This window comes from Canis lupus, chromosome 37 (assembly GCF_048164855.1).
Source record: "Canis lupus baileyi chromosome 37, mCanLup2.hap1, whole genome shotgun sequence".
NCBI lineage: Eukaryota > Metazoa > Chordata > Mammalia > Carnivora > Canidae > Canis > Canis lupus.
This window is the reverse complement of record NC_132874.1, coordinates 21,792,483-21,936,661: the sequence shown is the minus strand read 5'-3', so window position 1 is coordinate 21,936,661 and position 144,179 is coordinate 21,792,483. Positions and strand designations below refer to the sequence as shown.

The following is a 144,179-nucleotide window of genomic DNA, read 5'->3' as shown; positions in this document are numbered from 1 at the left end:
TTATTTTTTCTTTTGCTTATGGGATATTCGGTTTTCTGGCATCATTTGTTGAAAAGACTGATCTCATCCCATTGAATTGTGTTGGCACCTTTCATTTATATATATATAAATATATATATATATATATATTTATATATATATATATATAATGCCTTATATAACCATGCCTTCTTTAGTCACTCATCCATGGATGGAAACTTGGTTGCTTTATATCTTAGTTATTGTAAATAATGCTGCAATAAACATAAAGGTACATATATCTTTTTGAATCAATGTTTTGTTTTATTTGGCTAAACTCCTAGTAGTAGAGTTAGTAGATCATATGGTCATTCTCTTTTTAATTTTTGAGGAACTTCCATACCGTTTCCCACAGTGGCCACACTAGTTTGCATTCCCACTAATAGTGCACAAGAATTCCTTTTTCTCCACATCCCTGTCAACGCTTGCTATTTCTTGTCTTCTCATTATAGTTTTGATTTGCATTTCTCTGATGATTGGTGATGTTGAGCATCATTTTAGTATTTTTTTAAGCATGTAAGATCATGTGTTCTACAAACAGATAATTTTACTTTTTCCTTTCCAACTTGGATTCATGCCTAATCACTTTAGCTAAGACTATTATGTTGGGTAGAAGTGGCAAAAGCAGGCATCCTTGTTTTGTTCATAATTTTAGAGGAAAATCTTGTCATTTTTTATCATTGAGTATGATGTTAGCTGTGAGCTTTTTATATATGGTCTTTATGTTGGGGTAGATCCTATTTCTAGCTGCATATATGGCTTTTATGTCTAGGTAGCTTCCTTCCATTCACAGTTTGTGAGTGTTCTTATCATAAAATTGTGTTGAATTTTGTCAAATGTCCTTTCTGTATCATTTGAGTTGATCATGTGCTGTATTACATTTTATTTATTCTGTTATGTGCTGTATTACATTGAGTTACACATGTTGAACGATCTTTGCATTCCAGAAGTAAATTCCACTGGATCATGGTAATAATCATTTTCATAAGGTCTTGAATTCAGTTTTGCTAATACTCTAGGATTTTTGCATCAATATTGATCAGGGATATTGGCTTAAAATTTTTCATTTCTTGTAGGGTTTTTGTCTGTTTTGTTTTCAATGCTGGCCTCATAGAGTGGGTTAGAAAGTATTCTCACCTCTTCAATTTTTAGAATAGTTTGAGAAATATTGTTAATTTTTCTTTAATGCTTGATAGAATTTACCTGGGAAACCATCTGACTCTCTGCTTTTCTTTGTTAGGAGATTTTTGATTACTGATTCAATCTTCTTACTAGTTACCAATCAACTTAGATGTTCTGTTTCTTCATGATTTAGTCTTGGTAGGTTGTGTGTCTAGGAATTTATCCATTTCATCTAAGTTATTCAATTTGTTGGTGTACAGCTGCTCATAGTATACTCATAATCTTTTTATTTCTGCAAAATTAGTAGCATTATCCCCTCTTTCATTTATGAATTTAGTTATTTCATTGTTCTTTTTTTCCTTAGTCAATCTAGGTAAGAATTTGTCAATTTTGTTGAACCACCTCTTGGTTTTGTTTATTCATCTAATTGTCTTTCTGTTCTCCATTTCATTTATCTCTAATCTTTATTTTTTCTTCTCTTTTGCTAGCTTTAGTTTAGTTAGTTCTTCTTTTTTCAAGTTCCTTAAGATATAAAACTAGATTGTTGATTTGAGATCTTTCTTTTTAATGTGTTTACAACTATAAATTTTCCTTTTAGCACTGCTCTTGCTGCATCCCATAAGTTTGAAAATGCTGTGTTTTCATTTCCACTTGTCTTGAGATATATTCTAATTTCCCTTGTGATTGGTTGTTCTTTCACTGATTGGTTGTTAAAATTGTGCTGTTTAATTTCCACATATTGAATCTTCCAGCTTTCCTTCTGTTGCTGATATCTAATTTTATTCTATTGTGATTGGACAATATACTTTGTATAATTTATTTATTTACTAACTTTATTAAGACTAGTTTTATGGCCTTACATGGCATATCCTAGAGAGTGTTCCATTATCCTTTGAAAAAAAAGTGTATATTTTGCTCTTTTGGGTGGAATGTTCTGATAAGGCCAATTGGTCTACAGTGTTGTTTAAGTCCTCTGTTATCTTACTGATGTTCAGTCTTGTTCTGGTTATTCTACCCATTGATGAATGTGGGGATCAAAGTCTCCTATTGTTATTGAAAGGCTCTTTATTTCTCCCTGCAATTCTACTTTTTCTTCACATATTTTGGAGTTCTAAGGTTTGGTGCATATATGTTTATAATTATTTTTTACTTTTGGTGAATTGACCAAAAAAAAAGATTTTCTTTATTTATGAGAGACACAGAAAGAGGCATAGACATAGGCAGAAGGAGAAGTAGGGAGCTTTAAGCTCCCCTGTAGGGAGCCTGATGTAGGACTCTATCACAAGACCCCAGGATCATGACCTGAGCCAAAGACAGATGCTCAACCACTAAGCCACGCAGGTGCCCTGACCCTTTTATCTTTATATAATGTCTTTCTTTGTTTCTCATAACATTATTTTACTTAAAGTCTATTTTGTCTGGTAGTTTAGTCACCTCTTCTCTCTTTTGGTAACTATTTGCATGGAATATGTTTTTCTATCTTTTTACTTTCAACCTATATGTGTCCTTAGATCTAAAATGATTCTCTTGTAGACAACAAATAGTTAGATCATGTTTTTTCTGTTGTTTTTTTAATCTTCCTGCCAACTTATGCCTTTGGATACTGAATTTAACCCATTTACATTTAAAGTAATTACTGATGAGGAAAGATTGACTTTTGCCATCTTGTTATTTGTTTTCAATGTATATTATAGCTTTGTGTCCTTCATTTCCTCCATTACTGCCTTCTTTTCTGTTTAGTTAATTTTTGTAGTGTCATTTTTAGGTCTGTCTCATTTTCTTTTGTGTAGAGTCCATAGATGTTTTCCTTTGGATTGATGTTTCCCATTGGAACTGCATATAACATCCTAAATGATAATGATCTATATTAAATTGATAGCAACTTAACTTCAGTTACATACAAAAGATCTAGTTCCTTACAGCTCCACTCTCCCTTCCTTTATGTTATTGATATCACAAATTGTATATTTATATATTATGCACACATTAACCTAGATTTATAATAATTTATATACCCATATCTTTTAAATTCTGCAGTAAATAAAAATAGAGCTATAAGCTAAAATTATAATAACAGTTGTCATATCTTTCCATGTATCTCCCTATGCCAGAGAACTTTATATTTTTGTATGGTTTCAAATTTCTATCTTGCATTTCATTTCTTGTCCTTTCATTTCAACTTAAAAAACTCCCTTTATATCCCTTGTAAGTCAGGTCTAGTGGTAATGAAGTCCTTCAGTTTTTCTTTATCTGGGAGTATCTTTGTTTTTCCCTCATTTTTAAAGGATAGTTTTGCCAGACACAGAATTCTCAGTTGACATTTTTTTGCTTCAACACTTTTTTTTTTCAATTTTTAGAAAAGTAATCTCTATACCTAACATGGGGCTTGAGCTCATGATCCCAAGATTAAGAGTTGCATGCTCCAGGAACACTTGGGTGGCTCAGTCACTCAAGCATCTGACTTTTGATCTCTGCTCTGGCCATAATCTCAGGGTTATGAAATTGAACCCCACTGCAGGCTCTGCACTCAGTGGAGAATTTGCTTGAGATTCTCTCCTTCTCCCTCTGACCCTCCCTCTGCTTTCTCTCTCTCTCTCTCTCTCAAATAAATAAATAAATAGATAAATAAATAAATATTTTTTTAAAAAATTTGCATGTTCTGCTGACTGAGCCAGCTGAGCACCCCTCTTTCAGTGCTGTAAATATATCAGGCCACTGTCTTCTGGCATGCAAGATTTCTGTTGACTCATGCTAATTACCAGGGCACATTCTGAGCATTGGGATAAGCCCAGAGTGAAAGCCTAAGGTCTTATCAGTCTTTTTTTTTTTTCTGGGACTCCATCCTGCATGGATCTGTGTGAGAATTGGGGGATGGAGGGTTTTTCCCCCCTCCATATTCATGACTATTTTTAAATGTCTTGATTTCCCAGAATCTCACCTTCCAGTTTCTTCTTGAGGCCTTAGATGTTCTGTTGTATTCTTTTACCTGTAATATCTTGCCACAGACATTGAAGAGCTGCAGTGCCCCTGCAGCTTTCACATGCCCCAGTGTCTCCCATTGCTTTCTCTGGCCTTTCCCATGTTGTGAGCCAAGGCGTATACCTTTGCTCATCAAGCTCTGAATCAGACAAAACTGAAACCAGTCCTCTGAGCAGAACTGCAGACAGGTCACAACATGGCAGATAAGTTTTACCTTTATCCTCCCATCTCAAAGGAGAGAAGCAGGAATTGGCTGCTTATTTCTGATCCTACTGATAAGAAGGTGGGGCAATAGCAAAAGTACCATGAAATTCTTTACTGCTTTGAGTGTGGCTTGTTAAGGATTGAATTCTTTTTTCTGTTGTTGCAGATTTTTTATTTATTTCCAGAGCTCCTAGAAAGTTACTTTAGCCAGTACCTAGTTTTTGTTTTGTATTAATGTTTCTGTGGGGGGAAATGAGGGCCTAGCTTTTCCTAGTCTACCATCTTACTTACATTTTTTCCTTATATTAATTTTAATAAACTTTTTAGTTTAGAACAGTTTTAGGTTTACCTCCAAAGAATTGCAAAGAGAATTTCTGTATGCCAGTTTTGGTTTCTCTGATATCAGGGAGGTTTGTTTGGATCTAGATACTAAAGGAAGTGATGCAGAAAGATTGGAGGGACAGTTAGTGAAAGGGAAGGAAACACAAAATGCTATGGCAATAAACAAACCCAAATTCTCAGTAGCGGTAAATAATAAAGGTTTATTTAAGTCAGCAGGAGCGCTCCATCTGTAGTGAGAACTCACGCTCCCAGAAGATAGGGAAGCCAGCATCTCAGATGCTGCTGGTCATCCTGCAGGGAGAAGAACAATAAGGCTTTTCATCATAAAGCTTCTTTTGGCCATTTCACTGGCCAAGAGAAATCCTGTGGCCATGCCTAACTTCAGCAGAAGAAGGAAGTTCATTCTGCCATGTGCCTGAAGTCAAAGAGCCAGAAATATTAGAGTTGGAGCTATTGGTAATGATCAGGTCTAGTGTACTTGCTTGGGAGTAAAAAAAAGAAAAGGTACGGTGGAGGAAATGGCAATTGAGAAGCAAAGAAATGAGAGTTTAGAGTGTAGAACAGATTATGTGCACATTGAAGTCACTAAGAATGGAGACAAAGAGAATGTTGAATAAAGTTGACAGAACACCAGGAGCTAAAATCCATTGGAAAAAAAGGTGGAGGAAACATAAAGGTCAGCAGACAGCTGTAATCAGGGCTAGAAGAGACGATACGATTTTCAAAGCCGGGGCGTTTCAGGGAGAGGGAAGAGAGAGAATGATCTGAGACAAAGATGAGTGGCAGAGAAGATACTCAGGCCACCTCCAGGCTCAGGGCTTTCAGCATCCGGGGGGAGAGAACAGCGATCGTCTAGCAGGCTCCAGGAGGAGCAGAGTGCCCGGGGGAATTCCAGGCATCCTCGGAGCAAGAAAGTGAACACATGTCCAGAGGAGAGGTTTAAAGTATAAAAGACTTTGCCGAATGAGCTACAGAGGGCACAGTGCCAGGATTTCATTTCCAGGGCACTGGGGAGGCACGGGAAATGGCACAAGGAAGAGTGTGCTGAACTCTGTGGGGGTTCCTGTCCAGGAGCTGAGGGGTGACCTGGAGTCAGAGACCACTGATGGAAACAGATATAGACACAGATAAAGGTCATTAGGAGATTAGCTTGGTGAGGAACATAGAGGGACAGATGCCATGGTTCCCTCTTTCCCTCTGTAGATGGAGGCAGAGGGTGGACCATCTCTTGACACCTGTAGATAGGAGTAGCCAGGTCCTAATTTAAGCAATCTTGGAAAACCCTCTCTGCCCAGAGACTGGTCAGCTGCACCTGGCTGGACTAGAGGCAGACTGAAGCTGCACAGAGGAGGCTGTATCACATGTGGGTACCCCCGTTTCTGACACAAAAAGCCTCAAAAGATACAAAACACATGTAACCACTTTTATATACAGCTCTATAAGACTGCTGCTGAAGCGTTGATATTCACACGTGGAAGTTGACGTTCTCTGATGGCTGCCTTCTTCTCAGAGGAGCAGAGAGCAAGCAAGTGCATCCATCGGAGGAGAGAGAGATGGTGAAAAACTGTTCAGACTGAGTCTCTCTGATCCATGAACATTATTTGTCTCTCCATTATTTCCCAATAAGTTTTAAAAGTTTTCTCTATAAAAGCCCTGCAGACCTTTCTCATGCTTACCCTGAAGTCATTTATTTTTGTTACCATTGTCAGCGCATCTTTTTAAAAATGACTTTTCCTATTTATTGTAGGTTTATAGAAGTTATTTGATTTTTGTATATCGATTTTTATTCTAGCGACCTTGTTAAACTCTCATTATCCTAGTAATTTCTCTGTGAGTTCCTTTTTCTATATAGACAATTATATTACCTGAAAATGATAATGACAGTTTTGCTCTTTCTATTCCATTCTTTGTATCTTCTATTTCCTTTAAAAAAAAAAAAAACTTAATTTTTGCTGGCTAGACTTCCAAACAAGGCAGATCTGACTTTTAGGTTTAATGAGTATATTTTTCATTTCGTAAGTTCTAGCTGTTTCACCTTATAATCATTTTATAAGGGTAGCTTTGCATTCTTGTTCTTTCCTTATTTTTATTTTCATGTTTTATTGAGTTTAATTCCTCCATTTAGAGACACTGTATACTCTGTATCTCAAAAGTGAGAAATACCTGATGTCATTGGAAACCTAAATCTAACATTTATCATATTCATTTATTGCTCTCCCTTATGGTGGCTTGTTTCCTTGGAACTTGGTCATTCTTTTAGTATGAGCTTCTACTTAGTTGAACTTAACCTGTGAGGAACCTGGGGCTCCAGGTGGCCTAAACTGGGGGTGCCTTACTCCCAAGATATTTAAGAAAACTAACTTAGTTCAAGATCCTTTGTTTTGCCATGGACTTAATTTTTATTCTGTTGGCTATAACTGCGACTATGTGTATCAGCTGGGCAACCTTAACTTTCAAGTTTGCTTATAATTCATCTGACTTTTTAGCACTATTTTGTTTACTTTTTAAATTAAACTTTTTGTATTAAGGTAATTGTAGATTCATATGCAGTTCTTTAATATTTTATTTATTTATTAGAGAGGGAGAGAGTGCATGTAGAGGAGAGGGGCAGAGAGAGAGGGAGAAGCAGACTCCTCATCAAGCAGGGAGGCTAATGTGAGGCTTGATCCCAGGACTCCAGAATCATGACCTGAGCCGAAGGCAGATGTTTAACCGACTGAGCCACCCTGGTGCCCCAATTCATATGCAGTTCTCAGAAATAATACAGATATCCTGTGTATTCTTTACTCAGTTTCCCCTGATGGTAACATCTCAATACACTATAGTCCAATATCATAACCAGGATATTGACATAGATATTGTCAGATACAGAACATCTCCATCACCACAAGTTTCCATATGTTGCTCTTTTATAGCCACACCCACTTCCCTTTCATTTTTACCCTCCTTTAATCCCTAGTATTAATCTGTCCTCCATCCCTACAATTTTCTCATTTCCAGAATGTCATAAAAATGGAATCACACAGGGGTGCCTGGATGGCTCAGTTGGTTGAGCATCTGACTTGATTTCGGCTCAGGTCATGATCTCACTCATGAGATCAAGCCACTAGTTGGGCTCTGTGTTTAGCAGGGAGTCTGCTGGAAATTCTCTCTCTCTCTCTCTCTCTCTCTCTCTCTCCCCCCCCACCCTTCCCCCACCACTCTCTATAAATAAATAAACAAAAAATAAATAATTTTTTAAAATGAAATAATAAAATATGTCATTTGGGGGATTGGCTTTTTTCAGTATAATTCTCAGGAGTCCAGATTGTTGTGTGTATCAATAGTCCAGTCCTTTTTATTGATCTACAGTACTTCATGGTGTGGATGCACCACAGCTTGTTTAACCATTCACCTGTTGAGGACTACTACAAGTAAAGGTGTAATAAACAGTTATGTACAGGGTTTTCAAAACAAGATTTTATTTATTTATTCATGAGAGACACAGAGAGAAAGAGGCAGAGACACAGGCAAAGGGAGAAGCAGGCTCCCCGCTGGGACCCCAGTGGGGACTTGATCCCAGAACCCTGGGATCATAACATGAGCCAAAGGCAGACAGACACTCAACCACTGAGCCACCCAGGTGCCTCCATGTACAGGTTTTTGCGTGGATATACTTTTCATTTCTCTGGGACAAATGTCTGAGAGTATAACTGTTGGGTCGCATGATAACTGCATGTTTAGTTGTTGTTGTTTAAGAAGCTACCAAACTCTTTCCCAGCATGGCTGTACCACTTTATATTTATTTCCCACCAACAATGTGTGAGACACTCAGTTCCTTCTCATCTTCCCCAGAATTTGGGGTTGCCACTACTTTTTATTTTAGCCATTCTAACAGGTGTGTTGTGATATCTCATTGTGGTTTTAATTTGCATTTCCCTAGTGGATACTGATATTCACTATCCTTTCATGTGTTGATTTCATCTCTATAACTTCCTCAGTGGGATGTATCCTCATACCTTTTGACCATTCTCTAACTAGATTGCTTGGTTTTTGACTGCTGTGTTTTGAGTTATTTATATATTCTAGATCTAGTCCTTTGTCAGATAAGTGGTTTGCAAACATTTTCTCCCAGTCTATAGCCTGACTTTTCAATATCATAAGAGGGTCTTTTGCAGACCAAAAGTTTTTACTCTTGATGAAGTCTGGCTTATTGTTTTTCCTCTTATGGAAAGTGCTTTTGGTACCACATCTCAGGACTCTTTGCCTAACCCTAGGTCCAGCAGATTTTACTCCTATTAATTTTTTTGAAAAGTTTCATAATTTCACATTTTACATTTAAGTTCATGATCCATGTTGATTACTTTTTTTAAATATAAGATGTGAGACTTAGTTACTTTGGTTCCTTGAAAATTTCCCAGACTGTTCTGCAGAACTAATAATGAGTTAAAAATAATTTGGAAAGGGGGAATTTATGCAACATCTAGCTGTATTATAGAAGGTTACTTGAATGTCCCTTGAGAGTATCCAATTCACCAAACTCTGTATTTATTTTAATTCCTAAAATAAAACAGTTAAGCTCTATGCCTGCCTAGTATCCAAACTAACAGTGTTGCTTCTGCTCATCTGCACACTGCATATGGCCTGCCAGATCCAAAGGTCTTCCCCTTTCTTGATGGAGGAGAAAGGTTGAGAAAACTTCCTTGTTTGTTTGATATCAGATTAGAAACTCTTTTGTACTTTATGTGACTGATTATATGGATATATTCCATTCCTTAATATGAAGAATTACATTACATATGCATTACAACCTTTTAATCAGGCCAATTTTCTCAAGGCACAAGAGTGACTTCTAGAGATTTCTACCAAAACAAAAATTCCTCTGAAAAAAAGACAATACTAATATTGCAAGTATAAATTAACAGAAAAACAGTAGCAGAATTGGCACCTCTGCCCCTGGCCTGAGGTCTAAATAGCCCCCATTGTGAGTCAAAGTAGTGATAATCCAATGTAACTGAACAGGGGTCTGGCCAACATCTTTAAGACAACTTACTGAAATGTAGGTTTATTTACTATTATTAAAAACAAGTCCAGTCCTAAGTGTATCTTGTTCCTTAGGATATTAGCGAATCATAGTTGTACACGTAGGTTTGAGGTAAGGGAGCATTCAGCTGCAAAGAGCAGAAAATCCAACCACAGTGGCTACAGAAGGAAGATTATTTTCCTCTTATAACAAGAAGGCTAGAGGTAGGCCTTCACGGGCCATTGTCAACTGCTTAAGGCAGTTATCAGAAACTCAGCTTCCTTCTGTCTTCTAGCTCTGCCTTCCTTACTTACCACGTAGCTTTGTCTCTAGATGATAGGACAACTATTGCATCACAGACAGGGTCTCTATCTCTAGACCTCTCAGGTGCATTGCAAAGGCAGAGCGTATGATGGTGAGGGAGATTTAATGCCAGGTTTTGAGCAGCTTTTCTTTCCCCCATGAAATTTTCTTAATAGTTTGCCATTTTTCTTGCCTTCTTTCTCATAGGAATTAAAAATCAGAGTCTCTGAAGATGTATGTGCCAGGCTGTACATGAGAAACTCTGGATTGCCTTCATTTTGTCGTTTAAAACAACCCAGCCATGCCCTGTTGTGTAAATCGCCAGCTACTGACTGTCATCATGTCAATTTGTCATTGCTAATGAGATAACATTAGTTTTATAATTATTGATTTATCACAAAAGCCATATATCAGGGGTACCTGGATGGCTCAGTGGTTAGCATCCACCTTTGGCTCAGATCATGATCCTGGGGTTCTGGGATCGAGACCTGCATCAGATGCCCCACTGGGAGTCTGTTTCTCCCTCTGCCTATGTCTCTGCCTCTCTGTCTCTCATGAATAAATAAATAAAATATTTTAAAAACTGTATATCAACTCTCCTATCAGTAAAAACATATCAACAATGGGAAAATGTTAACATTAATGTAAGTTTGTCTTTTAATAATATATGTGCTTGACCTCTGACCTCTGAGTTTCTTTGAGAATGTGATTTGTGGGCATTTCTCCTCCTAGAGAAGAGAGAAAATTACAAATGTCATTTCTGGCAAGGTACCCTGAATTCTGTGTTGTGTGTGTGTCTATAAATGTAAAATATAAATAGCTACATGCATATGCATATATGTGGTGGATGTTACAGCCCACATTTCCAAATGTGCAAGAAATAGAACATTCTTTAATTTCTCAAGCAATTTAATTGCTTTTTGGTGATAAGATATTAAGACATGTTAACCTCGTTATTTACAAACTTGTGCCTCCACCACAACAGCCAGAGTTGTGCATGGTTTCAGAATCCTATACAGTGGCAAGGCCTGGGGAGTTACAGGAAATCCCTTCCTTTGCCATCTGTCCACACGAGTTGCCATGGAGAACGTCCACCTTCCTGTTCCAATAGTTCCTCAAGGTCCAAGTGCTGTCAATCTCTCCGAGTCATGTTTGGGGCACTGGAGTCTTCTCAAGGCTGCCCACCTGCCTTGGTACCTCTTCAGCTTCCTTTTCTAAGATCTTGCCACACTCCTGCACAGTTTTCCTTTCTCTCTGTTCACCTCTCTCCTAAGCTCAGGTAAATCTTTTTCTTACCTGGAGATGGAAAAATTCTGTGTTCTCCATGGTTTCATGGCGCATTTTGTCTATGCTCCAAATTTTCTCACCTGCTCTGGTTTTAGACTTTAAGAAAGGAAAAATTTTAAAAAGACAAAGAGGTTATTTCTAGTTGTTGTTGTTTTAATTAATTTATGTATTTTAGAGGGGGAAGTAGGAGCAAAGGGAAAGAGAAACTTAAGCAGACTCCTTGCTGAGCACAGAGCCCAAGTAATGGCTCGATCTCATGACCCTGAGATCACGAGCTAAGCTGAAACCAAGAGTCGGTGCACAACTGACTATGTCACTCAGGCACCCTTTGTACTTTTGATCTTGACACAACCCTCTCATCAGACAATTAACCAACTCTCAATGAGCCAAGTATCTGATTGAAAGTGGTAGAAAGGAAAAGGGATAAAGTGAAGAGGGAATAAGGATTACTGTGTCAAAAAACAATTTCCTGTGTATATAAAATATCCTGGCCAAAGTTAATATGCACTGTAACAGAAAAAATTTTTAATCATGGACTGTGTTTCTGTTAATAAATTCAATTTAATGGTTTTTGCCTCCTGCTTTGTGTTTGGAAATGGGGAAAATAAAATATATTAAAGAAGTATAAATTTGTTTCTTCCCCCCAAAATGTCTTAATTGAATTGAGATTTAGGTTGTACAAGTGTAAAGATACATACAAAAATAAACAGGAAATTACAACAATTCAACATATACAGAATTGTATGCGGATGTGATCCAAACAGCATATGGTAATGTTGAGCAGAGAGACTCATAATAATTAACATTTGTAAATTGCTTTCCATTTTACTTGCATGTATAATTTAATTTGATTCTTGCAATAGCCCTGAAAAGTATGTTGTGATTATTATTTCCGTTTTACAGATGAGGGGGAAAATGCCACACGAAGATTAAGTAATTTCTCCAAATTCACACAATTAGTCAGTAGGAACTAGATTGGGGGGGGGCTCATGTGAAAAATTTGCTCAAATTATGGATTTGAAAGGAAGGTGAAAGATAAAGAGGATATATGAGTGCATTATACAGAGATATATTTTGCATAATTGAATGTTTTGTGTAAAGCTCTATACTGGTAAATTGAATTGCATAATACAGTGGCTCTAAATCCAATTTAATCAGAATCTTTGAGGGTGAGTCCCAGGGATTGGTGTTTTAATACAGGTGGTTCCAATCAACAAGCAGGGTTGAAAACCACTGGGTTTTGTTGCTGTTGTTTCATAAGCATAGAAGTATTTTAAGTGGCAGAGAGAGCGAGAGAGAGAGAACCCTATCAGAGCAAAGAGGACATGGAGAATAAAGACCTTGGACAGTTAGAGCTAAGAGGGGGAGCTAATTTAAAACATGTTTTGTATAACTGGAAAATCATAAAATATCGCTACTGCAGGGTACAGTGAAAGATCAGTGACTTTACTTTCTATTAACAATTCCAGGGAAAACTGAACTGTAAACACACTCAAAAATTTTTAATATTTTATTTTTTTCCATCCTTTGTTCCCCAAAAAGCATAAAGTTCTACAGCAGTCTTCAGTTCTTAAGATGGCTAGAATAATAAGCTATTTACTTGCCATAAAAATTTATGAAGTAGAACCAAATAAAAATGATTCTGACAGTTTCCTCACCAAAATACAAAATGGACCTTTGATTATTGTCAGCGCTAGTGTCACTACATTGATCTCCCGGGAATGGGTACAGAATTACACCCACATCCATCCACATTGCATAAGATATTATATTTCCTTGTATTCTTCCCGTACTTAGTGTTACTAGAGTTTTAAATTTTTGCCAATTTGGTGAAATGAGCACAAAGAGATATGAAGACAAGGAAATATCTGTAAGAATCCAAGGTAAACTTTCCATGGGTAGGATGATAGATAAAGGAACTATGGAAGAAATAGTTGAGAGAATCCCATACAGCAATTAACGTCTAGTAATCACACCTATCAGTTTCAATAAATCAAAATATCAGACCCAATACTAAGCCACAAAATAAGTTGCAAAAGAGTATGCATAGCATAATGCTATTTTTGCCAAGTTTTAAGACACACAAAACACTATGTATTTATGAAGGAATATACATATAATAAAAATATGAAATCATGCATAGGGAAATGCATAGCAACTTACATGGTTTCCTAAGGTAGGGAGAAGGGGGAAGGGTATGGGATTGGGACTTTAGCTGTTTTTGAAATATCTTATTTCCTATCACCATTACAAAAAGCCTGCATACAACACAGACATAGAAACATTAACATATTTAAATCTAGACTATATATTCCACACTATTTTCTGTATTATCTATATACTTCTACATACTGAAAAATATTTCAGATTTTTTAATTATTAAGAAAGTGAGAAGCTTGTTTTGACAGAGAATGAGCAAAGATATTTTTGTTAATGAGAATAGCTTTAGAAAAACTGTAGAAATGTGAATAAATAGGACAAGTCCCTTCTCTAATTCAGCCCTCATAGCCCTGTCAGATCAATTTTTTAAAAAAAATAAAGTTCCAATCATGCAATAGTTAGAAGAAACAAATTAGATGTAAACATATCAACCTAAATTAATCAAACAGCTTTAGACAAACAGTTCTAAATTTTAAAAAGAAAGAATGATAAAATACAGAATGAAATCTTTTTATCACAATGCCACTTACTTAAATTAAAAGTACAAACAAAGAGAAGCTTTGCTTCTAGCTATGTTGAAGTAACTGATATTAGACTTCCATCCCATTATAACAAATAAAACATTGCACAAAAGGTAGCACAGAGCTGTGATCCCTGAGAGAAGAGAAACTGATATAAGGCTTATAATCACAAGGAGTTTCTGCTTGGATATACTCTTCAGACCAAGATATGGAAAGAAGGAACCCAAACAAAGCATGGAAGCTCTCTGAATTGAGGAGTTAGAGGTCAGAGTTCAAGGATTCTGAAGTAGTTGCAATTGGCAAGTACCAGAAAAGAGACAGTTAGAGCAATCCAGTGAGGCATCACCATGAGTCTACAGGGAGTGAAACCCCACAAGGCCAGGCAAGTAATTGCCAGGGAGCTATAAACTCAACATTTCTTGGAGCTCACAGAGGGATGGGAGACACCGGAGTTCCAATAATCCAGGGTGGAAGGTTCTCAAATACCCAAGACATTCAGTAGAGACCACAGAAGGAGTAGTGAGAAGGCTTATCTAGCCCTAGAGTAAACTTTTTCTAGACCAGCTGTAACAAAATTTAAAACCAGTCCTTGAAAAGATCAAGCTGATTGCCAAACTGCTTAACTACCTGACCAAAAAAAGCCTAGTACTATCTATAAGAAGACAACACGGTGCCTGGGTGACTCAGTTAAGCATCTGCCTTTGGCTCAGGTTGTGATCTTGGGGTCCTGGGATCGGGCTCCGTGTCAGATTCTGTACTTAGCAGGGAATCAGCTTCTCTCTCTCCCTTTGCCCCTCCCCACTCCCGCTCATTCTCTTTCTCTCTCTTTCTCTCTCTCCCCCTCTCTCAAATAAATAAATAAATAAAATATTTTTAAAAACCAATTTTCAAAAAGGCAACAAACCCACACAATAAATATTTCAGTAACACGGTGTTCAGCATCCAGTAAAAAATTACTAGACATGTGAAGAAATAGTAAATGAGACCCATGAACCTACAACCTAGAAAGAAAAATCAGTCAATGGAATTAGAAACAGAAATGACATCATTTGTGGAATCAGCAAAGACTTTAAAACAGCTATTATAAATATGCTCAGTGTTTAAAATGAACCATGAACATAAGGTATAGAGAAATGGAAGATATAAAAAAAAAAAAGAACCAAATGAAACTCTAAAGCTTAAAAGTATAACATGTGGAAACAGATGGGGGGGAAAATCACTAGATGGGCTTGACACCGGTTTAGATACTGCAGAAGAAGAGATCAATGAACTTGAAGAAATAGAAATAGAAACAACCAAAAATAAAATACAGATAGGAAAAAAAAGACTGAATAAAATTAACAATTCAGAGACCTGTGGGGCGATAACAAATCATCTACTGTATAGTTGGATCCCAGAGGAGGGTGAGAGAAAAAAATGTTTGAAGATAAAAAGGCTGAACATTTTCTAAATTTGACAAAAATCATAAACACACAACTCCAAGAAACTCAGTAAACCCCAAGCAAGAATATACTCCAAAGCATACCCTATGGTTTGTGGCATTAGCACCTATCATTGCTCAGTGCCTGACCTGGTTTATTAACTGAGTGTGCAGTTGGCCTGCAATGTCATGCCCAACCTCACTAGATGGACAAAGACAGACACCAGAGAACTTGCCAGGTGCATGGTCTGAGGGCCAATGTTGGGAGCTGGTAACAGAATTCACAATAAGGAGATCAGAAATTTAAAAAACTAGTACCAATTCAAGTTGAGGACAAGATGATCCAAAAAAAAAAAAAAACAAAAACAAGGTAATAAGCAGAGGAGGATTAAATCATTGGGAAGCACAGCTAAATTTCCTGAACCAAATGGATTTGCTAGTTTTTAAGCAGGCTGGGCTCTTGTGTGGCAGCTTATGGTCATAAGCATCAAAAAGGTTCTTCCTCTCTTCTAATGAAAGCAGGGCTGTACAATATTCTATGTGACTCAAAGTTTTAGGTAGAAATCACTAAATTTCTAAGGACAGAGGCACCAATTAACACATCACTTCTAAATACAAAAGTCTCCTTATGGGTATCTTATACCTGAGAGTTCTTGGACAGAAGGGTACGTTCTTTGTACTTAGGACAGACTAAGGCATTTTATATTTAAGAGGGAGAATTAGAATTTGTGCAAAGAGGTGATGAGTAGCTAATCTTTAGACACTCAGAAGGAATATGATAGGATGTTAAGTTTCACCTGGTATCTAGATTGGAACCTAAAAATTAGAGACTCATATTTTTATATATATGACATTTTGTTGATTTCAAAAGAATCCATTTCTTTATAGAACAGATGAAATAAACATAAAAACAAAATAAAATTTTGTTTACATACTTGAAGATTTATTTTGGGAAAAACATAATCAAATTAAGATGATAGTGTATAAGCTTTCGCAAACTAATTTTTTTCAGTCGTGAAATTTTTCCTGCTCACTCAATAAATATGCATTTATTTTCCTCACAAAATTAGGATCATGCTGTTTATATTCCTTTTTTAGTCACTTTTTTAACTTAATAATATATCATAAATATTTTCCCATATCATTCAATCTTTCATTCATTGGCTCAAAAAAAATCAATAAATACTATAGGATAGTTTTGCTTCATTTTTTATTATGGTTATGTCTCTTTTTTCTTATGATACTGGCTAATTATAATGGCAAGCATCTCTGTCTTGTTCATGGCCTTAATGAGCATGCCCCAACATTCACTTATAAGTATAGTGCTGGCTGCCAGTTTGAAACAGACATTCTTTATCATTGTAGTTGTCTATTTCTAGGTTGCCAGGAAGTTTGTTTGTTTGTTTGTTTGTTTATTATTTTTGAATCAGAAATGAATGTTAAATTCTGTCAAATTCCTCTTTGGCACCAATTAGGAGGTAGATTGTGGGTGAGAACTAGAGTTGGGAATACCAGTTGAAGAACTATTTCATTGGTCCATATCAGAGGAATGAGACCTAAAGCAACAGATGTGGAAAGGGAAGAGGAGATCTTTTATAAACACAGCAAAGGAAGTTAAGGAAAGAAAGAGGCAGAGATATCTGGAGATTTTGAGCTGGTTTCCTGGAACGCCAACTCCAGAAGAAGCAGAGGAGGAGTAGCATGTGACAGAGGAAAATACTGTTTTGTTTGAATAGTGAGATACCTGAGATATTCATATGGAGGTGCCCAGCAGGCAGATGAAAATCCAAGTCTTCAAGAACAAGAAAGAAGAAAACCTAGATTCAAAACTCACCTGCAGAGTTACATCAAGGTCACAAGAGGATGTGACCTGGCCAAGGGGAGAGCACACAGGGTGAGAAGCACTAAATTTGAGGAATGGGGGCTTTTAAAGAAGCTCTTGGTGACTCCTTGGTGGTTACTGTGTTCGTTTCCTAAAAGCTTAACTGTTGCTTAACAGAAACAGAGAAGAGAAAAAATAGCTTGGTTGGGGTTTAGGGAGTCTCTAAAATACAAAAAAGTTTTTTCTTTTAAATAAGACAGAATGATAATGATCTACATAAAACAGGAAGAGGGGAGAATGCATTGAGAGTTTACATTGGATGACTGATCTTTTCCATAAGGTAGGCAATGGGATTTTATGCTGAAAGGAGGGGCATGAGGGTAAGTTTGAGGTGTGAGCAAAGTGAGCATAAGAAAAGCTGTGGTGGTAGGTTTGTAGGGAATTGACTGAAAATGAAATAAAAACTTACAAATTCTGGAAACTCAATAGTGCAAAGCAATAGTGTTGGAGGTTCAATCAGCTTCCACCCCTTAACTTTTTCCAGTAGTGCTCAGCAATTTGGAATTCAGAAGAGTGATGGGAAGCCATGGAATGTAAAAATGGGTTAAGTAGGGAACTGCAGGAATACATTGCTGGAATTCATGTGGAGATAGAGAAACAAGGACAGAGTCTCAGTAGGAAACAGTCAATTACCCAAACACCCTTTTCCAAAGTGTTTTATGGAACACTAGACCTGTAAAACATGTTTCATTAAAAAAAAAAAAAAGCTTTTGTCAAATTATTGTGGGAAACCTTTGAGTTTCAGAAGAGACATTAACATTTAAAGGGCCTAGGACTTCCTAAGCTTACTTGACCTTGGATACTTTTTTGCAGAACTCAGATCAACAGCACTTACAGGTATTTATGTTAGTGAGAATAAGCTAGGTGGTAACAAGTCAATCTCAAAATCCAGTTGCCGAACACAGCCAGTGTGGGTCCAAATAGCCACTCAGGATCTCAATCTAATGGAGATTCCAATACTCTGTGACCATCTCAAACACGCTACTCCAAGATTTGCTATGGCTAAGGAAGAAAGCATATGGAGACGTGCTCATTCTTCGTGCTCAGACCTAAAGTGGTACACATTACTTCTGCTGACCACTCATGGGTCATAATGGGTCATATGGCCCCACTCAAGTGTAAGGGACTGGGAAATATAAGAGGGAGGGGAAGAAGGAAGAAGCTGCCCCCAGCAGCTTTATTTATTGAAATACTCTTCTGTTTTCAGCATTTTGCTAGGTGCTTGTGTGATATGCATGATGTCATGTAATTCCCACAACAACGCTATCAGTAAGGTGGTTCATTATCCCTATTTTCTGAATCAGAAATTCAAAACTTGAAAACGTTAGCTGATTTGTCCAAGGTCGCAGAGAAGTAAGTAAAGGAAGCTAGCTAGACTCAGACCATCCCCTCTAGGATGGCGAAGCCCATACTGATCACCATTGTGCTCTTCTCTCCCATCCTTCTGTGTTTTTGATGGCCAGGCCCTTTTACTCACAACTTCTTATTTCATCCTCAACAATGCTTCCAAGATATCCACCTGCGCTTTTGTTTCTAATGAAGAAAAGAGGGGATTTGAACCCAGTTCTCTTTGACTCTCAAAGCCCCTGTTCATGCACTTTCTCAGACCTCTTTCTCTACTATTTTGATCACTGCATATGGATCATTTGGCCTTCCTTTGGCTGGATTTGGTTTACACACAATATTCTGGACAGACCTACAGATGTACCTTTGTTTCATTGGCACTGAGATGATGGTTACAGCTTTTTCTAGATCTTCTTAGGTTGATCTCTGGATCTGTTGATTGCAAAATCTTTACATTGGAAGACTTGAAGTCTTATACCTTGAAATGCCTCCCCTCTAAATTATACATTGCTTCGTGCATGCTGCCTCTTTCTCTGGGAGTATCACGAGGTTTTCCTAGTAGTTTTCCCTTATAAGCTTGGTATTCATGACTCAGGAAATCTCATGTCTACTGCAAATTGGAATATTTAAACATATACAGCTAAGACTCAAAAGAAACTGTCTTTGAGGAAGAAAATCTCAGGAGTAATAGGATCCCAGCTGTGTGGCTCCTCTGGGTTCAAATTAAAGAGTCCATGAAAGCATCCTTCAGAGTTCCCCAGGCACAGTGGGCTCAGCAAAGAGTTTGAAGACCCATCTGGTTGATTTCGCAAGTGGCTAGTGAGCCCAGCAGCTTTGCTTTCAGGTAACTTAAAAGATTGAATAGTCTCAGGCAGAGAGCCTCAATGACTCTGGGGAACTGGGAGCAGTGATAGTAAGAGTGGAGGGTTAGTCTTGCCTCTCTAAGAGGTCAGGGAACAGCAAACAAGAAATCCATACTGGGCAATCAGTTCACATGCCAAATGATGCCATCGATGTGAATGTCAGGATTATACCAAAAACCTATAAATCAGTGGCTTAAACAATATAGAATTTTATGTGCTTATTTGTTTTGTGTCCCATGTAAAAGTAGTCCAAAGGTCGGCAATCCATGGCTAAAATGCTGGTTCTGCGATGTCACCAGTGACCTTGACTGTCCCTAGCTTTCTGCTCCCGGCTGATGGCATTCATCCATGGCTACAGAATGGCTGCTACAGCTGCAGTCCGTGTTCCTGGCTGCAAGAAGGAAGAGCAGAGGGCAGACACAGTGACTTCTGCTTAAATCTCATTAACCACTCCTAACCACAAGGGAGACTGGGAAATGCAATTTCTCAACTGGATACCTTGTGGCCTTCCAAAACTTCAGATACTGAAGAGGAAAGGGGAAATGGGTGTTAGGTCCTTCAATATTGTGACTGAACCACAAGGAATCCAATAAAATGCACACACTTACAGGCAAGTCTTGGAGGCCAGTCAGTCTAGACTGCATGGATGTTTATTTTCACTGTGATAGTTGTGGTCTGGGAAGCAGTCTAGACCCCCAGCCCTTACCACACACTGCCACCATAGCAGACATCATCACTGTCCCTGACAATCCTGACCAGTTGGCAGAAGTCTGTAGACTGAGGTTGGACTGATGCTGCAAGATGTTTCATCACCACTTTCTGCCTGGGTTCACTCTTTGAATCTTTTAGAGCCAGTTAGCTTAATCCTAGAACCAGCAAGTGGTCGTCTTTGAATCTGAAAGCATGATGCTCACCCACACCCAAGGGTAACACTGAGGATGTTTCTCTTCTATCTGTTGTACCCTTTAGTAGGGACACCCTGACCACTGAAGAACAACGATTAGACCCCTCCCATCCCCAGAGCTTCCAACAGTAGACCTTTCATCCAGGATTTTATATCCAATGCCCAGAAGTTTGTTACTAGAGATGATAAATGCCAACAGGGCTAAAGTCGGTGCTGAAAATCAGGTGGAGCTGGAGGAAAAAACACGACTTATTAATCAAATGTTGGAATTATCAACACACACTTGAAGATCTGGCAGCAAGTGTAGATGCAATGACGGCAGAAAATCTGAAGCTAAAATCAGAAAACCAAGTTCTTGGACAATATATAGAAAACCTCATGTCAGTTCCTAGTGTTTTTCAAACAACCGACTCAGAAAGCCAAAGAAAGTAAAGGATTGACATCCCTTCTGTTTTATGGAATAGCTGCTGATTTTTTTTCTTTAAAACTTGGATAGACTTAAAAAGTTACAGTACTTTTGTTTGTGGCTTAATTGAATATTTATGAAGATAATATCAGATCTAGGGAAAACTAAGAGCATAACAGAAGACTTCTGTGAGTTTGTATGATATATGTTAGTCTATGTAAACATGCAAATGTATTGTAGAGACTTTATAATTAGAAATGCATGTATTTATGAAACTTGAAAGTGAATGTTTTATCAAATGTGTTTTGATTTATAGGTTTAGCACTTTCCTCTACCATAGGTGTGGCAAGAGATACAAGAAAATAGCCATTGTGTTGTGAAAAGTGACCAAAATCATTTACTAAATGTACAACTGTATATAGCCTGCCCACCATGTTATGCCTCATCTCCATTTGCTTCTTCCTTTCCATTTCTCTTCCCCTAAGGAAAAAATTGGTTTCACATTTGTAGAAGTAATTTTAATATTTAATTATCTGTGAGAGTGCCCTAAGCTCGAATTGTTGAAACTTAACCAAAATAAGATAGTTTCACAGTTAGGACTTGCCTTCATATTAAGATAGGATTGTTGGGTTCTCTTTATTCAATTGAAAACAGAGGCTATACATATGAAGACTTTTCTTTGCCACTGAATTGTCAAATTGGAAAGGTTTGTTGATTAAACACTTCCTTTTGCACAAAATAACCCACTTGGTATCTAAAAAGATGAGCTCTGATTATATTTTTGTAATAGGAAATTCTGAGAAAAATGGAAATAGGATGGGAAGAGTACTTGGCATACAGTAGTAACCAACTCCAAATATTCTAACTCCAGATTTGCATGATCTCTGGCACAGATTAGATCATTTGGGGTATATATATATATATATATATATATATATATATATATATATATAATGATTAAATGTGACAAACCTTATGTCAACCACATCTAGAAGAGAATAGCTACCAAGAGTTCAATCTCAAGGTTTATTTGAAGTCCCCAGCAGATCGACTTTTGCAAAATTCCTTTACAGTGTATTAGTATCAAAATCATGAATAAAATGCATGCATACTAGCTGATACTTTCTTAGTATTTTCTCTCACCATTTCTCCCAGAATTTTCTGTTAACCTAACTACTTGGTTTGTAGAGTTTAGTTACTCTTTGACACTTTCTAAAAATTTAGTTTGTAGATTCATTTGGTAAGAAATTTAGCATCAGACATTATGTTAAAATGTTAAATTGGGTGAGAGATCCACTAATATCATTTTGGTTACTAGACTGCAGCTACTTTTAATCATGGAATAATCTTATGCTTGTATTGATGTAAGATTCGATGAATGACATCAGCTGTACAAATAGAATAGTTATCCTGCAAACATTTTGCATCCCTTTTGTGACCTAATTTACAAACATTTAAAATTGTGTTATAATTGTGCTTTGCTGTTTAATGAAAAACTATTTCAGAGAAAAAAAAGAAAGAAAAGAAAAACAATGATTAAGTACCAGTATGTACCAGGCACTGAGCTTGGTGTGGAGTTAACAAAGATGAAGGGCATTTCTCTTCTTGGGAATTCAGAGACTAGTGGAAACAAGGAAGTACACAAAGAAATTGCAATGTGATGTGGGAGGGCTACAGTAGATGAAGCCCGGGGATACCGAGAGAGTCTCTGCACACCACTTGTCTTATTCCACGGGGACTACATTAAAGAAAATCACAGACCGGGTGGTTTATAAACAACAGGAACTTGTTTCTCAGTTCTGGAGGCTAAAAGTCCAAGCTCAAGATGCCAGCAGATTTGGAGTCTGACAAGAGCCTGCTTCCTGGTTCATAGATGGCCATCTTCTCCCTGGGTCTTCCCATGGCAGAAAGGGCAGGGGTCTCTGGGTGTCTCTTTTATAAGGGCTCCACCATCTTGACCCAATCACCCCCCCAAAGACCTCATATGATCACCTTGGGGCTTATAGGATTTCCGCATACAATTTTGGGGCACATTAACATTCAGATCACAGCAGTGATGGATTCTAAGCTTTAGAACACATAAGAGCACCTGGGCAGCTTATAAAAGTGCAGGTTCCTACTATGGTCACAGGGGTTCTGACATTATACATTGGAAAGCTAGATCTCCAGGTTTGCCTAACAATCTACTCTCTTCTTTTCCCCCACAAAAAATCCCAGATAATGCTGACACAGTAGTGGATCCCACTCTGAGAAATCCTGCTCTATAGGGTGAGGTGGGATGAATATGCTGGAGAAAGAAGGCTCAGAGGCAGATTTATGAACTAATAAGGCACTCTAGGTGGAGGGGACAGCTCAGGTGCTGGCAGAGTCTGATTTGTCTAAGAAAAATAAGACGTAGAGACTAGAACGTGAGCCTGGAGAGCTTCAGGATGTGCCAGCTACAAAGATGTTGGAGCCAGACTGTATTTAAAGCACGTCACACAACGAAGTTTAGACATTTTTCCTTCTGTAAGACAAAGCTATAAGTTGGGGAGCCAGGAGCCTGAGCTCTGGGTTTCCCTGTGAAAGGCTGGCCAAGGTACCCTTGACTTGGCCTAGACTGACCACACATCTGTCCCAGCACCTCTGCTGCCCCTCATTCTCAGCTGCCCTGCCTACCACTCTCTGCCCTTCGCTCCTCTGAGAGTGGGTGTGTTCTATTGGGTGTCTCTGGCTCAGTTACCTCTCAGTTTCTCCTTATGTTTCTAATACTTGATAATCTAATGTCTAACAGTTTCTCCAGTTTTGGCCTGGCTGCCTCTGACAAGCCAGATTAACCTGCCTCAAAGTGGAGACGAGAGCTGTCCTCTCCATGGAGCCAAAGGGGGAGGCATGAGCTCCCCAGCCTGGACCAGTCATTGCTCATCACTCTACTCCAGCTCTCTTATTGCTAAGCCAGAACAGTGGCCAGTGTTCCTCCAACCGGGATGATGCACACTTTCTGGAAGATTTGAACACTTTCCAAATAATACTTAGGCAAGGGATAGTTATAAAGGTATCAATGTCCACAGGTACTCTTTGCTAATATTGATCTGCTTGAAATGAGCCTATGCTTAGAATATACCTTCCTCGCTTACAAAATAAAGATATATCCCTTGTCCATCCCAAATCTTGTTTTGGTTCTTTACTGTAAGAGGGCACCTGAAACAATGGGATAAATTTAAATTAATGATAAACCAAGTCCCTTCAAGCTCACAAGGCTTTGTGTCCCTCCTTGTCATATATATATTTCTACAAGAAGGGCATGTTGGCCCATAGGGGCTCATAATTCAGAATATCCAAAGTAGCATAAGCTTGTGATGTTGATCCTTTAAAATGTAATTTTTGCAGGACTATTGGATTTTCCAAAATACGATAAATCAAACACATAAAGAAAAACTTCACGTGATATCTTTCAGATATATCATGCTTTATTCAATAAAGTAATGAAAATTTGTTTTATCCAATAATACAAAATATGTATTCAAATTATAGTCAATCCTCATTTTATTTCAACATATAAAATAGTTAACATTTCCTAACTCCTATTAATAAAACTTACTTTTAAAATGTGTGAAAAGGGGGCACCTAGGTAGTTCAGTTGGTTAAGTATCTGCCTTCAGTTCAGGTCATGATTCCAGGGTCCTGGGATTGAGCCCCACATCGGGCTGGCTCCCTTCTCAATGGGGGGTCTGCTTCTCCCTCTCTCTCTCTCTCTCCCAATGCCCCTCCTCACCACTCATTCCCTCTTTCTCTTAAATAAACTTTTAAATGTGTGAAAATTTTTAGATGTCAATTTAAAAACACATGAATGAGCGCATAGATTTTCAAAATTCTTTTACATGGCACATAGGCCAATATTTGAAGATACTGGAGTAGGACACTTTCCATCAAAGATCACGGTTGTTATTATATTTCAAAGTGCACTGAGTTTCTACTGTATGCCAGTCACAGTGTGCCTCCTTTGAAATAAGTATGTCTCTCTGTGGCCAAGAAAATGCTCCATCTCCTGGTGGTGGGTTACCTGGTCTCAAAGAGCTCTACTGTCAGCCTTTCACACAGAAATATGTGCATCAAACTCCAGGGCCAGAAGTTGTAAGGCACACAGAAGGTCACCCTGAAAAGGCAGTAGGCTCACCCAGTCATACATTTTGGGTCTCACGTGCTCTGGTGTCCAGGTGCATGAAAGAAATGGCAACATAAGATGGGCCACGCTCCACGCTGCCATCTCCAACGTGGGGTGATCTGGAGGGTGATCCCTGGAGGTGATCCACCAGGGATCCAGAGAGCCAGGACACAACAGGGCACACACAAAGTTCACAAGTAATAAAATATGCATACAGGCTGGGGTTGGTGCTCGGATGTGTCATCCCACAGGTGTGCGAGACACAGAAGGTGTGGATCAGGCCCACAAGCCAGCTATGGGGCAATGTGGGGCGTCATTCACAAAGCCACCATGGATACAGCTGGGCTTGAGTGGAACTTTGAATGATGGATAGGATGTGGGTAACTGGGGAGAGGCAGGGAAGGTGCCCAATCATAATCAGTCAGGCAGACATATGGGGCAGCTGGTCTGTGCTCAGCATGGCTCAGGACCCTGAGGAACTGGGGAAGGTGGGTAGAGATTTGACTGGGGAGCCCAGGCGCAACAAGGGAGTTCAGGCGCAAACTCTGGGAAAATTCAGGTCTCGCTGCAAGGAAGAATGTGACCAAGGCCTGTGTCCCTGGTACAGCAAAGCACCCCAGGAATTTGGAAGTGGGAAAGTTCCCAGTGGATCTTATGGGTTAGAGATGAAGGGTAGCCTTGAATAGGAGAATGAGCCAAATGGGACTAGGAAGGGTAAACGGGATGTGGCCTTCAGGGAAGAGGGAGGGACATCCCAGGTAGGGAGAACAAAGGTGGCCTGGGCTTGGCATAGAACTGACCTGCTGTGTTGAGCAAACAGTTAAATGAAATGCTCAAAGACAGGGCCCGCCTGACTGCTAAAACCCTAGCTCCTCCAGTGAGCAAACATCCTCCAAGCACCTATTTGCCAGATGCTGCAAGGACCCAGAAAGAAAGACTGCTCAGCTGTGACCCTGGCTGAGGGATGGTGAGGAGGCCTAGGAAGAGGAGGTTCAGATCCCGGGGTGGGGTGGAGTGGGGTCTAAGTGGGTCTGGGGAACAGGAAGGGCTGGGGGGAGCTTGGGGCACAGTGGAGGAGTGAGAAGGGATTTGGAAAATAAGATTGCGGTTGAACGGGGAGCGTCCCTGAAGCCAAGGAGAAGCACCTGCTCTTCCTTCCCAGCGCATTTCACATGGAAGAGCTTGAAGCCATCACATGTTCTTCACTAGGGAGGTGGCTTATTGCTGGTTCGGCCCCAGGAGGACTCGAGTGACCACGGCTTGCAGGACGGGTTCGAACAGAGAGTGGAAGTCAGGGAGCCAGTTAGGGAGAGGTTACACAGCCTGCATCATTCCGTTCCTGGCCCACAGGGAGGACAAACGCATCCATGCAGTTGAGGTCAGAAAAGGCTTATACCACAGCTGGACGGATTCACCTCATGGTCACCATCGACATTCTTCCCAAGAGACAGCCTTATGCCCAGGGGTGCGGGGCAGGGGGTGCGGGTGGCCACACATAGATACAGGTCACTGGAAAGCTTATAGGAGACAATGTTAACATTCCAAAAATATGATTCGATTTTTCACACATTCGTCACAAGCCATCATCAGCTTCCTTCTCTTTGGGTCCTTTTTTGCTCTCTTTTTAAAAATGTTCAAGTTCTTATGTCAGTATGACTGTTATATCCAAAGGACTTACGGGAAACCCTAACTCCAACCACAGCTGTTAGAATTGCGCCCCATTTGCGAAGTGAGGCCCAACGGCCCAGAGAGGAAGAAACAGGGTTGGGGCCTCATCTGCCCGGTAATCAGACAATAACCCCGGACCATTTGGTGGCATTCCAGTCGGGCCCTTAGAAAGCACATGTGTTTTTACACGGCCATTCCAGGGCTCTCGGTTACAGGGAACATCTGGGATGCGTGTGTAAGGCATCTTCGCAGGGCAAGGCCCAGCGTGCAGCGGGGAGTGGTGGCAGCTGGCTGAGCTCGTGCACAGACCCCAGCCCAGGCAACAAGGTGCTTGCCGAGCAGCCTGCTCTGGGGGGCGGACCCTGTGCGCTGGCCCATTTGTTCTTACATGACTTGGAAGAGTTAGCTGCATGGGTCTGTGGCTCATGCCAGGAAGACTGATCGGTGGGATTTGTGAATGGGGGGTCAGTGAGCCTTGCACACAGGCAAACTTTGTTCTCTTCACCAGCAGCAGCCCCAACCTGGCCAGCACATGACAAATGGCAACGAGGTGACGGGAGTGGTCTTCTCCCTGGGGTAACCAACTGTGAGCTCATCCTCTTGGAGGGCGGGTGGGGAATATCATCCTCACCCATGAAGAACGGTTCATTGTTTTTGCAAACATCCGCATGTGTAATATCTTCGGTTGCCCTCCCAGCAGCCGTGCTGTAAATACAAAAATGTAATCTCATTTACACGTCAGGCAGGCAGCAAGATACGTCCGGTTGATCAAAGGCTTGGACACAGGAAGAGCCAAGATTTGTTTTCCATCCTTGTTGTGGAGCATCGGTACTTGACATGAGAAAAGTATTTAAGGCCGAGGGAGAGTTGATGTAAATCATTTAAAAACCAGAGGCTCAGGGAAGCAGATTGGGATACAGCACTACCCCCTACCCCATGGGGACACAAGCAAACAGAAACTGTTTCTACAAATGAGGGTCTGGAGCATGGGACGTTAAAAAGCAAATGCTTATCAGCAACCTTTGAAATACTCCTGGCTGTTGAAGCAGCGTTTCTGTCTCTCTCACCATTAGCTTAGATTTGATGAGCGACTTGAACCTTTTCCTTTTCCTTTTAGATGTTCAAAAATGTGTGTGCAGTCTGCAGCCATGACCATTTTCTTCTGAATGGTTCTCATCTACCTCCAGGAAAGAGAATACATGAAATCCTCGCAGAGCCAGATGGTCTGGCTTTCTCTTCGTTTGGCTAAGAACGAGACACAGCCCGTTCTGAGTCGTGGGGCATGCAAGGTGTAGCCCCATACCTGTGCCACCATCACTCTTTCCTTAAAGAGTTTCTAAGCTGCTGCAGTCAAACCAGCGTATCCAAATGCTTTCAGGCCATTTTTTTTTACTTTAAGAGATCATTGCCCATAGTGAAGATGCATTCTTTTTACTTGTTTTACTGGCACCTGTAATTCTTTCAGTGACATTTCCTAGTCTATCTCCAAAGTTGATGCCAAGTCATGATCTACCTCAATAAATAGATCATTCTGGACTCAAACTTGAGAGGGTGGGGGAGGAGGAGAAAAGGAAGTGCAGAAGGGACACATAAAATGTGAAAGTAAAAAAAAATTAGTCCATGGAATTATTAGCATGCTATTTTCATTACTCAAATACTTTCCAGATTATTGGATGCTCAGTTCAGAAATAAAAACATCTATATCAAAACATCAACAAAAATATTTATAGTCAATATATCTAAAGATTAATATTCTTAATGCATTTGAAAAAAAATTTGGGCTGATAGTTGACAAATTTTTGACCTACAAAAAAATGTCAATTGCACATGGCTCATTCTGAATACGAAAGCTTTAACAGACAAATGGGCCCAGATTATTAATAGAAAATACAAATGACTTCAAACTTGTGAAAAACTGTAACCTTACTAATAACCAAAAAAATGCAAATAAAAAGCAAAACCAATCTATTTTCAGCTATCATAAATAGCAGGGCTGCTTAGCAAGTCTTGCTGTCCAGTGCTCGGCATAAAGAAATAAGAACGGTGCTCGAGGGAATGCAAGTTGGTATAACCTTCTTGGAAAATAAATTGGCAATAATGTAACAAAAAAAAAAGTGGTTTTTTTTTTGTTTTGTTTTGTTTTTTTTTTTAATGTTCAAATCTTAGTTCTTAGTAATTCCGGCTCTGTGAATTTATCGAGCGGGGAAAGTGTTCTGTCCAAAGATGTACTTTGTAGTATTTGTAACAGTAAAAATTTGGAAGCAAACCTCATATCCAAGAATAGAGAAATTAAGCAGTAATCAGAAGCACAGAATGTAGCTTTAAACAAACTTGTCTATAAATCCCTCTTTGGCTGCTTAATAATTGTGTGATGTTACATGCATTACTAAAAGCCTGAACCTCAATATTTTTTATCAGTTTGTATCATGAAAATAATTCCTACCTTGTTGGGCTGTTGTCAGGATTAAATGAAAAAAATGTATATAAATTGCTTGAAACAGTGTCTGGAATGCAGAAAACATCAGCTTCTCTGTATTATTTGGCCATCCTCAATATTCTTCAGCTCTTGAAAGAATAAGCATAATTTGCAATAACGGGAAATTTCATATTATGTTATGTGAAAAATCAGAGCACAGAGTGAAATAGAGATCATGGTCCTGATTCTGTAATATATGCATAGAAAAAGAAAAAATAATGGATGAAATAGAAATCAAAATTTAACCGGTTGTCTGGGACTTAGAATTAGGGGCGATTTTCCTATGGGCTTTCAACTTCTGTGTCATTTCCAAGTGAGCTATAATGAGCATGCATTATTTTTATCATCGAGAAAGGATAAAATATATTTCCTAAAATACATCACCAGCCTCTGGTGTTGGCTTCCAGACAGAGCAGGTAGTTGTTTTTATCCATGGCTCCCAGGCAGGATGGAAGGGCAGCTGAGATGCAGAGACCGAGGTCCAGATGAGGAGCTGGGATCCCTGGCTTTGGGGTCCTAGATGTTCACTTAGGACCCTGCAACCCTGGCCTTCACAAGCTGTGCTGCTATGGGGAGACTATCCAGTGAGATCAACACTTCCCTGCAGAAGCCGTGGGGAAAATGCTCTCTTATTTCCTCTCAGCATGCCATGCACCACACTGGGGTCCCCATGGAGCTCTCAGTACGCTTTGGTTCTCCTCTCCTGCTGCTGGTGGAATGGAATCATTTGGACAAAATATTCTTTCAGCCTGTATCCCCTGTTATGGGCTAATTTGTGTCCCCCTAAAATTCGTATGTTGAATTCTTAGCCCCCAGTACTTCAGGATGTGACCTTATTTGGAAATAGAGCTGTTGTCAATGTAATGGGTTAAGATGAGGTCATCTGGGTGGGCCCTAACCCTATGCAACTGGTGTCCTTATAAAAGGAAATGTAGACACAGCGACATGCAGAGTGTGGACACATCCTCCACACAAGGAGGCACCGGGTGAAGGCGGAGTGACCACCATGAGCCAAGGAGCCACCAGAAGCTTGGAGAGAGGCCCAGAACAGACCCTTCCAGCATCTTCCCAGGGAGCATGGCCTTGCTGACACTCTGATCTCAGACCTCAGGTCTCTGGAAGTGTGAGGCAAGGGATTTCTGTTGTGTAAACTCCCTGGCCTCAGATTTTGTGGCACTTTGTCAGGGCAGCCCCAGCAAATGAAAATGGCCTCCTTTCCCTCAGCCCATCCTTCCTCCTTCCTTCCCTTCCAGGGACAAAAATGAAAGCCTTCCAAATCCAATGAGTGCTCTGTCATGGTCTATCGGGTGGAACGGTGCCCAGGGCCTCCCCCAGGGCCCTGTGCAATCTGTGACTCAGTGAAGTTACTCAGTGAACCAGTCACGGTCCAACCACCGCGGCTTTCTGGTCGGTCACATGTGGCGAGTCATATGTAAACCCTTCCACCTGTTGCCTAAATGCCTGTGCCTGGTAAGAATCTGCATATGCCTTCATGGAGTGGGTATTTATCCCTTATGCCATAAAAACACACACACACAAAAAAACCATTATGTGATATGAGTAAGAACAAACCTCAAGTACTGTATTTATTATACCATGAAAGTGCTGGAACGTGAAAGAGGCCCCAAAAGTGGGTTCTAACCAGTTAGAAACACGGCTCCTCTCTCTGCAGAAGTCCAGGCTGCCACGGGGCCTTGCTTGTCAGGTTCCTCTTTGTCATGGACTGAACGTTGTGTCCTCTTCAGGTTCCTATGTTGAAGTCCTACCCCAATGTGATGGTGTTGGGAGGTGGAGCCACTGGGAGACAATTAGGTTTAGATGTGGTCATTAGGGTAGGGCCCCATGATGGGATTAGTGAGTGTCCTTGGAAGAAGAGGAAGAGAGAGGGACACCTGGGTGGCTCAGCGGTGGAGCGTCTGCCATTGGTTCAGGTCATGATCCCGGATCCTGGGATCAAGTCCCATGTCGGGCTCCTCACAGAGAGCCTGCTTCTCCCTCTTTCTATGTCTCTGCCTCTCTCTGTGTGTCTCATGAACACATAAATAAAATCTTTAAAAGAGAGAGAAGAGGAAGAGAAACCAGAGCAATTTCTCTGTCATGTGAGTACACAGCAATAAGGTGACCAGCTAGTAGGACCTTAATCTTAAACTTCCCAGCCTCCCTCTGGAACAAGGAGAACTAAAGGTCTGTTGTTCAGGCTGCCCACTCTATGGTATTTTGTTGTGTGACAGCTTGAGTGACTAAGACAATCTTCTTGCCCTGTCAGCCTTTATCTTACCACTGTATCACACCCTCGGTTTCGAAAGGATTTGGTCACATTGGCATTCCACCCAGCAGGGGAGAGGAGAGAGGGAAAACACACTCTGTCCCACTGAGGCAGGCTGCACACAGCACTACACACAACACTGTCCCCTGTGCCCCCAGCCAGGAGTTGATCACATGACCATACTCAAAGCAAAGGGGACTAGAGAATACAATCTTATTTTCTGGGCAGACAGTGACCAGGCTAAAAAACTTTATTTCTTTTTCTTTTTCTTTTTCTGAGCTTTTTTTTTTTTTAAGCATAGTTGACACACCATGTTACGTTAGTTTCAGGTGTACAACATCATGATTCAACATCTCTATAAGCTATGCTCTGCTCACGAGGGTAGTTACCATCTGTCACCATACAACACGGTTACAATATCATTGACTATATTCCCTAGGCTGGACCTTTTATTCTCTTAGTTGTTCCGTAAGTGGAAGCCTGTATCTCCCACTCCCCTTCACCCATTTCGCCCATCCCCCACCAACATCCTCTCTGACAACCATCAGTGTGTTCTCTGTATTTATGGGTCTGTTTCTGCTTTTTGCTTGTTTATTTGTTTAGATCCATGTATAAGTGAAATCATATGGTATTTGTTTTTCTCTGTGTTGCTTATTTCACTCAGCATAATACCCCCAGGTCCAGCCATGCCATTGTTGCACATGGCAAGATCTTGTTCCTTCTATATCTGAGTAATATATATATATATATATATATATATATATATATATCACCTCTTCTTTACCCAATTATCCATGGATGGACACTTGGGTTGCTTCCATATCTTGGCTATTGTAAGGAATGCTATGGTAAACACAGGGGTACATGTATCTTTGCAAAGTACTGTTTCTTTGAGTAAATACTCAGTAGTGGAATTACTGGGTCATATAGTATTTCTATTTTTAATTTTTTGAGGAGCCTCCATACTGTTGTCCTTGGTGGCTGCACCAGTTTGCATTCCTGCCAACAGTGTGTGAGAGTTCCTTTTTCTCCACATCCTCATTGACACTTGTTTCTTGTCTTTTATTTTAGCCACTCAGACAGGTGTAACGTGATACCTTATTGTGTTTTTGATTTGCATTTCCCTGATGATGAGTGATGTTGAGCATTTTTTCATGTGTCTATTGGCCATCTGTATGTCCTCTTTAGAAAAATGTCTATTTGAGCCTCCTGTCCATTTTTTAATTGGATTATTTGGGTTTTTTGGAAATGTTGGATTTCTATGGGAGAAGGGAAGATGACTTTTTGGGAATAACCTCAGAAACCAAGTAGATGTTTGTAATATGACCTTTTTTTCTAGGGTGGGAGCACCTGAGAAGCACATAGCTTCCCTGGCATTGGGAGAAATCACCGAGCAATGTATTAACTGGGAGAGAAATGGAATCTTGCTCGCACTGTAGGAAATGGAGCCCCTTGGGCAGGATGAACCATTATACCTACTTTTCTCTTGCTCCTACGTTTGTAACTAATGAGCATTTGTCTCTTCTGGGATCCACCTCCAAGTTACCTGTCAGCCAAGAAACTGGCTTGTGGGTATGTTTACTTCCTTTCAGAAGACTGAGAGGGCCCGTGGCTATTCTGAGCTGGGCTGGGTCTGAACATTTGCGTAAGACAACAACTAAATTCACTGTGACCCAGGCACTGTTAGAGGCCATTGAACTCTGCCCAGAAAAGACTGAAGAAAAGCTATCTTGATGTTTTTGTGTCTTCTAGAAATTTAGTAGTGTGAAGAAAGCTCCAGGAAGGAACTCGGAAAGGAGATTCCAGTTTTCATTCTGCCAGTTTCAAGGTTGAGGTCTAGAATCCACAGCTTCCTCATCTATAAAATGAGATGCTGACATTTACTACATAAACCATTAGGTGCTTTCTAAATGCTATGAAATGGAGATTCTAAACATCCTCAAGGCAAGCGGCATGAACTGAATTCCCCTCAGGCTCGGGAAACAGTGGGCATATATGACTTAACATACTTAAGTAAAAAAAGAAACACAGGTGAACTTAACCATTTAGACAGCAAGTTTGTATTCACAGGGTGACCATGAGTAAGGTGATGACTTTATGAAGAAACTCAGATTACAAGTCACCAAGGAGGGCAACCCTCTCGGGTCCCTCCCTCTTTGGGAGCTTTGTACTATGACTCAATAAGCTTTGGTTTACTGCCCATCACTTTGTCTAGTCTACCTCTCTATTCTTTGAATCAGTGTGACCAAGAACCGCAGGCGCCGAAGGAAAAGAAATCCTGCAATGGTGATCTCAGGGTCATGAGACTGAGCCCAGTGTCAGGCTCCAGGCTCAGTGCAGAGTCAGCCTGGAATTCTCTCTCCTTCTCCCTCTGCCCCTCATGCTTGTGCACATGCTCTCTCTCTAAAATAAGTAAATTAAATTTAAATTTTAAAAATCACAAAGGAGAATAGAAGTTTTTGCCATTTAGCACAGAGCCATGAATCCAACGGACAAGGGGTTGGGTCAGGAATTACACTGTGGGGTGAGTGGAACTCAGGTATCCTTGACAATCCCACTGAATGGCTGGGAGTGACCTTCCTGAAACTTCCACCCACCACCACTGCATCACTGCCTAATCTCTGGGTCAGGTTAAGAAGTAGATTGTAACTATCATGACGAAAGGGAAAAATCAGTGTCTATGGTGAAAAAATTAAAATGGAAACCCTCATGATAAGTCATGGGTGTGACAGACACAAGAGTTTACTTAACCTCTAACTTTGTGAAAACGAGCTTTCATTTCAATATCATTCCTAAAACACTGAGGTGATAAAATGTAGGAAACACAGATGATCAACGTAACTGATAATTAAATTTTGAAAACTGTTTGGCAGGGGGAACAAATTGGGTCCTATTTTCAGAATTAGCAGCTAAAAGATGTGAATTACCTATTGATAAAAATCCACTTCATCTGAGTGTTCACCACCATAGCTCTCCCTTTGCTTTGTTTCCATTGCCATCATGTTGTTACAGCGTTGTCCATGTCCAAATAGAAATGTCTGTCAATATCAAATAAAATATATCTTTACGCTCTTTAAATTTTTCAATTACTTTCTTCAGTGTGTTTTGATTAATTTTGTACTTTCCTCCTCAGACTCCTTCCTGTTTTCTTTAAGTTCCAATCGATGATTCACCACCGTCTAGTCCTCTTCTTTTTCCGTATGTAACACAGTGCTGGCACAGAATAGGCACTCAATAAATATTTGATGAACAAATGAATCCATATCAATGCTTCTTAATATTCAGAATAAAGGCCCCTTAGGGATGTGATGAAATCAGTAGATCCTCTCTCCCAGGTAACTGGTCTCACATCATTTTGCATGACAGTTTCAGGGTTCATTGCCCATCCTCTGACCTAAGAGTTCTTCAAACCCCAGACATCACATTAAAGTGTGAGCATTTCTGAAAACACTAAAAACTATTTGCTGATACCTGGTACCTGATATAGGAAGGGAAGATGGTTTCTGATATTAAATTTATGACCCGGTAATTCAAGACACAGTTTCTCACTACTGGTCTCAGAGGCACTGTCTGTAATGAAGAAAGTCTGGAGGAATTGGAACCCGAAGCATCCACAAAACTAATTTAGCATAAATTGCCCAAAGGGAGGCCATCTCTAGGTCTCCTGCCCAGTAAACACTGTCTCTGATTGAAAGCATTGCTGGATGCTGGCATGATGCAGGCATGTGAAGGATGGGGAATGCTCCTTTTACCAGTTTAGCTCTTTCTCAATGAATACTTAAAGTGAGGCAATTTTAGCCCAGATTTGCCTTTGCTTCATGTGTCTCATTGTTATGTAAATGAGTCTTTTAACCCATAGGCTTGGACATTTGTTTGTTTGTTTTCTCCACATTAGGGATATTTGAATGTTTTGACTAATCTTGCTTTAGGGAAAGTGCTGAAAAGTAGGTCATGGTTCTTTCCCTAAATAGAGTTCAAGCAGACAGCTTCCATGCAAACTTTGGTTTCTATCTTATAAACTCAGAAGCCAGGCTTCCTGATAATAGGGGCAATACTTCAGTCTATGCCAGGATTTCTCAACCTTGATACTATTGACATTTTGGGTAGAATATTTCTTGTGCATTGTAGGATGTTTAGCAAGATCCCTGACTTCCATCCAAGATGAGTAATGTCCTCCATTCACCTCCCACTCCCCAACTCCTAGCATTGACAGTCAAAATGTCTCCATGGCTACATGTTCCCCAAGGGGCAAAATTACCCCTAGTTGAGAACCATTGGTCTACACCATGCTTGGTCTTTGAGCACCATAACTGTAAGGTTGAGAAGCACAAGATTTTAAAAGTTCTAGGAGCAAAGCCACTTCCTGGAGATTCACTATGGACAGACCACCAGTAGGTTGTTTTTTCCAAAACATACACACTTCCCACACCTGCTTAGGGTCCTCACTGAGACTATAAAAAGGGAAAGAAAAAGCAACACCTCCTTTGAGGGAGTGGCTAAAGCTTGATGGCCTGGCCATTAATTCACATGAAAATTCATCCTACTAAACTTACAACTAGTCCACAGGAGAGCTTCTCGGCAGAGGAAAGAGGGAGCCCACTGGGCTGCTTGGCAAAGGAGACACAGTCTCTTCAAGGGAAATAGCAATTTACTCCCAGAAGACACAGCACAGCAAAAGGCTTGGGCACAATTGTCATGGGACAGATGGCTCCCATTGCACTTGGAGAGAGAACACAGGTGTGCTGCCCAGAATACATATCATTTGTCAAGCATAACTATGCCAAGGACCAGCTTCCCTAGCATTTCTCAGTGGCCCACTCTAGGGACCCACTATATCATCGTTCCTGCTCCTTCCCCTACCCCTTCCCTCCTATAAAACACACACATACACTCCCAGAAAATTCAGAGAGTAAAACCAACATGCTGCCTTCCTAGAGCCTCCCATCCCAGGAGCACAGGCCCGAGGCCCTGCCAGCCTCGGAACTAAACATCCTCAGACAGGGTTCAAGACCTCCTCACAGTGCACCAAACTCAGCCCCAAATGCCAAAGGCTCGTGAGTTCTGACTTCCCACGGCACATAAAGTACCAAGTGTTTGCCCTGAAGGAAGCCAACCACCAAGGTTAGGGCCAAACCCACAAACACACAAAGATCAATATATTTTAAATCACTTTATTGAGCTCATTACTACAGGCAGCTTTATGCCAGCCCAGGGCGGTTTGCCCAGCTATCAAATCTCATAGACAAAGAGAATTCTCCTTTAACTCTGCGGTCAGGGACCCTGTGACTGCCATCCTCCTAGTCTACCTTCCTACCCAATCCCAGCTCATCTCCCCTTCCCTCTCTCCCCCTTCCCCAACTCAGATCTTTTCCTTCAGGGCCTGTTATGCAACTATGTTAATGGCATAACCAAATCCTTGTGCTGAGCAGTTATTGTGCAAGTCTGGGTAACCTGGGATAAATGTCATCCCTATATTCACGAAGCCCTATGCCAAAGCACTTTAGCAGTATCCTGTGGGGGGGGGGGGGGGATGTGCCCAAATAAAAACTGATTTTGTATTTTCCAAACAAATCGTTCAGGTTGTGGATGTTTGTCATTTCTGATTGATTTCTTTTTTTTTTTTTTTGATTGATTTCTTTATTGGCATCTGGTCCCACCACATTAACTATCTCTGACTCAAAATTTCAAGTGAATAGTGAGCTCTGAATAAGCACTTAGGTATGCTGGAGTAAATTCATCAAGATTATTTATAATGGCAAAAAAATTGGAAGCAACCAGAATGTAAAGTGGAATACAGTAAATAAATTGAATCCATATTCACACAATGGAGTACTATGAGCCATATTCATATTCTCAAAGAACACCTAATCTAATAGAAAATCTAAAAAATTCTATATTGTGGTCCCTTTATATAAAGAGAAATAAAAAGTCATAATAAGGTTTATATTTTAGGGTAGAAATGATATTCTAATGAATGGGTTTAAATTCCCCTTTCTGTACATGTCTACAGCTTTCAGATTCTTCTACTCTATGAACTGATATTACTTTTGCACTCAGAAAAGAAAAAGAAACACTATTTTAAAAAAATTTACCTGATGCGAAAGTGAGGGTAAGCAGAATTCCATGATGAGCCCCAAGATCTCCACTCCCCTAGTGCCCCTGCTCTGTGCAACCCTCTCCCATGGAGGGTTGGCTGGACTCCTGAATATCACCAATGTTGTTATGTTGTCTGGCAAAAGTGAGAATATTTTGCAGATGTAATGAAGTCTCTGGTCAGTTAGCTTTAAATTAATTGGAAGAGAGGTTATCCTGGGTGGGCCTGACCTAAGGAGACGGACCTTGTAAAGGCTGGTCTGGAGACAAGAGAACAGAAGCAGCAGAGATGCTCTCCTCCCTCCAGAGATGCTCTCTTCTCTCCAGAATCCCTGGCTCTGCAACTCAGTCAAGTCACAGGTTCTACCCATTGTGGCCGTAGATGTGACTAGAGAGCGTTTCTGAGCTCTAGAAGAGAGGACAATGGCCAAGAAGGGCACAGAGAGGGAAGAATGAATCAAAGAGAAGCCCAGCCTTTCCGCCCCTTCACTGGTCTTGAAGAAGCAAGCTGCCATCGGTTGTGCAGCAGCAAAGAACTGAACTACACCAACAAACACCTCTACTTGGCATAGGACCCTAGTCCCAGCTGTCACCTTGATTACAGCTTTGTGAGACTCTAAGTATACCTGGACTCCTGACCCATGGAAACTGAGATGATACATGTATATTATTTAAAATTATTATGTTGTGGGATCCCTGGGTGGCGCAGTGGTTTGGCGCCTGCCTTTGGCCCAGGGCGCGATCCTGGAGACCCGGGATCGAATCCCACGTCGGGCTCCCGGTGCATGGAGCCTGCTTCTCCCTCTGCCTGTGTCTCTGCCTCTCTCTCTCTCTCTCTCTCTCTGTGACTATCATAAAAAAAATTTTTTTTTAATTATTATGTTGTGACATCACACAGGAAATTCACAATAGGAAACCAATACAAATATTGTTTAGAAAATACAAAGTAAATCCAGTGCCCTCACCATGACATTGGGACCTGTAGTCATGACTGGGAGCAGCCAGGAGAGCAGGATCCTACTGAGGGTTCAGGAGGAATAAAGGGTACCATCACCTGGTTGTCTTGAAGAGAAATGGAGCAGTGCACCCTTCAGGGTCCCCACATCTCTTATTTATATACTTAACCCCATAATCTAGGCTCTCCCCCAACTCTTTATTAAAACTGTTAAAATTGCCAAAGATGCGCAAATTCCAACCTGGGATGAAGCCTGCTACCTCTCTGTGCCTACACCTGTGACTCCAAGCCTTGTTGATGGAGACAAACGCACACCTCGACAGTCACCATAAAGGCATGACCATCATCCTCAGATGGACACACAGAGCTACCCTAAACTCAGAGCCCTTTCCAATAAGTGTGTTCTCCTCCCTCAACCCCATGACTATCTCAGATCTTCTATAAACTCCTCAAAACTGCCACCCCTCCTCCTCACCCCATTCCTTACCTGGCCACCCACCCTCAGCTCCTACCTGCTTAAATTCAATTGAGAAAATGAAATCTAGCAGTTAAAAGTGCTCTCACTTTCCCATAGCTAATTTACAAAGCCGCTCAAACTGCCCCCTTCTTGTTCATTCCTCCTGCTAAAATGGAGGGAGCACTGCTCTACTTATCAATGGTCAGGCCCTCCTCAGGCGTACCTCTGTGGCACCGTATCTCATTTACACCCCACCCCACCTCAGTCAAACCTCTTTCTCCCCACCTTATTAAGATTGAGCCCTTCTCTGGTCATATTCTCTCCCATGTGATTGCTTCTATTCCTGTGGCTTTAAATACCAACTCAAATACCAATGGCTCCCAAATGTCTATCTGTGGCTCAGGCCTCACTTCTGAGTAATCTTTAAATCCTCCTGCTCCTCTGCCACTCATAACCAGAGTACCTGCTGAGCTATTGTTTCTGTCTCTAAAATGCATTTCATGTATTTGTTCATGACTTTGTTTCTCATGGCCGCAACCCTAGTACACCGCACCCTCAAATCTCTACTGAATCCTTTCTTGAACCTTCTAGATCCAGAAAGCTTCAAGGTTTGCTGCTCATTTGAATCACCTGAGAGCTTCTTAAAATTCCAGGCTGTACCCCAGAACAATTAAATCAGAATGTCTGGGATGCCGGAGACCCAGACATCAGTATTATTTTGCGCTCCCAAGGGATTCCAATCTGCAGCCATACCTGGCAAGCTGTGTTCTGACTGGGCATCCATTGCTGATCCAATCTGATTGGGCAGGATTGCACAAGCCTCCTCCCGTCCATTTTCCCTGTAAGAGCCACCGGGATGAGCCTGACACTCCCTGTTTAAAAGCCCTCAGAGACTCCTGATTTCATGAGGAATAAACTCAAATTCCTACCATGGCCACAGGCCTCAATCTGGCTCCACTCACTCCTCCCACTCACCTTATGCTGCTCTTCCTTCTCTCTCAACACCCCACACTCTCTGCCTGCCATTCCTGCAGCACACCTTGCTTCCATGTCAGAGCCCTCAGGCCCGCTCCTCCCTCTGTCTGCGGGGAAAGTAGGCTTGCTTATCCTTTGCCTCCCCAAAAAACCCTTTGCTGACCCATCACCATCTGTCCCTACCAGCTATTTTCTCCCAAAGCCCCGCACTTTTTCTCAGTACCATATCTCACCAATAGCAATCATATATGTCTGCTTCCTGGTTCATTATCCCTCTCCAATAGTTTGTGAGCTCCAGGAGAGCAGAGGCATGTGTGTTTTGTCACCACTGTATACCTAGCATGGTGGCTGGCACAAAGTAGAAATGCTCACACACACACAAAAAAAGGTGAATAGCTGAATTAAGGGGGGAACAATGGTAGAAAATGAAAACATATTTAATCCAACACAGGAGGATATTAATCTCAGACCTACAAGGACCCTTAACATCCACAAGAGATTCACTAGAGACTTTCAAAAACGCTCAGAGACTTGAGTATGGTTCTAACATGTAATTTTCTCCATTTCCTAATCTACAACATTGTTTCTCACGGGGTCTTTATGAGACCAAAATCATGCTTTGTGTTGAATGAATTATTTCAATGTGGAAGCTCACTTAATAGCTCAGGCGACTTGTTCCCACACTGACAACACACTCCCTCATATTTGCCCTTGTGCCTTTGCAAAATTACAGATTAGTACGTGCCAAGGACCTGCCTATTCATTCAAGTGCTGCCAAAACTGCAAATGTTAAATCTGAGATCACCAAGGATCCACCATATTTGATTCCTGAATCCCAGCCTCCTTTGTCCTTGCTGTTCTATCTGGAGTGACTTTCTCTCTTGTTAGCCTAGTTAACCCGAATTCTTTCTGATTCAGCTCAAAGGTCATCTCTCAAACCAACCATTCTTCACCTCCTCCCTTGCACTGGGCCTCCCCAGCAGTGCCTTCATGGATTCCCATAGGTCTTTGTGTACCACCCTCAGTGTTCATCAAACTATCTTGTCCTTATTTCCTAACTGCTCTGTCTCCCTCACTGGACTGGGAGTCATGGACGATGACTGTGACCAAATCATGTTCAACCACTGACACTTTGGAAATATATTAGTTTGCTCTAACTGTCATAACAAAATACCAAGGACTTGGGGGGCATGAGCAACAAATTTATTTGCTCAGTTCTGGAGGCTGGAATTTCAAGATCAAGGTGTCAGCAGGGTTGGTTTCTCCAGAGGCCTCTCTTCTTGCCTTATAGATGGTGTCTTCTCCCTGTGTCCTTACATGGTCTTCTTGAACACATACTCTTGGTGTCTCTGAGTGCCCACATTTCCTCTTAATGTGAGGATCCAGTCATGTTGAGTTAAGGCCCACCTAATGACCTCACTTTAACTTAATTACCTTCTTTTTAATAAATAGTTATTTTAGAGAGAGAGTGTACACATGAACAGAGGAAGGAACAGAGGAGGGAGAAGGAAGGGGAAAGAATCTCAAGTAGACTCCATACTGGGCTTAGAGCCTGACATGGGGCTTGATCCCATGACCCCAAGACCATGACCTGAGCTGAAACCAAGATTTGGAATCTTAACAGACTGAACTTCTCAGGCACCCCTAACATAATTATCTTTTTAAAAGACCCTGTCTCCAAATACAGCTGTATTCTGAAGTACGACTGGTTAGGACTTCAACATATGAATTTGGGGAGTCATAATCCAGTCCACAATAGGAAGTGATTGATTAGGAGATGTAAATAAGTGTTTCTCTTGTAATCAGAAAGAAGAGAAAAGAGGGATAGAGGATAATGGAGAATGAGAAGAGGCACAGATCTACCAATTAGTTAGACCAGTCTAATTGGTGGTTCAGTGATCTCAATCTTGGAAGTTACATGGAAGGAAGCTGGGCTTATACTACTCTCCAGGTGGCCAGATACCGTACGAAGTAGTGTCTCTGGTCTTTTAAATGCCCACCAACTACCTTGGACAAGTTATTCTGTCCCTCTGTTTCCTCATCTGCAAAACAACGATAAGAAAAGTATCCAACTAGAAGGTTGTCTGGAGGCCCAATGCATATAGATGCCTGACAAAGTATGTGATAGATACATCATCATTTACTTGCTGCAGCCCAGACACTGCTATCATTGTGGCCGCTACTACTTTGTGGCTCATTAAGCAGATAAAATAAATGGATACACATACTACAGCATATCATCTAGCTGGATTTTTGAAAGGACGTCTTCAGTGCTTGGTAAAATAGAAACGTTATTAACTTGCTATGATTTAGAAATGCACACCACAAAATAGTTGCTGGAAAAAGTTTTAAATCCACATTAGGGGATCCCTGGGTGGCTCAGAGGTTCAGCTCCTGCCTTTGGCCCAGGGCATGATCCTAGAATCCCGGGACTGAGTCCCGCGTCGGGCTCCCTGCATGGAGCCTGCTTCTCCCTCTGCCTGTGTCTCTGCCTTTCTCTCTCTCTCTTTCTATGTCTATCATGAATAAATAAATAAAATCTAAAAAAAAAATCCACATTAAAAGTCAAATATTAGGAAAAGAGCAAAGAAGAAAACCACTATTGAAAGCTACTCCTTTCCACCAGTTGACCTTTCCTCGTACACATATTCCTCTATGAGAGCTGAGATAACAGAGCCACTCTGGAACTTTCCTTCCCTGCTGGTCTGTAGAGGAAAGGCAGTACCTGCGAAGGCTTGATTTGCCACAGCTAAAGCCATCTTAAGCCTCCTCGGGAACCCTGGTGGCACAGATGGTGTTCTCATGCTGTTGATGTCCCCTTCTGGACTCATGATTTCTCCCTTTAAAATAACTACTTCTAGTGTTAGAGGGATCAGCAGCATTGCAGCTCATGTGACAGAAGCTGTCATTATCACATGCACAGAGCGGTAGGCCACTATGTGTGGCCTCGGCCAAAGGTGCATGCTCACCCTCACCTTGGTCACCCGAGGGCAGCCGTGAAATATCCCTTTCCTGAGGAACAGGTGGGGAATATTTCCCATCTGCTGGCTGTGCTCAGGGAGAGGACCTCAGAACAACCATGGGAAGGGAATCCCTATTTCTGTGGCTCAGCCAAGTCACAGGTTCTGCCCTTGTCCCATCCTAGGAATGGCTGGAAGAGCCTTCTTGGGGGAAGTGGGGACCAAAAGGCCAAGAAGGGCACACAGAGAGAGAAGAATGAATCACCAGGAGGCCTAACCTTTCTGTACCTTCACTAACCCCCCAGATTAGTAACTCATCTGATGCTGCCCACTGACCTACCCTGAAAGGGATGGACTCACAGAGAGGTAGGTGACAGCAGCCTCAGGCCACTAGTCAGGGGAACCTGAAAGTGTCCTTCCCCTGACTAACACTCCTGCCATTAAAACCTCACAAGGCACTGAGGCCCTAAGGTTCACTGTCCAGACTGTGATGCCAGACCACGGGAGTGTGAGGTCCAGGTGCTGCACGTACCAGCCACCCAAATTAGCATGTCTCCCTACCTCCTGACACCTGCTGTTGTCATCTGTGCTCTGTGTTGAAAATCACTTACTTCATTGGTTTGTGAGGTTAAAATGATGAGGATGAAAAGAGCTGATTATGCAAAGCACTTGGAATCTTCTTGGGACACAGTAAATGGCATCAGGTGTCATGGCCTTTGGGCGTTGTCCTAGTCAAATACCATAGACTGGGTGGTTTAGGCAATAGCAATTAATTTCTCTCAATTCTGGAGGCTGGGAAGTAAGAGCAAAGCTCCAGTCAGTTAAGTTCCTGGCGAAGACTCTTTCTGGATTGTAGATGGCCACCTTCTCGTGTGCGCTCACACGGTGCAGAGAGAAAGGGCTCGGATCTTTTCCTCTGCTTCTATGAGCACAGCTCTGTCAAAGTAGGGTCCCTCCCTCATGACCTCATTTGAACTTGCTTCCCAGGGACCCCACCTCCAAATATCTTCATACTGAGGGCTAGGGCTTCAAGATACGAATTTGGGGGCAAGGCGACACAAGTATGCAGACCAAAGCAGGCCAATTGCATTTGCCCCTGGTTAGGGCTTATATTCCCCAGAGAGATAACCTCTTCGGTCTGCAGCAGGATTGATCTTCTCTGATTACCACATTCATGATAATCAATTGCTAGACACCTTCTTTTGATGAGAGCACTTTCTCAGGCTCCATCACCAGGCCCCTGCTTTGAAATGTCCCTCTTTCTCGTTTCCGTGGTTCCTGTCTTGGTGGTTTATGCTTGGAATCTCTCTGGCCTTGGCCCCTCTCTAAGAACAATGTGCTCAGCTTGTCACTTGATTTCACTTCTGAGATCCTGCCTCTTGAGTGGACCCTTTTGCTCTGTGCTCTGCAGCATGGATAACTTGTGAGCTCCATGGTGGATACACCACTGGCTTGGTTGGGGGGACTCTGACAGCCAGAGAGCTGGGACCTGAAGTGAGTAGGACATGGGATGGGGTCAGTGGTAATTGGCAGGTAGGGAGATAGGAAAAGATGTGGGCTTAGTTTTAGGTCTGTGTTATAGAGAAATAAAGACCGCCTAAAAGAAGGCATAAGGAAATATGATAATAAAAATAAGGAGATATTAAATAATGCAGCTTTTTATAATTTCTCTCCTCCAAACTGAGTTTAGGTATACTCAGAGATTCACATCCAGGCCCCTTCTAGCAGGTAGGCAATGCATATTGCCTTTTTACAGATGAGCACTCGAGATTGGGCAAAGTAGGGGCCACTCTTCCTCCTGGGACTCAGGCCTTTAATTTCTGGAGCTCAGCAAGGAGGGAGCCATGCATATGTACAGTGTAAGGGCAGGTGCCCCCTCTGTGCCTGCCTGGTCTGTCTCTTGCAATGTAGCCTCTAATAGCTCATGTTCTCTCCCAGGCCTGCCTTCCTTTCACTTAGCTGGCGCCCAGAACCTGACTGCTCCACTCGACTCATAGTCCTAGGAATCCACGGATCCAGAGTATGCTGAGAAATGACTGGAATTTGCATGGCATTTGTTCTGGTACTCCTCAGTCAGCTGCAGCTGATAACCAGAGACCCCAGCCTACTTCATGGAGATGCAGTGAACAAAAAAGGTCCTAGAGAACGCCGTTCACACCCATGTGCTCACACACATGCTCACAGTGTTGTAAGTGAATCGAGTTGTGTTCCTTATCTCTGCGATGGTTTTGCAGTTGCATACTCCCTGCCCTCCCTCTGCCTGCCTATTCATGGATAAACCAGGGAAGAAGGCACAGTTCACTACTTAATGGGCTGCAATTGTACTTCCAGATCCAAGGGAAGTGTGCCCTTGTATTTCTGTGCTTGCAGACAGAGTACTGTCTCCCGCCACCCGTTGTCTTATTCACTGTGGAGATGACCACACACACACACACACACACACACACCGCTGGTTTCTTTGTGGTGACACGCATGTCAGTTTATTAAATGTGAAATGGAGGGAGGGATAGGGAACATTTTATTCTTAACGCATGAATGGTGGAAGCTCATTTTATATCCCCCCGAATCCTGATTATAGGATTCTTAGTGGAGACAAAACAATGGTTTCCAAATTAAGGACTCGGCAGTAATTGCCCTCAGTAGAAAAATTTGGGGCTTCAGAAGATGAAGAAGCAGGAGGAGGAGGTGGAGGAGAAGGAAGAAAAAGAGGGAAAACAGAGAGGTGGGAAAAGAAAGAGGGTCAGGAGAACATGGACTGAAGCATTCAGGTAGCTGGAGACATGGGCTGGAAGAAGTCGGAGACTTCTCGAAAATGGCAGGCCCCTGGCAGTAGCGAGAGCCCGAGGTGCCGCACTCGCGAGCTGTCCCAGGTGCTGGAGGAGTGAGAGGGGAGCTGTGATCTGTGGGATCCTCCTGCCAGGGGAACACGGTGTGCATTCCACATGATGGCCTGATGGAGGGGGGCTGGCCACTGAGGCCACAGCGCTCAGGACCTGCAACTCAGGACCACCCCCCCTCACCCCTCACCCCCAGCTCCTGCTGCCTGTTCATCCCACAGTGACAGGGGCAAGCACGTCTGGCTCTCGGCTGTAGCGAAGATGGAGACAACCTCATTCTTGCTGGTGGGTCCCAGGGCTGTGCTGGAAAGTTCACTTGAAAGAAACATGATCTGAGAGGAAAAAAGCACCAAGGAAGGAAAGAAACCCTCCTTCTCTCCACTGATCACTTCCTTAGATCATCTGCGCACTTGCCACAGGGATTTTTCCCTGGCAGGTTTGAGGGTGAAAGGGGAAATGGATGGGATCCTACCTGGACTACAGCTACTGGAGCAGAAGAACCCCCCCCACCTCTACGCCTCCCCAAACCTCCCCATCCATCCTCCACAGTAAGACATTCCCTTCTTCTCTCTCTCTCTCCATCTCTGTCTTTCCCTCTGTCTCTCCTTGCCTCTGTTTCTTCTCTTTCTCAGTTTCTCACTTTTTTCTATCTCTCTTTCTCTTTGTCTCTGTCTCTCTCCCCTTCTTATATAAATGATGCTACTATAATTCAAGAGACAGGAGACCCCCTCCCCAGACTGCTGGCTAGCTGGCTGGCTGTTCAGATGTTGCTCTCCTCTATCCTCCATGCTGTGCCGAGCACTAATTGAAACCCCTGAAGAGCTGAGCTGGCCTTATAATGCAACGACTATTTGAGGAGATGCATCATCTTTTAGCATTTTAAATAGGTTGATCTGTGTCAATACATGAAGAGAACAGTCACTCTTGTCCTTTCAGAAGGAAAATGTGGTTATATTTCACTGGCAAGCTGCCCCACTGGCAGCTTGGACATCAGTGTGACTCAGTGATTCATGCAAGTCATGCCAGTCACAGCGCTGGGGACAGGCACAGCCATACCCTATTTCCAGGTTCAGGCACACCAATCCTTAAACCACAGAAACAGACAAAATGGCCCCAGGGCAGAAGGAGAAGGGTCCTAAAAAAGGCTATCCCTCAGGTCTCTGACTCTCTCTCAGTGATGATGATGGGACAATGAAGGAGGGCTCTGGTGGGATGAGAGTCCAGCCCAGAGAAGCAGCAAGACTCTTCACCCTTCAGGAATCTACCTGGATACTGCTAGCTGGCCAGTTCATTTCCCAACGGGGAGGAAATGCTTCTGGGTAAGAGTGTGGCCAACTCCAGGACCCTTCCCCGGGGTAGATTCTACTGGTCTCATCATTTAGGAAAACATGTTTTCTAAAAAGGGCAAACAGCAAGATTCCTACTCCAACTATCACTCTTTTTGCCATCAGGGATGGTCATTAGGCAGAGAGAACTTGGGGACAGGATCCCTGCAGGTGTGGATTGGTTTCCCTAGGAGTTATAAGTGTAGCATGGAGCTGTTGTAGCTCAGCAATGAGGACCCACTAGAAATCACCCCTATTTCCAGGCTAGAGACCTGACACCCCAGCTTCCAGCACTACCTGGGCTGACCACACTCTCCTGGTTGTCACCCACTGAAGCTGGAGCTTAAGGAAAGGGGAGACTGGAGGAAAGGGGTGACTATATGCAGCTACCTCTGAGTATAACCACAATGCCTCCATGCCTTTTCATCCTGTTGGATACTGGGCAATAAAAGGGAGCCAGGGCATCTAAACATGCTCACAAAATGCTTCCATGTAAATCCATCAGTGGGAAACCCTTCTGACCTATGTGTTCTTTACCAGGACAAAAGCTGAGATTATAAAGTGCCTTCAGCTTTGTGTCCTTGGCTTGATCAGATCCCCTCTGAATTGAGGCACCATTAGTGAGGAGTAGGGAGTAGAGAGAAAAGGTCCTTGGGGAAAGCTACACCTTAGGAGAGAGTAGGCCCCTGGTTTACCAAGAGTCTGGACCCCTGGGACCAAGGGAGGCGAGGGACAGGTAGGAGGGCCCAAACCACCAAGGGCTCCAGTGGTGGCTAGGATGTTACCCTGAGAAGCTTGCCTTAGAGAGTTCTGCTCACAAAGCCAGCAACACCAGGCCTAGTTTGAGGGTGGCACACTTCAACCTACCCTCACTCAGACAATGCCTCCTCATGTAGGAAACACCTCATGCTTCACTCCAGGTTGACATGACAATGTAACAGACACCTAGCCTAATCTTCAGGGGAAGAGGGAGAAGTAGACAGACTTCTGGTCTCAGAATTTTCACATTGTATGAGTTAGGGATCCCAGAGAAGTAGAGTCAATAGGATATCCATATATCGTTATATCTATCTATATAGAGAGAGTAGTTTTAAGGAAATGGCTTACATGACTGGGGGCTGGCAAGTCCAAAATTTGCAAAGCAGGCTTGTAGGCTAGAAAATCTGGCAAGAGGTGATACTGCAGTCTTGAATCTGAGAGCAGTGCAGAAGCAGAATTCCCTCTGTAGGGACCTAGGTCTTTTCTCGTAAGGCTTTCAACCGATTGGATGAGGCCCACCTACAATACAAAGGATAATCAGCTTTACCCCATGTGTGCTGATTTAATTATATCTAATAAATACCATCATAGCAATATCTGGACTGGTATTTGACCAAACATTCGGGTACTGTGGCCTAGCCTCATCCACACATAGAATCCATCATCACACATACCTTACGTACACAACTATTCATACATTTCAATATGTTATTGGTCCTAGCGGTTCCTGTGGAATCCTAGATCTTTTTGGAGAAAAAACAATTATAGCAATCAAAATAACAAGAGTGGAAGTGACAAGGTAAACTTGAATGGTTTCAGTAGCAGATGCTATGGGCAAAGATTTGCAAGAGCCCTTGTGGGAGAGGACAATCCTGCACCTCCCAACACACACAAGGGGATAAGGTCTTATCCCATCCTCTTTAACATCACCAGGCAAGGGAGGGGCTGCCCTTCACCCGCCTAAGATAACACCTGCTCATTTTTTTCTTATCCATGACATTTGAGGAGGATTAAAAAACCAGAAATGCCCTACTCAACAACACAGCTTTGCTTTCAATTTCGCCAGTTATGTCAATGGCTTTGATAAACCAGTTAAACGTCATGCATATGTTTGGGGCTTAAACTTTTCAGAATGTTAAAAAATCTCACAGCCAGGCGCCTGGGTGGCTCAATCGGTTAAGTGTCCGACTCTTGATTCCAGCTCAGGTCATGATCTCAAGGTCATGAGATCAAGCTCCTTGTTGGGCTCTGTGGTGAGTGTAGAGTCTGGTTGGGATTCTTACACTCTCTTTCTCTCTCTCTCTCAAATAAATAAGTAAAAAGAAATTTTAAAAAATCTTACAGCAATAATGGATGGTTTATACATTCAATTCAATCCAACAAACACTGAACAGTTAATATGTCAGATGTTATGCTAAGTCATGTGAGGGATGCAAAAGTGAATCAAAATCTCTGCCACCAGGTCACTGACTCCTCCCACACACTCACAAATTGGTCCTGAGAGTACAGGTGACCTTAGAACGTGTCAGGTCATGCCATTCCCCTCACCACTCCTCAACACCTTTGAACAGTTTCCAATGCTATTCACTAAAAGCCAAAGTCCTTACAGAGGCTTCCTGGGTCTATCTGACCTCCTTGACCCACTTTGCTAGCACTAGCTCGAGTCCACTCCACTCCAGCCACAGTGACCCCCCTCTATCCATCACATAGGCTGGGACACTACACACCACGGTTGTGGCACTTCCCATGGTCTTTACTGGACTCATTCGTTCCACAGGAATGAGTTGATCAAGTCCATCCAGGAACTGATGAACCCCATGCTTTCCCCAGATTCTCCTCGAAGCATTTCTATCACATCTTCTTTAGGAAGATGGCTAAGAAACTCAAGCAGTTTCCTCCTCCTCAATGCAAATGGTCCTTCTAAAAAGGCTGGCATAGCTTGTCTTCTTCAGTAGCTCCATGACACCCCTGGGACATTGCTTGATTCCTTTACTCCACAAATCCTTTGTACCAGTCATCCACTGCTGCATAACAAATTACTGCAAACTAAGCAGCTTTAAGCAACACACATTGTCTCCCAGTTTCTGGGCATTAGGGATCTGAGCATGGTCTTCCTGGGTCCCTGCTCAGGGTCACAGGCAAAAATCAAAGTGACAGGCAGCCTGTTCTGTCATCTAGAGGCTTGACGGGGGTAGAATCTGCTTCTACGTTCCCTCAGGTTGTTAGAACCTATTTCCTTGTGGTCATAAGACTGAGAGCATCACACTGCTCACCACCTGCCAGCCAGAGGCTGCTGTCCATTGCTAAGGGCCACTGTGGTTCCTTGGCACGAGCCCTCTGTCAGCAGTCCCAACGCGTAGCTGGTTTCTTCAAGGCCAGCAGGAGAGAGAGATGAGCCATCTAGGGAGACTGAGCGGTAACATAGTCTGGTAATTAACACCCGAGGCACAGTCTCTCAGTTAATGTCAAGTCACAGAACCCACCCACACTCAAGGGGAACAGAGTATGCAAAGTCATAAACACCATAGGAGGGAGTCACGGGGATCACCTTAGAGTCTGTCTGCCATGCCTCTTTTGTGTCTAACTCATTCCAGCCTAGACGATCACTAATTCCAAATTAATGGATGACTCCTAGCATTGAGGATTTAGCCTGCCTGATTTATTTGGGCCAGAGCTTGAGCCTTCCCAGACTTCCCCCAAATCACCAAAAGTCCTGATTTACAGCAACATAGGTGCCGGAGGGTTGGGGGGCATGGCTCTGCGGAAGACAAGGGTGTTCTGTGTTTCCCTAAAGGAAACATGGCCCTGGGAAGGTTAGAGCTAGCTCTTAACCAAGAAGCAACTTTAGCAACCAAATAATACCTAGCTGCTGCTCCCAGAAGCAGCTTCCAAACCCCAACCCAGCTATTTTCCCTGCCACAGCCAAAAAGTGGGGAGCCCTGAGCAACAAGACGCAGGGATAGTGATGGACAGCCTTCCATATTAATGACCATTAAGTGTCAGAAATTATTTCACCTTGATGGCAGTCTGTTGCTTACCAGTTTATTGCACTTGACCTGATAACTATGAAATGCCCCTCTCATGACAAATGCCTTAGCACCATGCAAATGAAATAAAGAGCTTAGAAGAAAGAACTCCAGCTCACATTCTTTAAATACCCCTGCCTTCCAGCAGCAATCCTGCTAGAGCCCTGCTAAAAGGTGATCCTTCTGAAAACTTAATCACTAGGGCAAGAGCTTTTCTTCTCCCCTTACAATAAATTGTGAATTAAAAAAAGAAAACATGCTGAGCTTTAATTTTAAACAGAGTCACCCTGGGGGTGGTGGAAACACAGCCGGCTTTGACTTTCTGTTTGGCTTCTGGCTGGGAGGACTTGAGGGCTGTCAAAAGTGGGTGTTATTGCTGTCGACCTGGCAAAATCGCATTCTTCTTTCTGTGGAGAAGAGGGGAAAGCTAAAGAGCTCAGGGAATGGCGGGTAGGTTCCCAGAGACAGGCACAGACCTACTGGGGCCCCGGGTCTCAGCTCAACCTCACCAGGGCAGTGGTGGGGAAATCCCACGATTTTCATCAAGGGAAGGGCACCAGGAGGAATGGCCAGCAGGAGCACATGCACGGAACGCTGCGCAGCTCCTGGGGCAAATCTGGGCTCCATCTCCATGTCTTCCCCTTGGAATGCCTTTGGGCAAGACATTCACCTTCACTTGCCTCATCTGTAAAGTGGGAAGAAGAATGTCTGTTCTGTTCACCAAACAGCCTTGATCCTGACCATCAAGGTTAAATGCTTGGTAACCTATAGTGTACTTTGCAATAAGAGGTGATATTACATATTTCTACTATCAAATTAGGGTTTTTCCCTCTTTCCCCCTGTTTTACCTTGTTTCTTCTGTTCTTTCTGTGGATTTCTTTTTTCAAGTCCTAAGTGTAGCTTTTATAAAATTTGGGAAGCAAGATCCCACAACCCTGGAATACTGCTCAGAGAACATTCCTTGCGTGTCTTCTCAAACCAACCTCCCCTTTCTTCCCACGTTACCTTTCTATGATCGGGACTCGGCAGCTGCTATGGGGACATGGGGCTTGGAAAGGAGGGCAAGTGGTCTTAAGCAAGGATAGAGCAATCCACATGGAATGCTGCCTTGGATTATCCCCAGCCCCCATCCATTGCTCTCACAATCTACCCCCAGAAGAGACCCCCCACTCATATGAGACCAGAGAAATGATGACCTTGATGTGTGATAATAGGCCATGTTAGCTCATTAGTGCTGCCAAAACAACATACCTGGACTGAGTGACTTAAACAAGGGAAATCTATTTACTCACAGTTCTGGAGGCTGGAGTCCAAGATCAAGATGTTGGCAGGGTGGTTTCTTCTGAGGCCTCTCTCCTTGGCTTATAGATGCCACCATCTCCGTAACCTCACATGATTTTCCCTGTGTGTGTGTGTGTGTCTGTGTCTTAATCTCCTCTTCTTATAAAGACACCAGTCACATTGGATTAGGGCCCACCCATATGACCTCATTTTGCTTTAATTACTCTTTAAAGCCCGTATCTCCAATTATAGTCATATGCTGAGGCACTGAGTATTAAGGTTTCCGCATATGAATTTGGGGAGAGAAATAATTCAACCCATAACAAAGATACACATGAAGGCGATAGCTCCATAATAGAGACAGTACTAGGTCAGGGGTAAGGGGTACAGGAATGCTTCAGTTTCCTCATCTTTAAAAAAGCTCTTAGAAGGAGTAAATTAGGTCACTATATGCATGTTTGGTATATGGTAGTTGAGTGGGAATTAGAACTCCGGAGAATCTCCCAACTTCTCCTGTTGACAAACTGGTTTTTCTTGCCACTCTCTTACTACCATTATGACCCCAGGGAAGGGAGCCAGACATGTTTAGTAACCAAATAACATAATACTTCAGTGGTGCTCTTTGAAGATTATGACATCTGTAATTGAGATCTTTATCTTTGCAGCAAATGAACTGAGGGCCAGAACTTCTCACCAACAAAAAGTGAGGGAACCTAGTGGGTGGGCCACAGGAGACTGGAGCTGATGAGAGAAGGGGGAAGGCAGGGCTAAGACAGGAAACTGGTGGGATGAGACACATCCCAAGAGAGGTGGAAGCTGCTTGCAGGGCTGCATGAGTTCCAGGCAGCCCTAGAGTCTTCTGGGGAGGACACAAACCTTCACTGAAGGGACCAAAGCCAGACAAAGCAAAAGGGAGGCAGAGCCATGGGGACTCCCAGGGTAGGACCAGAGGGTCCAGGAGGGCAAGGGACCAGGGAGAGGCATCCTTTAGAGCCAGAGAGGGAAGTTCTTCCTTTACTCAAAAGAGTGGGCCCTCTACTCAAAGGGTCCCTGTGGGCTGTGCAGTGGGATCTGCTGTAGGAGGTAGGAGCAGATACAGGGAGCAAGTGAGAGTCACACCTCAGAGCCTCACCCGATTTTATCTCAAGGTGCTCATTGGGTACAGGAGAGTCGAGTGTGTAAGGTCCAAGGCTGACTTCCTCATAACTGTGCCAAGGAGATTGCTCTGTGTGGGCGAGGAGTGAGAATCAGAAAGTGATCTCTGCAAACAGCCATTTATATGCTTTGGATTCTTTGCTTTGCTTTCACTTTCCTCCATTTTCTAATAAGAAAAGTTTAAGAGCACATTTTTTATCTCAACTAAAGAGAAAAGGAAACTTCCTTCATTTCTATTAAGGGCTGGTTAAGGTTACTATGGAGAGGGTGCCAGTCCCCCTTTGGTGACTCCAGAGGTGGGGCCTGGGTCCCAATCAGCATCTGGGCCAAGATCATCAGCAGAATGAGATGCCAGATTCCAGAAGCAGATGCCAGAGGCTGAGAGTTTCTGGGGCAATAAAAGGCCCACCTGCTGCCCAGAAGGCTTCACTTTGCCATGCTGTTTTCCATAAGACCAGACTGAGAAGCATTCCTGCAAAGAAGCCAAAGAGCAGATGCTCCCAGAGGGACAGTCCATCTGTCAGCCATTCACAGATTCGTGTCCCCTGGTGGTGACCAGGGATGAGCGGGAGGTTGTGCAGAAAGAGGAAGAAAGAAGTAATGCTGGAGCACACTTGGACCAGAAGCCCAAGAGGGTTTCTGATGGCTGAAGAACATTAGGAGAAGCCCCAGTTTCTTGGAAATTGGGGAAGGGCATGTGATAAGAGATAGAGAATGGTACAAAGAAGAAGGGACAAAGGAGAAGACTCACTTGGCCCTACCAAGAAAGGGCCCAAAGTCCAGTGAGAACCTATTTCCTTGTGGTCATTCTTCATTAATTTGGGAAATGGCTCACCTAGACAATGGTCTTTAAAAATGATTCCCAGACATGGGGCTCCTGGGTTGCTCAGTGGTTGAGCATCTACCTTTGGCTCAGGTCATGATCCCGGGGTCCTGGGATCCAGTCCCACATTGGGCTCCCAGGAAGCAGTCTGCTTCCCCCTCTGCCTATGTCTCTGCCTCTCTTGCGTGTCTCTTGTGAATAAATAAATATAATCTAAAAAAAAAAAAAAGTCCCAGACAAATATGGTTTCAGGACCCCAGGCACCCCGACAAGCACCTCAGAAGTCTTCCTAAGGAGCCTACAGTTGGGTTACCAGATAAAATATAGGATGCCCAGTTAAATTTGGATTTCAGATACACAGGAATAATTTTTTTGTATTAGTATGCCCCATGCAATATTTGGGACATGCTTATGCTATAAAAATTATTCCTTCTATATCTGACATTAAAATTTAACTGGGCATCCTCTGTGTTTACTTGCTAAATCTGATGGCCCTAGCCTACAGGGCTACCAGCAGTTGTCAGTTTTTAAGTTAAGGAATGGATGTGGTTTGGACAGGCTGTTCCTGCGGGCTGTCAGATAACGTGACATCACAGATGGCTGGCTGGGCTGATTCAAGGGTTTGCTCAGCCCTCCCTAAGTCTAACAGTGTTCTTGGCTGTCATGTATAGACAACGGATTCAACCGGTTTAACCAGAAGAACATTTATTGTCCCCCATAATTGGGAATCCAGAGGCAAGCCATGTTCCAGATGCAGTGTGATCAGTGGCATGTGTCGTCATGGATTTTCCACTTGACCACTTTGCCAGCCTCCGTGTTGATTATATCCATGGCTGAGAGCAAGATGGCAGCAACAACACCAGCATCACTCCTGAACATGGCCTTGTTATTCTCAGTTATAGTGGAAGAACAGGACAAAGGCAAAGAGCTATTCAGTGTCCCATGACATCTATGTCTTTGGATTTATGGCCAGTGAGGAATATGAAAAGAAGAACAGATTGAATGAACATTTCAGTTGGAAGAAGTTTCCTAACATATGTATTAATATACAAACACTAACAGTGAAAGTGATTGCAGCTACATTTGAAAAATTGAAATTGACTAATGAATACAGTAAGGAGTAGGGTATTGATGGGACTATCTGAACCACATTCTTACACTGTTTTCCAAAATGTACTATGACTCTCAAAGAATGGACTAAAACATTTGGTTTGCTTTATCCTACCTTTGGGAAATTACCTGTTGCTGACAAATGCACCAAGTACAAGACTCAGGAGCAGTGTTCTCTGTGGTTTACAAACACTGATTTATGGAAATGCTTCCCTGCTGGGTCATCTCAGCAAATGAACTTGACCCTCTTTCTCTCTTGTATCTGGTATCTTCCATAATTCACTTCCATAATGTAGAGGACTATTTATCCAGGAACTTAAACAATGTGAACAGTGTAGATGCTTTTCAAATGTCATTTAAAAGCAACTCTTTGAGAAATATTGCCAAAGGGTCCGTACTTTAACACACTGAGAGAACATCAAGAAAATACATATTGGCACTTGTAGCCTCAGCCTTTTCTGACTTCTCTAAAAATAAAAACATAGGGAAGACCTTGTCAAAGTTTTGAAATATCAAATCCAAATTAAATTTATCAGATTTGGTTTCTAATTTTTTTTATGAGATATGAGGGCAGAGTTAACATAGATGATGGGAATCTGAAAGAAAACCCTGCTGGTATTTTCTTTTCTTTTCTACTAAGTAGATATCCCTCAAAAAGCTCATTTAGACTAGAGTATATATTACAAAAGCAAAATTCCTGTGTTTATAAGTACCATCGGGTATCTTTGGCCCATCAAATCAATCAGAATCCAATATTTATCAAGATATTTATCAAATCTCTTCCAAAAATGCTTAAAAATACATTTAACGTCAATGTACTTTTGAGGGCACTTCTGAGCTGAAATTGGTACCATCAGGAAGGAGTATAGGGGGAAGTCAGAGGGTTGGTTTAACTAAGTAGACCTGGGTTCTGGTCTTATTTCTGGTCCACACTGTCACTGTGACCTTGGGCAGGACGAAACTCCCTGAGCCACATGTTCCTTGTATCAGGAAGGATGGCTTTCAGTTGTGTGTCACTAAAAATCCAACCACTGTGGCTTATTGATAAAGGGTTGAACTTTCTCAGAAATGTTATCCTCAGGGCTGATGCAGCAACCCCATGATGGCGTCTCAACTTGTCATCTTTTTCTTCTCCATCTTCTTTAGCTTGTGTCTTCATCATCACCTTTACCATCTTTTGTTGATAAGAGAGCCCTCCCACCTCTAAGCTCACAGAAAAGAAAGAGGAGAAAAACAAGGAAGAAGAAAAGCAGCTTCCTCAGAAACTCTGAGATTACATCTGCACAGCCCATTGATCCAAACTGTGTCACATGGTCTGCAGATTCATTTTCCCTGGATGCAAAGTACCTGGGGAAATGAGCTATTTCACTGGTACCCTGTAGCCACAAATAAAATGCAAGTTCAATTGATAAGGGAAATATATGTTTGGTTGGCAAACAGCCTCGTCAGCTACATGCCTCAAAAGAAATAAGGCCTCTGCTAGCTCCCATGATACTGTTCATTCATTCTTGCACTCAACAAATATATATTGAATGCCTACTCTTTCCAGATGGTCTTTTAGGTACTGGGATGCAGTACTACATATCAATGGACATAATTGGCAGAACAATAAATATTGATTGCCTTGGACCACTAGCCCAATAAAGAGGTCCTAGAAAAACTGAGAACTGAGACAAAACAGAGGCTTCTCTTCCTCATTCAGTGGGCCGCAAAAGAAGCAACAGTGGTAACAGCTTGTTTCAAGAGTCTAATTGCAGCCTGAATTATAGTCTCCCCTTTCTTCTCCGATATAGTGCTCTAGAATGCCCCAACTTTGTCCTGGTCCACAAGCAAAGGGGATCCTCTTGGAGGAGAGAAGGCAAGATCATGATTCCAGATTTTTTGGTGACCCATGGGGTATTCCTACCTCCTCCTACCTGTTCACTAGGGGTAACAGCTCATCAGGAGACCATTTTGGTTTGTTTATATCATAATTTAAATAAAAACTCTGATGAAAATCCTGGAACCTTCACCTACTGCTGCTGCCAGGGTAAGTTGGTACAAACCTTTTGGAAAGCAGTAGGGAAGTCATATCAAGAGCATTGAAACTTTTATACTCACTGATCCAGAACTCTGATTTTCCTTCTGGGCACCATGCTAGGAAAGTTATTCAAATTGTAAAAAAAAAAAAAAAAAAAAAAAACTTTCATGCACTAAGATGTTCGCTGTGGAATTTGATACAACTGCACACTAGGGAAACAATCTAAATATTCATCAGTAGGAGAATATGTTGCATATACTCAGTAAAATGCTATACAGCTACTAACCATGAGGGTTATAAAGACCATATCTCATCAAGAAACATCTTTACACCTAAAGATGTTTGTGAAAGATAGTTAAGTGAAGATTGTAAGAAAAAAAGTTATACATAAACTATCGTTACAATGTTTAAGTTTTGCACAAGGAAGAAACACTTTAATCATGTTAATAGTGAGTAAGGGATTGCATGACTATAGGTGGCCAGATTTTAAGTGACTTTTTTCTCTCAGTCTTCAGATTTTTATGTATGTTCACATGGCTTCTTAATGGGAAAATTAATTTAGAATTTGAAAAGGTGTAGGGAAGTCAAGGGTCTCATGAACTACTTCACCTTTTCTGGTATGATATATAAATTCTGGGGGGAAAATAAGAACCAATAAGTCTTCTCATTGCTATGGCTCAGAAGAAAGATGGTAGGAAGAGATAGAAACAGGAAAGGTAATGCTCGCTCTGAATTGTACTCAAGTTAATAGGGCTCACTTTTTTTTTTTTTAACTTGAACAGTTCTTTTCCCTTAAAAAGCTCTTTTCCCTCCCTCTGCTTAAATTCTTAAATTCCAAAAACTGTTTTCCTGACTTGAGCAGAATATTATGGCAGCAGCTCAGATTTGCTGGCCAAAAAAGTCACCAAATTCCCCCTGAATAATTTGGGCTAGCCAAGCAAAAGATTTCCTTTTAGCCCAACTTACAATTATATTTTTTCAATGCAGAACAGGCATTACCTGTTACCTTTCTCTCTTTCCACCAAAATTGCTTAAGCAAAACTAGCCAATGCATCTGCAAGCCAAGTTGTTATTACAACATCTTACCAACCTGTCCCAACCTGTACCAGTAATCACACTGGAGAAAAACTTGTCCCACCAGAGTATGGAAATTAGTTCAGCCTAAAACCAGAACTTGGGTCTGAATGTTTCAAGTCTTCTCTCAATTCTTCTCTCAACTTGGACTGCAGAGTGACAGCTCTGACAGAGTGCAGGTCTGACAAACCCAGACCTCTGGTTACTTCGTCTTTGGTCACCTCAGGTGGGTTTCCAGAGCATCCACCTGGTGGTTTAGGTTTAGAGCTGTGCTTAGCCTCGGTTGTTGAGGACTCAAGAATGATTAAGTCCCTGTCTTCAAAGAGCTTACAGTCTAGTCAGAAAGGCAGATGGCCACAATACACAATAGGTACACAAATAACAAATGGCCATGAAGAAAAGATGCAGTCTTGGGAGCTGGACATAAACTGAGAATAGGATCATCTGTACCAAGGTTTTAAGTTTGATTATAAAAGATAGAACATGCACAGGGTCAATTTCCAACCCCATTCTGGAGGTTGTGTCTAGGGTATTCTGGAGTTTTCACATTTAAGCATCTAGAGTGGGGTGGTTCTCAACTTTGGTGGTTGGGAGGGGAAAGGTTTGAACTCTCTGAGAATCAGATGACTGTTATGGAAACCTGCCCCAGAAAATGTGCACATAATACACACATAAATATTTGCATATAATTTCAGAATATTCATGGATTGTATCCCTCTAAAGCCATCAATGGATTTCCAAGAGAATGCAATTGATACTGAGCATCTTCTGTATTTCAGGATCTGAATTTATTCTGTCCATATATTTTTTCCTTTGATGCTTACAACAAAACTATGACATATGAAACATTTTTTCAATTGTATAGATAAGGAAACAGGTTCAGAAAAGTTGCTTGCCCAAATTAGAAGGTGGATTCAAGCCAAGTCAAGCAGCCAAATCTGTAAGTTTCATGTAACAACTGGATGAGGTAAATATCATTATGACCCCACCTCCAACATCACCACTATATTACAAAGGAGAACATATAGTCTTGGAAAGTCAAGAAACTTGCCATAGGCCATGTGGATCACAGATTATGAGCTCTTGACAAAAAGATAGGACAGAAGGTAGATGCCTTGAGATCCCAAGTAAGGCACATTTGTAGGGAAGGTTCTGGAAGCAAAAGACTTGACGTCTGGCTTGCCACTTAAAGTAGTTGTTTCTCTCTGGTGGGATAGAGAGGAAAGGAAGGCTACAATTAGCACTGTCCTTTTGCCATCACCACAGAGCACTTCAGAAGTCCAGAAATAGCCCAGACTCCCAGCCAATGTAAGAGGGAGCTGGAAGAGATGCTCATGAGAATTACATTCCAACCTGGAAGTTTTGAACTCCAGGCCAGAGCTCAACCCCTTGCTCCAAAGAATAAAATAAATAGATGTGAGTGATACTCTCTGACTCACAAGAGATGATGTCATGCCATCACACCATTAATCCATTAATATGCTGCTTATGGAACCACAGTGCTGTGCCCAGTACATGGGGAGGCCATTCAATCCTTTAGGGCCAAGGATGCAAAGAAGCTGGAGCAAAATGGGAAAATCATCCCCAGCCAGAACCATGCATGAGTCTTCAAGTTCCCTTCATAATAGTTGCCTTCAGAGAGTCAATAATTTCTTCTACCATCAAATAAAATGCTTCTAAACACCTCCTTTGGAAATATTTTCAAGCCAGTAATAATACTTCAATCTCACCACATTTTAGACTAGAAGTGATATTAAACATTATATTCAGTAGGCTTGGTGCCAAGGACTTTGGGTTGTTTCAGAAGTCAAGTTCCCCATCAGAGGATAAACACTGCCAGTTTCAAGGATAGCTGAAAAGTCTGTCTCTGAGAACAAGAGGTTACTTCTGATTGGATCAATCAGAAATGCTTTGTTTTTATTAATGTGCAAATTTCATCTACCATATTATACCTCAAGGGAACAGGATAGAGCAGTGGTTAAATTATAAGCCTTGATGGCAAAGTATCCCTGTCCAGCCACTTGCTGGTTATGTGGTGGCCTCAGGCACCTTCTTGTAACTTCAGATTCCAGCCATAAAATGGAAATAATAACGTTGATTATTTCAAAAAGGGTTGCTGGAACAATTAAACAAAATTGTGTGTACAGGATCTGGCACAAGATAAACCTTCAACAACAATAATAATAATGGCAGTTATTTTTATTATTATAAACTTTTGAGAACAAAGACTTATGTCCTTAGAATATACAGGTCAATATCTAGACACTCAGATATTTCATGAATAAGGAAATAATTCTATAATTGTGTGGAACAATTTCTCCCCAAAAGATTATCCACTGGTATGTCCATTTTAGCAACAGTCTAGCATTTAACTAATTAGTTTTTTTTCAGGCCAAAGAAAATTATGTAGCCATGATAGAATTATTCCTGAACCTGTGATTTGTGAGGGCATTCCACTCAGCTCAGAATTTACAATTATTTCTACTGAACACAGAAATAAACAAAATTCTTTCCTCATAGCAGAAAGAGCACTCAGAGACATCCTACCAGCTTCGTTGTCTCATTTTGATCTCATAAAATACATGGAAAAGAAAACAAATGAAAATAAAACACTTCAAATGGTCCATTGCTGTGAACTCCAACCGTGTTAAAGAGTCAAGTAGAATAAAAATTGCTGTCTCATTTGTCCAGTTCTTCCCAAGGCAAATAATTTGGAAGCAGGAATCATGGCATTTCTGTGACGTAGAACTCCCAGCACCCAGCACACTATCAACCCGCCATTGGCCTCAAGATGCAATCCTCGGTAAAATCTTACTATTTAATAGCCATTCATAAAACCAAACAACAAAAACCAGTGCATTTCCATTGTGTGCAAGAGCCCTGAGAAAGCAAGATTAGCTTCCTCTCCCCACCTCCCCTCTTCCCCAGTGCACTGTACACCCAGAGGTGAGCCAGCAACCAACAGTTCAACATGTCCTATGAGAAAGAACTTGGCAGCATCCTGTAAGGTGTAAGTTTATGATGATGAGTGGCTCCCAGCTTCTAGCTGTTTTTGCTCAGAATGCCTGCTCTTGACAGGTTGGAGCTTTCTCATCCCAAACATGTCCAGAGGCCTTCAGGAAGCAGCCTGATGGGTGTTGCCATGGCAATCACCAAGCCTAAAGGGAAAGTGAAGTTAGCATCCAGAAGCTTGGGTTTCTCTGATTGTTGGACATTGTTTTGTATCTTTTACGTGGAAAGGGGCAGTTGGGTGACATCTTAGTGGTGAACTGTAAGACCCATCTACACAGCTGCACCCATCCAGTTAATTCAGAGTGAAACATCTGTTTTAAATACCTCACCCAACTAATAAAAGTCATACTGGAGAACCTCTGTAATATTGGCCCTAGGCGGGTAGGGCAAAACCATGATACTATGTCTAGTACAGTCCCTCTGGGTTTGAGCTCCCCTTGATTCTCTCTTATAAGTCACAGATCAATTCTTGATTTATATTGAAAGTGTCCAACCCAGAACCTGTAGATCAAATTCAGATACAGCTGCATTTGCTTGGTCTACCTGCTATTGGCCCACACAGGGATTTCCAGAATTTTTATTATTGCCAATACATTATTTTAAAGATATATTCATCTATTTTAGAGAGAGAGTAGAGGTGGGCAGGGGAAGAGGGAGAAAGAAAATCCTCAAGCTACTGAGCAGGGGCCCAACCCAGAGCTCCATCCCAGGACCCTGAGAGCATGACCTCAGCTGAAACCAAGAGCCAGACCCTCAAACAAGTTAACCACCCAGGTGCACCTATTATTTGTTAATAAATTTTTAAATTAAGATATCTAGATTAAATATCCAAATATCTGACTTCTCTTGAATGGGCTCTCCAGCCCCCACCACACCCTGTTTTTCATTCATCTGACCATTTCATCCATGCATATTATTTTCTGAGTACCCACATGACTAAACTGTGTGTGAATCCTGCCATGAGACATTGATTTGATCTAAGTTTTCAGGCTAGCTGTCCACTAGGTAGGATTCCACTTCACTGGGGTGGTGTTGGCTGACTCTGAGACACCAGACCCGGAACACTTCTTAGACTCTACCACACTCATGCTATAGTCCTTGTCCCATAGAATGTGCCCATCAGGCTTGACAGCTCTCAGCACAATGACACCAGTGAGTAATCCCCAGGATATCCTGAGAAGGAAAGTAACCAACCTCAACTTTACGAATCATTTTGGTTCTCAGGGGCCCAGAATCCCCCTGGAGGATAGTGCTCACCCTTTTAGCTATGCCATCTCTCTGTCTTCAAGTTGAGCTCCGTGAAAATTTCCCAACAAATGGGAAAAGGCCTCTAAGAGGAAAAATATTCAAGAGCTTTCCTTGATAGCACATTCCAGTGCCCAGCAGTCCTTCTTCTTTATGAGGGTCTACCTTTGTATCCAACCAAAATCACCTGAAGCAGTTTAAAGGCATTTTGTCTTAGTCAGTCAAGAGAAATATGGAGAAGTACTACTCACCACTCCCTGTAAAACACACCCCTTTTGTGGAAAAAATGCTATTATTAAATCAACATGCAACTTTCTCCCCTAACCACTAAATCCTATTTCTCAATCTTTTAATTATTCTTGAAGTTCTCACCTGAACTTCTCTGAGTTCTCTCCATTGTTCTAGATTCATACAACGCAACACTAGATGCAGTATTGTGGTCAGGTTTTGAACAGAGCTAAATATAATGCCTGCTTAGTGGTTTCAGATTGTGTGTCTACTTTTATACTTGATTTCAAAACCAGAGCACCTTTTTTGCTGATTCATGATCAACCCGAGATCCACATTATTTTTAGATGTTTTTCAGCTCTACGTGCATCTACCCTATTATTGTTCACCATAGATTTGATAGGTGGGGTTTTTCCTCTGTAAGCACAATGCTTTTTGTCTCTTCTGAACTTTGATTTTTTTTCAAGATTTTATTTACTTATTCATGAGAGACACAGAAAGAGGCAGAGACATAGAGGGAGAAGCAGGGTCTCCACAGGGAGCCCTATGCAGGACCCAATTCCGGGACCAGGATCACACCCCGAGCCAAAGGCATAGATTCTCAACCACTGAGACACCCAGGTATCCCTTCTGTACTTTGCCTTTATTGCTTTCTCTCCATGTCTCCAAGCTACCAAGGTCATTTTGGATTCTGAACCCATAACATGATGCTGATTATGAATGTCCCCCATCCCAGCTTGATGAATCCGTGTGGCATTTGTGAGGTATGCTCTCTCTCTTTTACCACCACCTCCCTAAGGACTCCCTCCTACCTTCTGCAATGACACTGTTAGCTCTTTGCCTAAGCTCTTCAATTCCTTATGCAATCCAATCTTTTGTGTACCTAGAACTTTGCTAGTCAGATTGTGGTCCACGGGTGAAGAGCAACATTACTTGCAATCTTGTGAAGAATGCAGAATCTAAGGTCTTCCCCCCAGATCTACTGAGTCAGAATCTGCATTTTAAGAATACTATCAGCTGAATCATATGGAGATTGAAGTTTGAGAAATACAAGTTTATATTACAGTTTTATTAGTGTGATCTATTTTGGAAAAATGGTGTTTACCAAATCTATGTTTTTGTCTACATTCTAGTCCCACTAGCCAGTTCTTGAAGCATTATTACTTTCATAAGGCAAATTCTTTAGAAATTAAAGATTATAGGGACACCTGGGTGCCTCAGTGGTTGAGCATCTGCCTTCAGCTCAGGTCAAGATCCAGGAAATATGTGTCTCTTATGAATAAATAAAATATTTTTTAAAAAGAAAAAGAAAGCAAAGATTATATAGTTCTGATGAAAATTCATTTTAATTCAACATTTATTAACTACTGTGGACTGAGCTGTTTGTTGTAGGAGATACAAATATACACAAGATATGTCCCATCTTCGAGTAATTTACAATCACATAGTGCACATACATCAAGAACTCTAATATGTGTTGAACTATAGTAGGTGGGTTAAACAATGTTTTGTGCATTCAAAGAAGGAAGAATGTGGCAGGCATTAGTTCCTAAGGAAATAATTTTTTCTCTTGGAATGTTCTCAATAGAACATTGTTGGTTCTCCAGTAGCCATGTATGTGCTACACAGTCCTGCCCCCACACAGATGGCTGATTTCACTGAGAAAGATGAATGGAAGAATAAAACTAGCACATCCTTCCATTAATCTACCACCCAACCTGCCTCTGTGTCCTCTCTCCCACCCCAGTGGATAAATTCTCTCTGCTCCCACGCAGGGCAACTCACTACTGAATCCCATCTCCTCTTGCCTACTCAAGGACTTTGCCCTTGCAATGATCTCTTCTCTCTCTTGAATGATCAATTTTCTTCCTTCTGTATCAGTACGTCTCAGCCAAGAGTGATTATGCACCCTCCAAGAAACGTTTGACAATGCCTGGAAGCACGTTTGGTTGTCATGACTGGGGGAAGTGCTACTGAGATATAGGGGAGTTAAGAGTACCCAGATTGAGGGATGCGTGGGTGGCTCAGTGGTTGAATGTCTGCCTTCAGGTCAGGGAGTGATCCCGGGGTCCTAGGATTGAGTCCTACATCAGGCTCCTCTCAGGGAGTCTGCTTCTCCCTCTGCCTCTCTAGTGAATAAATAAAATCTTAAAAAAAAAAAGTGCCAGGGTTAAGAAACCCTGTATTAGATCATTCTCATTCAGCACACAAATATGATGTAATTTCCCTTGACTGAATCATGCTCTGCATCCGCAAATTCACATGTTGAAGCCCTAACCCCCATAATGTGACTGTATTTGGAAATAGGGCCTTTAGGGAGGTAATTAAGAATAAATGAGGTTCTCAGGGTAGAGACCTAGTCTGATAAGATGGGTATCTTGTAAGAGAAGAAAGAGACACCAGAGATCTCTTTCTCTGTACACAGAGAAAAGGTCATATGAAGACATCGTAAGAAAGTGGCATCGACAAGCCAAGAAGAAAGGTCTCACTGTATACCAACCTTGTTGGCACCTTGATCTTAGACTTCCAGCCTCCAGAACTGTGAGAAAATAACTGTCGTTTAACTGTTGTTTAACCACCCAGGCTGTGGTATTTTGTTATGGCAGCCTGAGCACACTGATACAATCGCCATCTTCAATAGCGATTGTGCACGATACAAATGCACAGCAAATGGTGAATGGAAAAGCAAACTGTGGTATATCCTTCTGATAGAATGCTATTCTGCAATAAAAAGGAACAGATACTGATACATGCTACAACATGCATGGGTATCATACTAAGTGAAAGAACCCCAACGCAAAAGACCATATATTGTATGCTTTCATTTGTACGAAATTCCCAGGAAAGGCAAATTTACAGAGACAAAAAGTAATGTTCACTTGAGGCTGGAAAAAGGAACTGGATTAACTGTAAATGGGTACAAGGATTTTATTTGAGGGATGGAAATATTCTAAAGCTAACTTACGGTGATCGTTGAATAAATGGGGAAATTGACTAAAATATCGTTGAATTGCACATTTAAAATGGTTGAGTATTATGGTGTGCAAAGTATACCTCAACAGAGGTGCTTAACATAAAATAAAGTAAAATTATATTAAGTTGAAAAGATACTTTTTAAAGTACTTAAAATCTCCCCTAACCTCCTTTCCTCTCCAACTTGCAGCCCATTTCTCAGCTCCAAATGCCTCCAGAGTGTTAAACAACCCACCATGCCACACTCCCAGCCCACTCCCACGGGGCCTTCTCCTAGCTCCACTCTTATACAGGCTACAGGACCTCTAAGTGGCCAATGTGATGGGCAACTTGCATTGCTTTTCACAGCATTTTACAGTTGAAATGGCTTGGTCTGGCTTGGCTTCCAAGCCACCATCCCCTCCTGACTCTCTCCTACTCTGATGGCCACCCCTCCTTAGGCTCTTTTGCTGGGTCTTCCCATCTCTTGACCTCTCAGTATCAGAGGTACCCCTGTGATCATCCTCAGACCTTTTCTCTATCTACACTCACTTAAGTGGTCTTATTCCTTCATGCGTTCAAGTGCCACTTACACACCCAAGAGCCCCAAATCTGAATCTCCACTCTGCACCCTTCCCTGCACTCCAGGCTGCCAAGACTGAGTAAAGCTTCCCTTGCTGTCTAACGGGTGATTCAAACTTCAGTTGCCCAAAGTTGAGTGCCTGATCCCCTGTCATTCCAGGCTCATACCTCCTCCAATTTGCCACATCCCAGTGAACACCAGTGGTTCCCAGTGACCATTCACCCATTTGCTGAGGCCAAAATACTGTCATCATCCTTGACTTTGCGTGCCCACATCTGTTCACCCCACCAGCCAATTCAGTTTGATCTCTCATCCGAGTAGGTTTTCAATCCAACCGATGTCACACCCTCTTTGTGCAAGCTACCCTCATCTCCTGCCTGGACTGTTGCAATTCCTCTCAGATAAACCACTCTTTCACTTCGCCCCCTCCCCCTACATCTATTTCCCACACAGCAGCCACAGCAATGCTATTAAAATGTAAGTGGGGCTCCCATCTGCTCCCCCAGTAGGGTAGGCCTGCCATCTGTGGAGGTTCTAGGGCATTTTGGAGGAGGGGACAGTGATCCTGTCCTGAGGGGTCAGCTAGCTACAGGACAAGGACACAAGGACAAAGGGGCTAGTGTTGGTGAGAGATCACAGGGGACATTAGAGGGATAAATGTGGCTGAGTGAAGGGGGATGTTGAGTCCAGGCAGAGGCCCCAAGGGACACAAGCAGGTACAGTCACTCCTATTGCTTGCTCCTCTTGCTCTGAGAAACCTCCACATGGATCAAGTACCAGAGGCAGAGCTATCCTTTATTTATTTTTTTCTATATTTTTGTATTGGAGTTCGATTTGCCAACACATAGCATAACACCCAGTGCCCATCCCTTCAAGTGCCCCCCTCAGTGCCTGTCACCCAGTCACCCCATCCCCCCACCCACCTCTGCTTCCACCATCCCTTGTTTCCCAGAGTTAGGAGTCTCTCATGTTCTATCACCCTCTCTGATATTTCCCACTCATTTCTCTCCTTTCCCCTATAATCCCTTTCACCATTTTTTATATTCCCCGAATGAATGGACCATATAATGTTTGTACTTCTCCAATTGACTTACTTCACTCAGCATAATACCCTCCAGGTCCATCCACGTTGAAGGAAATGGTGGGTATCCATCGTTTCTAATGGCTGAGGAATATTCCATTGTATACATAGACCACAGCTTCTTTATCCATCATCTGTTGATGGACACCGAGGCTCCTTCCACAGTGTGGCTATAGTGGCCATTGCTGCTAGAAACATCGGGGTGCAGGTGTCCCAGCGTTTCACTGCATCTGTATCTTTGGTGTAAATCCCCAGCAGTGCAATTGCTGGGTCGTAGGGCAGGTCTATTTTTAACTCTTTGAGGAACCTCCACACAGTTTTCCAGAGTGGCTGCCCCAGTTCACATTCCCACCAACAGTGCAGGAGGGCTCCCCTTTCTCCGCATCCTCTCCAACATTTGCGGTTTCTTGTCTTGTTAATTTTCCCCATTCTCACTGGTGTGAGGTGGTGTCTCATTGTGGTTTTGAGGTGTATTTCCCTGATGGCAAGTGATGCGGAGCATTTTCTCATGTGTGTGTTGGCCATGTCTATGTCTTTGGCGAAATTTCTGTTCATGTCTTTTGCCCATTTCATGATTGGATTGTTTGTTTCTTGGGTATTGAGTTTACTAAATTCTTTATAGATCTTGGATACTAGTCCTTTATCTGATAGGTCATTTGCAAATATCTTCTCCCATTCTGTAGGTTGTCTTGTAGTTTTGTTGACTGTTTCTTTTGCTGTGCAGAAGCTTCTTATCTTAAGTCCCAATAATTCATTTTTGCTTCTGTTTCCCTTGCCTTCATAGATGTATCTTGCAAGAAGCTGCTGTGGCCAAGTTCAACAAGGGTGTTGCCTGTGTTCTCCTCTAGGATTTTGATGGATTCTTGTCTCATATTTAGATCTTTCATCCATTTTGAGTTTATCTTTGTGTCTGGTGTAAGAGAGTGGTCTAGTTTCATTCTTCTGCACGTGGCTGTCCAATTTTCCCAGCACCATTTATTGAAGAAACTTTTTTTCAGTGGATAGTCTTTCCTGCTTTGTCGAATATTAGTTGACCATAAAGTTGAGGGTCCACTTCTGGATTCTCTATTCTGTTCCATTGATCTATGTGTCTGTTTTTGTGCCAGTACCACACTGTCTTGATGACCACAGCTTTGTAGTACAACCTGAAATCTGGCATTGTGATGCCCCCGGCTCTGGTTTTCTTCTTCAATATTCCCCTGGCTATTCAGGGTCTTTTCTGATTCCACACAAATATTAAGATGATTTGTTCCAACTCTCTGAAGAAAGTCCGTGGTATTTTGATAGGGATTGCATGAAATGTGTAAATTGCCCTGGGTAGCATTGACATGTTCACAATATTAATTCTTCCAATCCATGAGCATGGAATATTTTTCCATCTCTTTGTGTCTTCCTCAATTTCTTTCAGAAGTGTTCTATAGTTTTGAGGGTATAGATCCTTTACATCTTTGGTTAGGTTTATTCCTAGGTATCTTATGCTTTTGGGTGCAATTGTAAATGGGATTGGCTCCTTAATTTCTCTTTCTTCAGTCTCATTGGTAGTGGATAGAAATGCCACTGATTTCTGGGCATTGATTTTGTATCCTGCCTCACACTGCCGAATTGCTGTATGAGTTCTAGCAGTCTTGGGGTGGAGTGCTTTGGGTTTTCTATGTACAGTATCATGTCATCTGCAAAGAGGGAGAGTTTGACTTCTTCTTTGCCAATTTGAACGCCTTTTATTTCTTTTTGTTGCCTGATTGCTGAGGCTAGGACTTCTAGTACTATGTTGAATAGCAGTGGTGAGAGTGGACATCCCTGTCGTGTTCCTGATTTTGGAGTGTTTCCCCACTGAGAATGATATTTGCTGTGGGCTTTTCATAGATGGCTTTTAAGATACTGAGGCATGTTCCCTCTATCCCTACACTCTGAAGAGTTTTGAGCAAGAATGGATGTTGTATTTTGTCAAATGTTTTCTCTGCATCTGTTGAGAGAATCATATGGTTCTTGTTTTTTCTTTTGTTGATATGATCTATCACATTGATTGTTGAACCAGCCTTGCATCCCAGGGATCAATCTCACTTGATCATGGTGAATAATCTTCTTAATGTACTGTTGGATCCTACTGGCTAGTATCTTGTTGAGAATTTTTGCATCTGTGTTCATCAGGAATATTGGTCTATAATTCTCCTTTTTTGTTGAGGTCTTTGTCTGGTTTTAGAATTAAGGTGATGCTGGCCTCATAAAATGAGTATTATAGTATTCCGTCCCTTTCTATCCTTTGGAATAGCTTTAGTAGAATAGGCATTGTTTCTTCTTTAAACATTTGGTAGAACTCTCCTAGGAAGCCATCTGATCCTAGACATTTGTGTCTTGGGAGGTTTTTGATGACTGCTTCAATTTCCTCCCTGGTTATTGGCCTGTTCAGGTTTTCTATTTTTTCCTGTTCCAGTTTTGGTAATTTGTGGTTTTCCAGAAATGTGTCCATTTCTTCTAGATTGCCTAATTTATTAGCGTATAGCAGCTCATAATATGTTTTTAAAATCGTTTGTATTTCCTTGGTATTGGTTGTGATCTCTCCTTTTTCATTCATGATTTTATTGACTTGAGTCTTTTCTCTTTTGTTTTTAATAAGCCTGGCTAATGGTTTATCTATCTTATTAATTCTTTCAAAGAGCCAACTCCTGGTTTTGTTTATCTGTTCCACAGTTCTTCTGGTCTCTATTTCATTGAGTTCTGCTCGGATCTTTATTAACTCTCTTCTTCTGCTGGGTGTAAGTTTTATTTGCTGTTCTTTCTCCAGTTCCTTTGGGTGCGAGGTTAGCTTGTGTATTTGAGTTTTTTTCCAATTTTTTGAGAGATGCTTGTATTGTGATGTATTTACCCCTTAGGGCTGCTTTTGCTGTATCCCAAAGATATTGAATGGTTGTATCTTCATTCTCATTAGTTTCCATGAATCTTTTTAATTTCTCTAATTTCCTGGTTGACCCTTTCATCTTTTAGCAGGATGCTCTTTAATGTCCACGTGTTTTAGTTTCTTCCAAATTTCTTCTTGTGATTGAGTTCAAGTTTCAAAGCATTATGGTCTGAAAATATGCAGGAGACAATCCCAATCTTTTGGTATCAGTTGAGACCTGATTTGTGACCCAGTATGTGGTCTATCCTGGAGAAAGTTCCATGTGCACTTGAGAAGAATGTGTATTCAGTTGCATTTGGATGTAAAGTTCTGTAAAAATCTGTGAAATCCATCTGGTCCAGTGTATCATTTAAAGCTCCTTGTTTCTTTGGAGATGTTGTGCTAGAATATCTGTCATTCGCAGAAAGTGCTGTGTTGAAGTCTCCCAGTATTAGTGTAATGTTATCTAAGTATGTCTTTACTTCGGTTATTAATTGATTGATCTACTTAGCAGCTCCCACATTAGGGGCATAAATATTCATGATTGTTAGGTCCTCTTGTTGGATATATCCTTTAAGTATGATATAGTGTCCCTCTTCATCTCTTACTACACATTCTTTCGGATAAATTTTAATTTATCCAATATGAGGATGGCTAACCCTGCTTTCTTTTGAGGACCATTTGAATGGTAAATTGTTCTCCAACCTTTCATTTTCAGGCTGTAGGAGAGCTATCCTTTAAAAAGGGGGGGGGGGGGCTCTCACTAGCAGTGGATGGATGCTGCTGCATCACTCAGACCCCATGATCATGAACTTCTCTGGGGACCTGCAATGACAGCCCCGAGGAAGAGACTGATACATTCATGTACGCACCAGTTTTTTACTTTCTCCAAATCAGCAGAGGGGAAGAGAAGATATGCATGCCATGGTCATGGCATGGGCAGCCGCATCACCTACAACAGGTCATGCTGCTGGCCCCACCAGCCCGAGGCCTGAGCAGCTGGCTGCAGGTGACCTGTCAGGGCAGGCCCCTTCCCTTGGAGTCCATCCAGATCTGCCCTTGGCTGGAATAAACAGGAACTATGCCTGACACTTGCCACTGGCTGTGCCTTTTATCCTTAGCTGTGTCCCCTCCAGTCACCAAGGAAGACCTCCCGCCCTCCGGGGAGCTCAGTGGAAGTGCAGCAGTGCGCGGGCCACCCCGGCTGGGGACACCACTGATGCAGCTGGATTGCGGCAAAGGTCAGAGAGAAACCAGCGGTCTCAAGAAGGGTCAGGATCAGGTCAGTTTGAGGAGTCATCCCAGGTTCCCAAGGTGTCTGGGGCCACCTTTTCTGAGAGCCCGGTAGTGAGAACCCACAGCCCCCCAGACTCTGCTCCGGACGCCGCCAGCCCCCGCCCGCAGTCACGGGGGCGCAGCTGTGGCCCGGGGGCATGGGAGCCACTGCAGGAGCCCCCACCTCTGCAGGCCCCGGGGGGGGGGGTCCAAGGGCCGCAAGACAGTCACCGCCCCCTGGCCCGGGAGGGCAGAGGCATCCCTGCCGTGGGAGCCGTGCCTCAGGGCCCCGGGGTCCCCCGCGGCGGTCGGGGCACAGCAGGCCGTCCCCGGGGGCACAGACGCCGCAGGTGGATGGAGGCGGACGGAGAAGGCCAGAGGCGGGGAGGCTCGGCCGGGAGCCCAGGCCCAGAGGGAAGCGGGGGAGGAGACCCCTGGATGGGGGGCGCACAGGGCGGGGGGCACACACCACCCCACGACACCGGGGAAGCCCAGGGCACCCCCCCAGCCCCCCCGGAGTCCGGACATTCCAGCCTTGAGGGGGGAGGGGCGCTGACGCCACCATCCAGGCCCTGCCGGACCCGCCAGCAGCGCGGCTCCTCCGCGGGGAAGGTCAGGGCAGCCCGGGCAGGGCGCTCACGGCCGCCAGGGACTCGAGGGCCCGCGACTGTCTCGGGCCTGGGGGCGCACAGGGGCAGAGGGTGAGGGGCTGACATGGGGGCCAGGGGCGGGGACCTGGGGGCGGGGACACAGGACCAGGGGGCGGGGACCCGGGACCAGGAGGCGGGACCCAGGACCAAGGGGCGGGGACCTCGGGACCGGGGGGCAGGGACCTCGGGACCAGGGGGCGGGGACCTCGGGGCCAGGGGGCGGGGACCTCGGGACCAGGGGGCGGGGACCTCGGGACCAGGGGGCGGGGACCTCGGGGCCAGGGGGGAGGGACCTCGGGACTGGGGGGCGGGGACCCAGGACCAGGGGGCGGGACCCAGGACCAGGGGGCAGGGACCTTGGGACCAGGGGGCGGGGACCCAGGACCAGGGGACGGGACCCAGGACCAGGGGGCGGGGACCTCGGGACCGGGGGGCGGGGACCTCGGGACCAGGGGGTGGGGACCTCGGGACCAGGGGGCGGGGACCTCGGGGCCAGGGGGGAGGGACCTCGGGACTGGGGGGCGGGGACCCAGGACCAGGGGGCGGGACCCAGGACCAGGGGGCGGGGACCTCAGGGCCAGGGGGCGGGACCCAGGACCAAGGGGCGGAGACCCAGGACCAGGGGGCGGGGACCTCAGGGCCAGGGGGCGGGACCCAGGACCAGGGGGCGGGACCCAAGGACCAGGGGCCGAGGACCCAGGACCAGGGCACAGGGACCTTGGGACCGGGGGCGGGGGGACCCAGGACCAGGGGCCGGGGACCTCGGGGTGACCCCGGGGCGGGGGCATCGGAGCCGCCAGTGCACCCCGCAGGCGCAGCGACGCCAGGGCCTCTGCTCCGAGGAGCCGCCCGGGGCCCCGGGGGCGAGGGGGGCACGTGTTTTTCTGGGCATTGATTTTTTCGGGGGACACGCGGAGCCGCGGAGCAGGTGGCAGGAGGAGCCGGCGCCATCCCGACGGCGGTGCTCGCGGGGCGCACGTGCCTGGAGCCGCGGGGCCAGCAGTCGGGGTGTCGGCAGGTGCGGGGCCCGGGCAGGGAGGCGCTCGCAGGGGTGACAGCTCAGCTGGGGACTGTATTTCCGAAGCGAAGCGCCGGTACACAGGTGTCTCCTCTCCTTCTCTATAAATTTTAACGTCCCTGAAGTCAGGATGCTCTTTAAATGGCTGTCGGCCGGGTGGCAGTTGTGATGTAGTCGCGTTGTCTTAGAAACACCTTACACGATTTCTGTCACTAAGGCTTTCCTGTTTCATGTATTCGCAAGAGGAACATATCACAAAAATCTGTTCTGGCCTGAAGGATCATTTTTAAGAAGTATAAAAAATCCTAAATGGCAAGAAAAACAGGTAAGTTTGACCGCTCCAGCCTCTCCTGAGACCATCTCAGTGGCTTCCCATCACGCGTAGCCCCAAATTAAAGCTCTTAGGGGAGCTTTCCAGACCTTCAGGATCTGCCTCCTTCCTCCTGGGCCTCATGCCTGACCCCCCTCCGTGCTAAGGGCTCTTCACCCTCCTCGCGGCTCCCCAGGCAGGCCAACCACCTGGGGCAGAGCCTTTGCATCTACTATTCTGCCTGATGTGCCCTTCTGCTGGGCATCCCACACTGTTCTCCCTCCACTCTGTTTACAAAGATACTCAAAGAACCTCAGAGTCTCTTGATGCCAACTTCTCCAATGTAGAAAATTCCAGAACGAAGAGTCATCCCAACTGAAAATTTCATGACCTCTCTAGTTACAATCCAAGCTGATTTTCAACATTGATTTCTTGGTCAAACGTTGCATCCCCAACAAGAGAGAAGCTTCTTGACTCCGTGGGAAGTTCAAACTTCATCTCAGAGGTATTCTTGCCAAAAAATAATGTACTTGAATCTAATCGCGAGGATACCACCAGATAAATCTAGACTGTGATGCATTTTACGAAGCAACCGGCCTGAACGCTTCAAAAATGTCAGTACCACAAACAGCAACAATGAAAGCGGAGGAGAATGTTGGAGATCAGAGAAAAGTGAAGAAATGTAATAACCGAACACGAGGAATGAAACTCCGTTGGATTCTGGGGGAGAAATCTACAAGGGATCATTAGGAGATAATTAGGAAAATTTGAACATGAACCGTACATGTGATTATATTGAATTACTGGATTTCTTAGGTGTGATCATGAGGTTGAGAACACATGGGCAAACGTTGCTGTTGCTGTTCTTAACACATACGTGTGGAAGCAAATAGAAGGCACATCATGACATTTGGAATTTCCAAATGTTTCAACAAAATAATGTGGTAAGGGAAGCAAATGAGGCAAGATGTTCACTGATGGATCTGGGTAAAAAAGGTTTTTGATGTTCATGGTATTATTCTTTTGACTTTTCTATATGCTTGAAATTACAAAATAAGAAGAACTTAAAAATCCATTTCTCCTATATTGGAAACAAAACAAAAGAAAGATTTTTAAAACCCAAAGAATATCCTGGCCCTATCAATGTTTTTAAATAACCTACATAATGTAAAGAAAGTGTGCGCAACAACCACACAAAATTTCACCCCTGGAATTAACAGGAATATAGTGAGGGATAGGATATCGATAGGATGTGGATACATGCTGTCAGAACTAAAATCCTTAACCTGTTTTCTGAAATCTAGGATGTCTCCCACTGAAGGCCTGCAATTTATTTCCAGCAATAATCAGCTGGATACATTTATAAAACTTTCTTGTTATCAGGGTCTATTTAATTTTGCCAATACATGTCGTCAGTGGAGAACAAAGTGCCTCAACATTTAAAATGTATTTTAAAATGACTTAATGTCTACAATGTCAGAAGAAAGACTATAAAATATGGCAATCATTTCTACAGAAAGCAAAATATTAAACCTAGTAAACATTGAAAATATCCCTCAAAAAATGGTTTCCATGATAGTGAGACATGTAACTGTTTCATAACAAAGAATTTAACTCAAAATTTTCTAATATGTTTAAAACTTGAGCTATCATGTTATGTTCAATAATTTGATTTGTAGAATTCACTTAAAATGGCTTTGTTGCAATTATTACATGTAATTATTGTTGATGAGAAAAAAATAAGATGCTCTTATGTTTTCTTCTTACTTGAGGAATGACCACTGTTCTCACCAGAGCAATGAGTCATTATCAGTCCTGGTGAATAATGAAACAATACTAGTAAGGAGGATTACAAAAATAAAACAAAGAAATAAAAATACAGACAACAGAGTAGCAAATTTAAATCCATATTATTAGCACATTGTTAGGCATTTTAAATCAAGCACCGATTAGCTTTGCAATCTTTGAAATATTCCTTGCATGTTTTGTCTCCTTCTCAAGTCATTTAAAGTACCCAGAACACTTGATAATATTAGATTTGTGAACACCTAAATTAAATTTGTAATCAATATTTAAATGTGGGGAAGATCAAATTCGTTAAATGTCTAAGTTCTTTTTCATTTAATCACTGTGTAGCTAGTGTCTGAATATTTAGATAAATGTTGATGGTTGAAGATTAATAAATTGGACATTCAACTAAGTAGAAATTGTATCAAATATTTCTCTGCATGCACACACACACACACAACAGGAAAATTCCAGATTCTGCCAAGATTCACCATGTCCAGGAATAGATGCCTGGGCCATATATAAAGGCCTCTTTAGGCTAGTGGCCTAAGAGGAGCCTGGCAAGAGAAATCTGCCACTTTGCACTGCGACTAACCAAGGCAATCGGATTCCCTCTCCTACGGCTTGACTCTGAGATAAACAGACTCAACTGTCCATGTGTAAAACACAGAGAGAAATAGAAGAGCAGTGAGACACTTGTTTGCAAGGTGAGTGAAGATGACACCTGTTTCCAGGGAAGCAGCAAGGGGTGTCACCGTAGGTGCTTTCAGGTCCCTCCAACTGCTATTGGGTCTGGAACATCAATGAGCAGCATTCCAGGGCCCCATGAGCACCTGCAGTAATTTCCTGTACCTTCCACTTCTCCCCACAGCCCACAGTGCCATGGGAGTCCCCAACAGGACCAAAGGAAAGTCCATTGTAGGTTAAAGCCAGGCAGGAAACATTAGGGACATCTACCATGGTCACCTGTGCTGTTCCAAGCACCAGAGTAAATAAAATGTGACTTCTTCAACCTCGAGACACTTTTTTTTTTTTTAAGATTTAATTTATTTATTCATGAGAGACACAGAAAGAGGCAGAGACACAGGCAGAGGGAGAAGCAGGTTCCTCACAGGGAGCTGGATGTGGGACTCGGTCCCTGGACCCGTGAGCTGAAGGCAGACGCTCAACCACTGAGCCACCCAGGCGTCCCCCTCAAGACATTTGTAATCTAGCACTTAGAACGTAACATACTAGGGGCACCTGGTGGCTCAATCAGTTAAGTGTCTGCCTTTGGCTCAGGTCATGATCCCAGGGTCCTAGGATCGAGTCCCGCATCAAGCTCCCTGCTCTGTTGGGATTCTGCTTCTCCCTCTGCCTCTGCTCACTCCCCGGGACTGGTGCATGCTCTCTCTCTCTCTCTCTCTCTCGTAAATAAATAAATAACATAATATAACATAACATCTCTAAAGGCATCAACAGTACATATGAGCCAAGTGCCCCAAGGGCACCTAGAAGGAAACAATGAAAGCCTTACAAGCCAGAAACAGGAAGAAATGAGAATGGGCCGATTGGGTTGACCTTGCAAATCACCATAAAGGATTTTACCAAGAGGCAGAAAAGGGGAGGGAGCTCACAAACAAATGGTGCAGGGGCAGCATAGCCTGGTAGGGGTAAGAGGACAGATTTCTGCATGAATGCCTATTTTCTTATTTATTTATTTATTTATTTATTTATTTATTTATCTATTTATCTATTTATTTATTTATTTTTGAATGCCTATTTTCAAACCTAGACCCCCACCATGTGCTAGCTCTGTGATCTGGCCCAGGCTATATAATCTTACTATCCCTCAGTTTCCCTATCTGTAAAATGGGGGTAATAATAGTGTCTACTCGTGAGATTACAATGAGGAATAAGTAAGGTAAAACTCGTAACCCTCTTAGATTAGTGCTTCACCCCGTGACTGGCACTTAATAATGTCAACTACTGCTTGCACCATTTCCATACCTCATACTGGTATGACAGTGCCAACTTTCCCTCCTTCCTTCTGCTTTTGGTAATTTGGGGGACACTTCATTCTTTGTGTTCTGTGCTTCCACACGTGTGTACTTTGGCTTGGCGTGTTCAGGCCCGGGTCTGCCCGGCATTGCACCAGGCTCACAGATGTGTTCTTGCGCTCATCCCATCTGCCGGCATTGTTTTCTCCTGCTTTAGACACCTTCCAGGCCGGGCCCATGGTCCACCTCAGTGAGTCAAAGAGGTACCTTAACCAGGGGCTCTTGATCTCGAGACAGATTCAAACGCAACTCTACCCTTTGATACCTTTTGTGAGACAAACTTGCTGAACCTTAGTTTTTTAATCCATAAAATGAGGGCAAGAATGCATATTTCATGGGGTTATCATTGCAAGGCTTCCATAAAAATAAGTAAGTATGCAGAGCTGTTTGACCCAGTGCCCCACACATAATAACGGCTTAACAATTAGTAGCATTAACATTAAAAATAATAACCTTGCCGTAATCTATAAATTTTATTATGTATTTGTTCATTTTTCTGAAGGGAGTCATAGCTTTTACCAAATTATCAGAGATCCTTACTCCTGCTTGGCATTTTCCCAGATAGAAAGAACCCGTATTCAGACTAGAATGCATGCATATCCTCTACTGCTGTGCTAGGACTCTCCTAAGCATAGAAGCTGTGTAATGAGTAAAACATAGAAGGGAAGCCTCCACAGACTTTGTCTTCCTTTACGGTGTCACCCACCCTGAGGAGGCTCAGGGAAGATGAATATGACACGGAAAAAAATTGGAATGAGCCAACTCAGGCTGCCCCTCCTTTCTTCTTTCCTCACACCCTCACCCCCAGTTCCCAGGGACCCCAATGTGTTCAGCTTCCTTTTCCCAGCTAACCTTATTTCCAGAAAAGGATCTGAGAAATACATTGGTACTGAGACCAGGATGAAAAAGAACACAAGACTCCCAGGGATATTTGCATTTGAGTAGCTGAGCAAAACTAAAAATCAAAGGGATGAAGGTCTAATTAGGGAATTATGGGCTTCGGGAATGTCAGCAAGGAAAAAACAATGTCAGTAAGGAAAACATTGAAACCAGGAGATGTTTGTTCCCGGGGCCACCGGAATGAGAATACACGAGGCCTGTCTCAGGTGTGGCAGTCTGTGGCTGGCCAGAACAGGAGTGGAAAATGGAAATGAAATCTCATTGTTTGAAAAATTGAATTAAAATGTAAAAGGTAAGACTAACAGCCTTGAAAAAGAATGAAGGGGATACATACAAGCTGATATGGGAAGAGACGTTAAGTGGGAGAAGCAAGATACAGATCAGTATGCCTAGAATGAATAGACATGTATATGCTTGCATATACATGGAAACTTCCAGAAAGATACAAAGCAAACTGGTTACAATGGCTATCTCTGGGGAGGGAGCCTTGGAGGATTCAAGTCTGGAGTGGAAGAAAGACTTGTTTCTGCTTGTTCACTTATATCATTTTATATTGCTGAGTTTTGTTTTGTTTTGCCAAATGTATGTATCACATTTTTTATTTAAAAAATTGATTTGAGAAGATAGTGTGAGTAAATTCAGTGAGCCATGAAACCTTTTGCTAAAACCAATAGCATGACATATTATTTTTGAAAGACTAATGAGAGACCGTAGTTAACGATAAAACAGGATGCCATGAATGAAACCCATAGCCAAAATATTTCACTAAGATTCAGAATTCAAGTTAAAGTCTGTGATTCAAAGTGTCACTAAAGGCAACTGAAGTACCAGGAAAATTAAGAGGAAAAATCCCCAAAGTTTGAGCTAGCTTTCTTAGCGATGTACTTTTTTTTTTTTTTTTTCATCTTAGAAAGACCACCCACTACATTTCTACACCCGTTTTTGCACAGAGAAAGGGTTTCAGGAAGTTATATTCCTCATTAGCCAAATTGGCCCCCATGCCAAGCCTGCCTTCGCTTGTGAGCCTGAGAACCAGCACTACACACGCCAGCTGCCTTGTTCCTTATAAATAGAATTTTCCCCACTAGCTTGGAGTGATAAGTACGAAGGCGGGTCAAAATCAAAAGCCATAGAAGGTGTAGGTGTGTGCACACTCACGGGCCTGATCATCGTACTCATGATTCCAGGAACTGCTCTGAGAATTTTTGCTCAGTTTCTCATGTTTCTGCTTTGGGGATTTGATGATTACATTTGTTGATGGAGAAAAAGAAAACAAAAGCCCCACAAGTCCTGAAAATTAGAAAATTTCCCAGTGGAACACTCTATTAAGAAGGAGGGGGAAAAAAACTCACGTCTCCACCAGCCAGACACCACCATCAATTCCCAAAGGTGTTGAGAACAGCAAGAGAAAGTACTCCTGGAGAAATTACTTAGAAATATTCTGCTTCGCCAAATGCTACACAAGTCAAACCAAAAAAACATATATTTTTTTAAAAGTTGGCTTTGAAAACACGCTATTAACATCCAAAATACTCACATTTTCTCAGCGTCACGAACATAGTAAATAAATTTGTGAACTAAAAAGGCAACTGAGAAACTAAAAAAGCAATTGATGAACATGTAAAGGCAGATGGATCTATAAATTGGACAGTAGATTTCACATTATAGGCAGTTTCCCGGTGATTTTCTTTAAGCATGTTGGCTCAAACATGCCAGAAACATTTGTTAAGAAATAGATCCAGAGAACCAAATTAATCCGCTGGAGAATCTACTGCATTTGGCACCGTGGGACAAAATAGGGAGATACTCCATTCTTAAGGAATTACTTTTTTGAGAGAGACGTATATAAATGCACTGCAACAATCAGAATAACACCGTATCCTGAGTGCGATCAAAGTGAACGCCTTTATTTTTTTTTTTTCAAATTGACCTCTATGAATAGTTTACAATATGTACCAGGCACTATGCTTAATGACTCAAACGTGTCATCTTATTTACTTCTCACCCCACCTCCACAGGGTAGATGCTACTACCATCTTCATCTTGCAAATGATAAAACAGAGTCTTGGAAAGATCGGGAATTATCAAGTTCAGGGCTCAGGTCCTCAGCAAGTACAATCCATTTCCTCTGAGCATTAATCTGATACAAGCAACAATCAGAAGCCACACATTTTCAGGCATTGGATCTGTGTCCAATCCTCAAATAACATCAAAAACCAAAAACAAACAAAAACAAAAACCTCCCTAAATTTACTAGGTTTTCCCATAATCTGTTCAAAATCAGGTGGTAAAAATGTCACCTCAGTCATTGTGGTTACCTTTATGAACAATCCTTTGCCAGGTTTCACAGACCAAACATAAGACTCCTCATTTTCTTGGCCAGAAATGAAGGGGAAGCAAGTTGTCCTGCTATGTAGCCTGTAGATTATTCTTTTAACATTAGTAGGTTATATACAATTTTATTTCTCTTCTTTGCTTTAAAATGTTCCATTACTTATACAAGGAAAATTAGATCAAATCAAAATATGTTTATATGACATAATAAATGTGTTTGAAGAAAGCGATGTACAAACAGAATAGTAAGCTAAATACACTGAGGGAGCTAGGTATTCGAAAGAAAGCTATAATGAATCATTTTGTACTGCAAAGAAACCTCTCGCATGTATTTATTTATAATCCACTCCACGCCAAACACATTTCAGGCAGCTTACAAAGATGCATTTAACCCTATAAAATATAAAATCCAAAAACAGCAATGGATTCAAGGTAAACAGAACATAACGGCAGACAGGGGTGAACTGAGTGCCCCAAATCTGCAAAGGCCTTTGCATTTCACAGAGGTGGGACCCAGAGTGCCTGGCAGCCAAGGTCTAGGGCAAACCATAGCTGGTTGCATAGTGTAGTCATATATGATTTTACACAACAGGTTGATATTTTCAGAATGATTCCACACTTCCTGACCTAAGGAGACCCTCCATCTGCTCTGTGACTGGGTCCCCTGCAGCCACCTCTGGTGGAGGCTGCTCTTTCTCCCTCTGCCACTTACCTCAAGATCCTCGAGAGTTGGTACCATCTTCCACAGTCCCTGTTGTTTCCAGACCACTTTCCACCTACATTTTTGTAAAAGCCTCCACTCCTCTGTCATCCTCCAGCTTCTGGGTACTTCCTCTGGTCCCACAAACACTTTGGCACCTCGCTCTCTTTCTTCCATTGCACACCTGTGTGTACCTGAGCAACTCTGGACCGAAATGGATGGCATTGAGCAATGTCCACTTGAAGCCTGTCCGCATGGTTTTCAGCATCCCGCTGTCTTCAGCCTCATTGGGTTTCCTGATGCAGGAACCCTCTCCTTGGCACGTATCCACCCATGCCTCTCCTGTCTTCCTTTCTCATGCCTTTTGTCTCCCTTCCTAATTTCATTTCCATGTTTCATCACCTCAGCCACCCTTTTGCCAGTATCTTAACCTCTGTTGGCCCCCCCTTTTTTTTCATTAACAACTTCCCAAAAAAACTCCATGCTCAGTGAACCCAACTGTTCGCTTTTCAGTGCCTACAGCAGGACTTCTGAGAAGCGCTCAGGGGAAAAAAGAATCAATATTCTTCATGTACATTAAAAATTAAAAGAAAGAAATCTTAGCAAATTAAAAACAAAAGAATTTCCATAATTATAAAAATATGGATGGGGTGCCTGGGTGGTTCAGTTGGATAAGCACCCAGCTCTTAATTTCAACTCAGATCATGATCTCAGGGTCGTGAGAACAAGCCTTGTGTGGGGCTCTGTGGTGAACATGAAGCCTGCTTAAGATTCTCTCTCTCCTTACCCCGCTGCTGATAGATGATAGATAGATAGATAGATAGATAGATAGATAGATAGATAGAATCTTATTAAAAATAGAATTTGCAGCAAACCATTTACACATAAAAATTCCAAATTATTCAGTTAAATTTTTAGAATTAAATAACAAATTTAGCACATTTTCTGGATAGATTATCAACATTCAAAATCAGTCATATTTCTCTATCCCAGCAGCAAAGAGTTTGAATTTGAAAAATGAGAAAACTTTTAAGATACCATTTACTTCAAAAGGTATCAAGTTGTCATAGTATACAATTGCCCAACAAAAATTTTTAAAAAACCACACACCCAAAAATCTACACATGAAATTTTACAGTGGCTTTCTTCATGACTGCCAAAACCTGGAAACAATCCAAACATCTCTCAACTGAAAAATGGATAAACTGGGGTATAAGCCTTCAGTGGAAAGTTGGCCAACAACACAGAGAAATTAACTATGGATACACACACAAAAGCATAGAAAAGTCTCAAATGCGTGATAGTAATAGAAGACAGATTCAAAAGGCTACACGCTGTAGGAGTGCAGTTACATGACATTATGGAAAAAGTACAACTATAGGAAGAGAAAACAGATGAGGGATCACCAGGAGCAGAGGTGGAGAGAAAAGATTACTAACATGTAGGACAGGGACCAATGAGACTGTTCCATAACCTTTTTTTTTTTTAGCTTTATTGAGATACAATTGACATATACAATTTGTGAGTTTAAGGTGTACAATGTGATGATTTTATATACACATATATTGCAAAATAATTACAATAAAGTTAATTAACACATTCATCACCCTCACATAGTTACCTTTTGTGTGTGTGCAGTAAGAACTTTTAAGATTTACTGCCTTAGGGGGCATCTGGGTGGCTCAGAGGTTGAGCATCTGCCTTTGACTCAGGGCGTGATCCTGGGATCTGGGATTGAGTCTGCATCGGGCTCCCTGCAGGAAGCCTGCTTCTCCATCTGCCTGTGTCTCTGCCTCTCTCTCTCTGTGTGTCTCTTATGAATCAATAAATAAAATATTTTTTAATATTAAATATTTATTTTAAAAAAGATTTATTGTCTTACCAACTTTCAAGAATATAGTATGGTAACTCTAGTCATCATGCTGTACATTACATCCCAGAACTTACTTATCTTATCATTGGAAGGTTGTATTCTTTGCCCACCTTCACTCATTATCCCCAGCCCCCAGCCCCTGGCAACCATCAATCTATTCTGTTTCTATGAGTTTGATTTTTTTTTTTAGATTCCACGTGCAAGTGAGATCTTACAATATTTGTCTTTCTCTGTCTGACTTATTTCACTTAGCGTAGTATCCTCAAGGTTTATTTAAGTTGTGCAAATGACAAGGCTTCCTTCTCTTTTTATGGCTGAATAATATTACGTTGTGTATATAGACCACAATTTCTTTATCCATTCATCTATAAACAATTAGATTGTTTCCATGTCTTGGCTGTTGTATGTAATGCTGCAGTAAACATGGGGTGCAGATATCTCTTCAAGATAGCAACTTCATTTCCTATTGTCCTATATCTTGATTGTGATGGTGGTTACACAACAAAATGAATTTGTCAAAACTCACGGGCATGTATAATAATGAGTTAATTTTGCTGGATGAAGATTATACGTTAACTGTATAGGGTTTTTTTTTTTTTAAGAAAAAAGAAACATTGCATTCCACTTGGAAGTTAAGTTTTCTTTTTCTTTTTTTGGAAGTTAAGTATTTTGAAATCTCAGTAGTAGAATTGTTTCAAGGGGAAATTTGCAACAATTCAAAATTGCTATTTGTGTGTTCTACAGTACTATATATTCCTGTGTTTAATAATAGATTTAAAATAAGCAATGATATATGTTATAATTTTAAGATAAAGAAATAGAACCTGAATTATTTAAACTTTACCCTTCTGTGAGATGGTTTGGAATTTTGATAAGCGAATTTTTGGGTTTTTTTAATTATTTTTTTAAGTAGGCTCCACACCCAGGATGGAGCCCAATACAGGGCTTGAATTCACAGCCCTGAGACCTGACCCGAGCTGAGATCAAGAGTTGGATGCTTAACTGACTGATGACTTATTTAAAAATAAAGAACAAAATAATAACATGCAATATTACATCAGTGGTACAATTCAGTAGCTTCCTAAATTATATCTTTTCCATACTGTTCAGATTTATTAAAAAATTTTTCTTAGATTTATTAAAATTTATTTATTAAAGATCACTTTTAAAGAATTTTTGTAACTACTTCCATACCTGTTTCTTCATGTAAAGGGAAAGTTTGAAATTAAAAGTAAACATATTCTTCAGTCAATTATAGAAAAGGTAAATTTAAAATTCTGGCTATGCTCTTTTGAACATGAATACACCAAGATCAATTTTGGCAGTCATTGGAAAACTTGCAGAAATAGGATTAAAAACAAGAGCAATGGGGAAAAGATAATTTTTTTCAACAAATAATGCTAAGTTAATTAAATACTCACATAGGAAAATAAAGAAAAAAACATTATTCCTCTTTTATACATAAAAGTCCTTTTCAGCTGGACTAAGACCATAATGCGAAAAATAAAACAATACAGATTTTAGAAGATAATATAGGAGAATATGTTCATGACCTTGAGTTGGAAATCAGTAGGTACAAAAGAAAAAATTGATTCACTTGACTCAAACTGAAATCAGATGAACAGAAATCTGTTCATCTAAAAATACCATTAAATGAATGGAAAGAGTGAGCTTAAAACTGATTTTAAAACTCTCTAAAAACTGATAAACTGTTGGCAAGGATGGAATTCTCAAACACTACTGGTAGGAGGGTAAATTGATAAAAGTTCTTTGAAACATCACCTAGAATTATCTAATAAAGATGAAAATAATATATTATATTATATGGATTTCTAGTTATAGCAGAATAAAGAGGTCAGCAAATCCTTTCCTCAGAAAACAAGTATAAAACCGGGCAAAATAATTTAAAACAATAATTTCATGGTTCTGGAAGTTTACCAAAGGTAAACAACAAATGGAGAGATATTTATTCATGAAAAGCTGCTAGAATGTTGGGGGAAGAACAGTAGGCATCTGCAAACATACTGCTGGGGGCAGCTCCAATCCCCTGCCACTTGGTCAGCCAGCTAGTTTTATTAGGTAATGAAAAACAGTAGCTTTGCTGCCATTGATGGGTTTAAAACACACACAGATATTATATGTAATATTTACACCATTATATGTATGTTATGTATTATAACATATAATATAGACATAAAATAATAAAAGCACAAAGGAGAGAAAAGGAGACAGATTTAGAGTAAAGAAAATTGCTGTATTTTACTGAAACAAGTCAATGTTAACCTGAAGTAGACAGTAACACATGGAGATGCATATTATAAGCACTAGAACAACCACTAAGAAAATAATTCATGAGATATATTTGAGATGTCAACTCAGGTGATGTACATGGGAATGGAGGAGTAAGAACATCCAAAAATCCTCTTCTCCATAAAAAAAATGAGAACACTGGCAAAAATGTATCAAAATCAACTTTTTCAGAACTCTGGAGATTAACCAAAGGCTTGAAGGAGTCTGGGAGTGTTTATTCAAGAAAAACAGCTGAATCTCAGTAAGAACAGTGAGTTCCCTGGCATTTTTAACTTGCCCGATTGCCATACCCTCCTCCTCAGCAGTATGGTAGCCTTAAAAACCAGCAGCCCACAATTGCAGTGAAATCTATCATTCCAGCAGTCACTGGAAAGGTTGGAGCTCTTTCAAAATCCCATTCCCAGAAAATTGTCATTATTGGACTTGCCTGGTGGTTCCCTGGAAGATCCCACTCACAAGGCTTGTTTTTATTTAACCTTATTCAGAGCTTGCCCAATAAAAACAACCATTACTCAAAGCTATTTGTTGAAAAAAATCAGCGGCAATCATTCAACATTGCAGTTGCCTGAGGTAGTAATAAGAGTTGGGAGCAAATAAATAATAAAAAACATTAAAAGAAAAGCTGGAGAATGAACTGTCCAGAAAGGGCTTTGGAAAGCTTCAATAAATTACTGGAAACCTGGAAGTCCATATGCATGCAGAGGGCTATGCTTATGCTCAGAATTGTGTGCATGTTCAGGAAAGACTAAGAAGGCCCCAAGCTCTGATTTCTGCTTGACCCTGAGGCTCTACCCAAGCAGGAAGTGAACAGTAAGGGAGTTATAAACTATCTGAGTGAGTCCTGAGCCCTTCAGCAAAAAATGGGAGACTTATTGGTTCCAGATATTTCAGGAAATCTCTTTCCAGCTATTCTCTGACCAATAAGCTAACCATGCAGAGACTCTGGTGGCCACACATGCCAAAGAATACAGGATTTATAGAATTGATTCTGGAGAATCACTAAACAAACAGCAACAACAGCAACTTCTGCATCAGTAACTAAACAACGAGTGCCAGAAAGGAAAAGAATCTGATTTCCAGAGGTACCACATTATATTATTTTAAACCTCCAGGGTTTTTTGTTTTGTTTTGTTTAAGAAAAAGTATAAGACATACAATGAAACAAGAAAGTATGGTTTCTACATAGAAAAAAGCCAAGTTATAGAAACTGTCTTAGAAGAAGCCCAGATGCTAGACGTACTTTAAATTAGCTTTCTAAAAGACCTAAAGAAAGAAATGTTTAAAGAACTAAAGGAAAGTATTAGAATAGTAACTCATCAAATAGAGAAAACTAATGAAAAGATAGACTTTTTAAAAATCAAATAAAAATTCTGGAGTTGAAAAGTACAACACTGAATTGAAAAATCCACTAGAGGAGCTAAATTTAGATTCAATTAAGCAGAAGAAAGAACCGGGAACTTGAAGATACATTAATTGAGATGACCTGCTCTGAGAAATTAAAAGAATGAAGAAAAATGAAGAGCTTCAGATACCTATAGGACACTATCAAATGCTTAGTAGGAGTCACAGAGTGAAAAGAAGGGTCAAAAAGAATATTTGAAGAAATAACAGCTGAACATTTCCCAAATTTGATGAAAAACCTACATATCCAAAAAGCTCAACATATACTGGGTAATATAAACACAGAAAGATCCACATTAAATTCAAAGTTCTGCAGGACAAAGGCAAGGAAAGACTCTTAGAAGCAGCAAAAGAAAAACGTCTAATCGTGTTCAAGGGATCCTCTGTAAGATTAATGCTTGATTTCTAATTAAAGAGCATGGAGGCCCCAAATCAGTGGGTTGACATATTCAGAATGCTTAAAAGAAAAAAGACTGTCAATTAAAAATTTTAATCCAGCAAGACCATCCTTCAAAGATGAAGAGAAATTAAAATGTTGCCAGCTAAACCAAAACTGAGCAAATTCGTCCCCATCTGATCTGCCCAATAAGAAATCTATCCTTCAGGCTGAAATGAAAGGACTCTACACAATAATTTTCATCCACATGGATGTATTTGCATCCACATAGATAAATACAAGACAGTATAAATGTATTTTTTATTGAAAATGTTTTCTTTCATCTTATTTAAAAGATAATAGCATAATGCAATAACTATAAATCTGTGTTGACGGGCATACAACATATAAAGGAGTATTTGGGGGGTACTTGGGTAGTTCATAAGTTTAACATCTGATTCTTGATTTTGGCTCAGGTCATGATCTCAAGGTTGTGACATCGAGCCCCTTGCTGAACATGGAGTCTACTTTGTCCCTCTCCTTCTGCTCCTCCCTCAGCTCGTGCTCTCTCTCTCTCTTTCTCTATCTCTCTCTCCAGAATAAATAAATCTTTTTTAAAAAGAAGTAATTTGTAGGACAATAACAGCACATAGGAAGGAGGAGGGGAATGGAGTTACCTAGAAGCAAAGTGTTTTATACTAATGAACTTAAATTCATACTAATCCAAACTGCATTGTTATAAATTAAGATGTTAATTGTGATCCCCAAGGTAACTACTAAGAAAATAACAAAACATATATTTAAAAATGAGAGAAGAATTACAATAGTACACTAGAAAACATCTATTTAATACAGTATTGGGCAGTAATGGAGGAACAGAGCAACAAAAAAGACATAAGACATATAGAAAAAGAAGTAAAATGGCATGTATAAATTCCACTTATCAGTAATCTCTTAAAATGTAAATGGATTACGTACTCTGATCAAAGGCAAAGATCAGCAATATAGATTTTTTTTTAAGAAACAAAAACGTGAGGCACCTGGATGGCTCAGTGGTTGAGCGTCTGTCTTTGGCTCAGGTCATGATCCATGGGGTCCTGGGATCAAGTCCTGCATTGGGGTCCCCACAGGGAGTCTGCTTCTCCCTCTGTCTCTCTCTGTGTCTCTCATGAATAAATAAATAAAATCTTTAAAAATAAATAAATAAAATTTTTTTAAAAAGAAACAAAAACATGATCCAGTTATATGCTATCTATAAAGAGACACCTTTTTGGTTCAAAGACAAAAGTTTACTAGAGACAAATGATAAGTAATGATAAGTGGGTTGACCCATCAAGAAGATAAGACAATTTTAAACATCTATACATATGTGACAAAAAAAGCCCCAAAATAGATGAGGCAAAAACTGATAGAACTGAAAGGAGAAGTAGAGAATCAACAATGGTAGTTGGAGACCTCACCCACATATAAAACTCCACAATGACATCCGAGTATGTATTATTCTAAAGTGCACATGTAACATTCCCCAGGCTAGATAATACATTAGGCCGAAAAACAAGTCTCAATAAATGTTAAAAGACTGAAAACATTTAGAGTATGTTCCCTGAACACAATGGAATGGAATTAGAAATCAATAACAGAAGGAAATTTGGAAAACTCACAATTTTGTGAAATTAAATAATACACTACTATATCACCAATAAGTCAAAGAAGAAATGACAAGGGAAATGAGAAAATACTTTGCGATGAACAAAACCAAAAACACAACAACCCAAAACTTGTGGGATGCAGTGAAATCAGTTCTCAGGGAATATTTATAGCTATTAAAAGCTTAACATTGAGAGCACCTGGGTGGTTCAGTGGTTGAGCATCTGCCTTTGGCTCAGGACATGATCCCAGGGTCATGGGATCGAGTCCCAAGTCGGGATCCCCGCAAACAGCCTGCTTCTCCCTGTGCCTGTGTCTCTGTGTCTCTTATGAATAAATAAATAAAATCTTAAAAAAAAAGCTTAACATTGGAAAAGAAGAAAGATCTCAAACCAATAACCTAACCTTAATAAAATGGGAAAGGACCTAACTAAAGCAAGCATAAGGAAGAAAATAATAAGGATTAGGACAGCGCAATGAGTAGAGAAATAACACAGAGAATCAATAAAACCAAAGTTGGTTCTTTAAAAAGATCAATAAAATTGACAAATCTTTAGTTATATTGACCCACAAATAAAGAACATTCAATTACAAATCAGGAATGAAAGAGGAAATATTACCACTGATCTTAGAAAAATAAAAATAACTGTAATATGAGCAACAGTACACCAATAAAACGAGAAATTCCAAGAAAGATACAAACTTCCAAAACTGACTGAAGAAAAAATGGAAAATCTGAATAAACCCATAACTAGTATAGAGAATGAATTAGTAGTAAAAAAAATTTCCCACAACAAAAGCTTCAGGCTTCACCATTAAATTGTATTAAAATTTTCAAAAATAATTAACACCAACCCTCTTCCATAGGGGAATCATTCCCATCTTATTCTATGAAGTCAAACTTAGCTTGATACTAAAATTAGCCCCAAGTGCTGGACTTCTGCTCACTGGAGAATCTGCTTCTCCCACCTCCTGCTCTTGGGATCTCTTATTTTCTCTCACTCTCTCCCTCTCCCTCTTAAATAAATAAATAAAATCTTTTTTAAAAAAGAAAAAAGAAAAAGAAATAAATGGAAATGCATTCCATGTTCATGGATTGAAAGATTTAATATTGTTAAAATGGCACAACTTCCCAAATTTGATCTACAGCTGGCATTTTTGTAGAAATGGATGAGTGATCCTAAAACTCATATAAAAGTTTGAAGACCCAGAATAGCCAAAAATTTTTGAAAAGAAAATATAAGAGGGATCCCTGGGTGGCGCAGCGGTTTGGCGCCTGCCTTTGGCCCAGGGCGCGATCCTGGAGACCCGGGATCGAATCCCACATCGGGCTCCTGGTGCATGGAGCCTGCTTCTCCCTCTGCCTGTGTCTCTGCCTCTCTCTCTCTCTGTAACTATCATAAATAAATTAAAAAATTTAAAAAAAAAAAAAAAGAAAATATAAGAAAAAAAAAGTTGGAATACTTACACCTGATTGATTTTCAAACTAATTGTATAACTACAATAATCAAGAGTGTTGGTGTAAGAGCAAAAATCAACTCTTGTGTTTATGGTTTCCTAATTTTTATAAGGTCACTAAGGCAGTTCAATAGGGAAAGCATAATTTTTTGTTTTTGTTTTTGTTTTTGTTTTTTAACAGATGCTTGTAGGAAAATTTCATATCTCACACATGCACATGCATATGAGCTTAGAACTTTATCTCACACCATATATGGAATTTAACTCAAAATAGATAATTCACACAAATATGAAAACTAAAACCAAAACTTCTAAAAGAAAACATGAAAGAAAATTTTTGTTACTTTGATTACGCAAAGATTTTTTTTGAAAGATTTTATTTGTTTATTCATGAGAGACATAGAGAGAGAGGCAGAGACACAGGCAGAGGGAGAAGCAGGCTCCATGCAGGGAGCCCGATGTGGGACTCGATCCCGAGATAACAGGATCATACCCCAGGCCGAAGGCAGGTGCTAAACCGCTGAGCCACCCAGGGATCCCAAGCAAAGATTCTTTAAATATGGTGACAAAAGCACACTCCACAAATAAAAATTTGGGAAATTCGGTGTTATGTAAATCTAAAACTTTCACTTTTCAAAAACCACCATCAAGAAAATGAAAAGATAAGCTAAGACCAGGAGATACAATTTATATACTTGTCAGAAACTCTATAAAAAAAGTCGAATCCAGAAGATCCAGAATATAGAACAGACTCTTTCAATTAAAAAATAAAAAGATAAAACAACCCAATTTAAAAATGGGCAGACCTAAACAGCACTTCATCAAGCAAGATGGCAAATGAGCATATGAAATAATGTTCAACATCATTAGGGAAATGCAGATTAGAAGTGTCAGCAAGACACCATTACACTCCTATTAGTATGACTGAAATACTGATAATCTCAAGTGCTGATGAGCGTATAAAACGAGATATTCCACACATGCTGATGGAAATGCAAAATAGCAAAGCCACTCAGAAAATAGTCTGGCAGTATTTTATTAGGATAAATACACATATAACACATAATCGTGCAATCTCACTCCTGGGTATTTACTAAGGGAAATGAAAAGATACATTTACATAAAAAAGCTGTATGCATTTTTATGGCAGTTTTATTTATAACTGTCAAAAACTGGGAACAGCCCACATGTTTCTACCAAAGAATGGATTGAATGGAATACTACTCAGGAATGAAAAGGGAGAAACATGGATCCATGCAACACAATGGAATAAATTATAAATGCATTTTGTTAAGTGAATGAAACAGAGCCAATAGGCTACATGTTACATTAACCCATAATATGACTGACTGGAAAGGAAACCTTATATGGATGGAAAACAAATCAGAGAGTTCTGGGGGCTGGGCATGGGGGAGAGTAAGGTTAATTATAATGGGGCCAGCAGAAAGGTACCTAGATATGAGAATGGGATCATGTCTCCATCCATCTACGAAAACCTGCAAAACTGTACACTACCAAGAGTGAATTTTACTGTATGTAAAATTAAATCAACCATAATGTGAGAGAAATCCAAAATGAAATAAAAATTGTAATAAATGAAGTTAATGATATTACAAATGAATAAAATAACCATGCTGCAGGGGATGGGGAAGAAAAGAACCTAAGAAGAAAAGAAACTAAGCCACTTTGGAAAACAGTATTTTGTGCATATATTTTAAGGTTAAAAAGACAAAAAGAACTTTTATGGGAAGCCTGGGTGGCTCAGTGGTTGAGCGCCTGCCTTCAGCCCAGGTGTGAACCCGGGGTCCTGGGATCGAGTCTCACGTCGGGCTCCCTGCATGGAGCCTGCTTCTTCCTCTGCCTGTGTCTCTGTCTCTCTCTCTCTCTCTGTGTCTCTCATGAATAGATAAGATCTTTAAAAAAAAGAACTTTTATTATATTGTTAAAATACAAGACTATATTTTAGTTAATAAATTTGTTTCTCCCAGCGGCATGGGTTAGCAATTCTGAAACTACTTTATGTGCATACTAAGGGTAAACAAATAAGTACGTATATTTTGATTAATGAGAGCCAGGTCTCTCTCATTGTTAGAGAGAGATGTCACAGATAAGAAAAGAGGAAGGCTATGAACAATTCTGCGGTGGTGAATTAGAGTCAGAAGTATCAGTGTGAACCTAGGGTTTTTTTTTTGTTTTTAAGATTTTATTTATTTATTCATGAGAGACACACACAGAGAGGCAGAGACACAGGCAGAGGGAGAAGCAGGCTCCCTGCAGGGAAGCCTGATGCAGTCTCAATCCCAGGACTCCGGGATCACGACCTGAGCCAAAGGCAGATGCTTAACCACTGAGCCACCCAGGCATCCCTGAATTTAGGGTTTTTAAACAAATATATATGTATGTATTTGCAAGGGTATATTAAAACTTTTGGAAATATATGTGCATATATATGTATTTCCAGAATTTGTCCCAAGGGAATATATAAGTGATGACACCCGGAGAGCAATGAGCATACCTAGTGACTGATCTTGCTTCTTCAATACCAATCTCCAATAAAAAAGAAACCAGAGCTTCTGTGAAAAGGGATTAATTCAAGAACTGGAGTGAGGAAAACACAAGATGAGCCTGGAGCATTTTATGATGCCAAAAAGCAAGAAAGTGCTCAAAATGGATGGCAGTCTGTTGAAAGGACACAGGACCCAACCTGAAAGAGTGCCCAGTGGCCAAAACTGGAAAAAAAAAAAAAAAAAAAGAGTGATAAAATAAATATTGATACTACTGAATTAAAAGCCATAGATTAAAATAAATATCCATGATCCCACACGGATATAATAACAAATAAATGAGGGAGAAGATTTATATAACAGAAGAATTCTGAATAATAAATATAGAGGGGATGGATAAATGCAAAATTGCCACAAGAGGACCACTATGAACATTGTTGCAGGCAAGTCTACCAATGGATGCTAAAGTTAGTGGGGAAAAGTTTTAGGAGAAACAGGAGATGGAGCTGGTCTCAAGGTATGTTCTCTAAGATCCCTATTAACTATAATAGGGGAAATAGTTACAATGGAGAAATCCATCATGCACAACCTCAACCAAATGGTCAATAATAGGACCAACTATGTTCATCAATAATAAGACATATTGATATGTAATCCCTAATGTGATACAGTAAGAAGAACACATTGCTTCTGTGAAATACTGGAAAATTCAGATTAAGGGAAATTCTACAAAGCAACTGACCAGTGCTCTTCAGAAATGTCAAGGTCATGAAAGAGAAGGGAAGACTAAGAAATATTTAGAGAAAGGAAGAGACTAAGGGGACGTGACCGTTCACTGTAGGGTGGGACCCAGGAACAGAAAAAGGACTTTAGCAGGGAAAGTGGTGAAAAACAAAGTCTGTAATTCAGTTAGTAGTATTGTATTAGTGTTAATATCATACTTTTGACAACTATGCTATTGTGTATAAGATGCTAACACTTGGAAAAGCTGCATATAGGCAATATGAGAATTCTCTGTACCATTTTGTGATTCTTTATAAATCCAAAATTATTTCAGAAAAAAGCTTTTAAAAGCAAATGTTGATATAATTTTAAAATGAAAAATATAGGAATTCTGATAAGCATTTGAAATAATCCTCAATGCCATTAGTCATAGTCCTGATGTAATTTAAAATTACAATGAAATACTCCTACAAATCCACTAGGACAACTAAAATCCAAAGCAATGACCACAGAGAGAGAAAGAAAGCGGATGGGCAGTTGCCACGAAAACACACTGCTCTATTTGGGACATACCTTCTACATTTTGCCATTTCTTGCCTCCTCCACTACCACCTCCCTGGTCCAAGTGCCCATTATCTTCCATGTGAATTTCCACCATCACCTCTTGACAAGTCTTCTGCTTCTACCCTTACCCTCTATCAGCTACTTTCAGCACAGCTAACACCTAGATCCGATGGTCTCACTATTCTCTTAGAATCCTCCAGTGGTTTCTCATTTTACTCAGGGAAAAGCCAAAGTCCTCAGATGGCCCTGTATCTTCTCTCCTTTCCCCCAAACCCCCATGACTCAGAATATACCACTTGCTCTGGCCTCCTTGGTCTTCAAATTCCATCTCTTCAATGAGGCCTTACCTTGACATCTCTATTTAATACTGTAACCTGCTTCCTCCACCCCAGAACTCCAGATCTACGTAGGCTGCCCTCCTCTTTCTTTGTCCCCTAATGCTGACCATCTTCCAACATGCTAGATAATTGACTCACTGTATGTATTTTAATTCACTATTCTTGTTTATTATTTTAACTCCCCTCGTGAGAATGCAATCTCCACAAGGGCAGAACTCTTACTCTACTTTGTTAACTGATGTGTCCCAAACATCTAGAACAGCCCTTGGCACTTGGCAAGACATCAATAAATGTTTGTTGGAATGAATGAATGGCGCAGTTATATACCATTTCTGGTGAAGAGCCATTTACATTGACATTCATGTGAGATGGTTGAGATTCTCCCAACAGAAGACCAGGACCCTAGAATTATAGCTACAAAATAACTGCACTCACTCAGGGCCACTGCTAACTCATGAAGTGCCTTTGTGTGAGTTAGAAAGGATGCCCCTTCCTCCTGGGTGATGCAGCCCCGCACCAAGGTGACAGCTGGGTAATTGAAGTGTGGCCTGGGTTTTGTCCTACTCATATCCTCAGCCAGGTGATGCTGTGCAGTACCCGATCTGCCCAATTGTACGTGATAGTCCTGTGTCCACACGGACTTGCAGAAGAATCAGCACATGCCACTTGCTCTCCACTCCCTCTAGCCCATATCCCAGAACACACACAGGCTCCCCACCACAGCTGTGCTTAAGTCATCCTGCAAAAACTTAACACTCCCTGACGAGTGGCCCCTGGGGGCTCACCCTCCCACCGTCTGGAGCCTGCCCACTCAGAACTCCCTGGGCACCATGGCAGATCCTTTGCCCCAGATTTATGTCTTTCTCACTGCTCACTGTTTTGCTTTCTAAATCCTTGCCTATCTCTGGACCCCATTTTTTCACGATCACTGTAATGGCCCACAGTTCCTCTCCTGGCCTAAAATTCTCTTCCCAAAACCAGCCTAAGGTCAGTAATAAGTCCTTCCTGGTCTAAGATTGCATCGAATCCCACCCGTCCCCCTGCTCACCCCATGGTCCTCAAGCTGTGCTTCAGAACCTTCCGAGCTGCTGCTCTATGCTGTATGGAGTTGGACGGTGGGGGAAGGGAAACCCAGGGCTAGGACACGAGGTCCCTTAGGCCATTTTTAGCAAATGAGCCTTTACTCACAGTATTTACAGCTTTCAAGCATGACTTTTACCTGGAAAAAAAGCTTTATGTTTAAACATTAGAATGTGGGTATTCTGTGCCTTCAAGAGGAACACAGTCATTTTAACTTGGAAAAACTTTAAGTCCCAGTCATATTCCTTTTAAAAGCATTTTAATAGAGCACCTATGGAATGTCTGGCTTTGAGTGATGGAACTATCTGGTGAGCCCTTCAAGATTAAAAGGCTATAATAGGCACACCTGGGTAACTTACTCTAGTATTATAAAGACGATTAAAGTTAAGACAAAAACTACCACAGAAAATGACTGATTTTTAAGTGCTTGATCTTTCTGAAAGTAATTATATAGGAGGGCCAGAATCTCCCTGTAATCCAGGGATTCACCCCCTAGTTTATCTGTTCTGGAAGTCCCCATCTTAGTATGTGTGATGGGGCACACCTATACTTACACGAGACCCAAAATGTAAATGATAAAAGCGACTCATGATGACTCATATTCCTATTTGTCTGCTCACATTTGCCATAGGGGCAGTGGGCAGATGCTCCTTGAGAGCAGGATGGGTAGCTTGTCAGACTCTGAGGAGGATATGGGGGTGGGAAACAGAGAATGGGAGTTGCAGAAGCTTCTAAAAATACCTTCTGACTCAATAATCCAAAATAAACAACCCTACTTAAAAATGGGCAAAGGACTTGAATGGCCGTTTCTCCGAAGAAGATACATAAACGAGCAACAAGCACAAGAAAAGATGCTCAACATTGTTCATCCTTAGGGAAATGCAAAGTAAAACCACAATGAGGTAACACATCATACCCATTAGGACAGCTACTATGAAAAAAATAATAAGTGTTGGCAAGGATGTGGAGAAACTGGAACCCTTGTGCCCTGTGGGTAAGGATAAGATGGTGCAGCCACTAATGGAAAACTGTCTTCACACAGTTATGAACAGAATTATATGATCCAACAATTCTACTTGTGGGTATAAACCCAAAAGAATTGAAAGCAAGAACTCAAAGCCACTTATGCTTATAGCAGCATTCTTCACGATGGACAAAAGACAGAAGCAACCCATGTGTCCACTGATGAATGAATGATCAACAAAATGTGCTGTACCCATACAATGGAATAGTATTGTCACAAAAAGGAAGGAACTTCTGACACACTTTACGAGATGGATGAACATTGAGGACATTAGTGAAATAAGCCATTACTAAAGATGAATATTGTATGACCCCATTTGATGAGATACCTAGAATAGTCAAATTCGTAGGAACAGAAAGAATGGCGGTTGCCCGGGGTTAGAGGAAGGGGGTCAGAATGGCAAGTTAGTGTTTAATGGAAATGAGGTTTCAGTTTGGAAGGGCAAAAACATTCTGGTGGAGGATGGTGATCCATGGTCGCACCACAACATGAATTATTACCCAGCACTACTGAGCCATATACTTAAAATTGGTTAAGATGGCAAATTTTACGTTATGTGTATTTTACTACAATACAAATATGGGGGGGGGTGGAATAATCCTATGAACTTAAAAGGGAAGGCCGCTGTGGCCTGGGAGAAGAGATAAGTGAGCCTACCTCATTTTTGACCTAAGTTTCAACGAGGAGCATATATTTTCAAAATCTGGTCTACAGCATCATCAGAGGTATGACCAGTTGGTATGACCTTCCTGAAAGACCTTGGTATGACCAGTTGGTATGACCAGTTGGTATGACCAGTTGGTATGACCTTCCTGGAAGACAGTGTGGAAATACATAAAAAAGACCTTGCCCTCTGATGTGGCAATTCCACTTCTAGGCATTTTATCTTAAGAAATAATCATAGATGTTCACAAGATGTATCTACAAGGGTGAGCATTTGCGTACAGTATCAAACTCTTGGGAACACCATAAAAGGTACGACAGTGGAGAATGGTAAAACAGATGAAGGTGTTACCCTGCCACTACACAATTAATAAAAACAGTATTGTCAACGAATATGTAGTGGCATGAGAAATGTTCTCAACGTATCGCTAAATGTTTAAAAAAATTACAGAACGGTAAGTCCACTATGCATATATTTTTACTAAAAAATTCCACGTGTCTATTTAAAGAGAGGAAAAGATTTACAGTACCAGTGATTTTATTTTCACCTTTCTATTTATTTTTCCAAATTCCCATATGTAGTGTTCATGTGATTAGACATAAAAATACTCTATAAATATTTTTGAGTTAAATCTGAGTGCCCTCAGTTTCTAGTTGAGTCACTGAGCCCTGGTTAGGTTGAAATTTTTCCTTGTATTCAAAAAGGGGTGCTAAAAAAATGCCATTTATTTATTGTCTTAAGTCATGTTTTACTGTCAAAAACCAGATTGTAAGGGAGGATTTAAAATGTTTAAGAGAAAAAAAAAATAAAAAATAAAAAAATAAAATGTTTAAGAGAATAAATTTTGCAATCACTTCAAAAGCACCTATTTGCATGCAAGCCATTGGTATGCTAATTTCCAATCATTCCCATCTCATTCATTAAAACCAGTCGCCCAAGGTTCTCTCCAATCAATAACTGAAAGTAGGGGTAGGGGAGGGAGAGTGGGAAAAAGGATGGGGAGGGCCTCCAGGGCCGGGAATTAGAGCTACATTTCCTTGAACATCAATTCTGTGTTTCAGACTTTCAACTCAGATACTCGTTTCCCCTGTTCGATCCTCCAAGAATGTCCACAGGGCAAGTTTTATTCCCAAAGTTCAGCTGAGCAGGCTCACCCCTGCCTGGACTTACGGGGGAACTTCCTTTTTGTGTTTGTGCCAACCTTAGTGGGGACTGGGTTTGGGAGCCACAGTCTGGAAGCCCTCGGCAGATGATAACTGAAATGTTAGCCCTGTAATCCCAGCAAGAGGGAGAAAGTTGAGCTTTGTGCAGTCCAGAAAAAGGTGGGCCTCATGGGCCTGCCCATGAGGTTCACTTGGGCCTGCCAATGGGCTGCTGGGGCCCAGAGATGCTCCAAAGCCCTGGGACACCTCAGTTATGTTCACTTCAGCAGCGAACCCTGTGTGACTGTATCCAAGGCTAGCAATGTGTAAAACCTTCAGCGCAAGGAAAAGAGAAAATGATGAGCCCTGTTGACTCAGCCGGGAAGGCTGACTGGGCTCAGTTCACCCTTCCTCAGCAGGTCCAGGGGATCTGTGTGGGTTCAGCCTGGCTGCACCTACCTGGGCAGCTCTGCTCCTCAAGATCCCCAGGATCCCACAGGGGCTGGCTGAGCAGCAGGGAGGATCTTTAAGACTCAATTCTAACCATCCCATGCTTTAAAGTCTTCTAGGACTCTCATGATCATCAGGACACGGCTGTTCCCCTCAGAGTGTCTGCAGGCCCTTTCCTGATGGCTCCAGACCCTCAGGCAGGACTTGGGGTAGTACAGGGTGGGCCTTACTGCCTCTGCTCTTGTTCTCCCCTGGGATGCACTTTTCTCCTGTGTCTGCCTGGGAACATTTACGCCAGCTTGGAAACCAGCTCAAAAATCACCTCCTCCAAAGTCCTCAGACAAAGAGGTAAATAGACCATGAACCTACAGACCAAGATGATCTGAATTTGAATTTTGGCTGTATTACCTGCCAGCTGTGTGGTCTCAGGCACAGTAACCTTGCAAAGCATCGCGTCTCCACCGGGTCACATAGGAGTAGCAAAATCTACTCCACAGAGCGCCTTTAGGAATTAAATGAGGATGCTGCCTTCATCCTTCCCCTCAAACTGTGGGACCCGCAGAGGTGTCCTATTGATTTATCTCCCCTTTACTACTGGAGGGGATAGAGAGAAAGAGAGAGACAGAGAGAGAGAGAGCCAACTGACAGATTTCTCTTTGGTGGGCTAGAAGTCTGGCACACTTGCATGTGGATTTAGAGTGGTGATTCTCCATGTAATTGTGCCTTGGGGAGGTTTTTAAAAAATGTAGTTGCTGCTTCCCCTCTCCTCAACCCGCCAAGCAGAGATTCTGCTTCTGGGGGAGAAGCACAGAGGAGGACAAGGCCTTGTTGATAGTCCCTCCTCAACCCAAAGGATTGCAAGGTGCATCAGGGCTGGTTCTGAGACACAGGTATGAACCACCCCACCTTCTAAGGACAGGAGTCCACGCAAAGTGGGAGGAGTAATGAAGGAGCTCTGGACAGGAAGCACAGTAGCTGGGGTGACACATGACCCACCCCAGTTAGAGGACTGAAGGACACACGTGTCAGTACATAAGCAGACGTATACCACCAGTGGTGGGGGTTGGCCACCACCCAAGTGTCTTCCTGTGCAATCAATCGACCGAACAGTGGAGTCAGGATGCTCTCCAGGCAGTGCCCTACCAACCAGGACATGTGCATGAGCGGACCAACGCTCGCAGGCCGGTCCACTCAACCCCTTTGAGTTCAGGGACCTTTGGGATCCCTGAAAGGTCAGCCTGGCCCTCTCAAGCAGGAAGACAGCCGCAGAGGCATCCCAGTGCACCACTTCCTTGGCCCCCAGATCCCCGCCACCTCCCACAGAAATCCCAGCAAGGAATGTCGTCATGCACTTGTACTTGGGCTCTAGGGAAAGAGGAGGTCAGTTAACTCACCCAGCCACACCCAGGAGGGAAACCACAAATTTGGCTGACACATTCTTCTTTTGTCAGACTTTGGGAGGAAGAGTCAGCCACCTACTCCTAAGAAACAGATAAGGATTCTTTCACATGCAGAAGAGGAGGCAGGGCTCAAGGGACACTCCCTGGAAAAGGCAAAGAGGTTGTCATGGCCCAGCCCTCAGGAACTGGTAGTGCTAACCACACAAAGCCATTCTGCCACCCTCCTTCCTTTCTTTCTTCTGGGCTCAGGCTCCCCATCACCTGCTCACCGGGGGAGGCCAACTGCCACTGCTCCTGCCACCCCCTCTGCCTTCCCACTCCTGGGAGACAGCTGCCACCAGAGCTCCACCCTCTCCCTTCACCCAGTAGGGTCCCTGTCTCTTTCTGGGTTGGCAAGAGCGATTTCTCTGGTCTGTCTGCGGGGAAACAGCCGGCCCACCCTGGATTGGGAGACCTCTGGCTCTAAGTGGATGATCTCCCATCTAGACTCATTCTGTGAGCCTGAATTCCTCTCCAGTCCACTTCTGGGCCAGTTCCAGACACAAGCATCGCCTTTATCTGCCTTCCAATGACATCACCTCCCCACGTCCTGAGGGCTTTTCTCCTATTGTTATACTGTCACTGAGCTCTGTCCCAACCCTCACAATGCCAGAGTTGGGCAGCATCCTTGAGCTCTTGAAAATATAACAGAAATGTCTTGAAGCAAGAAATCAATATATGGGAAAATAGGTAGGAAAAAGAGCCTCGCAGAATTAGGGAAGGCCCTAGTTGGTTTAATTTTCACTGACCCAGTTTCACTGCTCAAAGCGCGGTACCTAGAGCAAGGGACAGTGACCTCACACACATAAAAACCTCCCCACTGTTCTGTAAAATGTCTTCTATCTTCTGCCACCAATCCATGGTTTATTTAACTACACACGAGTGGGTGACAAAGAGAATTTCCCATGCTAAGATGGCAGTTGAGTCTGCCAGTGACTTAAGACAAGTGATTCTTGTATGTACAATGGGGAAAAAAATCACTGTACTCATTTTTATATGAGAATTTATTGGGGTGGGAGGAAGGAGCTTTGGGTTGGTACATGGGACCAATCCATGCCTGCATGTAACTTCCAGGAATCCAGTGCCTGCAGGTAAGTCCCTGAGCGAGCAGGAGGGGGACATGGATCACCTTTTTCTTAGTTGGACCTCACTTTCCATGACAATGCACACTGCTGAAACTGTGGAAAGAAAGTCTGAATGATTTGAAGAGTTTTAGGTTGACTGATAAAGCTGCAAATTTTACTACGTAACAAGTAAGTGGTGACAGCTCCACCACCATCCCCAGGAGGAGATCAACATGTTCAGCAAGGGCCCCCCAAAAACCCTGACTCAGGAAAGATTACAGAGACTAATCATATCATCTACAGAAAGGCCAAGGTGAGAATGGGAGGGAAGAGCCAGAAAGTCAGACTCTTGTGAGGCTTCCAGAAGCATTACAAGTAGTGAAACACTTGAGCAAAATAACTTTTTAATATGATACCTCTGTGGAACAAAAATTGTTCTTTAGCCCCAAATCTTTGGTAAAGTCTGCTGCCCAAGCAAAAGATTTCTCAGGTGAATATTTTTCTACCTGAGAGCAGAGAGTTTGGGAAAATTAACAAAGAGCCTGAATTCCCCATCCGGGTCAGGGTTACAGGAGCATGGGGTGGTGAGATTGGGAGCCAGAGGTGACTGTGGGTGGGTAAGCCCTCCAACACTTGCATATATCCTGAAGAAGGCATTATTAGACTTCCCGTAATTTGTAGCATAATAAGGCAATCTCATTTAATTCTTAAAGGTCAGGGTTACCCAACTAACATCTGGGTTACATATGTAATGTGAATTGAATTTGCATTGCACTTATGTTGATGCTTCTGATTCTTATACAGGGATAGAAGAGAAAAACATGGCTATTAAAGTGTTCAGATGGATGGTGTTTATCAGTCTACTACACAACGTAAGTACTAGTGCTGTGCCAGGTCCCATGCTCGATGCTCCAGGATGGTGCTTCACCACCTATGATCAAGGCCCAGCCACTGCCATTCCCAATTCTTGCAGACTGATGCATGGCCCTATGCTCATGGCTTGCGTATCATCTGTACAACATGGGACATTCCTCAGTGCAGGAATTCAACAGTACTCAGTCTGGTCTAGATCCTATTCAACCAAGCGAGCCCAGGATACAAGCTTGGATGTAGATGTCACAACAGTGGCACACTGCAGGAAAATTCCTAAATCTTAGTCTCAAATTGCTGTACTTACCTCGTTCCAGTTCCATACGAGTTTGCTGATAGATACTGGTCTGCACTCCAGTTTGAATAGCACCACTCTGAGACATACAGAGAAATATAAAATTCCTGCTCTCACACAAATAAAACAAAATTCCTGCTTTTTAAAAAATATTTTATTTATTTGTTTGAGACGAGTCAAAGAGAGAGAAAGAGGAACAAGCAGACTCCATTGCAGAGCTCGATGGGGCTCGATCCCACGACCCTGAGATCATGACCTGAGCAGAAATCAGGAGTTGGGTGCTCAGCTGGCTGAGCGATCCAGGTGCCCCAAATTCTTGCTTTTTTTGTAATTAAAAAAAAACTCACAAATCTTCTATTAAATTAATAAGCATAGAAGTATGTTCATTATAAGACAAGGCAATCACAAAATTTGCTTACAGGACCAGGATGATTAATTCCAAAATGGATTAATAAATAATACAAATTATGAGTTTTTAAAACAGAGAAATTTAGGGAAACAAGATTAGGAAGGAAAGAAGGAGAATTAGTTTGTGGGATAGAAGAGAAGAGAGGTTTGTGAAGGGGGGAAACCTGAAGGAGGTCTTGAGGGCTGTTTAAGATCAGGATCGTTGTAGAGAAATCCAGAAGCATGTGATTAAAGACATGGAGGTCTCAACTTTCCAAGTGAGTTTAAGGAACAGTAAGCAGATAGAATGGATGGGAAAGGGGAGATGGTGCAGAAACGTAATGGAAAAACAAGCAGAAAAGACAGGTAGGGCTAGAATGTAGAAGACATTAAGTGCCAGAAATACAGAGCTTAGGCTTCATCCTGCATATTTATAGACAACAGAACCAGAAACCAGCATTTTATGATGACTTGTTTAGTCTATAAATTATTCAATAAACACTGCAGGCAGAAGGGACTGTGCGAGATGCTGAGTGACGTGCAGGACATGCTGGGGGCACGCAGATGCAATCTGAGGCCGCAACCCAAGGTTAGGGGATGACTCTAGAGCCTGAACTAGGGCAGTCATGAATAAAGAAGAAATGGGATAAATCCAAGATGATGAATCTGAGAAATCCAAGATGATAAACAAATCCAAGATGATAAATCTGAGATGATAAATCTGAGAAATCCAAGATGATAAACAAATCCAAGATGATAAATCTGAGATGATAAATCTGAGAAATCCAAGATGATAAACAAATCCAAGATGATAAATCTGAGATGATAAATCCGAGAAAAATAAAGGGAGAGGTGTCTTTAATTACTATTTGTGATTGCAAATGAGGACTACCTTCCTCCATGTCCCCTGCCCCCACGGGGCAATTCTCCACCATCCTTCAAAGACTCAGCTCAAATTCACCCCCTCGGCAAAGCCTTCCCTGGTAGGGGTTCTCTACTTTCCCCTATGTGCTCACAGCACACCTCTTCACCAACTAAGTTCAAACTTCTCACTAATAAAGTGAATGAATGAAAAATGAAAGAAGAGTCACAGGTGGTTCTGAAGCTTTCAAGGAAAGGCAATTGGGCAAACGGCTGCATGTGGCACTATTTTTGGCAAGGCTCCTATCAGAACCCACGCCCTAGGAATTACGCTGATAGAACAGTGTCCTGGACTCATGTTGCCCAAACAATAAAGCAAATACTAAATAAAGGTTAAGTTCATATCAGATAACAAAAGTATACACATATATGCACACTTAACCTCTATCTATATAAAAATCACATTTATTATGACATTAGCACATTTCTTCAGTGGAGAAATACTAGGAAAAAGTGGCTAGTTCAATAGCTAAATAGTTTCCTTGTCATGGTAACCCCCCAGCTATTCCTCTGAAGTGATCAGGAGGGGATGGGCAGGGTGTCATCAAGTTACAATGTCACTCTCATGGAGTATATTCATTCATGGACACTGTCTGGGTCAGAGCACTGCAGATACTAAGAGTGAGAAGAGAACTAGAACCATAAGTTATAACAAAACCACAGTCAATGGGGTGGATTTTCTTATAGACCATACTTCTCTATTTATTTTCTCAGAAATAAAGGAAATAAGCATGATCTATACAAAGAAATGAAGTGTTTTACATATATGAATCCATATAATAACCCTTCTTCTAAAATATATTTCTATATACATATATGCATGTATAAACATATACATAATTCACTGGATTCTTAAAATTGAATATTGAACTATGACAAATTGCATTTAAATATTGAAGACTCGTGTTAACATAGCTTTATATTAACACAACGGAAATCTTTTCCTACAAAAAGTGGCAGTTCTCCCAACCCTGGGGGATGAGGGTGGAGGAGAGATGCACTGCAAGGAAGGGGGTAGTGTTGTCTCCTGGGCTGGAGCAGATTTCAAAATGCAAGGAGAGGGCAGAGCTGGGAGCTGACCTTAGAAGTCAAGGGGGCATCCCTGGGTGGCTTAGTGGGTTAGTGCCTGCCTTCAGCCCAGAGTGTGATCCTGGAGACCTGGAATCGAGTCCCACATCGGGCTCTCTGCATGGGGCCTGCTTCTCCCTCTGCCTGTGTCTCTGCTTCTCTCTCCCTCTTTCTTTCACATTCATTCTCATGAATGAATGAATAAAATCTAAAAAAAAAGAAGTCAAGAATGGAGTTCATATAGGTTCACCCACCAAATGGGTACAAAGCCAAGACAAATGCTGGGAACACAGAATGGACCCCCAAAATGAGTAGGGATAAGTCTGGGGCAACCTCTGGAGCTCATTAATAAGCACACGACTTGGCATGGTGTGGTATGATGTGTCATGGAGTGGCACGGTGTGGCACGGCATCGTCTGGAATGGCATAGCATGGTACACTGTGGTATAGTCTGATGTAGTGTAATGTGATATAGTGTGGTGGGGTGTGGCATGGCATAGTGTAGTCGAGGATGGCATGGCACAGTGTGGTACAATCTGGTGTGTCATGGTTGGGTATGGCGTGGTCAGGTGTGGCAGGGCATGGCGTGGCATGTTTCACGGCACGGCATGGAGTGACAATTTGAACCAATATGCAGGAGGACCAGATACAGCATGGACAGTGATATCATAAGAGAGAGGGTGGTTGAGGGCTGAAGTGGAAGAGACAAACAGAACTGCTAACTGCAGGGATGTCCTGTAGGCAACTGGAGAGAGACACGGGAAGAGCACCCAAGGGAAGAGTAAGTCCTGGACAGGTGATGCGAGTCTTCCTCTAGAGGGGACCAGTAACGCCATAGTAACAGGAGGGCCATCCGCGGAGCACCTGTGGGCAGGGATGCGGCCACGTGCTTTACGTTATCTCACCAATCCTCACAGTGACCCTGTATGATAGCACTTGAGAAAGTGAGGCTCAGAGAGGTAAACTACTTTGTCCAAGGTCACACAGCTAACATGTGAACACAGGTTTGTTTGAGTTCCCTCAACAGAGTGTTTTCTAGGGGGATTCACAGGCTTTTGCAGAGGTTTTCAGAAAGTGCTCTACATGCATCCAGGGAAAATAAGGGAATGATTCCAATGATTGCAAACCACCTGTACCAGTTAGCAATAGCAGTTGATGGTAGGTAATAGAAACCCCCAAATGGTGGCTTAAACAAGATAGAGATTTTTTTTTTGTATATTAGACGCTTTATTTTTTTCATTTAAATTCAATTAATTAACATATAATGTATTATTGGTTTCAAAGATAGAGGTCAGTGATTCATCAGTCTTATATAACACCCAGTGCTCATTACCTCACATGCCCTCCTTAATGCCCATCACCCAGTTACCCCATCTCCCCTCCTCCCCTCCAGTGACCCTCCATTTGTTTCCTATGATTAAGAGTCTCTTATAGTTTGTCTCCCTCTCTGATTTCATCTTGTTTTATTTTTTCCTCTCTTCCCCTATGATCCTGTTTTGTTTATTAAATTCCACATATGAGTGAGATCATATGATAATTGTCTTTCTCTGATTGACTTATTTCGCTTAGCATAATATCCTCTAGTTCCATCCATGTCATTGCAAATGGCAAGATTTCATTTTTTGATGGCTGTGTAGTATTCCATCATATATCTATACCAAATCTTCTTTATTCATTCCTCTGTCGATGGACATCTGGGCTCTTTCCATAGTTTTGCTATTGTGGACATTGATGCCATAAACATTGGGGTACAAAACCATTGGGTGGCCTGCTCCAGAGACGACAGTTCACATTGTGCTCCAGGGGAAGCCATTATAGATACCAGCAGCCCTTGGGGCTTGTTTTTCTCCCATGTGACAAGAAATCAGAAAAGGACAGGCCAGGGCTATGTGGCAGTCATGAAAAACTCAGGTTCTGTCTAGATTTTCATTCTATCCTCATGTTCATGTTTACAAGATGGCTGCTTGGACTCCAGCCGTCACACCCATGTTTTAGATAGGAAGAAGGAGAAAGGGCAAAGAACAAAATGAACAGATTGTCTGAGGCAGCACCCTGTACATTGTTTTTCTGAAACCTTGGAAACCCACTTGGTCCCCTTCATTGATACCTTCTTGCTATAAACCATATTCCATCCTCATTTTTACCTAAGATAAGAGGACAGGAAAGGTAGTTTTTTGCACTTGGCATATTACTAACCCCAAAGTGAGATGGGAATTCTGTGCAAGAGAGAAGGGTGCCAGAGATCAACAGAACAAGATCTGCCACCTTGACTTCAGTGACCCAACTACGCCTGGATACTCTACTGCCTAGTGCCAGCAAAATTCACAGAATCAGTCCCAGGCACAAAAAATAAATCCAACCTCTGACTGGAGAATTTCATACTAACTCCAAGAAATATTCGTAGAAAATGTGGATTTCATCAGAACATGGCAACAAGAGACTTTAGAACATTCATGTCCTCATGAAGAGACTGGATAGAGGGAATGTTACAACCACGGTCACAATGTCCTATCGCTAGGACAGGACCATGACTCAACTTTGAGGAATTTGGGCCTTTGTGTCAACGGATGAATCCAGTTAACTGGATTAGGTTCTGAAAGGAATAAACCCTGATAAGGCACTATTCTTCAAGGGGGCATTGCTTATCTGCTCCATGTAGCCTGGACTCCAGAATCCTGGCAGAAATTGTTACTTGGGTACAAGCCAACCAGATCTCCATCTTTCACAATATCCGGAAATGTCCTGTTATGGGTTGTATTTTATCCTCCAAGATTCTTATGTTGAGATCCTAAGCCTCAGTACCTCATGTGGGATTGTGTTTGAAGACACATCCTTAGCGAGGTAATTAAGTTAAAATGAGGTCACGAGGGTGGGTCTTAATCCAACATGACTGGTGTCCTTACAAGAAGAGGAAATGAGGCCACAATACATACAGAGGGAAGACTGTGTGAGGGCAGAGGGGGAGGTCAGCCATCCACAAGCCAGGGAGAGAGGCCTCGGGAGGAAGCAGCCCAGCCAACACTCCGATCCGGGCCCTCCAGCCTCCAGAACTGACAGGAAATAGATGTTGGTTGTTTCATCTACCTGGTCTGTGCTATTCCTTAGGGCAGCCCTAGCAGACTAATTCAGGTTCTCTCACAAAAGAAACCACTAAGACTGATTGAACCTAACATGAAAGAATGAGAACCCACGCCATTGACTGAGGAGTTAACTTAAGCATAATGTTCACCTATCAGGCTACAATTTACGCGCCGTGGAGTCGTCCCTAACTTTTAATCCCTGTCGCTGGGAAATTGGGCCTCCCTGGGGTAAATGCCTCTGTCTTAGTTTGGCTCGGACACATCGATCCTCTCCTTCTGCTTGGTCTTTCTTTGATTCTGGATTTTTAATACCAGTCCCAGAGAGCCCTTTATCTCATCATCGGCTATTCTTCAAAGCCCCATTTTTTAGTGGAGTTTCCATCAACTCTATTTCTAGACTCTGGTGAAAGCCAGACCTATACGATGCTGAAAGGCACAATGCTTCCCCTTCCTTCCAGGCACCAGCTCCTTGGTGTTCTGGCAGCAGCTGCTTGTTAGCTGGGAAATGGCTTCTCTATTCATGCTCTTTGCTTTGTCCTGTGATGGGGGGGAGGGTAATTGATAGGCGACCCTGAGATTTTGCTGGAAAGAAAGAAACTTCCTCTTTGGATACTGTTACCAGTCAAACAACTTCCCATCATTCCACAGGCTTCCTTGACTCAATTAATACTTCTTATTTGACAATATTACACCCCACCTCCCGTCTGCTTCCCAACTTTGGTATTTAACTATTTCATACTGACGACGTGTAGGCTCCGGGAGCTTTGCCAACTCTTCCTGGCTGGTGGTTTTTGAATCAAAGCAGAGGAGAATTCTGTGAAAGCAGGCCAGAGGGGCATGGCACAGCTCCGGGATCCCCAGAGCCCCACAGCCTCCCCTCTCAGGACATCCCACCTCCACTCTCCCTCACCATGAAGCCTAGGCCTCTTATGTGTCATTTAGTGGGGACGCTGATTAAATAAACAGCTTAATATTAGCAAAAAGAATACATTAGAGAGAGAGCAAATACACCCTGACATAATGGAAAGCAGGATGAACTAAAGAATTATGGATGAAAGCTTGAAAAAAGCTTGCGCAGTCAGGGAGACAACTGACTCTGGGTTTCGGCTCAGGTGGTGATGTCGTGGGGGTCCACGCCCAGTGTGGAGTCAGCTTGAGATGCTCTCTCCCCCTCTCTTTCTCTCTCTAATAAATAAATAAATCTTTAAAGAAAAGAAAGCTGGAAAGTTTTAAAAGTAAATAACTAAATGTTATAGGCTAAATAATAACGTCAAAAGGGTAAAACAGGATTATTCGGTTCTTTTCGATTCAATGTTGCTAATAGAATGCACTGAAGGAGGGTGAAGAGACCAATACAAGAGGGTCCCCTGGAGCAATGGGGCCTGAGGCCAGAGGAACAGCTGGGGGCCCAGGGGTGGAAGCTGGGCGCCTGCCTCCCTCACAGACCAGGCCCGAGGTCCAGGACCACTCGCTATAGGGCAAAAAGCATCCGCCAGCAGTGCCTCTGCCCTGTAGGCTGAGAAGTCTGGGGAGCCCCTTAGCTATTCCAGATGATTTCCCTGCGGCCCAGCCAGCATGTAAATCCAACACCCAGTTGGCAGGCAGGATAATTCCTCCTCAAACAGACAGGCCACCTGCCAGAGTGGGGTGAGCGCTCAGAGGAGCTAACCAAGGAGAATATAAAATCTGCTAATGAGGCCGTTTCTAAACACACAAACTATCTTGGAGAGAAGGGGGGGAAAGACTGTAATTCAACGAACAAATCAGACCTCGGGAAGAAGGATGTGTAAAAATGGTGCTGGGCAGCATTCTGTCCCCAGCTTGTCCCTAACCAGCTGAGGGACTCTGGGCAAGTCAGTTATTTACTATGTGTCACGGTGGCCTCATAAGTAAACGAGGAGAATAAGCCACAGGAGCTCCACGGTCCCTCTCGGCTCCTAGGGCGCTGGGCCCATCTGCTCATTCTCCTCACACCGGGGCTGCTACCTCTGCCTGCCCCACCGTGCACAAGGCAGGCGCTGCTTCCTGCCCTCGGCCCTGGCGTGGCAGCCCAGAGCCTGGCCCGATCTCCAGGAGGGCAGGTTCACCCCTAGGAACCAGCACCAAGGAGCAAGGCCGGAAACCCAAAGCAGGTCAGGCTCCCGGGAGGATGTGCAGGCCTGGGCTGTGCAGGCCTGGGCTGTGGAGGCTGAACTTGACCAGGATTCAGGAAGGGGTCTGCAGGGGCCTTCCATGTGGAGCAGGATGAGGCCAAGGGTGGGAACTACAGGCAAAGCTGAGTTCCAGGACAGGAGGGACCAGGGAAGGGACAAGAATGTTCCAGGTGGTTCTTTGAAGACAGGCTGTCAGGCGCTCCTGCTGAAAGCCCTAACCCCACCCTTGTGGCAGGGGATCCGAGCTCTAACTTAGGTCTACCTGGATGTGGTTGTCACTGAGATGTGCTGCCCACATGCCCTCCGGAGAAGGACTTGCTACCCAGCTGCGGGCAGCATGTCAGCCCACTTGTCGGCTCCTTCGGGGTGGATCCTGAGACTGAACCAGGCAGGGCCGTGAAGGTCTGGCTGTTTCAGATCCACACAGGATGACTTTTGGGGCCTGTGTCATACATGGTTTGGCTTCTCCTTCTGCCCCGTGTGCTGTTTCCTCCCCAAACTCCATCCAGGGCCTGCTTCCCCAAAACCCACGCTGCACTCTTAATAGCTCCATGATGACCCAGGGTCTCCAGATTGCTGGCTGTATCTCCTGGGGCCTCTTCTAGGGACGGGACCTAGGCAGAGGTGTGCTTCAGCTCATTCATATGGGCCGATGAGACTGTGCATGCCTTCCCAACTCAGTGATGGAAGCGCATAGCTTAAAATTGGCCATGGTGGGAATTTTTACACTATGGAAATCACCAAACACTGCAAATCAGGACTTTTTTTCTTTTTCTTTTTTTTTTTTTTTCTGGGGAGATGATTGTTAAACATTTACCAGCACACCACTACTTTTGGATAATAATAGCACCGGACTATTCATAGAGACCTACTTTGCTCAATGGCATATCGTGCAGAGAGCAGGAGTTAAGGAAGAGAAAGGAAAATTAGAGAAAATGCAGAGTCAAGTTGCACATGAATTATTTTAGGAGCAGACATTCTGAAGAGGGTTCTTGGATGCCCTGTTCTTATGAGGTATGGGATTGAGCTGGCAGAAACAGAATATAGAAGCCCCAAACATGGGTTGCCTGGGTGGCTCAGTTAGTTGAGCATCTGCCTTCAGCTCAGGTCGTGAACCTGGGGTCCTGGGATCGAGTCCTGCATTGGGCTCCCTGCTCAGCGGGAAGCCTACTTCTCCCTCTCTCCCTTGTTTGTGCTCTCTCGTTCTCACTCTCTCTTTCTCAAATAAATAAAATCTTTACCAAAGAAAATAACCCCCAAATATGGCACCTCTCATCACCTAGAAGAAGTCTGTTCAGGTTCTTGGCATCATGGGTGCAGCTAGGCAAGATCGTCTCTCTAATTCAGGGGCTGAAGACTTTAGCACACGCCTCAAAGGCAGTTTGTGATACCATCTCCTTAGCAGTGTGCAAGGCAGCCACCACCCTACTAAAGACCCTTCCTGCTGTCTTGGCAAGTCACTATCTGCCCTCCACATCCTACTAGTAAGGTGGACACATTATTTCTTTTCTAGTCCCTAACAATTTAGAGAGTCATTGCACACATACCTCCACACACCCTCAGTGTGTCTCCAACTTGACATCTCATTTTTGAAATATTGCTGACCTATAATCCCAGGTAAGAGCAGTGGAAAGTACTGAACACAATCTCTAGAAAGTATTTTTGTGAGGTATACACACTTATTTGACAAATACATATCCAGTGCCCAATGCAAGGTATTTTGCTCTCATATTCTATGAGTGTAATGAGAGTTACCCTCTGAAGGGGTCTAACTGGTTGGGTCCATATACATGGAAGACAATGAAACTCTGCACTGGAAAAGAGGTAGGAATATATTTACTGTCCTTTAACTGTAGAGAACATGTTTCCATTAAGCTAATAATTCACCTCTAAGCGAATTATTCATAGGGAAGTGATTCACCCATTTTCTGATGGTTGGTTCAGATATTGCTCATAGTGGAAACATCATAGATACTTGTTAAATGAATAAATGAGCCAACCTTGACTTTCAGATAAACAAGAGATGATTAATTCTGCCTTAGGATATGTAAAATATGTAAAGACTTAAAAGGTAGCCAAAGAGAGACCATACGTATGAGCAGAGAGCACACACATTGACAGAGAAAACGTGTATGTTAAGAAAAACAGGAAGCCTGCCAGGGAATCACATCAGATCTGGAAAGAAGATGCACTTATCCGCTCAGCTGGACCACTTAAAGGTGACATGGTAGGATGGACTTACCTTGTTTCCAATAACGTTTCCTTGAAAGGAAAAAAAAAAAAAAAACAAGGATAAAGCATCTAAACCTCCTTGAAAGTGGGAAGATGCAAATTCTAAATTAAGGTGTCCCACAATTACATATAAAATATTTCACAGAAACCTAAACATCAGGCTCCTTATTTTTAGAACCTCAAATATCCAAGAAAGAATTCTTTAGTCATTGAGTGAATGGTAGACTGTAGGAAATGAAAGGAAAGTCGTAGTAGAGGAAACCTGAAGGAAGAAGGTGATGTTGTCATTATGGACAATATTTCAAAAGTTAGCCACATTTTCCTTCCAGGACTCTAACTTCTTCAGAGGAGTGTCCTTTACCCTTGTGGGGAGATAGACAAGAAACAAAGAAACCTTGTGCTTTGAGAATCCTGCCAAGGGGTCCAGTGGACAGGTGACCCTGGCCTCTCAGTCCTGCAGCTTCTAACATTCAGGTGGATCTGGGCTGCCCCACTTGGGTCTTGCCAAATGGAGAAATCCATTGTATCCAGCAGGACTGCAGCAATTCTGGTGTTTAAAGCCTCCTCCAGAAAAACCTTTGCACTAGCCAAGTTCTTGAACTCAGGAGGGAAAGCAAAGAAGACCCATATATTAAGGAAAAAATGTTCTATTTTTCCACTGAGAAGGAAGTTGGCAAATTTGAAAATAAAGTATAAGAGGGCACCTGAGTGGCTCAGTCAGTTGAGCGGCCGATCTTGGTTTTGGCTCAGATCAGGAACGGTCTTGCAGTCATGGCACTGAACCCCCACGTTCAGCTCTGTGCTCAGCTTGGAGTCTGCTTCAAAATCTCTTTCCTTCTCCCTCCCACTCTCTCTTTCTTTCTCTCTCAACTAAATAAAATCTTAAGAAAAAAAAAAAAAGTAAAAGAGCAAGTAATTCAGGAGCCCAGCCTGGGAAAGAGCATGGTGAATCCCATGGAATAACAAAACCACCCAGCTCCTTACTGGGTCAGGCCAAGGTCCTCTTGCTTTCCCTCCATTCTCTTCAGCCTCATGGCATGTGAGGGCTATAGATGGTCCACGAGGTTCTTTGTATTTCATTTCCCAGAGAAAAAGCTTGAAAATTGGACCTTTCTAGCAGGCTGAAAACAGACAATGAAGGAAGGTAAGAGGAAAGGTAGGGGTTGCTGGTTCTCTGGCTTTTTACAGCCTTCCAACTGGAATGAAGCAGTGGGTGGAGTTGGGACGTACTAAAATACAAAGGAAGGGATCTTCGAAACTATCTGCAAAGAGGGGTTTGTAAACTTGAGGTTATCTGGAGCATGCACAATCATCCCTTTTATCTGGTTTTACAGCTGTTCCTGGGCCAGCAGAGTCCCCAGTACACCTCCACACCCCCAAGTCCCCATCCAAGACCTCCTTTTGTCATTTCAAATGAACTTTCCTCTCCTTGAGTAGAGGGAGGAAAGTGGCAGGATGGGACCAGAAGAAAATGTTACCTTGGCCAGGGATTTATCCCCAAAAAGAGTCAATGACATACACAGAGCTAAAACTAGAAGGATGTGAAAGACTCAACCAAAATAGCCATCAATCAGGGTTCAGTTCAAAAATGGTTAAAAATCCATATGATGAAATGTGATGTAGCCATTATGCTTGACATTGAGGCTTATATATTAATGTCACCATGTGCTATTAGGTTAGCAAGTAGCAGGGCATTATGGCTCCATTTTTGTAAAACAAGCATATAAATATAAATAGAATTTTGAATGTTGAGCTAATAGTAGCTTAACTCTGATTACCCCCTTATTATAAGTAATTCATTTATATATATAGTATACTGGAGACCTTGTACTGAGAAAGAGAAATTGTTCCAGTAAATCAAGTACTTCATCTGCACAGAGAAAACCATTGCCCTGAGAATAGTTAACCCAGGAGTTTCCAGATTCCTCCAGGGTGGAAACCCAACCTTGATGAGTTCTGAGACTCCCCCATTGGCAGGAACTGGGCAGGGGGTGGAGTGGACAGGGCAACCTTGTGGTTGGAGAGAGGACAGGTGCAGCAGACACAAGCTCAACCTGTAAGTATGAGTTTCCTTCACACTGCCACTTTAATGCCAAGCTTCTAAGGTTGGTTCTTATTCTACAAATTAAGGAAAAAAAGGGCTAACAAAAGAAAAATACTTAGGTAAATTAATAAATACAAGGTAGGAAGTTTAGAGAGGGATTTTCAAAGGTTAGAGGAAAAAAACTTGTGAAAGGACTAAAACGTTTTAATGGAATTATTATTTTTTAAAAATGAGTTTAAAATAATGAGCTGAAATAGAGCGAAAACAGAAGTCAATGAGATTTAGTTGTTAAAAACACAAAAGTAAGCATTGAAAGCTAAAAATCATTGAGATAATATGTTTGTAGTGTAAAAGCAGATACTTTTGAGGATAAAGAACAATAATAAAAATACAAAAGCTATAAAAGTAAAAAAGGATTTCTGGAAAATGTCCTTAAAGCAAAATAAAAGCAAAAGTCTTGAAAATTAAAGGTGGGAGAAGGGGAGAAGGAAAATATAGAAGGAATTATTTAAGCATAAATTGGGATAATAAAACAAGCTGCTACTTTAGCAAGGTAACAAGCTAACTGCAGTTAAGTAGAAATCCACACTGTCCCCTTGGTAATTTCTATTGTGATTTCCTCTTTTATGGTTTACAAATACATGAGTTTACCTCTTGTCATATATTCTTTTTATTGTGTATTTCTAAATAAATTGCATTATAGTCAGAGATTATGATTGTGTTATTAACGGTGTCAATTTTTATAAATGTTCAAAGTGTGCTGGAAAATAATGTACAATATCTCTATTAGGTGTAGGAATTATGCATCTTACTATCTAATTAAACCATTTTTTAATTGTGCTGTTGAAATCCTTTATATATTTATTTTTTATCAAGTTATCTTTCATTTTCCTTATACATTTTCCTTGTAATTCTTTTAGTGTTGTTTTATATGTTGACATGTATTGTTAAGAACATACAAATTTCTGATTATCATCTGTTGCAGAATTGTTCTTTTCTTTTTGTGAATGTTCCTTTTTATCCCTGTAAATGAATCTTTGTTCTAAAATTCATCTGCCAGTTTAATTTTTCCAATTAGTTTTTTCAGTGTAAATTTTTACTATTATTTTTTAAGTATGCCTCTTGTTAATAGCACAAAGTGTAATTTAATTTTTAAAAATCAAATTTGAAAGTCTATGTCTTTTAAAAGGCCTACAACTTTTTACATTTACTGTAATTACTGATCCCTTTAAACATATTTCTACCACTTTATTCCATGTTTTTTCACTTGCTTCTTTTTTTCTCCTTTTCTAACTTCCCCTAAATTTTGTTAATGTTTACTTTATTCCTTCTGAGTCTTTTGCTGCTTTGGAAGGATATGTTGTGTTCTGTTGTTTTATTTGCATTTTTCAATTTTTAACTATCATAATTAATCATAAATAAGGAAGTTAAAAAATTGTCTTTCTTCTTCTTTCAAACATGACAAGAAATGCTTCAACTACCCACTGAAAATATTCTTCCTTATGGTTATTGTTTAGAATTTGAGTTACACTGCCTTTTTAAACATACACACAAAAATTAGATTTTCTTCTCATTGATTTCCTTTGGTAAAATATATTTTATTAAAGATTTATGTTCACCATTGCTTCTAAGATCCTGCCCTTCCTTCTGGGTTTATTTTTCCTCTATTGAAATACATCTTCATTAGTTCTTCCAGGGAGAATCTTTAGGTGGTGAACTCATTTAATCTTTGTCTAAAAATCTATTTACCCTCTTGCATAAATAGTTTAGTGAAGTATAGAATTCTAGGTTGTCTATTTTCCATTTACCTTTGAAAATATTATTCCAGTGTCTCCTATCATCTATTGTGGTTAAGTAGATGTCTTATGTATTCAAGGTATTGTTTTCATAGATTTACTGTTTATTTTTTTCTAATAGCCTTTAACATTTTATCCTTATACTTGATATTCAGTGTTTCATTATAGTACTTCCAGGTATGCAATTACTTTTATTGATTCAGTTTACACTTTTAATCTGAAAACCAATGGCTTTCTTCAGCTTTGAAAAATTACCATCAATGTATCTTCAAATTTTGATGTTCACCATTGAGCCAATTCTTGCCTTCTTCTAGAGCTCCTACTATATGATTATTGAGGTCCCTCGGACTCCCTTCTGTAACTTCTAACTGCTCTTTCATGTGTTTCTTTTTTCTCTTCATACTGCATTCTAGTGATATTTCCAGTTCATCAATTTTCTCAAGTGGATGGTAGAGTTTATTTCATTTATTGTGTTTTTAAATTTCACTTATTGTTTTTACTTGAGGATTTCTGGGGGTTTTTTCCATATTCACCTACTGATGTTTTATTTCTGCTTATTTTCGTTATTTCTTATTCACCTTTTATCTAAGTTTTCTTTCCTTGATTCTCTTTGAGTATCCACAGATGTAATGGCTTAACACAACAGTGACTATTTTTAGTTAGCAGTCCTATGTAGGGGAACAGGATGGTAAGCCAGTTTTCCTCTAAAAAATCATTGAAGGATCCAGCTCTGCCTTTTCTACATGTTCTTGCTCCCAAGGTTACGATGGATGTCTCTATCCCAATCAGCTTGTACATGGAAAAAAAATTTTAGAGGAGTGCTTGTGGGAAGTTTTTGTGGGCCAGATATGCAAATAGCAGACCTCATTTCTCCTAGCACTTCTTTGGCTCATAAGGCCACAATTAACTGCAAGGATGGCTAATAAATGCTCTCTAGCTATCTGTTTAATAAGAAAAGGAAGTGGAATCAGAAAGAAATAGAACATTTGAACAGATTGATTACCAGCAATGAAAATGAATCTGTAGTCAAAAACTCCCAACAAACGAAAGTTCAGGACTAGAGGGCTTCACAGATGAATTCTACTAAACATTTAAAGAAGAGTTAATACCTATTCTTCTCAAACTATTCCAAAAAAAAAAACAAAAAGAAAAACTTCCAAATTCATTCTACAAGGCCAGCATTACCCTGACACCAAAAACCACGTAAAGATAACTACAAAGAAAGAGAACTACAGGACAATATCTCTGATAAACATAGATGCAAAAATCCTCTACAAAATATCAGCAAACCACATCCAACAATGTATTTATTTATAAATCATTCACCACAATCAAGTGAGATTTATTCCTGGGATGCAAAGGTGTTTAATATTCACAAATCACTCAACATGATACATCACATCACTAAGAAAAATGGTAAGAACCAAACAATCATTTCAACAGATGCAGAAAAAGTATTTGACAAAGTACACCATCCATTCCTGATAAAAACTCTCAACAAAGTAGGTTTAGAGTAACATGTCTCAACACAGTAAAGGTCATATATGAAAAACCCACAGCTAACATCATACTCAATGGGGGAAAACTGAGAACTTCTCCTCTAAGATCAGGAGCAAGACAAGGACGTCCACTCATATCACTTTTATTTTACATAGTCCCGGAAGGTCTAGCCACAGCTATTGGACAACAAAATAAAATAAAAGGCATCCAAATTGGTAAGAAAGAAATAAAACTTTCACTATTTGCAGATAACATGATACTCTATGGAGAAAACCCTAAAGACTCCACCAAAAAACTACTAGAACTGATAAACAAATTCAATAAGGTCACAGGATACAAAATCAATATACAGAAATTTGTTGCATTTCTATACACAAATAATGACGTAGCATGATGAGTTTTTTTTAAAAAATTGGGCAAAAGCACCAAAAATAATAAAATACCTAGGAATAAACTCAACCAAGGAGGTGAGAGACCTGTACTCTGAAAGTTATAAGATGTTGATGTAAGAAATTAAAGATGATACAAGCAAATGGAAAGATATTCCATTTCATGGATTGGGAAAAAATATTGTTAAAATGTACATTCTACTCTAAGCAATCTACAGATTTAATGTAATACATATCAAAATGCCAAGAGCATTTTTCATAGAACCAAAACAAATAATTCTAAACTTTGTATGGTACCACAAAAGACCCCAAATAACTAAAGCCATCTTGAAAAAGAACAAAGCTGGGTATCACAGACCCAGATTTCAAGATATACTGCAAAGCTGTTGTAATCAAAACAGTGTTATACTGGCAGAAAAATAGATACATAGATCAATGGAATAGAATAGAGAACCCAGAAATAAACCCATGATTATATAGTCAATTAATTTTTGACAATGGAAGTAAGAATATGCAAGGAGAAAAAGACAGTCTCTTCAACAAATGGTGTTGGGAAAGCTGGACAGTTACATGCAAAAGAATGAAACTGGACTACTTTCTTTCTTACACCATACACAAAAATAAACTAAAAATGGATTAAGGACCTAAATGTGAGAGCTGAAGTCATAAAAATCCTTGAAGAGCATAGGCAGTAATTTCTCTGACGTTGATCATAACAACATTTTTCTAGATGTGTCTCCTAAGGCAAAGGAAGCCAAAACAAAAATAAACTATTGGGACTACATCAAAATAAAGACCTTCTACACAGCAAAAGAAATAATCAACAAAACTAGATGACAATCTACTGAATGAAAGAGGATACTTGCAAATGACATATCTGAAATATATATATATATAATTTATGCAACTTGGGACATGTGGATAGCTCAGTTGGTTGAGTGTCCTACTCTCAATTTCAGCTCAAGTCATGATCTCAGGGTTGTGAAATGGAGCCCTGTGTCAGGAAGTCTGCTTGAGATTCTCTCTCTCCCTCTGCCCCTCCCCACCCACTCTCTCTCTCAAATAAATAAAATAATCTTTAAAAAAAGAAATTATGCAACTTAACACCAAAAAAACCCAAGTAACCAAATTTAAAAATGGGCAGAAGACATGAACAGACATTTCTCCAAAGATAACCACATGGCCAACAAACACATGAAAAATGCTCAACATCCATCATTATCAGAGAAATGTAAATCACAATGAGATATTACTTCATACATGTCAGAATGGCTAAAATTAAAAAAAAAACAAGAGTTGGCAAGGATGTGAAGAAAAAAGAATCTTTGTACACTGTTGATGGGAATGCAAACTGGTATAGCCACTGGAAAACTGCAAAATTAAAGAATAGAATTATCATATGATCTAGTAATTCCAATACTGAATATTTACCCAAAGAATATGAAAACACTAATTCAAAAAGATATATGTTCCCCTATGTGTATTGCAGCATTATTTACAGTAACCAAATTATGGAAGGATCCCAAGAGTCCATTGATAAATGAATGGATAAAGAAAAGGTAGTATACATTTATAAAGGAATATTCCTCAGCCATAAAAAAAAGAATGAAATCTTGCCATCTGAAACAACATGGATGGATCTAGAGAGTATAAGGCTCAGTGAAATAAGTCAATCAGAGAAAGGCAACTACCATATGATTTTGCTCATGTGGAATTTAAGAAACAAAACAAATGAACAAAGGAAAAAGAGACAAACCATTAAAACAGCCTCTTAACTATAGAGAACAAACTGATGGTTCCCAGAGGGGAGGTGGGTGGGGGGATGGGTGAAGTAGGTGATGGGGATTAAGAGTGCACTTGATGAGCACTGAGTAATGTATAGAATTGTTGAATCACTACATTGTACCCCTGAAACTAGTATAATATACTATGTTAACTCTACTGGAATTTTTAAAATGGGATGGGGTGTATTTTGATTAGCTAAGTAGTCTTCTATTATTATCGTTTTGTCTAGAATGAGTTAAACTCCCAATAGCTTCTTTTGTTGGTAGTCTTCCTTAGTGTTCATTTTCAATCTGTTTAGGAACTTTAGTTTGTATGCTCATCTTGAATGGAAGTGTCTGTCTCCTTTCCTCTCCTCTCTTCTCTTCCTTCTCTTCCTGTTTAGCAGTTTGATGGTACCTCTATGTGCCCCTCTCTAAGGTCTCTCAAACTAGAACCAGATATTATATTGGTGGCTCAAGACTTCCATGTTACAGAGAATGAAATATCTCAGATTAAGTTATTGTGGCAGCAGGTTATTTGACCCAGGTCCTGGTTACAAGATTGGGTCTGCTTCCTCTTACCTCTCTGCTATTTGTATAAGTCAGGGGCTCCAAAGCAGAATAAGTAATCAGTGGTAAGTTCCACCAACCTCTATCAATATAGGGGGAGCCCCATTCCAGCACCTAATTTCATGCAATGTGCCTAGCCCAGACCCCCTGCCCCAAGTGAAGTTCTTTTAGTGCCCATAACTTTGCAAAATATAAATTCCCATCCATTTTACCTACTTCAAGATTTAAGCCCAGAAGGCCCATGACCAGCACGTCCCTCTGAGTTGTGTTCCTGTTACACTTTTAGACCATGAAAATTTTGTATTATTTTCAAATGACTATAATTTGTTAAGGTCTTCTTTTTGTGTGATATCTATCACTGATAAGTGATCTTTTTTTGAGAAGATTTATTGTGGGAATAGTAAATTTACAATGTTATTTGCACCTTGCTAAAAGAAAAACAAAAGAGAGGAGGAATATAAAAGATGAGTGGAAATTAACTAAAAGTGGACAAGCAGTGTGAGTTAGCCCCATGGGTTTCCCTGTAGGTCACTTGCCATTTTAATGTCCTGCATTCACGGAGAAGTAAAAGGCACAGTTAACATGGTGCATTGACTCCTAAGTCCAGAGGATGCTCTTCAATTCACAGGTGTCTCAGCTTTTACCTCTAAGGACAGGGGATTGTCTATATACAAACTTATTCCCAGAACAGAATAAGTGATCATTATTCTTGACCCTGTAAGCTTCCTGATAAACATATTGATGATCAGTATCCAGTGTAAAGTGTCAGTATAGCATGGTGGGTGAGTGAGAGCATGGACTTTGGGTCCAGATAGCCTGGGTACAGTGACCTCTGAGAGCTTGGGCAGGGCAGAAAACCTCTGAGCCTTCACTCTCTCATCTGCAAAATAAGGATAATAATAGTATCTTCCTCAAAGTTTTATTTGCCTTAAATGAGTAAATATTTGCAAAGTGACTAACACATAGCAAGTGCTATATAAGTATGTGCCAAATTAAAATATATACATTGCAGGACTTCCTTCATTATCTGCTTATCTTATCCACTTTCAACCACAACGATTAACTGGTAGAAATCAGTATCTTTAATTCAGACCTTCACCAGAACCCCAGCTACTTAGTTCCCACTGCCTATTGGCTATCTCTATTTGGTTGTCCCACTAACACAGCAAGCTCAGTGAGCCAAAAACTAAATTACCTTGCCTGATGATCTGCCTCTCTTCTCATGCTCCCTTCATGCTCACTGGTTTCACCATACACATTAGAAGAAACCTGGAAGTCCTCCCAGAGGGCACTCTTCACTTCACTTCTCCATTTTCCCAGCTTCCTTGTTCCCCCGACACACACCACTCCCCACTTCCAATAAGACCAAACCTTGACCACTGTTCCCCTTCCATCCCCAGTCTCCATTTCTATCCCCTCTACTACCTACTGCCTTGGTCCCAGCTCTCTGCAAGTTTCTTAGGAAAGAAGAGAGGAGAATGGATGCTGACTTCACAATAGTAGTGCCCACTAAAGAGCAGAACAAACACATTCCTGTTACTAAAAACAAACAACTCTCATCCCAGCAACCATGTCACACTGAAGGCAGGTCTCTCATATCATCTTTCCAATGATGGAAAGCATAGTTCTTTGGTGCTGGAGCCAAGGGGCAATGGTGTCTGACTGCTGAGAAAAGACCAATAATGTGAACAGCCACCATGAACAAGAAACTATGTGAACAAGGATTTTGGAGTAAAGCCCAGTCAGGGCAGAATAAATATATTCTGAAATCACAGCCTATCTCAGTCCCCCTCCCTTTCCTTTTCCCAGTATAATTATTTGAATTAAAGAGTATGTGAATTTAAAATGTTAAAGATGTAGACAAATTTTGCTATCAAAGTGTTGGATAAATTTTCACTCCCACCAAAGTGGTGATAGATGCAAGTTCCTCCAAACCGGGGCCATCCGGGCCAACACCGGCTATTATTGGACTTAAATTTTTGCCAATTTGACAAGTAAAATCTGCACACTATGTTGTTTTGATTTGCATTTCTTTAATTATGAATAAAGTTGAACATCTTTTCATATGGTTAAAAGTCACTTTCGTTTTTTCTTTGCATGCCTACTTACACGCTCTGTCCATTTTTGGCTATTGAATGGATGATTCTGTTTCTTACTCATTTGTGAGAGCTCTTTCTATATTAAGACAATTAACTCTTTGCGATATGAATTGCAAATATTTTTCCCATTTTGTCTTTCCCCCCCTTTTTTTGGGTAGATTTCTCAAGACAATATTTTTTTGTTTCTACATTATAAAATATATCAATCTTTTTCTTTATGATGCATGGATATTTTGTGTTTCTTGCTTAGAGCTTTAATGACTTGAGGGATTGAAGTCTACATAAAGAGTGTTACTAGTAACTGCTGTCTCTCCTCTTCCTCAGCCCGTCCAAGCACTCTGGCTTCTATCCCCAGGAGCTGAACACCTCCTTCAGCAGGGTTGACACTCAGTTGAGGCCTTTTATGATCATCCCTTTGTCATAAACTTAAAATTCATCATATGCCAGGTACTGTTTTGGCTCTGAAGATAGTAAGATTCAGAGGTAAAGAAGATCTAGCTCCCACCCTCCAGGAGCTCTGTTGGGTCATGTGAACAAATACATTGCATAAATTAAAGTTTGCACAGGGTAAAATAGGGCCAAAATAGAACATAACAAAACCAGCTAAGGGAATTTTATAAAAGTGATTTGATTTGAGCCCTGAAAGTAGAACAGGAGTTTCCACTAGGTAAAGCATACGTAGAATGAAGAAGGGAATTGCAGACAGATAGACCGTCTGAGTGTAGCAGATGACTACAGCAATGGGAAACTTATTACATATGGGGGATTAGTCAAATAAACTAGCATAACAAGAATTGTGGGAGCCAAGTTTCTTACTGTTGGAATAAGGCATTACAAATGTGGAAAGAGAGAAACTAGTTTGAACCCTGTGCTCTTGTTTTGGAATTGAAGACATTAGTGTGAACTGGAGATATACATAGAAATAGAGATTGAGAGGTAGATAGGGATACATACCACCATAAAGAGATACTTAACTATATACAGAAATACACATCTCAAAGTTGAAGTAAATACAGGTGTAAATGCAAGTATATATACCAGGTCCATTCTTTTGTCCTGTCTGCTAAGAGAATCTAGATGCCTTGACACCCGGTAGCATAAGAACACTTAATATCTAAATTGTGGCTTCTAAACATCATCCTGCACTGAATGGAGCCAGGGTTTCTTGGAGAAATGACTGATATGATGACTCAAGCAGAGAAAGGACAAGAATGAGTCTGGAATATCTTTTTCTATCAGAAGGAAGAGAAGTGCCCCCCAAATTAGTGTATGTTTCAAAAGGACACAGAAGCCAGCTTAATGAGGCAAACACTGACCAAATCAGGGATAATCTGATCATAAAAATAAATAGCGGAAGTTACATATCATCGACCATTAAATAAAATAGAATCTCATGAATCCATACTGACATTATATATATAAAGTGCTGAAATTTATATATAGATATTTATATATAAAATTTATATATATGTATGCTGAAATTTTGATGTGAAAGTATACATTCATATTGTCTCAAAGTACTTCCCTACAAAATATGAATTAAAATTCCAATAGGAAATGGAGTAATTCTGCAGTGGAAAAGTCTGGCAGATAATGACTTTAATCAAGTGATCAAAATAAGCTTTTCCAATGATTAAACAAATTGAAATCATGTGCCAGATGATAGGATGCAAGGAGACAAATACAGTATCATCTTCTGCCAAAGATGCAAAATCCGAATCCAGTCATGAGGAAACATCAGATAAACTCAAATTGAGGGACATTCTACAAAATCACTGGGCTCTTCTCTTTTAAAATGCCTAAGTCACAAAAGTCAAGGATTCTTTAAAGGACATTATTGGGATGAGTAGGAAGACTTGAATGGAGTCTGTGGGTGAGAATTCTTTGTTCATAAGAAATATGCATTAAATCATTCTGGTAGATGGAACTTCAGGTGACCAATTACTCTTAAATAGTTCAGAAAAAAAGGCTTTGTCCTGTTTTGCCACTTTTCTATAAATTTAAGATTGTCTCAAGAACAAAAAATGTAAATAAAAGAAAAACATGAAAATGTTTGTCTTAAGATACCAGATCATTGCAGGAGACTTCTAGAAAAGTTGTTTCTCCTCCTGAATAGATTCTTTCTCTTCTGGATAATGTTAGGCATTGAGGTGAAATCCGGAGCAGTGTCACTACAGGCCTGAGAAAAAAGCAGAGCCAAGAGGAACCAGATACATGCGTCCAGAGCCACTGGATTAAGTCAGGGCAGTACCCAGCCTTCCTCCTGACCCTTCCAGTTACAAGTATCATTAAAATTCCTTACCATTTAAGCTAGTTGTGTGAGGTTTTCAATTATTTGCCACCAAAATCTTCCTGACCTATTCACGGTCATTGAAAAAGGATTCCAATGTTCTCCAACAATGAACCCCACTCCTAGTCTAACAAATACTTCCCATTTATAAAATACTTAAGTGGAAATCTTGCTCGTGGATAAGTAAAGTGGATCCCATTTACTAACAGGAAATGTGTGCATTGAGTATCTTCTAGAGCCTGTGACTTTTAGATTTCAAGTAACAAGTAGACTAGGGAGTAAAGGAACATGCTTAGTTTGTCATAGTAGGGCACCTCAGTAAGACAAGAACAAATGCCAAGTGGAGTAGTCATGTAACTGAGTTGAAGACAGTCTAAGAGAATTTCTACAAATCTGCAGAAAATTTCCCCCTTATTTCCTTTTCTACTTAATCACCTTATTTAATTCTATGGAAATGTCTATTAATTCTACTCCTCTGGTAACATCTTACCCTTCTTTCCTAAGAAACTTTGAATAACTCACCATTACCTAAAAGATAAAATCATGACACTCGAGATCCTTCCTAAGCAGATCCCTTCACATCTGTCCTCTCTTTCTCAATATACCTTATTCTCCAGCTATGCTGTTCACATGAGGCTATGCTATATACTAGATGTTGTGTCCCCCTCTCCCCCACCCCCAACAAAATACACATGTTGAAATCCTAGTCTCCACTGTGATGGTATTCAGAGGTGGGGCCTTTGGGAGGTGATTAGGTCATAAGGGCGGAGACCTCATGAATGGGGCTAGTGCCCTTAGAGAGTACCTTTGCCCCAATCTGCCATGTGAGGGCACAGCAAAAAGACAGCGTTCTATGAACCAGGAAACAAACTTCACCAGACATTGAATGTGTTGGCACCTTGATCTTGGACTTCCCAGCCTCTAGAGCTATGAGAAAGAAATTTTGGTCCTTTATAAGCCACCCAGTATATGATATTTTTGTTATAGCTTGAACAGACTAAGACAGGCTTCATTCCACTGCTGAAGAGGAAATTTACAAGTATGGAAAGGGGGAAAAGCTAGACTAAACCCTGAGGTGTTGTTTGGAATTGAAGACATTGGTGTGAACTCATAGATTTCAATATGTATAGATGGATATAGAAATAACTACAGATATAAGTACAAGTATATATGAGGATCTATTCCCTGTATACCGAGAGGATCTAACAGCAATAGCACTCTCTCTAGTAATCAACAAGAACATCTACTTATAGGAATAGGAATCATCTTGAATTTTTACTTCTTTATGCTTACTTATACCTGGCCCTACCATTTCCTATATTAAAACATCTTTTTTTTTTTAAGATTTTATTTATTTATTCATGAGAGACACAAAGAGAGAGGCAGAAACATAGGCAGAGGGAGAAGCAGGCTCCCTCCGGAGAGCCTGATATGGGACTTGGTCCCAGGACCCAAGGTCATGACCTGAGCCAAAGGCAGATACTCAACCACTAAGCCACCCAGGTGCCCCTTAAAACACCTTTGTTATGCTCAGCCTAGCAAAATTCTACTGAAATGAAATTACAAAATATAGAGCACCAAATATATGCCATCAGCTATTATTTATCCCTTCATCTCCATCAAAATCTGGCTTAAAGGTCATCTCTTTTGTGAAGCCTCCTCTGGAATATGAAGGCAGAATTTACATTTACTACCTCTGCACATGGAAGACTTCCTACACCTTCATGTAACACCAGTTTTAACACCACAATTCTTTGTAATTGTGATAGTTGTTTACAGGCCCATCTCTCCCACTATACTATGAATTTATGTGGGTGGTCTCTGACTCTGTTTTTCTTTGTCCCCCAAACCCCGAGCACAGGGACTGGCAAATATTAGGTGTTTAGTGAAGGCATATTGAATGAGATGGAGTCTTTCTCCATGGAACAGACTGAAGTTAATTGGCCTGCCTACAGAGCTAATCCCTGGAGCTGGCCTAATTAGCACTGGGCTCTACCTAAGGAAGCCAGTCATAGGGACAAAGCCACCAGAGCTCTTTGTTCCAGCCCTATTTCTGTAGAAGACTATTTCACTTTGCTGAATAGGAGGCAGTCTTCAGAGAGGTGACTCACCTGCTTAACAGGTCTTTCTCAGAAACATTTGAGTGGATGCTTTGCTTATGTTGCAAAATAAGCCACACTCTACTTTACAACTGGAGATGGTGAATGCATGAAATGAATGTTCACCCTTTTTATGACAGCTTCCTTGGAGTCTGGCTGCTGGGCAAACTCCCCAGCATTTACAAGTATGGAAAGTGGTGATGAAATGACCAAATTCTGGCTCCCCAGGAAGGCTGTGGGAGTCCAAATATGTTGTACTAAGGGAAGCTCCTAACCAGCTCCTGGGGCTTTCTTCACTCACCAGGCAGACAAAGACTAGCTTCAGAGAAGTGCTTTGCAACCCAAAAAATCTTGGATGGTAGGAAGAAATGGTGAATCTTCCCACAGACTCTGACCTTCACAAAGCCCTTTATTAGTTTTCTATTGTTGCCAGAACAAATCACATGAATTTGATAACTCACATTTATTATCTCACAATTATGTAACACAGATGGCTGGGTACGGTATAGCTTGGCTGGGTCCTCCTTTTAGAGTCTCTCAGGGGTGAGATCAAGCTATCAGCAGAACTACACCCCTAGGGAAGGCTCTAGAGAAGAATCTACTTCCAAGCTCACTCAGATTGTTGGCAAATTCAGTTCCTTATGGTTGCAGAACTGAGGTCGCTGTACCCTTGCTGACTGTCAGTAGGGTGCCACCCTTTGTACCCTGAATCCTCTCTTGAGTCCTTGTACGTGGATCCTATACCTCAAAACCCACAAAGACATGCTGAATGCATTTCACAAATGGAAATCTCCTTGACTTCTCCTTCTACTGCATCTCTCTGACCCTATCCAGAGAGATCTCTGCTTTGTAAGGGCCTAGAACATTAGATTGGGCCCACCTGGGTAATCTACCTGTCTTAAGGTCAATAGGTTGCAGTACATTTGCAAACCTCCTTTTGCCATATAAGGTACACCTGGTTCCAGGTATTAGGGTGTGGACATCTTTGAGGAACCATAGTGGATATAACTTTTGACAGAGCCCTACATTTACATCACAGGACTAGGACCCCTCCTGGCATAAATACAATGGAACTTTTCTTGGTAGAGCACAGCTAGTATTTGATTTGCAATATATGAGAAAAAACGTAAATCTCCAAATATAGAAAATCTAGGCCTTTGAGCATATTTCTGAGACACATGGACTGTTCATCTTTAGGCTTATGGAATTGCACCCGCAGCCTATCCTTAACATTTAGTAGCTACTTAGAAACACAGGTAGATCCAGGAAAGCCAGGATCAGGAGTCCAAGAGGTTCCTGAGGACCATGAAAAACCCAGTATTAGAAATACATGGCAAGGCTGGGGGTAAGTTATTACAAGATATGAGCCTTGGTGTCCATCGAAAGATGAATGGGGGATCCCTGGGTGGCGCAGCGGTTTGGCGCCTGCCTTTGGCCCAGGGCGCGATCCTGGAGACCCGGGATCGAATCCCACGTCAGGCTCCCGGTGCATGGAGCCTGCTTCTCCCTCTGCCTGTGTCTCTGCCTCTCTCTCTCTCTCTCTCTGTGACTATCATAAATAAATAAAAATTAAAAAAAAAAAAAGAAAGATGAATGGATAAAGAAGATGTGGTTTATGTATACAATGGAATATTCCTCAGCCATTAGAAATGACAAATACCCACCATTTGCTTCAACGTGGATGGAACTGGAGGGTATGATGCTAAGTGAAGTAAGTCAATCGGAGAAGGACAAACATTGTATGTTCTCATTCATTTGGGGAATATAAATAATAGTGAAAGGGAATATAAGGGAAGGGAGAAGAAATGTGTGGGAAATATCAGAAAGGGAGACAGAACATAAAGACTCCTAACTCTGGGAAACGAACTAGGGGTGGTAGAAGGGGAGGAGGGCGGGGGGTGGGGGTGAATGGGTGACAGGCACTGAGGGGAACACTTGATGGGATGAGCACTGGGTGTTATTCTGTATGTTGGTAAATTGAACACCAATAAAAAATAAATTTATTATAAAAAAACAAACAAACAAGATATGACCTTAGAGTTAGGTCTAACACAGGCTGAGGAGGGGATGCAAGGCAAAATTTGGTGATAGCTCAGATGAGGTCCAGGATCTAGGGTCATATCTAACCAAATGCTATAAGCAGGTGATAGACACAAGTTCTATTGGAGGCAACCAACTTGCATTAGCATCAGAAATGGGGAGATATAGATATGGGTATCTGATACAATCAAGGGAAATTGAGATCCAAAGAAAGGAAACCCATTCTCAGGAAGAATATGGGTAGCAAGCAAGAACTATATAATAAGGACTACATATAGGAAGTAGGTTTCTAAGATCAAAGCTGGTCCAACAACAGAATCAGTGGGCTAAGAACAGATAAGCTGTATAGCGCCTGTGCTTTGAGACTAAATCTGATGGTGAGGGGTGGAGGGGTAGAGAGGTGGGGTTCTGGGGCAAACTCAAAACTAGGAAGAAATAAAGGGAGCCAGTAACAAGGTGGCAGGCCCTGTACCAGGCACCGGAGATATAACTACCCACATCACATTTCTTTCATCAAGGATCATATGGTCTTGGAGGCAATAATTCAATTACATGAGAGAAGCCAAGAGAAGTAACCAGCAGGGCTGTGGTGGCATATAGGAGGAATGAGAAAGGATTCTAGAAGAACTGGTTCCATGTAGAGACCTAATGGTCAAAGAGGAGTTAGGTTGTCTCCAGAGGCTTCCAAAGCTGGGGCAAGATTCAGAATAGGGAGAGATCATAGCCTTTCAAGAGTTTAGCAGTCGATCAATCAATCAATTAAGTTTAGTAAGTAGTTCAGTAAAAGCTGGGTACATGGCATATGAGGTCTACTTTGCTGACACTGAAACATCACTGACTAATGTTTCATTTTCATTCGTAGCATTTGAAGGCTATTGTAAGGATGTATTATTTCAATGAAAAGGTCTAAAATTATCTTCTGTATTTTGCTAGAAATTTCTGCCCTCTCTCTCCACCATGGAACAATGTCAGAATTCAAGACTGAACCCATTAGCCTGACATTTTCCTTCAGAACTAAAAGAATCAGAGCCAAGACTGGTTCTCCAGACCCTTCTTTTGCTTGTTGAGATTCACTCAGCTCTTTGTTTCTTGGCGGCTCCAGGTGCAATCATGACTAATACTGTTCTTGGGCTCAAGTTACCTGTTTAGAAATGATTCTCAGACCATCTGATACAGCCTTCTGTTTCCCAGAAATGAGTTCTAGCCAGAGAGACACATGTTTTATTCTCTCTACTGAATATGCTTCAACAGTCTACACTCCCCACCCCACCCTACCCCCAATTTATCCAGCTATGGTCCCTGCTCCACTTGAACTGTCAGGACAACCATTCAACAAACATGGTCCAGAGCATAAAGTTATGCATTGCATTGCACCAAGTCAGGGATGCTAATTGCCTGAAACTTTGTGGAACCAGAGTACTAAGATAAACTAGAGTACTTGGGGTTTAACTATCTTCTACTTCAGAATAAAGTTAATTATTGAAGAGAAATGGTGTCCTAACGTTATACCCACTGTTCCAAATATGTTTTCTAATGTCAAGTCAAGAGAATTCCATTTGGCAAGTAATCATCATTCCTTCCTTTATCTAAATAATATTCAAACATCCCTTAATAGAGGTAGCAAAGAATTCTTTGAAGTTTCAGTGTACTTAGAATTATTTATGGCTTGAGCTCATCTGAGCTCTACTGAGAGCCCAGAAGACCAAAGTAAGCAGAAGTGATGAACAGAGTTAGGGATACTAATTCTGATGAGCCTGCCTGCCTGCTCTAGCTAGTTTATCTATCCTCTTATCTTGGTGCAATCACAGGAATGGAAATACTGGAAATCTGTAGAACTGCCATAACTAAGGCTCTGTACTATTTAGAGTTCTTCAGGGAAATAGAACCAACTGGATGTGTATATGTACGTATATTTATTTATACGTATATTTATTATATACATGTATTTATATAAATGTATATGTAATATATATTTATACATATCTACGTTTATTTATGTATAGATAGATTTATTTTGAGGAATTGGCTTACATGATCGTGGAGACTGGCAAGTCCAAATTTGCAGGGTAGGCTGGCAGTCTGGAGACTCAGAGAAAATCCCATGTTGCATTTCCAGTTTGAAGGTATGGAAACCCATGGAAAAGCCAATGTTGCAAAGGCCATCTGTTGACAGAATTCCTTCTTGCTTGGGGGCTATCAGTCTTTTGTTCTAGTCAGACCTTCATCTAATTGAATAAAGCTCACTCACATTATAGAGGGCAATTAGAATGGCTTTACTCCAAGTCCACCAATTCATACGTTAATCTCATCCATAAATGTCCTCACGATAACATCCAGAATAATCTTTGACCACATATTTGGGCACCATGGCCCAAGCATGATGATACATCAGATTAACCATTAAGGCCTCCAATTAGGACGTTCTCCTTTTCCTTTACTGACAAAGGCCTCAGGACCAACTGGATTTCCTCTCCTACTTATGGCTGTCCCCACCTCATGATCTCCTCTGGTTCTTCTGCCCCCAAGCCTGGCTGAAGAGGGGCCAGCCTCCCCAACTTCATTAAAGACAGACCTATAGGCTTTTGTACTGATCATGATCAGGAACAACAACAACAAAAAATACACATGTGGAGATTCCAGGTTTAAAAAATCATCCTGTGCTCTCCCCATCCCCAACCCACTTCTTGATCCCCTTTCTGAGGTGGTAACTGAAAATGCCAGGCTTCTATTGTCTACATATATCTTTGAAGGTAGAGCTTATCTAACCACCGGTCTCAACACATGAAGTTCCAGCAAGATAAGACATAACCCAATGCAAGGACCTTTAATCTGAAGAGGATTATTTGCATTTCTGAGGAAATGTTCGACTCTCTGCTCTTCAAGCAAGAATATTCCCTTGGGGTATATTCTCCCTGGAATCTTGTCCCTAGAGAGGAGTTTCTAAAATCCTTAGAACACTGGGTACAACCATTTCAAAAAGCCTAAGCAGTCACGGTTTCTAACTGGGCAGAAAGTAAGAAGTTACTCATCCTCTCTTCCCTTCTGCCTCACACTGCATACCAGTAAAGCAGGAATTTCCACCTTTTCCATAGAGGAGAATTCTGTGGCAATTGTGTGAGGCCCTGAGCATTGCCCTCCAGCTCAGCCTGGTGACCCACCCAGACCCAACACCCAGTGCCCCCCATTATCCTGGTCCACTCCTCTTTTCAAAGCCAAGCCAGATGGGCAAGACATTGGGAAGTATGGCTTTTTCCCTCCTCTTCTTAGCTGTTTGGAATCTTTTATGAATTTTACTGTTATTATTCAGGAGAGGGAAAAATAGGCAGTGTTAAGAATGGCAGAAACCATCAGAAGAGGCCATAGTATCAAAATGTCTATGGAGCCCTTCCTTGTTTCATTCATTTTTTTGACTGTGACTCCTTTTCCATCTCATCTCCACTAATAACAGATGAGTCTATGGCCTCACAATTTGATGCCCCATGACCCCAGGTACCTCCTCACTAACCTTCGTCTCACTGCTCTCCCTAAAAACCCTCTGCCCTTCAACCCATCTTCCATATGGCACTCAGGCTACTCTTTGCTAAAACATCCCCTTCAGAGAGTTATATCCCAATTCAAAACTTTCAGTGGGTCCCCAGTTCCTATCCTAGACCTTCCACAATCTAACCATTTCCAATATGTCCACTCTCTCACTGACTCATCCATTCAATCATTCAATAGATATATATACATATTGAGCACATACTATGTGCCAGGCCCTAGTGATACGAGTCTCTGCTCTTGTGGACTTACAGCCTGGTTGGGAAGATGGAGACTCCAATAAGTCATTTCAATGAAATGTGACGAGGGTGACAAGGAGGAAAAACAAGGCACCAGGATCCTTTCCCTCATTTGTATGGACAGATCTCTGTCTCCACTTGGCTGGCTTCCTTATTGGCCACCGAAAAGACAGCACATTCCTCCCTCTGAGAATTTGCTCAACCATTCCCCTCCTCTATGCTGCCCTTCCACCCCTAACCCTTTGTGTCTTTGAAGGTCCAGATCATATCCTACCTGCTCTGTTGAGCTTTTTCTGTCTCATGTAGCCCACAAGGAACCTTCATTTCTGTGTAGCCACAAACACTCATAATGTGCTCAAAGCATCGTTCCAAGCAGCATCTTTGATGCCCTGCAACCTGCATTCTGCATTCCGATTTGTCAGGAGGGAGTAGTCACTCGCAGTCCTCTTAGCCAGGGTAGCTCACGTTGGGGGGCAGCAAGAAGTACATCCCTCCCCACCCCTTTTCCAACCCTCAATGCTCTAGACACTGCACACATGCTGCATTGTTTCTATGACCACTCTGTTTTGCAGAGGGAAAAAAAAATTGAGCCTATACAAGGTAAAGTAACTTGCCCAAGTTCACCCAGGTAGTCTGGCAGGCGGCAGGATGTGGCTGCAGGTGTACCTCCTGCAGCACTCACCTGCTTTCCCCGCCTCTAGGGCCTCCCTGGTCAGTACCTGAGAGGGTCAGAAGCTGCTTCTTCTCAAGGGGGAGAAGCATGGTGGGAATCCCAGAGCCCCAGACTTGCTGACTTTCTAGCTAGAGTCAATTATCCCTCCAGCTTCTTGACTATAAAATACAGGCAGAGTTTCCATGCCTGAGCACATGAAGCCTCAGGACCCCTACTCAGGCTCCCCCAGCCCTGCCTCCCAAGCGTATGATCTGACGTGTGTTGTTACTCATCTTCATTCAGAGGCAGGCAGGGTGGCGTGATAGCGGCGTGGCTCACAGACGCAGGGAGCCCAGAAGGATGAAAAGGAGTAGCAGCCGTGGGCGTGCGCGGGGTGGGGGAGGCAGGCTATGCCACGGTGCTAGAGTCAGAGATTCAGATTCCAGCCCTGCCTCTGCTGCAATATTGCAAGCTCTCATTTACAGCATGTTATGTGTGGGGCACTGAGCTAAACCCTCCGCATCATCTGTCTCATTTAATACTCTAGTCACCAAAGGCGAGCATGGAAGTAACCAAGGTAGCTCCTCCAGTGACATCTTATTTCACTGGGGGCCGGGTACAAACTTTCTTGGCTTCTGTGCAGAGCCCTTGGGACAGACTATGTGTTGGAGGCTGTCAGGATCCCCTGGGTCCCAAGTAAAGTTTGAAAAAAAAAAGACATTCCACTGTAGGTGGAGACCTGTCCGGATGAGGAGGGATTCCAAACCAGGACAAAGAAATTCTTTCTCCACTTCCTAAAAATATACACACATACCACCCCACCACTGCCTCTCCCTTCATTCTCCACCAGCTCTTACAGCTTCTCAACTGTTTCCACAATGTCTCTATTATTCTACTGGGCTGTGGAGAATGTGCTGATTTCACCCCATATCTACACATACACGCAGATGCACACACGTGCACGCACACACATTCTTCCTCTGGGAACTGCACAATGGGGATGCTGGAGGGATCTCCAGAGATCCTCTAATGGGGCGATAACAAAAACACCCTTCTTACCAGTAAGTGTTTCTCCACATTAATCCACTCATAAAAATAAAACTGGGCCTGTCATTTTCTCAGCCTGTCATTTTCTCAGGTTGCGTCTCTCCCTACCTTGCTGACCCCAGTCTTCCTAACATTCCCTGAAGGCAGGACAATGACTTATGCTTCTCAGCAATGCTTCACATTTGACTTTTCACATTGATCAGTCTAAGAACACTAGCGCACTCCAAGAGGCCAACTCACAAGTTGAAGGTAGGCTGGAAGGAGACCTCACCGGCTCCCACTTTGCCTCTCTTAACCTTTGGATTCAAGATAGGAGTTTTTTCTCAGCTTTATCCACAAATAAAATTGTATATATTTGAAGTGTACATATTATGATGGATATATGTATACACTGTGAAATGATGACCATAATTTAATGAATACATCCATCATCTCACTTAGTGGCCATTTTGTGTGTGCGGTGAGAACAGTTAATAATATTTACTTTCTTAGCAACTTTCGAGTATGCAATAGTGTTAACTATAGTCACCATACTGTACATTTTACCACCAGAACTCATTTATCTTATAACTAAAATTTTGTGCACTTTGGCCAACCTCTCCCTATTTCCACCCCTCAGCCCTGGGCAATCACCATTCTACTCTCTGTTTCTAGGAGTTCATTTTTTTTTTTTCTTTTTTCTTAAGGTTCCAAGATGTAGGTAAGATCATACAGCATTTGTCTTTCTGTGTCTGGCTTATTTCACTTAACATAGTGCCCTCAAGGTTCATCTGTATTGTTGTATCATGAATGACAGGAGTTCCTTTTTATGGCTAAATAATATTCCTCTGTGTGTGTGTGTATGTGTGTGTACACATTTTCTTTATTCTTTCATCTATTGATGGACACTCGAGTTGTTTCCATATCTTGGCTATTGTGAATAATGCTGCAATAAGCATGAGAATGCCCGTATCTTTTTGAGATACTAATTTCATTTCCTTCAGATGTGTATTCAGAAGTAGAATTTCTAGATCATACAGTAGTTCTATTTTTAATCTTTTGAGAAACCTCCATTCTGTTTCCCATAGTGGCTGCACCAACTTATATTCTCCCCAACATGGCACAAGGGTTCCCTTTTCTCCACATCCTTGCTAGCACTTGCTATCTTTTGTCTTCTTGAAATCGCTTATCTTTTCAAATAACAGGTGTGAGGTGATATCTCATTATGGTTTTGATTTGCATTTTCCTTCTAATGATTAGTGTACATGAAAGGTGTTGAGCACCTTTTCATGTACCTGTTGGCTATTTGTATGTCCTCTTTGGAAAAATGTCTATTGAGGTCCTTTTTCTCATTTTTGAATTCGTTCTCTGCTCTTTTTATTTTTTTGCAATTGAGTTATATGACTTCCTTATATCTTCTAGATATATCAGATCTATGATTTGCAAATGTTTTCTCCCGTTCCATAGGTTGCCTTTTCATTATGATGGTTTTTCTTGCTATGAAGCAGATTTTAGTTTCATGTTGTCCCTCTCCTTTATTTTTGCTCTTCTTTCGTATGTTTTTGGCGTCATATCCAAAAAAAATCACTGCCAAGCCCAATGCCCACTACTCTGTTTTTTTCTAGGAGTTTTATGGTTTCAGGTCTTACATTTGAGTCCTTACTGCATTTTGAGTCAATTTTTGTAAGTGGTATAGATGGGCCTGGTTTTGTTCTTCTACATGAAGACATCGTTTTCCCAACACCACTTATTGAGGAGATTATCCTTTCCCCATTGTGTATTCTTGGTTCCCTCCCCAGAGATCTGTTGACAGTATATGTATGGTCTTATTTCTGTGCTCTCTATTTTGTTCCAATGTTTGATGTGCCTATTTTTGATTTTCCCTACCATATTGTTTTGATTACCAGAGCTTTGTAACATGGTTGAAATCAGGAAGGTGACATCTCCAGCTTTGTTCTTCCTTCTCAAGATTGCTTTGGTCATTGGGTTTTTTGTTGTTGTTGTTGTTATTGTTTTGTTTTGTTTTGTTTTTTTGTGGGTCCCTATGAAGTTAGGTTTGCTTTTTCTATTTCTGTAAAAAAATCCTTTGATAAGGATTGCTTTGGGTAATATGGACATTTTAACAACATTAATTCCCCAATTTGTGAACATGGAATATCTTTCCATTTATTTGTGTCCTCTCCAATTTCTTTTATCAAAGTCTTACAATTACAGTAAAGGCCTTTTACCTCCTTGGCTAAAAATATTCCTACATGTTGTTAATGGGATTGTTTTCTTAGTTTCTTTTTCAGGTATTTTGTTATACTGTACAGAAATGCAACTGAGTTTTGTATATTGATTATATATATTGCAACTTTCTAAATTTATTGATCTAAGTTTTTCTGGTGAAGTCTTTAGGGTTGTCTATACATAAGATTATATCATCTGCAAACAGAGACTTTTCTTCATCCTTCCTGTTGTGGGTGCCCATTTATTTTTTTCTTGCCTGATTGCTCTTGCTAGGACTTCCAGTACTATGTTGAATAAAAGTGGCAAGAGTGGGCATCTTTGTCTTGTTCCTGATCTTAGAAGAAAAGGTTTTTAGCTTTTCATAACTGAGTATGTTACCTGCAGGCTTTTCATATGTGGTTTTTACTATCTTGAGGCACATTCTTTTTACAATTCACTTTGTTGAGTGTTTTTACTATGAAAGAATGTTTTCTGGCTCAAACTTTTTTCTGCATCTATTGAAATGATCACATAATTTTTATCCTTCATTCTATTAACGTGATTTAAAATTGATTTGCGTATGTCAAAGCAACCTTGCATCCCAGGAATAATTGCCACCTGATTACGGTGTATGATCCTTTTAATGTGCTGCTGAATTCAGCGTGCTAATACTTTGTTGTGGATTTTTGCATCTATATGCATATATGCATCGTAGATATTAGCCTGTAATTTTCTTTTCTTGTAATGTTCTTCTCTGACTTTGATTCACTTGGTAGTTTGTGTGTTTCTAGGAATTTTTCCATTCTAGGCTGTCCAATTAGTTGGTATATACTAATTCATGGTGGTCTCTTATTGTCTTTTGTATTTCTGTGATATCAATTGTAGTATCTTCTCTTTCATTTCTGATTTTATTTGAATCTTCTCTTTTTTTTTCTTAGCCTAGATAAAGGTTTGTCGATTTTGTTTATCTTTTCCAAGAAATGGCTTTCGGTTTCATTGATCTTATCTATTTTTTTGTATCTATTTATTTATTTCTGCTCTGATCTTTGTTATTTCCTTACTTTTACTAACCCTGGACTTAGTTTCTTCTTCTTTCTTTAGTTACTTGAACTAAAAAGTCAGGTTATTTGAGATATTTGTTTTTTCTCAATGTAGGCATTTATCTCTACAACCCCTCTTAGAATTGTTTTTGCTGCCTCCCTTAAGTTTTGGTATGCTATTTTTCCATGTTTTGTTTCAATAAATTTTTAAATTTCCCTCTTAATTTCATCTTTGACTCATTGGTTTTTTGGGATTATATTGTTCAATTTCTCATATTTGTGAATTTTCCAGCTTTCTTTCTGTTATTGATTTTTTTGTACCAAACCATTTGTGTCCAGAAAAGATATTTTATATGATTTCAACCTTCTTAAACTTGTTAAGACTTGTTTTGTGACCTCCTATCCTGGAGAAGAATGCATATCATGCTGCCATTGGATGAATGTTCTGTTGATCCACTTGGTCTAAAGTATAGCTCAAGTCCAATGTTATCGCATTGATTTTCTGTGTGGATGATCTGTTCATTGTTGAAAGTGGGATTTTGAAGTCCCCTGCTATTATTTCATTGCTGTCCATTTCTCTCTATATTTGTTAATGTTTGTTTAATTATATTTAGGTGTTTAAATCTTAAGTGCATATATATTTACTGTTATTATATCCTCTTGATTAATTGACCTCTTTATCATTGTGTAATGATCTTCTTTGTCTCTTGTTACTTTTTTTTTTTTACTTAAAGTCTATTTTGTCTGATTTAAGAATAGCTACTCCTGCTCTCTTTTGGTTTCCATTTCCATTATATTTCCTTTTGCATCCCCTCACTTTCAGCCTATGTGCTTCCTTAAAGTTGAAGTGAGTCTGTTACAGGCAGCATATAGTGGGTCTTGTTTTTTATCCATTCAGCCAGTCTGGTAAAATTTGATCTATTTGATTTTATACTAATTATTGATAGGTAAGGGCTTATCATTGCCATCTTGTTAATTGTTTTCTGGCTGTTTTGTATTTCTTTTGTTTATTATTTTTCCCTCGTGCTGTCTAACTCTGTGATTTGATAATTTTCTATAGTGATATGCTCAGCTTGCTTTCTCCTTATCTTTTGTGCATCTACTACAAGTTTTTACTTTGTCATTACCATGATATCTACATAAAAGATCTTATAGCAGTCTACTTTAAGTTGACAACAACTTAACTTCCAACACATACAAAAACTCTACTCTTTTACCTATCCTTCCATGTTTTGTTTTGATGTCCCAATTTACATCTTTTTTATACTGTATATCCATTAACAAATTATTATACCTATAGCTTTATAATACTTTTATCTTTTAACCCTTATACTAGAGTTAAATGATTTACATAGCCGTATTATACAGTATTAGAATATTCTGAATTTGACTACTTACTTTTACCAGTGAGGTTTATATTTTCAAATGTTTTCATGTTACGATTTAATGTCCTTTTATTTCTGCTTGCACAACTTCCTTTAGCATTTTTTGCAAGGCAGGTCTAGAGGTGATAAACTCTCTTAGCTTTTGTTTTGTTTGGAATCTTTATTTCTTTCTCATTTCTGAAGGACAGCTTTTCCAATTAAAGTATTCTTGGTTGGCAGGTTTTTTTTTCCTTTAACACTTTGAATATATCACCTCACTCTCTCCTAGATCTATAAGTTTTCATCTGAGAAATCCACTGATAGTCTTGTGGGGATGCTTTTGTATGCAATGAGTTTCTTCTATTCTTATTGCTTAAAAGGTTTCTGATTTTTGAATTTTACTGTCCTGCATCTCAGTGAAATCCTCTTTGGGGTAAATCTCTTTTGGGAAATATGAGTTCCTGTATATGGATGTCCATCTCTTTACCCAGATTTGGAACATTTTCAGCCATCATTCCTTTAAATAAACACTCTTTCCCTCACCCCTCCCTCTCCATCCACCTTCTAAGATACTTATAATACATATATTGTTTCATCTACTGGTGTCCTATAATTCACTTAGGCATTCTTCACTTTTTCATTCTGCTTTTCTTTTGTTTTCTGACTGGATATTTTCAAAAGATCTATCTTTGATTTCACAGATTCTTTCATCTGCTTCATCAAGTATGATATTGATGCTTTCTTTTGCATTTTTCATTCATTCAATGAATTCTTCTAAATGTTCTGTTTGGTTCTTTTTTTATTATTTTTATCTCTTTTTTGTTCACATTTTGTTCACATATTGTTTTCCTGATTTCATTAATTTGTCTATCTGTTCTCTTGTAGCTCATTGAGATTCCTTAAACAATTAATTTGAGTTCTTTGTCAGACAATTCATTGATCTCCATTTCTTTGCAGTGGTTTACTACAAAGTTATTGTGTTCCTTGGCTGGAACACATTTTCTTTGATTTTTTTGTGTTTCTTCAAGTCTTGCAGTGTTGTCTTTGCACTGAAGAAGCTTCATCTCCCCCAGCCTTTACTGATTGGCTTGAGAAAGAAATAACCTTCATTAGTATGTCCAGTTAGAGATTCTGAGGCTTTTGTAGACCTTTTCTATGCTTGTACCCACATCACACTTTCTGTTGAAGTGCACAGAACATTAGAGGTGCCCATGGGCCAGTTAGGTGAACCACAGGTGAGCCATTCCCAGTGGCTTGTGGGTAGACTTTCTGATGGAGACCATGAAGCATTTAATAGGGTGAATGGCAAAAGTTAGTAGCATCCTTGTAATTAGTGCTGAGTTCCAGCTGTGCTCCTAGCTTCTCCCAACACCCCTCAACTGCCCAAATCACTTCAATATTCTGGGTGGGGATAAAAAGAACTGGGCCACTTAGGATGTTGGTGTCTGCTTACACACTATTGTCTTCCCCTGTGGGATAAATGGAAGCCAAAGGGGTCTCTCTTGGCACTGAGCAATGCCAGCTTAGGAGAAGGGTAATGCAGGAAAGTGAAACTATTTTTCTTACCTTCTTCAATGCATCCAATCTCTGACTTTTTTTTTATTCATTGTATGCTGGGATTTGCTTTCTGGACTCCTGGGCTCCCACAAAAGTATTTTCATCCATGGGTGATTATCAAACCAATGTTCTGTGAGGGGATGACAGTAGAAAACACCTATTCGGCCATCTTGCTGGTATCACTCTCCTCACAATTTGTTTTAGATTTCATGGTTCTCATGAATCTTACCTTGTGAGCCTTCTTCTAAGAGATGGTTTCTGCATATCTTTAGGGGAGATTGGATCAAAGCATCATTAATTCTAGGGGACCTTAAGTTCTCCTTTACTCTTTAGGTTGTAAAAACCTTCTAATGACTTTATAGATTTGGGGACCTCTCTTCCTGTCAGTTGGAGGTACCTTTGATAATTAACATTTTCAACTAATTTTCTTAAAAGTTCCCTCCCTCTCATGTCTCTTACATTTATACTTTTGTTCCTGCTTCTTTTCTGTTTCTCTCAGGATAATGAAGCAGTTAAAACCTAGGGCTTTGGGATTGAGTTGCTTGGACTCCAACCCCTGCTGACTAGCTCTGTGAGCTTACTTGCACCGAGTATCAATTTCCTTTCTGTTAAATGGGAAGATGTTAGTATCCACTCAGGTGGATTAAAGATTAAGTGGGATAATGCTTGCAAAATGCTTAGCAGAGTGACTGACACATACTAAGAGCTTCATAATGCTTTTTTTTCTTTTTCATGCAGACTTATAGGCATTCATTGTTCACAATGGTTACCATCCTCCTTCCCCATCCCCCTCCCCCGACCCATCTGTTAAAAGTTTTAGCTATAACCTGCAACAAAGACAAAGAGGTTAGCAGAAGTGTATTCAACAAACAAGGTAACTTATTGGAACCACTAAAAGCCAGAAATGATGGGTTTCCTTACAGAATCCAGGACTGGCCCAAACCTGATTGGAGCATAAAAAGCTCTGGCTACAGGAGTCTCAGGGCTAAGTGGACACTGCTAAAAATCAAATAATTTCTTCTTCTACAAAATGACAAAAATTTATATTATCCTTTAATTCTGGCTCATGATGTTTTCTTTTTCCTTCTTCCTAAACGTGCACCTTTGCCAAACTTTGTCTTGTCTTACTCCACACTCTTCCCTCTGGGGCCAGTCTACATCCAGGGCCCCTTCCAGATCTTTGTCTCCTGAAACTGTTGCTTCAGCCCCAACCTCTTTCCAGACTTCTGTTCCAAATTTCCAGCTGTGGGATGCTTCCACCTCAATGTCCCACCATCAGCACCTCAGACTTGGCAAGTAGAAAATAGCTCATTATCTGCCCCCACACACCAGCTTTTTTTTCCATTTGTGTCACCCTTATATTCCTTGTCACTGGGTCTTAAAAACCTCAGCCATCTCTGTTTCCACCGCACCCCTCAATCAATTCCATAGCTAATACTTCTCTCTCTCTCTCTCTCTCTCTCTCTTTGAGCATCAGTTGCCCCTTGCTTTCCATACTCTCCCAGCCCTGTCTATCTGGCCCTTCTCACCTCCAGCCTAGATCTCCTGTACCAGCCCTTAACTCATTCCCTGGGTTACAGCCAATCATTTGTCCAATCCAGCCTATATATATACTGCCACCAGACTGACCTTTGACCCAGGCACACTTCTATATCAAATCATTCATCTTCCTCATTGCCTATGAAGCAAAGTGTACTGTCTCTGGTTCTAGCATGAACCTCCTCAATTCCACCTCTCTCCCTCTAATTTTTCACAGACTCAGCCAAACAAACATTACCTCAATCTCCAAACATGTTTTGTTCTTGTTGCCTTGTGCCTTTGCAAACTTGCCTCTAGGATCCAATTTCATTTCCAATCTCTATTTATTCTTCAAGGTCTAGCTCAGCTTCTTTCCCTTCCATGAAGTCTTCTCCCACCTCCCAGACAGAAATACTCCCTTAGAAAGTCTCATGCCTCTGAATCTCCAGAGCTCTTTGACCTCCTATGGCTGTTTTCAAGAATTTAATTCAACAAACACATATTGAACACAAACGAAATGAAAGAGCATCGTCCTTGGAGCTGGGGGAAGGGAATGGAAGAGAGAGAGCAGCTCTTCTCTTCTTAGGATCTCAGTCATCAGACCTATGAGTCAACAGCTCCAAGATATAACAAAGCTATTATAGAGTTGTGAAGAATGTGTTATTAGAGTAAGGAATTACTCAGCATCTCTTTCTCCCCCACAGTCCCAGTGCTGGGTCCCTCCATTTTATAACAGGGTTATGAAACTCCATTGGAAGAAACCCTGGTTTCTGTGGGAGCTTGCCAGGTTCTATGGATTGTTTTGGAGGAAGAGATAGGCTCTGGATATTTTTGTCTTGTTGATATTTTGTGAGATTTTTATGAGATTATCTCCCTTTATTTTGCTTTATATATTGTGATAAGATCATTTCTGAATACAATTCTTTTCTCTGCCTTTATGCAAATTATACCTACAAATACCCAGAAAATGCTCATTTTTCTTCCAAATACAAAGACTGGGCTAAAGAAAGAACTCAATGGAACTATCACCAATCAGAGAAAAAAATGCATTAGATTTGTCATATTGTGATTTAGGTAATAAACAATGTAAAATGAATAACAAAATGTTATTATAACTCCACAAAACCTCTATTCTCAACCTAACATATCAGTATTTCATATTTATCTTTTCTCAGATTCTCCTCTCATCTCTTCCACTTCAGCTTTACCTGACTGTTGCCAGATTAACCACTGGTCTCTGCTCCCTCATAAGATATGCCACAATGCCCATGAAACTGGGCAGTAAGGAAGCTACTCACTGGCACACCCACATATACTTCTTCTTTTTTTTATTTTTAGTGTGAATTATTGCATTGAGATTTATATACATTTATATGAATAAAACACACACATAGAGCTTAATGAATAATAAGACAGTGAACTCCTGTTTAACCCTCCTAGAGGGCCCATTGCCAGTACCCAGAAGCCCTCCTTGGACCCCTCCCAAATTCATACACACCCAATCTCCACCTCCAGTATTAGTCTGTCTTGACTGCTATAACAAAACACTGTAGACTAAGTGGCTTAAACAACAAGCATTTATTTCTCACAATTCTAGAACCTGAAAGTCTGAGATTAGGGCACCAGCATGATTGGGTTCTCATGAGAGCCCCTTTCCTGGCTTGCAGATGACCATCTTCTTGCTGTGTCCTCATATAAAAGAAAGAGGAAGCAAACTCTCTCCTTACAAACCCATCATGAAGGCTCCACTCTCACAACCTCACCTAACCCAATCACTTCCCAAAGGCCTCACCTCCTAATACCATGACACTGGAAGATAGAGCTTCAACATGAATTTGGGAGGGGAGAAGTAAATGCAAACATTCCACCTATGACACCCCCAGAAGGAGGACACCTATGTATACATCCCCAAATGATATACCAGAGTTCCATTTTACCTGCTTTCCCACCTGGAAAAAAAGTGTAATCACATTGTATGCTTTGTTTTGCTTCTGTTGCTTGATATTATGTTCTGAAAATTTACTCCTCTTGTTTTGGTCTGTAAATTTGCCATACTCATTGTTATATAAGATTTCATTACTTGACCATATTAGAATTTATGTGTCTATTCTACAGGTGACAATTATTTGGATTTTTCCTAATGCAGCTGAGGTGAACAATGCTGCCATGAACATTCTTGAATATTATACCCTGCTGCACATTTGCCTAGGTTTCTCTGGGCACCTAAGAGT

General features: G+C 41.4%; 4 long non-coding RNA genes and 1 pseudogene across 7 annotated transcripts; 2 read left to right on the top strand and 3 right to left on the bottom strand.

Annotated features, from left to right (window-relative positions):
• The first annotated feature begins 20,533 nt into the window (after positions 1-20,533).
• LOC140626273 (short coiled-coil protein B pseudogene) lies at positions 20,534-20,783 on the top strand (annotated as a pseudogene).
• A 13,302-nt stretch (positions 20,784-34,085) lies between these two features.
• Positions 34,086-52,548, bottom strand: LOC140626111 (uncharacterized). Its single transcript, XR_012025326.1, has 4 exons — positions 51,991-52,548; positions 50,985-51,105; positions 48,021-48,191; positions 34,086-34,349 (listed from the first exon to the last, which is right to left on the bottom strand). It is a non-coding gene; the product is annotated as an uncharacterized lncRNA (long non-coding RNA).
• Positions 52,549-60,342: 7,794 nt separating this feature from the next.
• LOC140626299 (uncharacterized) lies at positions 60,343-62,954 on the bottom strand. The gene is made up of 2 exons (XR_012025479.1): positions 62,791-62,954; positions 60,343-61,319 (listed from the first exon to the last, which is right to left on the bottom strand). It is a non-coding gene; the product is annotated as an uncharacterized lncRNA (long non-coding RNA).
• Positions 62,955-73,305: 10,351 nt separating this feature from the next.
• Positions 73,306-102,573, top strand: LOC140626023 (uncharacterized). Its single transcript, XR_012025261.1, has 3 exons — positions 73,306-73,405; positions 98,817-99,053; positions 102,013-102,573. It is a non-coding gene; the product is annotated as an uncharacterized lncRNA (long non-coding RNA).
• On the bottom strand, positions 101,157-125,355 carry LOC140626021 (uncharacterized). Of its 4 annotated transcripts, none has more exons than XR_012025260.1 (6): positions 124,678-125,355; positions 124,443-124,554; positions 113,199-113,335; positions 112,919-113,095; positions 112,225-112,244; positions 101,157-101,322 (listed from the first exon to the last, which is right to left on the bottom strand). It is a non-coding gene; the product is annotated as an uncharacterized lncRNA (long non-coding RNA). The 4 variants fall into 4 exon arrangements; XR_012025259.1 differs by lacking the exon at positions 112,225-112,244 and adding an exon at positions 102,386-102,452; XR_012025257.1 differs by lacking the exon at positions 112,225-112,244.
• Between the last annotated feature and the right edge of the window lie 18,824 nt (positions 125,356-144,179).